This window comes from Notamacropus eugenii, chromosome 2 (genome assembly GCF_028372415.1).
Source record: "Notamacropus eugenii isolate mMacEug1 chromosome 2, mMacEug1.pri_v2, whole genome shotgun sequence".
Classification (NCBI taxonomy): Eukaryota; Metazoa; Chordata; class Mammalia; order Diprotodontia; family Macropodidae; genus Notamacropus; species Notamacropus eugenii.
In genome coordinates this window covers 268,105,408-268,249,586 of record NC_092873.1, presented here as the reverse complement: position 1 = coordinate 268,249,586, position 144,179 = coordinate 268,105,408, and the positions used below count along the sequence as shown (strand labels likewise).

Genomic DNA, 144,179 nt, shown 5'->3' with positions numbered 1-144,179 from the left:
CCCTTTCTCTTTATATCACAGACTACTTCCTGACTGAATCCTCATTATTAGATTATCACCCCCAATATTAGAAACATTTAATACAGAGACCAAATTTGACAATTGATACAATATTCTATCCTAGGAGTCCCCCTTCTCAGTGCCATGAGGGAGGAGGCATGCTTCATTGTTTGTTCCCCAAGAGTTTCCTTGCTTTTACAATTACTTATAGATTCAACTTTTCTTTAATGATCTTTTTATTTATAGTTATAATCGTTGGGTAGGTTATGCTCCTGGTTCAGTTTATTTCATTCACTTTTATCAGTTCATTCTAGCAGTGAGTGATTGTAAAATGAAGATTCGGTAGGTAATAATAATAATATATGTGATAAGAAGAATAAAACCTCATTCAATAAATACAATAATCATTCTAAAATATACTCTAACTTCACATTATAGTCATATAAGAGAGAGAGAGGAGTGATGAGAGAGGACAAGAAAAGCATAAGATGTGGGGATGGAGTCATATTTCCTCAAAATGGTTTATGAACCTTTAAGTGCTACATATTTGTGAGTTAATAATATGTTATCTCATTCTTATCTTTCTCAGCTAGGGTTCAAATAAAAATGTTCCTAGGACAAGTAGTTATCTTACTATTATTCCTTTTTAGTTAGTGTTTTATGAACAATTGTGCAAATACATAGAACAAATGCTTTTTGTAGATGAATAAAAATATTAGAATGTAAACATTCTCTGTAGGCTGACTGGAAGCATTCTCAGTACAATGCAAGGAGCAGACAACAGGGATGATAAGTACCTCATCTTCTCCCCATGTGATTTTGATCCCAACCAGGTTTCTATATTTTGAGAGCTTTTTATTCCAGAGATTATGAATATTGGGAATGGTAACATCTATTTTTTTAAAAATGGTTCCTAAATTTTTGTGGGTCTTTTTTTAATGACTCAAGATTATATCTGGGAGATTATGGGCAACAGTTTGGTCTGTTCCAGTACAGTTTATTGGTTTAGTACTCCAGAATATTTTGATCTCTCTGTGTTGTATGGGTATCTATCATCTGTCAGTCCTTGAAAAATGGGCGACTTCTAATGTGCAGTGTATTGCTAGGGATTTGGCAGGGGCTAACTTTTTACAGTCAATAGTACTGTGTCGCATAACTTCTACCTTTTCCTTATATAATCTAGGTTGGTCATGAAGTCAAGGCTCTTAAAAGGTAATTCTTCTACAGTTTCTAATGGCAATAACCTGGTTCTGAATTGTCATCATAAACATCTCCATTTCCATATACCAATTCAGAATTTGTTCAATGACTCTTTGTTAACATATATTATTAACATATATTGCCCATATAGATGGCTTTTTGAGTTGATTCTTGGATCTTAGTTGTTTCATAGGCTAAGTAAAGTAAACCACCTAAGACACATTAGAGCAATTGTATGGTACATATTATTATAAGCCTTTACTATCACTCAATGAAGTTTTATCTGTTTATTCCAAAAATATTTTTTACTTTTTGTCTCCTCTTTTCTATTATAGTTATCATTATTACTCAATGGTCACCTTAGGCACAAGCCTAGGGGCTCCCAATGTTTATACAAGTGGCTAATTACCAAGCTCAATTGACTCTTGACCATATAATCATCCATGCTGCAGGATCCTTTCCTTTCTTCTCTGCTTCCCTGTTCCCCTTCCCCAACCTCAATAAATCCCATCAATTTCCCTTTATTCATGTATTAAACTGGAGTCATCAAAACCCCTGAGACAGAAAAGGGCTTTGTTCCTGGTACTTCTCTAGAGAAATTCATTGCTCTCCAGTCTCCTCTTAGCACCCCTCAGGAAAAGTCTAAAACAGCTTTGACAGTGATGCTTCTGGCTTCATTCCTGTGGAATTTGTTTAATATTTACCAACAAAACTACGGTAGACTTTGGCAACTAAGGAGATCATAAGTCATGAGAAAGACAAAAGGAAAATATTTGTAGCATTTCAAAACCTTTTGAATTTATTTGAAATATACCTAGAAAATTACAAATAGTACTTATGCTCATCTGATTTGTGATTTTCCAGAAATTTATATGAGTACTATCCACCATACGCTGAAAAAACAATTAGGTTACATGTTTTTCAACTTTATATATAAAGTCTGTTATAGTCTAATGAGATTATTATCAATAGGAGGCAATGACAAGACCAATGGAATTTAGATCACGGAGTCCTGGCTCTGGCACTTAACAGTTTGTGTTTTCCCAAGCAAGACAATTAACCTTTCTGAGTCTTAGTACAATAACATCTATCAAATGGTAATAATAATAACCTGCTTTCCCTTCTTGCAGGATTTTTAAAAGAATTGGTACTGCAAACTCTAAAGTCCAATGTAAATATGAACTATTAATAATTAAAGTGAACATGTGTATATGATTCTTTGCAATGAGATCTCATTTTGCTCTTCTCTTATTAATAATAGCCTGAATTTATATAGTGCTTTAAGGTTTGCAAAGAGTTTTATTAATATTTCCTCATTTATCCTCACAACAACCCTAAGAGGTAATTACTATTATAATCCCCATTTTACAGGTGAGGAAACTGAGGAAGGCAGATTTTAAGTTTCTAGCCCAAGGTCACATGTATCTGAGGTCCTATTTGAACTCAGGTCTTTCTGACTGCAGGTTCAGTGCTCTATGCACTTAAAGCCCCACGAACTACCTCTACCATGGAAGTACTCCAGGTTCTTGAAGGCTCTGGCAGTAGTAAAGTAGCTTGGGCAGATGTCACCAAGGTAGAAAATCTTTGAATATGGCCTCTGTGATGACAAATATGGCTCTTTTCCAAAAACCAGTCTCCTTCCCCTCAGAGGATGAATGACCAGGTTGATCACAAGATGATGAACGTTTTAACTCTAGCAACTCTCAAAGACCAATGAGAGGTTATGATTGGCATTAGAGGAGAACACAGATGCCAGAAGTGTTAAAGTCTTCAATTACAGTTTAATTCTTTTAAAAATTTGAAAAAATTGGTATTTTCTAGATCCATTTCTTTTCTAAAAATAGAGCAGTTTTATTAGCTTTTTTATAATTCAATCTTGAACCATAAATTCAAATATTAAAAACAACATGTAAATAAAACAATAGTGTAATGGAAAGTGTATCCCTTGTATCAGAGGATATTATGTGACACAAAAGGCCTAGTGAGTGTGTGTGTGTGTGTGTGTGTGTGTGTGTGTGTGTGAGGGGGGAGTTTTCATTTCTGCCTCTTTACCTACATCTGGACAATCTGAGAACTTTACCATATGACACCATCCAATGTATCAACAATCCACCTAGCGAATAGATCCTTTCCAAAGCTCTAAGATTTTCTATCATAAGTGAAATATTTTTAAACCACATTTTCAGTATTGTATCATACTTTTTAAAAAAAACATTATAAACCATGAGGAAAAGCCCCTGAAGGCTGTGCCCACTGTGTGTTGGAGGATGTGGGAAAGGAAAGGGATGGGAAAACAGAAACAGAGACAGATACAGGAGAAAAAGAGAAAGGGAGTGCAATGCTGTGTAAATGTTAGCCACTATTTTATCACTTTCCAAGGCAGCCCATTGCATTTTTTGGACGGATATAATTATAATTAACTAAATGATTCATTCAGGAAACATTTGCTAAATATCTATGAGCAATGCACCGTGGAAGATACGAAATTTAAATAAGACCTAGTTCTTACCCTCATGCTGATATAATCTAGTACGTTGCTGAGAAATTCTTCCTTGTAAGAGATAAAAATCTGCATTTCTGTAGCTTTAGTTGGTTGGTTCTAGTTCTAAATTTTAGGCCTAAAAACAATAAGAATAAGAAAATGAAAATACAAAGATATAAAGCTATCTTAAAGAGGAAGTAGAAAGAGAAAGGGGGCTTTGTGAAGAAAATCCTTAGGTGAGAATAGCTCAATAACCATAGTTACCCATATTCTTTTCTGGTTTCTCAGCCATTGCTGTTCTTTGATTTGTTTTGTTTTTACTTATTTTAAAATAGAATTTTAAAAAGTATTTTATTCTCCACAGTAAGATGTAAAAACAATTTTCAGTTTTAAAACTTTGAGTTCCAAATTCTCTCCCTTCCTCCCTCTTCACCCCAGCCCCCTTCCTGTAGAGAAGACAAGCAGATTGATATAGGTTATATATGTGTAGTGATGCAAAATATAGCCATAATAGTCATTTTGTGAAAGATGACAGACAAAAAAAAGACTCAAGAAAAATAAAGTTAAAAAAAAAAGTACGCTTCAACCTGTATTCAGATACCATCAGTTCTTTCTTTGGGGATGGATAACATTTTTTGTAATAAATCCTTCAGAGTCGTCTGGATTGTTATATTGCTGAGAATAGCTAAGTCACTCACGGTTGATTATCCTGCAATACTACTGTCACTTTGTACATTTCACTTTGCATCAGTTCATGTAAGACTTTCCAGGTTTTTCTGAGAGCATCCTGCTCATCATTTCTTCTATTACAATAATATTCCATCATAATCACATACCACAACTTGTTCAGCCATTTCTCAATTGATGGGCACCCCCTCAATTTCTAATTCTTAGCCTTGAGAAATGAGTTGCCATAAATATTTTTGTACATATAGGTCCTTTTCCTTTTTGTTTTTTTATCTCTTTTGGAATACAGACCTAGTAGTGTTATTGCTAGGTCAAAAACCGCACATACCTTGTCTAGGAAACGAGGGCAGCCACTGCTACCACCACATCTGGTCTCAAGGTCTGTTCAATTTCATACCTATCAATTAACATGATTGATATTTTAATAAATATTTAATAACCAATACAGTTATTAATAAATTATTACTTATACTATAGTTATGCCATAATAATTAATAAAATTATTAATAAACAACTGTTTCAAATAACTATAAATAATTAACCTATTAATTAACATAAGATGGAGGAGATGCAGGTATGGGGGATAGCCTGCTGAATGAGGCTAGAGAAAATTATGAAATTGCTTACTGAATCCACCACAAATTTATGTTACAAAATAATTTCAACTGGGCTTCTTTGGCATGACAATCCTTTCATACCTTACTAATTAACTCACTCTCCTATTCATCATGTTTTTTCTGAATCTTTTCATCCCTCCTCAAACTGCCCATGCTTCTCTGTCTCATAGCCTATCAGCTGAGATCCTTACTGTATACTTCACTGAAAAAAAATGGAGACCATTTATAAAGATCTCCATTATCTCCTCCTTCTCCTCATCTCATCTCATCCAAGGACTCAATAGAAGAGGACAGTGTGGTTCAGCACAGAATCAACCTGGGAAAGGAAAGACAGTGTAGCCTGGGGAAGAACTGAGGAGTTATGGGCTTGGAGATCATTATGAGGATGAAGAGGACTGATGGCTGCAAGGCAGAGGGAGAGGTAGAATGACATTAGATAAGGGAATTTCACAGTTCATGAAAGAACAGAGGATTGGTGACCTCTTTTGGGGATAGAGACAACTCAAGTTCTCCCTTGGTCTTACAGTGAGCACTTTCTCCCCTCACCCCCACTTCCAGCAGCTATGAAGTCTAATGTCTACGGTGGGGAGAACAGGGGAATCATAACCTGACCTAAAGTTGTTGGTTGTCATTTCTGGTTTATGTTGACAGGCAACTGAACATCGGTCTGGAAAAATAGACATCTCTAGCCTTAATAATTACCTCAGAAGTACAAGAGATTCATAGGAAAAGCATCACTTCTGGGATTCTAGGACTGAAGAGCTAACCAGAAGATCTGGAATTTGTCATTTGCTAAATAGTACAGATCTCAAGTCGTGAAATTTTCTAGAGTCTTTCTTTACCTCCTGGGAAAATATGGTAGAAGTGATGGGTCATGCACTTCATATTGTAAATATTTGTTAACTCACTACTGTTAGTCTTTTGTGTTTTAAACACTTCTTTTGTAGTGAAGAAAATAGAACATTTATTAAGCATTTACTGTATGCCAGGCACTGTGCTAAGTGCTATGAGTACGTACACAAGCCAGCAAGTCAATCATCATTTATTAGGTGCTTACTGTGTGCAAAGCACTGTGCTAAGTACTGGGGATGCAATGAAAAGCAGAAGACCATTTTAAGACTCTCAAGGAGCTCACATTCTAAGACAGTGAGATAAGACTGGACAAGACAATCCCCTATCCTCAGGCAGCATGGTTTGGACAAAGTGGCCAGAAAGTAGGTTTTTGTTTTTGAGTCATTTTTCAGTTGTGTCCTACTCTTCATGACCCCATTTGGGGTTTTCTTGCTTCCTTCTCAAGCTCATTGTATACAGGAAGAACAGGTTAAGTGACCAGGGTCACAGAGCTAGTAAGTTTCAGGGGCCAGATTTGAACTCATGAAAATGAGTCTTCCTGAACATTCTATCTACAGTGCCACCTGACTCCACAAAGTAGATAGATAAGGAATAAACTCACTGATCAGAACTATGGGAGGTTCCAGGGGCAAAGTACAAATTTCTGAGGGAGGGAGGAAGAGTGGGAGAGGAGAGAAGATGGGAAGCAGTATGCTTTGGAACTGATATCTACATTTGGTATTGAGTACCATTTTTAGAAATTACCTTGTTAATCCCTTTTGGGGGAGACTTGGCACATAAAACTTAGAGCTAAAGCAGAAAGCTTTGTTAAAGAAATTTTTCCTGGGTTTCTTCTCTGGGCATAAAGGATGTGAGAAAGAGCCTGATTCTCCTGGACTCCTGCAGATCCATATACAGCAGGATCATCTTGTAGAATAGGGGTCTCCACCCACCTACCTCCAGTGGGTGACAAAAGTATAGATAAAACACACACCAGATAAATATGTACATGCAAGTCATTGGAGGTGGGAGGTGCCAGTGAGGAGAAATGAGGGCCAGAGTGTCATAGAGCTGGAAGAACAAAAAAAAGTCTGGTTTGATCAGAGAAAACATGAAATACTAATAACTAATAATAGCTTACACCTATATAGTGCCTAGAGGTTCATAAAATGCTTATTTTATGCATATATTATCTCATTGATCTTTATAAGAATGCTAGGGAAAAAAAGGACCTCACAAAACTCATTGGTTATACCACTCCACTGCACTCACAAGGTGTAATGTCAAAAATCTTAGGCTTGAAGTCAGAAGACCTGAGTTCTTATAGCCGCTCTGTGTGTGACCTGAAGACTTGCATGGGACATGGGTGAACTGTGCCAACACATCTGGGCACTCTTGGCCTACACCCTAGGTACAGTTGTGCATTTACCAGCTGAGGGACCTCCACAGGTCACATAACTTTTCTCATCAGTAAAATAAAAGGCTTGTACTAATTGCCACTGAAAGTCCCAGTCTGCTCTCATAGTCTGTGAACTCTGTCACTGTAAATTATAACCATCTGTGCAAAAGCTATGTCCCTTCATTAGGGTGCTAGCTCCAGAAAAACAAAGATTGTATTTTCTAAACTACCTTTTCTTTCGCAGAGCCTAGCATAGGGATCTGCAAATGGCAGGCACTTAATAAAATAAATTTTTACTAAAATTTCAGTAAAATTAATTTTACTAAAACACACAACTCTGTGATAGGTCCTCTTTTCATTTACAGATGAGAAAACTGAGGCAGAGAGGGATTAAGTGACTTGACCTGGATCACAAAACTAGTGTCAGAAGCAGAATTCAAACCCAGATCTTCTTGAGATCCCAGTCCCCCTTTATCTACTACACTACTTCCTAGGTGAAGAGGAGGGGTAGCTAACAAAACTGGAATGGTATCTTGGAGTGGCCATGGGAAGGGCTTTAAATGCCGGACTGAAGAGATCATGTTTCATCCGGGAAGCAACAGAGAGGTATTGAAGTTTAGGGAGCAGGGGAGTGACATGGTCAAACTGGTGCCTAAGGACATTCAGTTTGGCCTCTCCAGAAATAAAGAATGAGCTAGGAAGCTCAGGGGATGAGGCTCAGAAGATTCTAAGGCTGAAGTCCAGTGTAGTGGGAGGCTCAGGAAAGCCTTGAGAGGCAGAAGGAGGTTGGGGGGAAAGTGGAAGGATGGGGAGAGAGAGCGCAATGAAAAAGGCAACACCAACACAAGTTTAACGTATGAAGCAATTTTGTCTAGTTCAGGTGCTGCCTGTGGGTGATAAAATGGCAACCTGAGTGTGTGTGCATGTGTGCACAAAAGGGATGTAAGCTACTGAGGACAATTTCTTTGTATCCCCACCAATCCTGGAATAATCCTTGGGTAGCAGGTGCTTGATGACCATCGGCTGATTGATCTAAAGATTGCCTTGGGAGCTGCCGCAGTCCAGACATAGCTCTTCCTGACTCATACCCTTAATTCCTGTCCAGCAAACCCTCCCTCCTCTGGGAGCTGCTGGGAACCGTCTGTGCTAGAATCTTCTGTCTTCCATGCATCCTGGAAAATTGATACATCCCTGCCTGTGACACCAGGGGCCAGAAATAATCAGATACACATGAGATGCACCCAGACCCTCTTCTGCATGAGGGCTTTGTCCTGTTGCACATGATAGCCTCGAAGGAAACAGACAAGAGTAACAAAGAGCCTGGCAAAACCTGGGGGCAAGGTGGGAATATATTTCCTTTGATTATTGATGGCCCTTTCCCCTCATAGGATGATAACACACCAGAGAGGGATGTCCAGAAGAAGGATGGACAGAAAAGGACAGAAAAATACGGGATAGGAAGATGTGTGGAAGGAACTAAAAATAATTAGCCTGAAGAAGACAGACTGAATGGATGGGAATGGTTATAGGGATGGGGGAGGGAGGAAGAATGCTCGACATGTTTGAGGGGCCACCATCATGCGGAAGAAAGATAAGGTTTAGGCTTATTCTGCTTGGCCCCAAAGGACAAAAATAGGAACCATGTTTGGAGGAAAATGCCAGAGGGCAGATATAAAGTTTACAATTTTACATTACTCAAGCAGCCATAAATTTATTTAATACACGGAATATCAGAAATGCATTCATACTACATATAATTACATGTTTCTACCTTATGGTTCTGCTTTGTAAATGATCTCTGATATCTTTTTTTCCCTATTTTACAGACCTCCCTTTCCTCTGATTTTCTGACTAAAGGATCCATCTTGTCTGAATTTTTCATATTCTAATCAAGGGGATATGGCATACATACACACATGCTAATGTATGCATTTTCTCTTTGCAGCCCCAACACCTAACACAACTTCTTGTATTTGCATGGTAGACACTTAATTTGTCAAATGACTGAATTAGTAAATTTGACCTCCTTCCCAAAGGGGCCAAGTACAGTCCTGTGAAAGAAGAAAGCTACTGCAGTTGGTTGAATAGAGGAATGACATGGTCAGAACCGTGCTTAATCTATCACTTTGGCCGTAGAGTGTAGGGTATGCTGGAGTGATGGAATATTTGAGTCTGGGCGACCAACTTGGGGCTGTTGCAATAATGTAGACAAGAAGATAAAGGCCTGAATGAAGGTGGAAGCAGTGTGAGCAGAATGGAGAGGGCTAATAGGAGAAAGGCAGAAATAGTAAGGATTGGCAATGAACTGGCTATGTGGAGTGAGAGACAGTTAGGGATAAGGCTGAGGTTATAAACCTGGAAGCACGGAAGATTGGTGTTATTAATGGAGCCTGAGACGGCTTTGGAGGCTATCTGGTAGCAGAGTGCTGGACTTAAAATCAGAAAAGCATGAAATCCATTTTTGATCTTTCTGGGTGGGTGACTTTGGTTAAGTCACTTAAGCTATATGTGCCTCAGATAACTCCCTATGACTTATTTTAAAAGTCATAGAAGGATAGTTTTTCCTATTCCTAAGAGAATATGTATAATGGATAAAAAGGATTTAAAGTCAGGAAGACTTGAGGTCCAGTCTTGCTTCCTATACTTAGAGCTCTTTGGGCAAGTTGACCAGCTACTCAGTACCCATGGGCAAATTACTTAACTTCTCAGCACCCCAGGCTACTAACTCTCTAAGACTATACATTGGATAAGTAACTTAATCTGTATCAATGAAAAAGATTCCATACAGAGAGTTCTCTACACTGATGAAATCACAAATCCAAAACATCCCTCCCCAAAGAAAATCACATTAGCATTTTTGGTTTCTATGTCATACATACTATTGACACATATTGACCTTGTTGTACACAAAATCTTCATATTTTTACTATAGAAACTGTTAGCCAGCCAGCCATGCTTTCCCTATCCTATACTTATTTTTTTTTAACCTAAGGGTAGATAGCTACATTTTTCCCTATCAAATTCCATTTTCTTAGTTAAATTATTCCAATCTGTTGAAATCTTTTAAATATATGCACATATCATTAAATATTTCCTAACTACATGAAAACATTCATATTTTAAAATTTTGAATTCTAAATTTTCTCTCTCCCCTCCCTCACCCTTTGAGATATGATATCAATTATGCAAGCTAAGTCATGCAAAACATTTCCATATTAATCACGTTATAAAAGAAAACACACACACACATACACACACAAAACCCCTCAAGAAAGTTAAAACAAAACGATGTTTCAATCTGCACTCAGTGTTCATCAGTTCTCTCTCTGAGGGTGGATAGCATTTTTCATCATGAGTCCATTGGAGTTGTCTTAGATGATACCCTTGATGAGCGTAGCTACTCTTTCTCAGTTGACCATCGTCTCAATATTGCTATTAGTGTGTACTGTGTTCTCCTGGTTCTGGCTCACTTCGCTTTGCATCAGTTCATATAAGCCTTTATGTGAACTTCAGGCTTTTCTGAAATTATTTTGCTGACCATTTCTTATAGTGCAATAGTATTCCATCATAATATTGAGAACTTTTGGATCCTCATGCTCTTAACCAACTTATTAGCTATTTCTCTCAAATTCATGTCAAATATGATATTATCAGGGAGGGCAGAGATGAGCATGTCTCATAACTTGTCTTTATTCTAGCATTCAATTATCTAATTCACTTGCTACTCTTTTTCCAAGAGGGCTGGAGTAGTGTAAGCATTTTTATCACATATCGTAAAAAGTTCTAATTATCATGAAAAGTTTAAAAACAGACTTTCTCAAAATCTACTTGATTTACTTTTAGTGAAGCAATTTTAAATGCCATTTCTGGAAAATAAGGAGCATCATATCTCATTGTATAGAGAAATTCTATTTTAATGGAGTTGCTTGCCTCATTTTATCATTTCAGAGATCTTATTGTTAAGTATTAAAAGTCAGGTTGCATTTTCACAACTTAAGGCATAGTGTTAGGACTGAGTTCTTTTATGATGTAAAGCTCAACTCCCGCTCTGGAAAATGAAGAAATGACAATTACAAAATTACTCCTCTGGGAGAGAACAGACTGCTCATGGAAGTTTTGGAATGGGTTATTGAGAATACAAAGTGCTAAATTGGGGGTCAATAAGCAAAAGACAAACTTATAGACTGAAAACAAGAGTTGATGCCAGGACAAAATAAAGTTTGAAGTTTAGTGAAGCGATTAGGTTTAGGAGTCAGACGGAAGAATTTGATACTAGGATAACAAAAATGTCTGAGTTCTGCAAAGAGTTCACACAGTTGGCTGTACTTATCTTTTTGAAGATGGGTGAATGGTTTGTTTTTTTTAACCCACCTATCTGCTTTCCCTAAATCAGTTGTAGTTGGACAGCTCCTGAAACCACTGTTGGCATGAAATACTTGACATTATCATATTAACCTCAATATTAAACTGAAGACCAGAAGTTCCCCAACCGGGGGTGTATGTGACCTACTCTCTATGAACACTTATGGGGCTATGTCATCATTTCTCTTTGCTATCTTTGGAGTTCACTGCTTGTCTAGGACAGTCACCTCCAAGGTTTTTTGATTATGCAATGATAATTTTTTTAAAAGATGTTGAGAATGTATCTCCAATTTATGTTCATTTATAAATTATATACACATGCTAATATATATGAATATATACATCATAAAGCCTATACAAAACCAGAAATTTAAAAGAATGAAATTAGAAATTATATTTTTAAGTATTTTAAATTTTTCTTATTAATGGTACAAAAAAACCTTTCTTTACAACGAGACCAAATATTTATTTGAAAAGTCACTATGATTGTGCTGAAGAATAGAGTGGACTTGCAAATAATTGCTTGCTGATAGCTAACCAGTTAATTTGATCAAGGTAGCTAGCCAAGCAGGTGAATATCTTTTCTTTTGGATACATTTTTTATTGAAAGACCCAGATGATTCCAAAGAACTAATAATGAATCATGTTACCCATCCTATGTGAAGAACTCAAGAGTTCGGACAGAATGTCCAATTTTTGGACATGACCAATGGGGAAATTTATTTTGTTTAATTATTCATGTTTGTAACAAAGATTTTGGTTTTCTTTTGTTCTCCTAGGGGAGGGGTGTTGGAGGGGTAGAAAAGAAGACTTTTGCTGATTAAAAATATGTATAATGTGAAAAGAAAAGAAATATACACAGACATCAAATAATAGATCATAATAATCAGTGAATGTAACAACTTTTCCTTAGGAGTCATGTTTCTCAATCAACAAGAGCTCATGAAGTGACCACTGGGCAATACTAGGCACTGTGCTAAGCCAATCCCTGGGGATGCAAAGAATGAATGAAACAGTAACTGCCCTCAAAGAGCTTAGATGATACGCACATAGACAAGCACATTCAAAATATATAGGTGGTATCCTCTCTAAGCTATCCCCTACTTTGCTCTCAGAGCTAAGGTTCTCCAGGTATTGACTACTCAAGGCTAAAAAATGGTGAGTCTTGTAACATCAATGCAATATCCATGGCAATCGCTATGAATGTGCATGAGTATTTCCAGGGTAAATTTGCAAAATATAAATAACTCTCTTCCTCAAAGGCAAAACCAAAATATTTTTTTGGGACATCATTAGAATACTAGAAGGTAAGATTTAACAGGGTACTTATCACTGAGCCAGGTAGCACCAACATCTTAAACCTTTCTATCAGGCTCCCCACAAAAACAAGTTCCCCTAGACAAATTCCTCCCTCCTTCCACTCAAAGCTTGCTTCCCTCTCTCTGCTCTGACTGCTCTCATTCTCTCTTTGTGCTCTTTCTCTCTCCTCCCTGGGCAAACTCCTCCCAAGATGAGCTCCATGTGACCCAGGCTCCATGTGACCACAGGCTTCATATATTAGACCTATTAATGGGTGGGGAAGATCTTTCTATTCTATTAACATTACAGGTCTTAATTCCTAAAACAATTTACTCATAAACCCCTACCTTTAATAGCCAGAGAATATACTTAGCTTAATGCAAAGGGATAGCATCATAGGAAAAGTGGCTATAAAACATTCCCCTTGTAAACTTGGAACACATTCTCCTACCAATATATATGCTATCAGGAGAAGGGTGGGCTGTAGTAAATCGTCACACACAGTGAGAAGCTGCAGAATTTCCAGAAGAGAGCAGCCAACTGGGGTAAGGGACTTGAGTCCATAACCTATGAATATCAGTTGAAGGGTCTGGGTATGTTTTAAAAGCTTGGATAAAATAATCATGGGGAATAAGAAGGTAGTTTTCAACTTTGTAAAAAGAGGTCATGTGGAGGAAGGATTAGACTTGTTCCGCTTTAAGTCCCAATTGATGAACCAAGACCAATGGGCAATAGTGGCACAGGGACAAATTTAGGTTTGGTGTCAGGAAAAAAGTGACTGAGTGACCCCTTGTCAGGTAGGGTATAGTGGAGATTCCTGTAGTGTACAGAGTGTACTAGATGGTCACTAAGGTCATTTCCAACTCTCCAATCTGTGATTCTGTGACACTTAGGGAACACATGTGGCCAGTATGATTCCTAGTCCAATGTTTCAAGACCCTAGTGTTCTTTCTTTTCTCATGGTATCCTTACTCTGCTGCCTCCTGCCCCTTTGTAGCATTTCTGCTCTACTACGTGCCCTTGGCCTCTTCTTTTTTGGGTATGATATCTCTTAGTAGCTCCACTGCAATGAGGGGAAAGAGAAAGAATTGTACTCTCCACCCCCTCAAGAGCTTTCCTCTCAAGAGCAAGGTTTTTCTTCCATGATTGGTTCTCTACTCAGTATTTACTCCTTAGAAACTGTGTCTTGCTCCTTTAAAGGCTAACAGGGAGTGGCCAACTCTTTAGCTGTCCTATCATTCCATCAAGTTTGCTTGAAAAACTTCTTCATTCCTCTTTAAGGAGTAACAAAGTTTAAACGCATCTTTACCACTTCCTTTTGGAACACCTTAACACCTCATTGTCTCTGTTACCTATCCCCTTATAATTTCATGATCAGGCTAGGGAAAAGCAATTGATTAGGGATTTCCTGATCAACCTCACTTTTCCCTGCCCCCAAACTACATATATGCAGTGAATATAAGATAGTTTTGGAAGTGAGGTCACTAGCAGTTTGAGGGGTGACCAGTGATAGAGGAAGACATCAGGAAAAACTTCATGCAGAAGAAGGGGTTTGAACTGAGTCATGAAGGAAGTCAGGGATTCCAAGAGGCAGAAGGAAGGAGGAAGAACATTTCAGGCATGGGGGTTAGCTGCTGCAAAGGCATAGAGACAAGAGTTGGGATATTGGACGTGTAGAAGGGCAAGATCAGGGGCTAAACTATAGAGTGTGCCAAGGAGAAGCATGGGTAAGAAGACTGGAAAAGCAGGAAGAGGTCAGGTTATAAAGGGCTTCAAATTTTCTGATGTTTACCATACACAATGCAAAAACACACTGAAGTGAACTATCTCTGATCCCAATTCAGCTCAAAGCTTTTCAAACAAATCAACTCCTCTTTCTTCACATGGTTCTTCATAGATCGTAGAATGCCTTAATTTTCCTATTCACATTTGGATATTTTAGTTGTGGTTTTATATGAGTGTGAGGAACAGCAAAGAGGCTGAACCAGAGAGTACAAGAAGAAGAATGAAAGAAGAAAAATTAGATTGTAAAGGTAGTTTGGAACCGGATTTTGGAAGGTTTGAGATACCAATCAGGGGAATTTACATTTTATCTGAGGGACAAAAAAGAGTCACCAAGGTTTATTAAGTAGGGGGATGACATGGTCAGAATTATGCTTTAGGAAAAATTACTTGGATGGCTGTGTGGAGAATGATTTGGAATGAGGAGAAATGAGGCAGAAAGACAAATTCTGAGCCCAATGCAATAGCATAAGGGAAAAGTGATGAAGGCTTCCATTTGGGTAGTGACTGTGCACTTGTAAAGAAAAGAAATAATGAGAGAGATTTCACAGAGAGAGATACAAGATTGAACAACTGTTTGGATGTGTCAAGTGAGTAAAAATGAGGTCAAGAATGACACCTAGGTTGCAAACCTGGGTGACCCTATAGGATGATGGTGCCCTGACCCAGAAGAAGGAAATGTGAGAGAGGGGATAGGTTTGGGGAAAATATATAGAGATCTGTGGTGCTTCCTAACTCTGTCTTACCCAAAATATTAACTGGGTCTTGGAGGTCTTACTTACCAGTCATTTACCTGGAACACAGAGAGGAACATCTCCCCATAACAACAGTGTCAAATGGAAGGGGCCTGTATATGAGGTGGGTGAGCTAGGAGGAATGTATTTTACCATTGGTGTAGAATACTAATCTGCTTACTTAACACATATATAAGATGTCAGATTTCTAGAAGTTTTCCAAAGGAACTCCCTAAAGAATCTTCTTTTTTGATCAGTTTCCAACAATTCTATACTAAAATATCTGAAATAATTAATAATTCTGCTTTTAAAAAAAGAGGTAACAAGACTTGGAATTGTTTTTCAGTTGTGTCCAACTCTTCGTGACCCCATTTGGCGTTTTCTTGGCAAAGATACTGGAGTGCCATATTTCACTGCATAATCATCACAACCTGTTTTTTCAGTACAAAAATTGGTATATAACCTTTCATCCCATAATCATCACATGGTACAGTTCTGTTTGTCATTCCACTTAAAAGGTAAACAGAGCAGTGATGTATTCACCAGGGGCATATGAATAGGAATTTCTCTCTCAGGCATCGTAAGCCTAGAATTCTCAGTGCACATGCATTGTCAGTATATTTCCAAAAGCCACGAAATACTAATAGTATTGTCATTCAACCCAATGAAGAGTTGTAGGCACAAAGGGAGCGGGCAGGCAGGGGAAGCTGCCATGAGTAAGTCATGTGATATGGTAAGATTTGCATCTTCCAGATCTTGCTAAACTGTACAGTTTGTCTGCCATAATGACTGAGACTTAAAAGCAAAGATTACTATCCTTAAAGGAGATGATAAGAGAGTATCTAGCCAGCCTCAGTGGATTCAAGTCATCGGATAAATTACAGTCCTATGTCCCAAAGGAAATAGCAAACATGATTGCTAAATCATTGTTTATTATCTTTATGGAACATATTATTAAAAGGATTATTAAAAGAACATAGAAAAAGAAAGTGAAGGGACAGCTAGGTGGCACAGTGAATAGAGCACTGGCCCTGGAGTCAGGAGGACCTGAGTTCAAATACAGTCTCAGACACTTGATACACATTAGCTGTGTGACCTTAGGCAAGTCACCTAACTCCAATTGCCTTGCCTTCCCCTGGGGGACAGGAGGGAAAGTGGAGGTCGAGAAGAGTAATGAACATCAAAAAAAGGTCTTACATGAATACTATTTCTCTTATTTCTTATCTATTCAACTCCTCTTGGTATCCTTTATTGGATCATCATCTTTATTTCCAAACTGTGAGTATAGCCTAAGACTTTATTCTAAATCCCTTCTCTTGTACATCAATTTCAACTATTCAATTTTAACTTACATTCATGAGTATTCTGTACAATCTAATCTTGCACCAAAGATAGTTTAGTAATAAATTATTTTTAAGTAATACTGGCACTATTTGTAAAAGCTTCACATAATGGTAATGCTCCACTTTTTTGCCAAAAAAAAAATTGGCGTAAAATCTACAGGGATTATAAGGTGAAACACAGTGGTTTGCCATTTCCTTTTCCTGTTCATTTTACAGATCAGGGAAGTGAGGCAAACAGGAATTTGCCCAGTGTCACACAGCTAGTAAGTGTCTGAGAATGGATTTGATCTCCAGGCCCAGCATTCTATCCACTGTGCCACCTCGCTGTCCTGTGACTTGGAGTTAGGAAGACTTAAATTCTAATCCTTCCTCAAGCACTTATTAGCTGTATAATCCTAGACAAGTGACTTAACCTCTCTTTGCCTCACTTTCCTCATATGTAAAATGAGGGAATTGAACTCAGTAGTCTCTGAGGTCCCTTCCAGCTTTAAATCTGCAATCTTATGTCTCTTTGAGAAGATAGTGGAAACCACTGGATAATGTAATGTTTGGGGATTATCTTGATGTGAATTATTGAGTACCATGAATAATGGAGGGTTCAGCATAAAGTTGCCAATGGTTGTAAAACTAATCTTTGGTGTTCTTGAATAATAATGATACATATAATGCTTCCTTCTAACTTGATTAATACTGGTATTACTTCCCTGGCATAAATCAACCCATAAGCAGTACTAGTAACATTTAAAAGAAAGCCTTTTATTTATTTATTTTTGAGGGTAAATAGTATTTTATTTTTTCTAATTACATGTCAAGATAATTTTCAATATACATTTTAATAAGATTTTAAGTTTCAAATTTTGTCTCCTTCCCATCCTCCCATCCTCCTCCTCAAGAGATGACAAGCAATCTGATATGTTATACATGTGTAATCATGTACCCATGTAAACATATTTCCGTATTAGTCATGTAAAAGAAGAAACAGAACAAAAGGGGAAAGCCACACACACAAAACCAAGTGAAAATAGTCTGCTTTGATCAGTATTCAGACTCTACAGTTTTCTGGATACGGATAGCATTTTCCATCATGAGTCTTTTGGATTTGTCCTGGATACAGAGTATTGCTGAACAGAGCTAAGTCAGTCACAGCTGATCATCGCACAATGTTGTTTTTACTGTGTACAATGTTCTCTCGGTTCTGCTCACTTCACTCAGTATTGGTGCTACCCACCTTCCACCAGAGAGATGGTGATTTCAAGATGAGGGAAGGAGGCATTTTTGGATGTGAACGATGTGGACATTTATTTTGTTTGGCTATCCATATTTGTTATGAGGCTTTTGGTTTTTTCTCTTTCAAGTTGGGAGCAGGGTAGAAGAGAGAGAAAATAAATGCTTGTTCATTGAAAAATAAAATGGAAAAAGTAACATACTACCTAGGCAGCCTCTTCTGTTTGTTTCTTTATCTGAGGTTAAGTGACTGGAGAGCCATCATGAGACAGACATCTCTAGCTTTGACCACACAAGTTCAAGAGGTGAGGAGTTCCTAAGTCTATTTCTCAGTTGTTGCTGGCTACAAGGAGCAGGAGTCTTCTACAACTGTACCCATCTCAGAGGAAATGACCACTAGCATGAGAATGAGTGGCTACTCTCAAACCCCAGTTGGTTTACCAGAATCATAAACTTTGAGGGAGCTGTTTGGACTTTACAGAACCAAGGTGAAGGTGAAATGCCTGTTTATTAGTTTCACTAAATGCTTCATGTTTTAACATTACAGATACCAACCTCCTAGGACACTATAGTAGTAGATATGTCATTGCTTCGGGTTTAAGTCTTTGTTGATTTGTGTCAGTTAAAGATTTGAGTGGGGAAATAAACAGCTTTCCTATATGGATCTACTTAGTACACAGATTTCCTTTCTCTTCTCTTTTGAAAGATTTGAAACAAAACTACACTTTACACGATTACCCCTGGGATTCTAGGATGGAGGGGAAAGAGACTGAGAGTTTGAAGAGTCTTCCAGGGGCTGGGCTCCTTTAGGAAGGGCCACACCTGGTTTGCCTGCGGGGGTCCAGAGGTAGGAGACCATTTACTGGAAGAAGGTGAGTACCCAGCCCATCTGAGTCTAGCAGTAGCTTTGTGTTGTTTTACTATCTGTGTGACCATGATTAAGGCTCTCTGAACCTCTTTTATCACATGAAAAATGGAAATTATATTACCTGCCCTGTCCTGCCCACAGCCTCTCTCTACAGGGCTCTTGTGAGATCAAGTCAGATAATGTATGTGGAAGGCTTTTTTTTAATTGAAATATACCTTGCACATGTATATTGTTATTTTAAGGTTGTTTATGGAGTTTTATTGCATTTTCTCTTTTTAAAAGATATGTTGATCAGTTAAGATTATCTTCATAAAACTTAAGAAAAAAGTGAGATACCTAGAAAAGAAAGCCATTAGATCAAGTTGTCTTGTCACCCCCTTAACTTCAGTACCTGTTTTCCTAGAGGCCACCAGCAATATGTGCTTGCCTCTGCTCTCCTGATTTGGGGTAGGGATGAGAGGGTGGGGATACTCTGCAAAAATCTGGGAAATCTTCTGTGAAACAGAGGACTATTTCTGTAAAATGATCCAGAGCCAAGACTGGGCCCTCTTGACAAAATGGAATTATTTTCCTGATGCTATCCTAGGGGAGAGGATTGTCAGAAGTAGAAGGTCAGAGAATAAAGATATTGGAATGATGTGGTGGAAAGAATTATATTATATTATGACTAATGTGGTAGAAAGAATCCTCTTCTGAAGTTAGAGGATCTGGATTTGAATCCTGCCTCTGACAGAATACTACATGTATGACCTTGAGTTCAGTCATTTTACCTACCAGTGCCTTGGTTTCCTCATAAAAGGGGGGGGAGGGAATGTACCCAATGGTCTCTGAGATCCATCTTAGTCAGTCAAGCATTTATTTGTTAAGCATTTACTCTGTGCTAGTTATGGAATCAAATTAGTGATTTGTTATTGTGGTTTGTCCTTTGTTTTCGAAGAGGACTGTGACATCAGGGAGGTGATGCCATGACTTGCAAGTGAATTGGATTTAAGTGAAGAGGACAAGTGCAAAGTCACCAGCCTCACTTTCTCTTCTGGAACCATCGGGGTCCAGTGGCAAGATATAGATCAGGACAACTGGAAGTTATGTGTATACAAAGAAAGACAGCTCTACACATAAGATCCCATCATCTATATTTCTATATCCTGCAGCCTAATCTGGGAGAACTGTCTAGCAACCTACTGCAGCTAAAGGACTCCTCATCCTGCTTCCTGCTCATACAACATCTCCCCCACTCCTCCACTCCAGGTCTTTTCAGTACAGGGAGCCCATAAGGACTTCTTCACACAAAGAGTATCGTGGTTTCCATCTAAAGCAGGGATTCTTGGATTGATTTCATGGCCTCCATGAATTCATGGGCTTAAAATTTCCTTTTTGATAACTGTAGTTCAAAATAATTGGTTCATTTTGTAATTCTATGTATTCTATTTTATGCATTTAAAAACATCATTCTGAAAAGAGGTTTATAGGCTTCACGGGATTTCCAGGGAGGTGGGGGACGCACAAAAAGGTGGACAACCTCTGATCTAAAGGCAAAAGGAAACTGCTTGGAGAGAAATCCAGCAATCCCTCGGCTTTTATCGCTGGTTAAAATGCATCAGGTGTTATTAGTACCAATCTGTAACCCCTGCCGCTTTTCAAGAGCTAGAAAGCAGGATGATAAAGGTTCTCTGGGCCCCATGGACTTTGGCTCCAGAGCTCTCAGCCAGAAAAATAAATTTTGCATATGATTTGAATTTCAATAAGCCAGCACCTCAAATCCCTGCCAGTGACAAATCCCTTTGTCCCACCTCCAGGAAAAATTCTATGTGTTAGCATTCAGCCTCGGTAGCCATGCAGATTAACCCTTCTCAACTCACATTCAGTGCGCTCTGCATAGTCAGACTGGTTAAACAGTGAAGGGGGCTCTGCCCTTGGTCTTGTGCCCTGGGAGGGGGCCCCTTTGTGAGGTCTGATTTTCGAGTGATCGTGGTTGGAAAAAAGGTTGGAAAATCAGCCCTCACTTGATGTGAGAGGAAAGGGATATGCATCATATTAATGGCTAAAATCTGTGTAGAAATGTTTTCTCCCCTTTTGTGCAGCACAAAGATCCTGATGTGAAGCCCGTTTTTCCTATGTTTGTGAAAAATCAAAGGTTGAGAAACTTGTAGTAATCATGGGCTGCTGTTTTGTACTCTGCTGATTTGATGTGTGATTTCTTCAGTGTGGGAAACTCCTTTCACTGGGGCAGATCTGCCACTCCCCAGGCGTCTTTAGACTCCTTAGCCAAGGCCCGGAGTGACTGGTCCCGGCTAACAGATCTGTTTTGAACTCAGGGCTTCCTCGCTCCAGCGGTGTGATAACAGGTTAACAACTGGCATTTTAAAATTTACTCAGCATTATTTACATTTTCCTCTATCACTTTCTTAAGTGTAGAAAATCAACAGAATAATAAATCAGGCCCAGATTTGTAGTTTGCTGATTTACAAAGTATAAATGCTCACACTGAAAATTTAACTCTGTAGGTCAGAGCAGGCTCTAGCACTCCCCTAACTCTAACCACCCCACCCTCACTGACTCTCCTGGATTGGTTCATTAACCATAACTTGTATTCACACAAACCTAATCTCCCAAGCATGCACACCACCACCACCACCACTGTTAGCCAGTAACTTATGGTTACCATATATTTCTAAGGCTGAGGAAGAAATGATCATTTTTTTACCAACAGAAAATAAAGGGACAGGAGAGTTTTCTAGGTTCACAAGAGAAATAAAGACATATTTCTTTTAGGCCTACTTTCTCAGTAGGACTTTCTTGTTCTCATTCTCCTTTCCCCGCCCCCCCCCCCCCATACTTTCAGTGCCTAGCCATGCAGTGATGTTTATTTTTCTATTGACCACTGATGGTTAGAAACTATAAAGACACTTATATGTTCAACACAGATTGTTGCGACCTTTCCTCCCTTCTCTAACCCCCAGCCCCATCCAGACCCCTTCTCCCTCAAGCAAATGACTTGCCCACTGTTATATTTTTAAAATGTTAGCTATTTACAGGCAACATGGCATAGGATATATAGCAGTGGACTTGGAATCAGTCCTGCCTTGGATACTCTGTTATGTGACCCTGATAAAGCAAAGTTACTTTATCTCTGAGTCTTCATTTCCAAAATAATATTATTGTATTATTTACTATTAATATTTATGGGAATAATATATGTGTAAGGGTGGCATTGATTCAGTTAATCACCCCACCCTGCTTAGCCCTGAAACCTTATCAGGTGAGAATTCATCACCCTTAGAGGTTCAGGGTTCTCTTTTGCCTCCAAGATGGGCTATAAAATCACTTGTTTGGCATTTAAAAGCCTTCATAGCCTGCCTTCTTCACTTTTCAGGTCTTCTTACACTTTGTCCCCCTTCTCCCCCAAACTAGGTACTCTGATCCACTGGCCCTGGCCTCATGGTGGCCTCCCACAAGACCCTCCACCTCCTGACTCTAGGCATTTATACTGGCTGTCCCCTTTGCCTGAAATGCTCTCCTTTCTCATCTTTGCTTTCTGGCTTGCTTCACATCCCAGCTAAAATCCGAGCTTTTACAGGAAGCCTTTCCCTTTTAATTCTAGTGCCTTCCCTCTGCTGACTATGTCCCATTTATCCTGTATACAGCTTGTTTGTACATAGTCATTTTTGAGTTGGCTCCCTCATTAGACAGGAAGCTCCTTAAGGGCAGGGATCCCCAGTGCTTAGCCAGTGTCTGGCACATAGCAGACCCTTAATAAATGCCTATTGACTGAACAAGACCTAGGTGCCTCCACTGAATCAGGCAAGGCATTTCAACCAGGCACTAATAGAAATCTGTTCAGAGTGATTAAGGGTCTTGGTTCTATCTTTTGGGGCCTATGTAAAACTTCCAAGCTAAAAGGAAACAATCCCTGCTCTCAATGTGCTTATAGTTTTGTCAGAGGAAAAAAATCACCTAAATGTTATAATGACATACAAAATATATACAAAGTAGATATAGGGTAATTTTGGGGGGGGGGGTGAAGTTAAGATTCCTTGCAAGCCTTTCATGGACCTAGTCTTGGAAGAGACCTTAGAGGCCTGTTTTATAGCTGTGAAACTAGAGGACCAGAAAGAGCCCAAGAGATTTTCCCAAAGTCAAGCAAATTGTACATTACAGCACTGGGATTTGAACCCAGGTCTGGTTTCAAATGGCGCTTGTCACTTTCTCTTTGGGTCTCAGTTTCCTTATCTGTAAAATAAAGGAATTTGACTAAATGATCTGCAAGATCCCTTCTCTCTTCACATCTATGATCCAATGAACATTCCAAGCTCGTGTTAATCTGATCAGGCACAGTCGGACACACTGAAACTTGACTTTACCATAGTGATGTCATTTTGGACCTCTGAGAGCGAAGGACGATAACGAACAACCAACTTCCAAACACACTGTCTGTGTAAGCATTAATAAATGCGTGCTGAGTGGCTGATTGATGAAAAACCAGTCAAAATGATGATTGGGGTCAAAGATCAAATCACAGGAGTAATAAAGAATTCTATTAAAGAAAATGATAATAATGAAACCTCATATTGAATTTCAAGGGTTCTTCATACTTTACCTCTCCACTGCTTCCTACCTGTCAGCCTGCAACCATATTGAAATTTCCCCTTCCCTTGACTCCTTTCAGATATTATTTTTTAGTGTATTAAAGAAGCCTTAGACTTGGAGAGAGATCTGGGTTAGAATTTCAGCTGATGCTGGTAGTTTAGGTCTGATGTTGGAAGAAAACAGAACAAGATAGTTTGTAAGTCAATCAGCAGTTAAGAAAGGGAATTTACTTAGCTACAGCAGGAGGATACTATATTCGGAGAGAACAGGCGTGGAGAACGCCCTGAGCGGATTCAGCTAAGTGAAGCACCTTTGCCTGAGTTACCCATCCCAATCCACCAGCCAAGCATCAGAATGTCGAGAGTTCCTTGGTACTTTGTACTAAGCAATGGGGAAGTGACCTCAAGAGTCTGAGCCTTCACTACACTAGCCAACCAAGGTTCAGAGCAGGGTCTCAATAGCTTCTGAGGACAAACTAGTCTATCTTGGAAGGAGGGAGAAGTGAATATATTGCTGTTAGGATATTGAATGATCTTGGCAAATCATTTGACTTCTCTGAATCTACCTACTTCCCTAGGTCATGAGAAAAGCAATTTGCAAACTTTAAAGTTTTGTAAACCTTTACAAAACCATAAAGTGTGAATGATTATTGTCCTATATCTTTCTTCCCCTTCCCTGCTAAACTTATAGAAAGAATAAGCTACTCCCTTCTCACCCATTCATTCCTTAGTCCCACTTCCACTCCTGCCCAAGTCTTTCTCCACCCCTACTCACCATGCTACTGAAACTGTTCTTGTCAAGAGTCTAGGAACCTCTTAATTTCCATATCCAGTGGTCTTTTTTCAGTCATCATTCTCTAACCTTTTGGTAGCATATGAATGCTCTTGACCTTTTCTTGATCATCTGTCTTCTAACTTTCATGATACCATTTATTCCTGGTTTTTTGTCCCACCTTATTCTCACTTTCCACTCTCTAGAATTCTTTTCTTCCTCCTTATCAGCCATCTTGGCCCCTTGGAGAAAATTCTACCCTGAGGTCTGATTTCCTGATTGGTGACTGCCCACCTGGGTCACTATTTCAGGAGATGCCCTAGCAAGGTTCTACCTCCCTCCTGATTCCACTCTCTGGAATTCTTTTCCTCTTCTTCCTTGCACCTGTGTAGGTGCTATCTTTCCCCTATTATATCCCTTAAATATGTTTTCTCCATTAAAATGTAAGTTCTTTGGGACCAGGGACAATCTTGCTTGATTGTATTTGCATCACCTGTCCTTAACAAGTTCTTGGTACGTAGGAAGTGCTTAATAAATGCTTTATCCCCATCCATCTCTCTCTGTCTCTGTCTCTCTGTCTCTGTTTCTCTCTGTGTCTCTGTCTCTGTCTTTCTCTGTCTCTCTCTGTCTCTGTCTCTCTGTCTGTCTCTCTCTGTGTTTCTGTTTCTCTTTTTGTTTCTCTCTGTGTTTCTGTCTCTCTGTCTTTCTGTCTCTCTCTCTGTGTCTCTCTCTCTGTGTAACTGTTCATTTTCAATCTCTTTCACTGTTTATCTTCCTCCTCCCATCTTTTCAGTGTTGATTGTCCCTCAAAGTTCTGTTTTTGACTCTCTTCTTCTCACGCTCTGAAAGCCTGTAACTAGCAGGGGGGCAAACACAACATCGTTCCAGTATGCTCACATCTATTGAGGAAGGCATAACCAAGGAAGAACAGTTTCCTCTCTACAGTGACTTCCATCCTCATGTCTTGATTTACAATCCTTTACTCTTGTCATCTCTTTGCTCCCTTCCCCCAGTCATGCAAAATATATGTCCATGTTAGCTGTGTTATGAAAAAAAACAAGAAAAAAAGTAAAGGAATAAAATATACTTCAATCTGTACTTTAAATCCATTAGTTCTCTGTCTGCAGGTGGGTAGCATTTTACATTATGAATCTTTTGAAGTTGTAGTGGATCATTGTACAGGTCAGAGTTAGTCTTTCACAGTTGATTATCTTTAATAAATTCTTGTGGAGCTAAATAAAACATTACAGAAATAATGAGTCTTTGAACCAGCTCCCTCTCTTGCAAACCCAATGACTGGACTGGAGATAATCTTGGAACATCCCTCCCAGCTCTAAATCCTATAACTTTCTAATCCTGTTGTATGCACCTCTAATATATCACACATTGTGTTTACTCTGGTCCTTTGTCCTTAATTTTTAGAGAAAAGAATATAAGCCCTTTATCATGAAAGGCAGTCTGACTAGAATCCTATACTGGGGTTAAAGCATAGCTATCCTAGTTTACTACATGAGCGACCCCTGAATAGATCTTATACCTAGATCTATAATAGAGCCAAAGAGATTTGCCTACCCCGAATTCATAGTAAAGGCTACTGCTATGCTGTCCTCCTATCTACTCCAACATTCTGCTAGTTAGTAAGGGATAATTATATACTTAGTCAAAAATGTTTGGGCCTTGCCCAGCAATACCACTAGGTGGTATTGAGATCAAAGAAAAAGGAAAAGGTCTTCCATGTACAAAAAATTTATAGCAGCCCTTTTAGTGATAGCAAAGAAATAGAAACTGAAGGGATGCTCATCCATTGGGGAATGTCTGAACAAGTTGTGAATTTCTCCCCATTACTATCTTATTCCTTAGAGAGAGTGGGCCCAGACTTAACACAGTTTCTCTATAGCGTTGATAGCACCAAGCCATATTCAAATGTGGCATTTCTGCTGGATGAACCCTCATCTCAGCTATGGCTGGGATGAGTCCCGACGGTACTTTCTTGCTCTTGAGGGCTTCATTGCTGAACTCCGTGGATTCCACTCCTGGATGCTGGGTGATCTCTTCTGACCTTTCAAGGTGCACGGTGTCATAATCATCTCTAATCTCCTTGACCTGAAATGAAAGAACAAATGCCAAGGAGGTCTGTGTTTATGGATCATATGTTGGCCTCGGATGCGGACAGCCCAAAACCCGCCCTTCATGACATTCTCTTTCTTTTTCAACTGAAATGGTGGCAGGCAGGAAGGAGTCAGACAAAAAGAGAAAGGATAGATTCTGGTCAATAAGTATCTTTTGAATGCACCCCAGTTTCAGTTCCATAGCCAAAGGATCCTCCTCTTCACTATGTGCTTAGTGGATCAAAACCAGTTCCAGACTGTCTGCACATGCTCCAAAGTCCACATGGGGATTGCATCAGCCAAGTAGCCTGCATTTCCTCATGAAGGCCGATCTTACCGGCCAACTCCCCAGCTATAAAATGAGGAGGTTGGACTAAATGATCTCTAAAGTCCTTTTCAGCTCTCCTAAATCCTATAATCAGTTACTTACTTACATGTGGGTCACTCCAGACAAGCAGCCCCAGGTTTAAGGTATTCTGTGGGTTTGCATCTACTAAAAACCCTTACAAGTCCCCAGTGATGTATTTCATTTTACTTGTCAGCCAGAGGACACTATTAGTTCAAAGAAAAGTCTTCTAATAAAATGGCATTGTGGGAAAAGCAACAGTAGGATGTTTCCCTCATAAACACATTCTTCTATAAATACACCATCATTTGGAAGAGGGTAAATACCGAGGGAATGTGTGTGGAAGGGCACACATAGGAAACATGAAAATACATATGGAGTCATGTAGACAGAGAGAAAGAGATAGACATAGGGATGGAGGAGAAAAGAAGAGGAAGAAGAAGAAGAAAAAGGCGGAGGAGGAGGAGAGAGAAGAGAGGAGAAAGAAGAGAGTGAGAGAGACAAGTGAGACAGAGAGAGAGAAAAAAAGAGGAGAGAGGAGAAAGGGAGAGACATAATACACCAGGAAAAGATTGGGTCATCTTCCCATCTAGTCATGTGGATAATGGGCATGTAAAATTCTAAAAATAAACTGAATAGAAATTCCAGATCAGTCCATTAGAGTTAATTTTAAATGATGCTTATTCTTAAAAACTGAGTCTAGAAACCCATACAGGTTTCCATTAGTTTTTGAACTCTCTTCTTTTTTTAATTTTGATCTCCAAAAGGAACACTTTAAATCTCCTTCATGAGAAGCATCCTTGGAGTGCAGTAGTGCCTTCTTCCCATGTAATGTCTGAATTTACTGGAGCGTTCGAGATGTCTTCAGATGTTCCTCTGGCTGCGTACCATGGAAATGCCGATAGTTTGGCCGAGCTTGAACTTCCTTCTGGAAATAACATCACTTTTTCTCTCTGGTTTTAGCATACATGAAGTGTCCCAAAAGTCTTAGTGCAGTTTTAGGCTTAAATAATTTAAAACTGCACTAAGATTTTTGGGATACTCTGTATCTTACTTTTTGCGCTTGCCAAGTTGGGCAAACAACAGAGACAGTTTTGTAGAAACCAGGCCCTGCGCTGTGTACATACATATAAAAACTAAATTCCAGGTGTAAAAACTATTTGGCCCTCCGACATTTCTCAGTAATGAATCACAGTGGTTGCCATCCCACTTTCAGCATAGCAACAGAACTGGTCTAGCTGGCCAGCCAGGCTTCCACATATTGCTTTGCTATAGGGATGTGCTTCTCCCTAAAGAAAAAAGAGCACCCAAGGCTTTCACCCATCAGACACAGGCCACTATTTGGGGTTTTGTCAGCGTTTTCATCACCTGCAGAAAGGCATTCATATTTACTGACAACATGTGGAGGGAACACATGTGGCCGTGTGAGAAAACATACAGCATAGCCTTTGGGGTTTGGGGAGTGCAGTGTCAGGGCTGACCCCTAGGAGTGCCTTATGATTCTAGAGACCATCATTTCAAGGCATTTCAAGACAAATTTCAAGAGGTCTAGAAACTCCTGGAAGAGAGCATTTGGATTAATTCAGAAATCACTCAAATACAGGGTATCTCAGAAGTCTTAGTGTACTTTCAAGCTTTAATAACAATATATTTAAGTAATGTTGGCAAAGCACATTTTCGTCCCTTTGATTACAGAGTCCAGTTTTGGGACGTCCTCTCCTCTGCTCCCCAAAAAACTTGCTTAAAACTGCAGTAAGACTTTTGAGACACCCTATATAATCCAAAGGAACAATGTACTTTGCCAGAATTACTTAAATCTTACCACACTGTCCATAAAACACAATGTCCAATTCCTTTCCACAATGGAAACTAAATTAGAACTGGAATTAAGGCATTTGGCAAAGGTAACACAGAGAGTCCACAGGAGAGGAAGAAGAACGTTGACTTTTCTGGGTTGAAGCAGAGTAAACATGGAGTGAGGCTTTAAAGCAGTGGAGGAAAAGGATCATTCAAGTAAATCTGATCCCAGGCAAAGACATAAAATGATCTAAGAATGCTATCTTTAAGGCTGGGGAGTAGAAAGGGATGAGGTTAGAGGTTCTTTATTTGATTAAACTGCAGCAGCCCAGCCTCAATAAACTGAAATCTCTAGGCAGGGGCTACCAAAACAAAAGCAGAAGCTTATATGGCATAGAACAATATATATATCGATACAAAGTAAATAAAATGGGGGTGAGTGTGGGATAGAGGGAAAACATTAACAGTTGGGGGATCAGGAAAGGTTTCCAATCTGAGCAGTCAGTGAGTCAAGCAAGATTCTCCATCTTTCAGACTAAATTCTGTCCGTTATATTATACTTAGTAAGGTTTTTAAAAAAAGTCACTCACAACAAATCCAGTACCCATTATGTAGAAAACACTGTAATGGACGTGTTGGGAGAGTTTAAAAAAGGATATACAAAGGTCAAGGAGTTTATAACCTAATTGGGCAGACTACTTGGACCCAGAAGGCTGAGTTTAGAGCAAGGCCTAGAAGTTATGGGGGGAGGGGAGAATAAATTTGGGTTTACTGAAGGAACTTCCTGGCAATATGAGGATGGAGCTGCCTGAGGACCTGGTGAATTACCACCTCACTGGATGTCCTTAGATCAAGGCTGGTTTCACCACTTCTCAGATACATCACACAGGAAATGTCCGTTTTTGGACATTGGCCCTTGAGAGCCCTACCAACCGACATTCACTGACTCAGGCTAACTCAGGAGAATTTGCTAACCATCAAATGGCAAAAGAGGCATTATGACAAGTGCCTGATGGGAGCTGCAAATAATTCTATGGGATTTCAGAGAATGGGGAGATCATATCTCGCTGGGGGACTGGGAGGTTTTATGGAGCAGGGAGAATTGAGCTGGGCTTTCAGGATGGGTGGGATTCAGAAAGGAAGAGGAAGAGCATTCCAAAGTAGATGGAACGGTGTGAACAAAGGAACGAAGCTGAGAATTGGAAAGGGTTCATAGGATTTTTATCATTTTATTTTGGATTATGAATTTGGCAAACAGCAAAGACTATCATTTCACTGTACAGAAGAAAACAAAATTGTGAAGTTATGAACTATTATTTACAGTTTTCAAAAAACATATTAGCATGACAGTAACTAAACGGTTTTCCTTCTCATTCTAACTGTATTGACAGTTTTGTGCAAAATCTTTTCAGTTTTATGTAATCAAAATTGTCCATTTTATCTTTTATGCTCATCTTCTATCCCTCATTTGGTCAAGAATTCTTCCTGTACCTAACACTATAAAAGGAATCGTCTTTCCTTCTCTAATTTATGATATGGAGATTTTATGTTTAGGTCATGTGTCTGTTTAGAGCTTTTTGTGATGGATGATGTGAGGCATTGGTAGGGAAGAGTCCTGCCCCTCTGTCCTTCTCTATTCTCAGGGCAGATGTTTAGCTCTGCTCCTTTTTCTTTTTCTCCTCTTAATCTCCTCTTAAATTACCTGCCATCTGAATTTGAAATGTATTTTGCTCAAGACTAACCCCTAGGGGGGGCGGAGCCAAGATGGCGGAGTAGAAAGACGCACATACACATAGCTCTGAACCCACAACCCATAGAATGGCTACAGGGAAGTAACTCACGGCGAATTCCGCACCCAGAGGCCACGGAACATTGGAGCGAGGGAGATTTCTGTTCCAGAGAGACCTGCAAACCTCTCGCGGGGGGGGTCCTTCGCGCTGCGGACTGGGTGCCGGGACTGGGAGCTGAGTGCAGCCCTGCCGCGGCCGTGGCACCGAGAGGAAAAGATCCGAGCAGGCTTCACAGACAGGATCTCCAGCGGCCACGCGGGTCCCTCCACCCACAGAGGGATCTGCAAACCTCTCGCAAAAGGTCCGTCGCGCTGCAGACACAAAGCCCAGCCCAGACCTGCTGCGGCCACGGCTGCGGCACCGAGAGAAACAGATCCGAGCAGGCTTCAGGGACGGGATCTCCAGCGGCCGCACAAGTCCCTCCACCCACAGGTGACAGGGGTGGGTGAGAGAGTCTCTTTGGCGGGTCGAGAGGGGAGTGGGGTGCCCCCATAATTCAGGCCCCCCCCAGGAGGTAGAAGCTGAGAGGCGGCTGCAGACAGGGGCTCCCCAAGCGGGCGGGAGCCTGAATCCATTGCGGAAGGTCTGTGCATAAACCCCCTGAGGGAACTGAGCCTGAGAGGTGGCCCTGCCCCGACCTCAGCACCAAAACATAATCTCATACTGAATAGCAGCCCTGCCCCCGCCAAAAGCCCTGAGGCTGGAAGCAGCATTTGAATCTCAGACCACAAACACGGCCTGGGAGGATCAGGAGGTGAGGTGGGTGTGAGGAAAATATTCAGAGGTCAAGTCACTGGCTGGGAAAATGCCCAGAAAAGGGAAAAGAAATAAGACTATAGAAGGTTACTTTCTTGGCGAACAGGCATTTCCTCCCTTCCTTTCTGATGAGGAAGAACAATGCTTACCATCAGGCAAAGACACAGAAATCAAGGCTTCTGTGTCCCAGCCCACCCAATGGGCTCAGGCCATGGAAGAGCTCAAAAAGAATTTTGAAAATCAAGTTAGAGAGGTGGAGGAAAAGCTGGGAAGAGAAATGAGAGACATGAAGTCAAAGCATGAACAGCAGATCAGCTCCCTGCTAAGGGAGACCCAAAAAAATGTTGAAGAAATTAACACCTTAAAAACTAGCCTAACTCAATTGGCAAAAGAGGTTCAAAAAGCCAATGAGGAGAAGAATGCTTTCAAAAGCAGAATTAGCCAAATGGAAAAGGAGATTCAAAAGCTCACTGAAGAAAATAGTTCTTTCAAAATTAGAATGGCACAGATGGAGGCTAATGACTTTATGCAAAACCAAGAAATCACAGAACAAAGAGAGAAGAATGGAAAAATGGAAGATAATGTGAAATATCTCATTGGAAAAACAACAGACCTGGAAAATAGATCCAGGAGAGACAATTTAAAAATTATGGGACTACCTGAAAGCCATGATCAAAAGAAGAGCCTAGACATCATCTTTCATGAAATTATCAAGGAAAACTGCCCTGAGATTCTAGAACCAGAGGGCAAAATAAATATTCAAGGAATCCACAGAACACCGCATGAAAGAGATCCAAAAAGAGAAACTCCTAGGAACATTGTGGCCAAATTCCAGAGTTCCCAGGTCAAGGAGAAAATACTGCAGGCAGCTAGAAAGAAACAATTCAAGTATTGTGGAAATACAATCAGGATAACACAAGATCTAGCAGCCTCTACATTAAGGGATCGAAGGGCATGGAACAGTATATTCCAGAAGTCAAAGGAACTAGGACTAAAACCAAGAATCACCTACCCAGCAAAACTGACTATAATACTTCAGGGGAAAAAATGGTCTTTCAATGAAATAGAGGATTTTCAAGTATTCTTGATGAAAAGACCAGAGCTGAAAAGAAAATTTGACTTTCAAACACAAGAATGAAGAGAACCATGAAAAGGTGAACAGCAAAGAGAAGTCATAAGGGACTTACTAAAGCTGAACTGTTTACATTCCTACATGGAAAGACAATATTTGTAACTCTTGAAACATTTCAGTATCTGGGTACTGGGTGGGATTACACATGCACACACGCTCACATACATAGAGACAGAGTGCACAGAGTGAATTGAATAGGATGGGATCATATCTTTAAAACAAAATGAAATCAAGCAGTGAGAGAGAAATATATTGGGAAGAGAAAGGGAGAAATTGAATGGGGCAAATTATCTCTCATAAAAGAGGCAATCAAAAGACTCATTAGTGGAGGGATAAAGAGGGGAGGTGAGAGAAAAACATGAAGTCTACTCTCATCACATTCCACTAAAGAAAAGAATAAAGTGCACACTCATTTTGGTAGGAAAACCTATCTCACAATACAGGAAAGTGGGGGATAAGGGGACAAGCAGGGTGGGGGGGATGATAGAAGGGAGGGCATGAGGAGGAGAGTGCAATTCGAGGTCGACACTCATGGGGAGGGATAGGATCAAAAGAGAATAGAAGTAATGGGGGACAGGATAGGATGGAGGGAAATATAGTTAGTCCTATACAACACAACTATTATGGAAGTCATTTGCAAAACTACACAGATTTGGCCTATATTGAATTGCTTGCCTTCCAAAGGGAAGGGGTGGGGAGGGAGGGAGGAAGAGAAGTTGGAACTCAAAGTGTTAGGATCAACTGTCGAGTAATGTTCTTGCCACTAGGAAATAAGAAAAACAGGTAAAGGGGTATAGAAAGCTATCTGCCCCTACAGGACAAAAGAGAAGATGGAGACAAGGGCAGAGAGGGATGATAGAAGAGAGAGCAGATTGGTCATAGGGGCAATTAGAATGTTTGGTGTTTGGGGGGGGAGGGGATAAAAGGGGAGAAAATTTGTAACCCAAAATTTTGTGAAAATGAATGTTAAAAGTTAAATAAATAAATTTAATAATTAAAAAAAAAAAAAAGACTAACCCCTAGATGAGGGCAGCTAGGTGGGAGAGTGGATAAAGTGCTGGGTCTAGAGTCAGGAAGACTTCTTCCTGAGTTCAAATCTTGCCTCAGAGACTTACTAGCTATGTGACCCTGGGCCAGTCACTTACTCCTGTTTGCTTCATATATAAATTGAGCTGGAGAAGGAAATGGCAAACCACTCCAGTATCTTCGCCAAGAAAATCTCAAATGGCTTCACAAAAAGTTGGATATGTCTGAACAACAATGACAAAATCCCCTAGATGACATAGTGGATAGGTAGGCCTGGAGTCAGGAAGATCGGAATTCAAATTCAGCGTCAGACATTTATTAGCTGTGTGATCCTGGACAAATCATTTAACCTGTTTGCCTCAGTTTCCTCAACTGCAAAATTAGGATAACCTACTTCAAATGGCACAGTGCTGGCCACTAAATAAAAGTCATGTATGAGGGACAATAAATAGGCCAGTCTGTCTGGGTCACAGAGTGAGGGGGAGTAATTTGCAGTAAGGTAGGCTACAGCCACAATGTGAAGGGCTTTAAATGCCAGAGAGAAGAGTTCATAGCTTATCATAATATCAATAAGGAGCCACTGCAGTTTCTTGAGTAAGGGAGTGGCAAAATCTCACCTGCACTGGAGGAACCTCTGCTGGGCAGCTGCAATGGAGGGGAGTGTTTTGGAAAGGGCAGAGACCCTGAGGCAGGGAAATTAGAAGGCTATTGTGGTAGTGCAGGTGAGATGTGAGGAGAGCCTCAATGGAAAGGAGGAGATATAATTAAACCCAATCCACATTTTTAGGTGCCTACATGCCAGGCCCTGTTCCACGTGCTGGGGATATAATTAATAAAAAGAGACCATTCCTTCCCTCAAGGAGCTTATAATCTATTAGGGGGAGGTGGATGCAAAAGAAGGCAGGGAAAGGTGTGAGGGTGGGCTATGTGTCTACCACAGTGATAGAGGAGTTCTGAAGAAGGGTGAGTGTTTGTGCAAATAATGAATTCTGTTTTGGACATATTGAATCTGAGATACCCATGAGACATGGAGATGAAATGACCAGGAGCTTAGGAAGGGTGGTGGCATTTGTAGATTTCAGAGTTATCCACACTGAAATAAAAGTTAAATCCAAGGATCTAACAAGATCCAAAAGAGGGACTATCCAGAATTGGGAACCTTTGGCCTTGAGGCCACATGTGGCCCTCTAGAACCTGAAGTGCACCCATTTGATTGAGTCCATGTTTTAGAGAACAAACCTCCTTAGATTTGTTCTCTAAAACTTGGACTCAGTCATAAACTGCACCCAAAGACCTAGAAGGCCACATGTGGCTTGAGGCCAAAGGTTCCCAATCCTGGATACAGAGACAAGACCCAGGACAGAGCTTTGGGGTTGATTCATCAAGGGGGTGGGGTGGGACATGGATGATGGTCCTGCAAAGCAGAGTGAGAATAGCCAGACAAATAGAAAGCGAATCACAACAGAATGGCACAAAAATCCAGGGAGAAGATACTATCTTTTGTATGAAACTTTTTCTGGGTTTAGTGCCTTTCATTTCAAGGTACTATATGTGTGTGTGTGTGTGTGTGTGTGTGTGTGTGTGTGTGTGTGTGTGTGTGTATACACACACACATAAAGAACACATGAGGGCTTCCCTGCCTTATGCTGTTGGTGTTAGAATGGAAGCCCTTTGAGGGCAGAGACTAGTTCCCTTATATTTTTGTCTTTTCAGCCCTAGCAGAGTGTTGGGCCTATTAACCAACTCTTGATGATTGAAGTAGAAGGTAAGCAAGTTGCATAGAAATCAGAAGCACAAAGATTGAGACAAACCCGTTGTATTTAGTAATAAAAAGATCATTGGTAACTTTGGAGAAAGAAGTTTAAGTGGGGGGAGGGAAGGAAGGACTGGAAGGTGAGAAGTAGGAGAGAAGTTAGCCTTTTTAGGCATTTTGCTTTGAAAGATGAAGTTTTAGATATGATTGCTTGAAATGATAGTAGAGTCAAAAAAAGGGTTTCTTTCTTCAAGAATGGAAGAGACCTGGATATATTAGCTCTAGCTGAGGGGCAAAGAATCTGATTAAGAAAGTTCACATATGGAAATAGTGAGAGATAATGCTGGAAATGTAGATTAGAGCCAGATGGAGAAAAACCTTGAATTCCAGACTTAGGAGTTTGAACTTTATCCTACAGGCAATGAGGAGCCATTGGAGAATTTTGAGCTAGGGAGTGACATGATTTAAGTGGCTTTAGAGAGATTAATTTGGTGTCAGGTACAGGACAAATCAGCAGGGGACCTGGCAACAGAGAGGCCAATGAGGAGGCCAATTAGGGCAAAAAAACGAAGAAGCCCTTCCTAAAGATATCCCAAACAGCAAAGGTTGAGACAAATGGTTTCCTGATTCTGAAGTGAGCAAGAATTCCATTCTTCACAGCACCCTATTGCTGGACTTTGGTGGTTAATCAGGGTTTAACCATATCTGGCTCCCTCACAGCTACTGTTAACAGTTAAGTCAAGTGCCACTCACACACTGCACGGAATAGGTCAGTGCACACTGGTGAGTCTAAATTTGTCATCAGACCCATAAAAATACCATATAACCAATTTGAAGAAATGTTGGTATACTTCTATTCGCCATCCTGTAACTTGGATATTTTTTCCTAAAGGATTTGCATTTTGCACAAAGATAAACCACAGATGAGAGAGAGAGAAGGAGACAGAGAGACAGAGAGAGAGAGAGAGAGAGAGAGAGAGAGAGAGAGAGAGAGAGAGAGAGAGAGAGAAACAGGAGAACATAACCACATAAAAGTAAGTGAACATTATTTGAGCCATTGAAAAGGAAAGAGCACTGAAATTATAGGACCTAGGTTCAGATCCTTCCTCTGGATGCTCCTACCTGTGCAGCCTTGGCAAATCATCTAATCTCCATGGGTCTCAGTTACCTCATCTGTAAAGGTCAGAGACCTTCCAGCTTTTTCAACAGATAGAATTTGCTACACTTTGCCTCAAAAAGGGGGAAGGGAGAAGAAGGAAAGAAGTGCAGTTTACCTTTGGCTCACTAATTCTACCTGCCCCAAAGACCACAGAGTCTCCTTCTTTAGGGACAGAAATGGCACCCAGGTCCTGACGTACCTAGGTTTTCCATCCCAGTATGTGTCCATGCAATCAACCACCATTTATGAAATTATTCAAGTAATTATTCAAGGAGCAGAGAAGTCTGGCACTCTCCAACACTTGGCTCTATTTGGGCTCGTGGAGGCTGTTTTACATAAAACTCGTATCTCTCTCAGCCCTTGGCACACGGTGGGTGCTCGATCAGTGCCTCAGTTCTTGGCATGACCAGAATGGATATGACTCCAGGATGCAGGTCCAGTAGCACTCCCAGGATTAGGATTTGTCATCAAGCAATTGTACATACGACTGAGGCCATCTAGTGGGCCTGTCAGTTTCCTGCAGAGAACCCACGCATTCGAAGAATTGGGGAAAGCCTGGTGTTCTCAATTGGGATCCCACCCTCCCTACCCTCTATCCCTGATCACAAGCGACTTTTAGAGCTTTAATCCCCTACCCTGAGTGCTGCAGCCATAGCCCTAAGTCAGACTGCTGCTAGATACAATTAAAGTTCATAAATGAGTCACTTTTCAAAAAGAGAAGCCTCACTAAGTAAAATCAGAGGCTGGGAGACAGCAGAGGCAGGTTCACACCTATGTGCCACTATGACACAGCTGGGAGAGAGAACCAACACGCTGGATGAGGGAATTGGATTCAGATTTCTACAGGACAGAGCAGGACTTCTTAACCTGGGGTCTGTGAACTCAGTGTGTGTGTGTGTGGGGGGGGGCTGGGGGAGGAATGACTCTTGGTCTCATATACTCGTGTTCATTCTTTAGACAGGATGTCCCAAAAGTCTTAGTGCAGTGTCAAGCTATTAAAACTGAGAAGACTTTTGGGACATCTTAAGCATCTTAGATATCAGACTTATTAGCTTGTTACTGAGTTGAACCATATTCCTACAAGCACTCAATCTATCTCTACCCCATTGAGTTTTTTCCCCCTTCGTGCTCTAAATAAAATTAAATCCTTTGCGTTCCCTCTGAAGTTGGCTCTATTTGGGATGAAAATAGTGATGATGCAGTAGACAGAGATGTGAAATCAAAGGACCTGGCTCTGCCACTTACTACCTATAAGAACTTGGCCAGGTGATTTAATCTCTCTGGGACAGTGTCCTCATTGGTAAAATTATGGAGTTGGACTAAGTAATCATTACATTTTTCTTCTAACTCAAGATTGTAGGATGACCCCAATTTTCATTTCATCTGGACCGAATCATATATCTGATTGAACTACATAAAATGGAATCTACCCTGATTTCTAGGTGTCCAATTGGTTTTATTCTTTAAAAATTCTTAAACATAAAAAAGAAAAGATTTCCCTACACATAGAACACAGAGGATTCTACACGAAACAGTGGATCTCCATTTCACAAGGCTTGTTTAAAAAATGTCGTGATGTGTATAATATATGTATATAGTACACATATATGTTACACACATACACAACAACAACAACCTTGTAACATAATCAGTCAAGCAAAATGAATCCATTCACTGGCCATGTCCAAAAATGTATGCCTCTGCACCTTGGGTCTGTTACTTCTCTGTCAGGAGGTTGAATAACATGCTTCATTATAGATCAGAGGTTCTCTGGAGAAGTGTTTGGTCATTGCATTGATGAAAGTTCTAAGACCCTTCGACACTGCCTTTCTTTAGGGTATCACGGTCCCAGTGTATACTGTTCTGGTTCTGCTCACTTCACTATCAGTTCCTACTACCCAGGATTGTCTAAAACCACCCTCTTTCCCAATTTCTTGCAGCACAATAACATTCCATTCCATTCCATTCCTATGAAACAGTTTGTTCGGTTGTTCCCTAAGAGGTGATCTAAGGCACTCATTCTACCTCTTTTCCCTATATCAACTCCTAGCCCCTACAGGGTCAGAATTTGTTTTACTTGTTACTGCTGCCTCCATCTTAGCCTCATTCCCCACTATTTTCTGAGTCTGATGTACTTCTATATCAAACTGTGTGTGTGTGTGTGTGTGTGTGTGTGTGTGTGTGTGTGTGTGTGTGTTCTGTCCTTCTCTCTTCTGCTTTGGATGACAGTAAGGTTCATCGGCCGCCCACTTTGGCCATCCCTGCTTCTGTGTCTGTATGTTATTCTTCTCATGAACTCCGATTATAAGGAATGGAAAGTTCTACCATCTTTTTCCTCCCTTCTACGCCGGTGTATCCTCCCTCCCCTTTCTTCTCTTCAAATTCTCAGTATAGAACCCACCAAGAATTACTTGTGAAGACACTTGTTTCTTCTCCCCATTGTGTTAACGCTAACACTACACATCATCACATAGTTCATTCTAGCTGCTCAAATAAATTGACCTTCCTAGGCTTTTCTGGACTGCTGTGTTTGATTTTCAAACTCCCTTCTCAACTCTGGTCTTTTCATCAGAAATATTTGAAAAAAATCTCCAGGTCTCATGTGACTTTTGGCTGTAGTTTCTTGGTACCTTAACTGCTTCTTTCTGGATCCTTGCACTATTTTCTTTGACATGGGGGTTCTAGAATTTGGCTATGACATTCTTGGGACTCTTCCTTTTGGTGTGTCTTTTAGGAAGTGATTAGTGGATTGTTTCTATCTTTATTTTGCTCTCTGTTTCTACTAGATTTGGGTAGTTTTCATTTAAGATTGTTTCAAATACATTGTCTAGCCTTTAAAAAAATTGGTTTTTAGGGAGTGCACCACCCAGGTTTAAAGCCCTGGCTCTCTGAGGTTCAGAAGGCTGGATCATAGGGTATTAGGGACCTCAAAGTTCCTGTGTTGCCCCAGTCTGAGCTCTGTAGCGCTAGAAAGAGACCAAGGGGAATTCACACAGGGGCATGGGCTTACTGAGACCTGTGCAAATATGCTGCCCTTCCCAAGAGCCATTTCCCCTATCACCCCCAGAAGGGAGGGCCTAGCACCAAAAAAGCAACAGCAGTCACTGGGCCAAAACCAAGGCCTAATTAAGAGAAGGAAACCCAGGCTTTGCCTGTGGTTGGCACCTTGAATCATGTGGACCATGCAGTCAATGCTAGCATGGTGCTAAGAGTGTGGAGTACTTTGCAAGTCACTGAAGCAGGGGAGGCCCTGACCACAGGGTAGGTTACTTAACTCTTCAGTGTTTTCACTCCCATGGTAATAACACAAAGTTGTGAAAAATGAAACCTGCTGGAGAGGGAGGGGAGTTGTCCTGACTGCTGGTAGCCATGGATAAAGATCTGAATTTTCTGTTAGTGCTCACATGAGAACCGGGAGCCATTTTCCTTATTTGTAGAGATGTAGGCCCAAGACAAAATGGGAGATTGTGAAAGTAAATCATAGGTGGGTAAAGAGCTAAAGATAACTGATTAAAAGCTCTCAAAATGGATACATAGGAAACATTTGCAGATGAGTCAGTAATTAAACCTTCCCTCTTTCCTATAATCTCTCAGATGAGTACCTGGTGCTTCTTTTCTATTCAATCAACTAACCAAACAATCAACAAGTATTTATTAAGTACCTACAAAGTGCCAGACAGCAAAGTGCTGGAAATATAAAGAAAATTAAAAGTCTCAGCCCTAGAGGAGCTTACATTCTAACTGAGGAGACAACATTGTGCATATATAAGCATATACTGCACATATACAAAACAGACATAAGGTAACTTTAGAGGGGAAGGGACAAGAAAGTTGGGAATTTCCTCCCATTCTTTCTCTAAGGGTACAATTTTAGGTGCTTTTTCCTCACTTACCAAAATGAGGTATTGATCTAAAGGTATTAGATTGGAAATCCTGTGATATTGTACTATGCCATCCATAATTTGCTTTTGTAGAACAAAGTATGAAAGAGCATATCATGTAGGTTGAGTCACTAGTGGACTTACAGCCCCAAACTCTCTTTTAACATTTAGCACTGATACATTTTTTCTTTATGCAAAAGAGTTTATAATGTTCAATAAAATCATTTACATGGTGGTAAATCTTTAAAATTCCAGAAAAAGTACAGTTTGTAAAATGCTGTAGGAACAGTTTAGTGGATTGTGGCGGAACCACTGTTCTTATGGAAACAAGTGATATTAAAAAAAAAAGTGAGTCCTTTCTGCTGGTTATGACTTCTGATGTTAATTCCTCTTCCAGCATGTGTTCTTTCTAGCGCAAAAGCATTGAGTTTGGGACTGTCTGAGACAAGTAATTTCTTCCTATAGTTTTCAGTACTAATCTTTAATAAGTGCTTTTCAATTTTTTTCAGTATCAATTACCAAATTATCTACCTCTTTCTTCTCAAATCTCTGATGTACTGTCCTGCTTCCTGTGGTATGCAAATGCAGCGTGACCTTTGTCAGGAACTGTGGTATGTGAGCTTAACAAATTTGCCCCAATTTGATCTGGAGGAGGATGATTCCCTGGTGGAGCCTATATAAAGTCCATCTCCCTGTTTGTACTTCTAGGACAGGAAAGTCAGTCACTTATTATGTAGCATATTATAAGAATGGAGCACAGGTTGGTGATAAAGCTTACATACTACTTGTTACTTTCGATACCACAACTAAGATTCCATTTAATCCCACATGAAGAATGAACAGGGTGCTAACTAGCAGCAACAACAAAATCAACAGTAGAATAGTTTTCTATGTTAATCATGACCCATAAATTTTTTTTTTTAATTTAACTTTTAACATTTATTTTCACAAAATTTTGGGTTACAAATTTTCTCCCCTTTTATCCCCTCCCCACCCAAACCCAAGCATTCTAATTGCCCCTGTGACCAATCTGCTCTCTCTTCTATCCTCCCTCTCTGCCCTTGTCTCTGTCTCCTCTTTTGTCCTGTAGGGCCAGATAGCTTTCTATACCCCTTTACCTGTGTTTCTTATTTCCTAGTGGTAAGAACATTACAGTTGATCCTAACACTTTGAGTTCCAACTTCTTTAGCTCCCTCCCTCTCCACCCCTTCCCTTTGGAAGGCAAGCAATTCAATATAGGCCAAATCTGTGTAGTTTTGCAAATGACTTCCATACTAGTTGTGTTGTATAGGACTGACTATATTTCCCTCCATCCTATCCTGTCCCCCATTACTTCTATTCTCTTTTGATCCTTTCCCTCCCCATGAGTGTCGACCTCGGATTGCATTCTCCTCCCCATGCCCTCCCCCCCACCCTGCTTGTGCCCTTGTCCCCCACTCTCCTGTATTGTGAGATAGGTTTTCCTATCAAAATAAGTGTGCATTTTATTCTTTCCTTTAGTGGAATGTGATGAGAGTAAACTTCATGTTTTTCTCTCACCTCCCCTCTTTATCCCTCCACTAATGAGTCTTTTGCTTGCCTCTTTTATGAGAGATAATTTGCCCCATTCTATTTCTCCCTTTCTCCTCCCAATACTTCTCTCTCACTGCTTGATTTCATTTTTTTTTTTTTAAGATATGATCCCATCCTCTTCAATTCACTCTGTGCACTCTGTCTCTATATATGTGTGAGTGTGTGCATGTGTGTGTGCATACTCCCACCCAGTACCCAGATACTGAAATGTTTCAAGAGTTACAAATATTGTCTTTCCATGTAGGAATGTAAACAGTTCAACTTTAGTAAGTCCCTTATGACTTCTCTTTGCTGTTCACCTTTTCATGGTTCTCTTCATTCTTGTGTTTGAAAGTCAAATTTTCTTTTCAGCTCTGGTCTTTTCATCAAGAATGCTTGAAAATCCTCTATTTCATTGAAAGACCAATTTTTCCCCTGAAGTATTATACTCAGTTTTGCTGGGTAGGTGATTCTTGGTTTTAGTCCTAGTTCCTTTGACTTCTGGAATATCCTATTCCATGCCCTTCGATCCCTTAATGTAGAGGCTGCTAGATCTTGTGTTATCCTGATTGTATTTCCACAATACTTGAATTGTTTCTTTCTAGCTGCTTGCAATATTTTCTCTTTCACCTGGGAATTCTGGAATTTGGCCACAATGTTCCTAGGAGTTTCTCTTTTTGGATCTCTTTCATGCGGTGTTCTGTGGATTCCTTGAATATTTATTTTGCCCTCTGGTTCTAGAATCTCAGGGCAGTTTTCCTTGATAATTTCATGGGAGATGATGTCTAGGCTCTTCTTTTGATCATGGTTTTCAGGTAGTCCCAGAATTTTTACATTGTCTCTCCTGAATCTATTTTCCAGGTCAGTTGTTTTTCCAATAAGATATTTCACATTATCTTCCATTTTTCCAATCTTCTCGCTATGTTCTGTGATATCTGTCTTTCTCACAAAGTCCTTAGCGTCCATCTGTGCCATTTTAGTTTTGAAAGAACTATTTTCTTCAGTGAGCTTTTGAATCTCCTTTTCCATTTGGCCAATTCTGCTTTTGAAAGCATTCTTCTCCTCATTGGCTTTTTGAACCTCTTTTGCCAATTGAGTTAGGCTAGTTTTCAAGGTGTTAATTTCTTCAACATTTTTTTGGTTCTCCTTTAGCAGGGAGCTGATCTGCTTTTCATGCTTCTCTTTCATCCCTCTCATTTCTCTTCCCAGTTTTTCCTCCACCTCTCTAACTTGATTTTCAAAATTCTTTTTGAGCTCTTCCATGGCCTGAGCCCATTGGGTGGGCTGGGACACAGAAGCCTTGATTTCTGTGTCTTTGCCTGATGGTAAGCATTGTTCTTCCTCATCAGAAAGGAAGGGAGGAAATGTCTGTTCTCCAAGAAAGTAGCCTTCAATAGTTTTATTTCTTTTCCCTTTTCTGAGCATTCTCCCCAGCCAGTGACTTGACCTCTGAATATTCTCCTCACACCCACCTCGCCTCCTGGTCCTCCCAGCCAGCGTTTGGGGACTGAGATTCAAATGCTGCTTCCCGCCTTAGGGCTTTTGGCAGGGGCAGGGCTGCTATTCAGTGTGAGAATTAAGTTCAGGTGGTCAGGTCGGGGCAGGGCCGCCTCTCAGGCTCAGTTCCCTCAGGGGGTTTATGTACAGACCTTCCACAATGGATCCAGGCTCCTGCCCGCTTGGGGAGCCCATGTCTGCAGCCGCCTCTCAGCTTCTATCTCCCAGGGGGGCCTGAGCCATGGGGGCACCCCACTCCCCTCTCGACCCACCAAAGAGACCCTCTCACCGACCCCCGTCACCTGTGGGTGGAAGGGCTTGTGCTGCCACTGGAGATCCCGTCCCTGAAGCCTGCTCGGATCTGTACCTCTCGGAGCCGCGGCCGCCACAGGTCTGGGCTGGGCTCCGCGTCTGCAGCGCAACGGACCTTTTGCAAGAGGTTTGCAGGTCCCTCTGTGGGTGGAGGGACCCGCGTGGCCGCTGGAGATCTCGTCCCCGTAGCCCGCTCGGATCTTTTCCTCATGGTGTCGCGGCCGCTGCAGGGCTGCCCTCTGCTCCCAGTCCTGGTGCCCAGTCCGCAGCATGAAGGACCCCCTGCGAGAGGTTTGCAGGTCTCTCTGGAACAGAAATCTCCCTCGCTCCAATATTCCGTGGCCTCTGGGTGCAGAATTCACCGTGAGTTGGTCCCCTCTAGCCGTTGTGTGGGTTGTGGGTTCGGAGCTATGTGTATGTGCATCTTTCTACTCCGCCATCTTGGCTCCGCCCCGACCATAAATATTTTTGTTCTCGACCCATAAATTTTTAAAAATCAAATCTTAATATACAAATACATTAAATAAAATAGATTAGCTATTTGACTACAAATTTAGAAAATTCCTTAAAGCATTTTTAAAGTACCAACAAATTGACAAAGCATTTAATTAGATATCAATGAAAGACCAAAAATATATTATTAGGTTTATTAACAAAAGAGCCAATAAGTAAAATTAAAAAATTATCACCTGAAGTTCAAACTAAGGTTTTAAAAATAATTCTTTCAAAAGATAATGAAATGTTAAGTATAAAATTTATTCGGTGATAAAAATAGTCAATATAAAATATAAACTATATATGGTACTTAAATAGAATAGAGTACTAATAGTTCAATTTTCTCATCATACCAGCATCTTCATTTAATCACAGATCTTCTTCCTGGAATAAGGTGAAATGCATAGGTTAATATATTTTAAATATTATCCTTTTGATTCATCATTTGAGAGCCCATAATAATAGTTAAGATAATAGTTAATTTGATCTAAGTTAAATGGGGAGAATTTTTTCTACAAAGGTCTGCTGAAGTACAGGGAAAAAAAAATTAACAGAGGGTTTACAACAAAGTAAAAAAACTACTCCTAATACTGTGATTTCCTACATATAAGCAGTCCCTCCACCAATGCAGATTGCAAACCTTCCACCACTTGGAGCTGGTCTTTGAGCACTGTTCTAGCTGAAAAATCTATCATTGTACAGTGAATTTGGTGATGAACCTATCTAAATTTAGGCATGCTGGCCCTCAGATGCAGCTAATCTGTTGTTAGCTTCACATATCCTTGATAAGTCCAGGTAGAGTTTGAGTTCTGCTGACATAACTGTCCAGAGCTCAGTATCACTTCCACACATGATGAAGCATTCAAATAGGACTTGAATTCATATCAGTAGATTTTTTTGAGAAAAATATACATCAAAGGTTTCACTCATTTGGATTTTTAAAATTAAGAATAGGGAATATAACATTTTATTAAATTAATAGAAAAAGGTATTTTTATAACTAGCTTGGCTCCCTGCCTCCAAATTCCTCTAGTCCTCAAAGGTGGGCCCACTTAATCCTCCTCCCAGAGACTCAGGAACCAATCTTGCCCTGGAATACCTAGTTCATTTGTTTGTTATTAAGTCAGTCTTGCTTGCTGGTATTGTTCTGACTTTGTATTTTGATTCAAGTAACTGAGTTCTTGTCTTGATCCTTGAAAGGGAATGAGAGGGGAAAAGAGGATAGAGCAGAAAAAAGCTAAGGAGAGAGGAGGAAAGGAGAAAGAGAAACACAGAGACACAAAGAGAAGCATAGAAAAATGCAAGTAAAAATAAAGAAAATGGGAGATGGAAGGAAAAGAATTTTAGTATAAATTTAAAGTGTTAGTAAACTATTTTTGTACATTAGGGTGTGATATTCAGGTCTTGGGCTCTGGGATATTATCATTTCTTCCTATTCTTCTAATTAAAAAATTTCAGAAGCCCCACTTTGAATAGGATAACCATAGGCCACCCAGGTACATTCTGAAGATGGCAGAGTAAAGGCAGGGACTCTCCTTGGCTCTTCCAAATTCCCCTCCACACAACTTTAAAATAAAGTCTCAAAACAAATTATAAAGTGGCAAAACCAACAAAAGGAAGGAATGAAGCAATTTTCCACCTCAAGACCACTTAGAAGGTTGGCACTATGGTGATTTAATTGGTGGCAGCAGCTTCCAGAGCTCTTAGCCTACAGAGAGTAAGAGAGTTGGACAATTGGCCAGAAGGACTCTTTGCTGGCACTGAGTATAAGACTTTGTTGCATTGCCCATATGTGGTTCCAGGTTGTAGTCCCAGAGAATGAAGGAGCACTAGCAGAAGCAGGGACCCTAGTCACACTTCCAGGGTGGAAAAGAGTACTTGTGGTCACTCACAGACTAGAGCATGGGCCAGCAAAGCAGTATTCATACCTCTTATTAGATCATACCACTTTGGAAGAACCAACAACCTACAGAACCCTAGAACTAGCTCTGAAAAGAGCAGTATGAAAAACCTGAAGCTTGGGACAGTGTCCCCTCCACCCCTAGATCAAAGTCCCTAACAAAGTTAAAAGTCAAGGATTGGACTGGGGAAATGAGCAACAACAAAAAAGAACCTGACCATAGAAAGTTACTATGATGACAGGGAAGATCAAAACACAAATTCAGAAGAAGACATCAATGTCAAAATAACTACATCTAAAGCTTCAAAAAAATATATGAATTGGTCTCAGGACTAAAAAGAACTCTTGGAAGAGCTCAAAAAGGATTTTAAAGGATCAAATAAGAGAAGTAGAAGAAAAATCGCGAAAAGAAATGACAATGATCCAAGAAAATCATGAAAAAAGTCAATAACTTGGCAAAGGAGGTACAAAAAAACACTGAAGAAAATAAAACTTTAAAAAAAAAACCCAAAATAGGTCAAATGGCAAAAGAGGCACAAAAATCCACAGAAGAGGAGCACTCCTTAAAAAGCAGAATTGACCAAATGGAAAAGGAGATACAAAAGCTCACTAAAGAAAATAATTCCTTAAAAATTAAAACTGGTCAGGTGGAAGTAATGACTCCATGAGACATCAAGAAACAATAAAACAAAGTAAGAAATTTTTTAAAAAAAGAAGAAAATGTGAAATATTTTACTGAAAAACCAACTGACTTAGAAAATAGATTGAGGAGTGATAATTTAAGAATTCCTAGATTGTCTGAAAAAACCATGAAAAAAAGATCCTAGACAGTATCTTTCAAGAAATTATCAAGGAAGACTGCCCTAATATCCTAGAACCAGAGGGTAAAATAGAAACTGAAAAAATCCACCAATCACCTCCTGAAAGAGATCCCTTAATGAAAATTCCCAGGAAGATTATAGCCAAATTTCAGAGCTTTCAAGTCAAGGAAACAGCCAGCAAGAAATCATTTAAATATCTTGGAGCCACAGTCAAGATAACACAAGATTTAGCAGTGTCCACATTACAGAACTGGAGGACTTGGAATATGATATTCTAGAAGGCAAAAAATCTAGAATTACAACAAAGTATCGCCTACCCAGGAAAACTGAGCATAATCATTCAGGGTAAAAGATGGCCATTCAATAAAATAGATGACTTTCAAGTATTTCTGATGAAAAGACCAGAGCTGAATGGAAAGTCTGACTTTCAAGTATAAGACTCAAGAGAAGCATAAACAGGTAAACAAGAAAAAGAAATCATAAGGGATTCAGTAAGATTAAACTGTTTACATTCCTACGTGGGAAGATGATACTTGTAACTCCTAAGAGTTTTATCATTATTAGGACAGTTAAAAGGAGTACACAGAGATGGAGGCACAGGCATGAGTTGACTTTGATGGGATGATATCTAAAAAAAAATTAAGGGGTGAAAAAGGGATGCATTAGGAGAAGAGGGAAGGGAGAGATAGAATGGGGCAAATTATCTCACATAGAAGAGGCATGAAAGGAAAAACTTTTATAATGAAGGGGAAGATGAGGGTGTGGCAGGTAATGCTTGAACCTTAATCTCATAAGAATTGGCTCAAAGAAGGAATAACCTGCACACTTAGTAGGGTGTCAACATCTATTACCCTAGGGGAGGGGAATAAAAGAAGAGTGATGGCTAATAGAAGGGAGGACAGATTGAAGGAGGCAGTGATCAGAAAGAAAACACTTTTGATGAGGAACAATGAAAGGATGGAAAGAAAGAGAGAAAGGGATAAATTGGGGGGGCAGATAAGATTGAGGGAAATACACAGTTAGTAATCAACTGTAAATGTGAATGGGAGGACTCACCCATAAAATGGAAGTAGATGGCAAAATGGATTAAAACTAGGATCCAACAATATATTATCTACAAGAAACACACTTGAAGCAGAGTGACACACAGAGTAAATAAAAAGTAAGTGGCAGGAGCAGTCTATTATACTTCAGCTGAAGTAAAAAAAAAGAAGCAGGGGTAGCAATCATAATCTCAGACAAAGCAAAAATAGAGCTAATAAAAAGGGAAACTACATCTTGTAAAAAGGAACCATAGGTAATGAAGTAGTGTCAATCCCAAACATATATACACCAAATGGTATAATATCCAGATTGTTAAAGGAAAAATTAAATGAGCTACAGGAAGAAATCGTAAAACTATCAACTGTCTCCTCTCAAAACTAGATAAATCTAACCAAAAAATAAACAAGCAAGAAGTTAAGGAGATGAATAGAATCTTACAAAAGTTAGATATGATAGAACCTCTAGAGGAAACTGAATGAGAATAGAAAGGAATATGTATTCCTCAGTGGTACATGGCACCTACACAAAAATTAATCATGTTAATATAAGGACATAAAAACCTCACAAATAAATGAAAAAAAGCAAAAATGTTAAATGCATTCTTTTCAAATCAAAATGCAATAAAATTACACTTAGTTGTAACTGAATTGGCTATAGAAAAATAGATTAAATTAATAAGAAACTAAATAATTTAATCCTAAAGAATGAGTGGGTCAAAGAACAAATCATAGAAACAATAACTTCATCAAAGAGAATGACAACCATCAGATAAAATACCAAAATTTATGGGATGCAATCAAAGCAGTTCTTAGGGGGACATTTATCTCTCTAAATTCTCATATCAATAAAATAGAAAGAAAAAAATAGAGAAAGAGCAGATCATTGAATTGGGCATACAACTGAAAAATTATGAATAGTGGTTAATAATCCAGTCAACTCTTCAAAAGCCAATGACAACCAATAATAATTTATTCTGATGGCCATAGCCTAGCTGTATAAACAAGGTATGATAAGGGCAATTTATCTCTATTAACTACGATTCACCTCAGAACCTACTGTGCCTTTCTCTCTTTCCCTCTCTATGAGTTTTACCCTTATATTTCTCTTCTGTGTCTCTGGCTTTTTGCCATCTTCTTTACTCTTCCCTTGTGGAACTGAAGTGTAGTTTTTAGTTTTTGTTATACTTGTTGAATAAACTTGTATGTTCCCTATTCTTAATTTTAAAAGAAGTCAAATGTTCTGTATTTCTCTAGCAAAAAAAAAAAAAGACATTAGTTCTTCCTTATACAGCCCTTAATTTTTTCCTGTGTATCATCTTCCCTCCATAGAAGACTCCTACCCATGTTAAAAAATGGTCATTATTTTAGTCTTTCTAATTAAAAAAAAATCTTCTATTACTTTACAAACACCAATTTTTCTCCCAAATGTTAACTTTAAGTAAAATGCAAAAGGAGTTTTCACAGTACAGAAAATTCTCTGAAAATATCTTCCCCAACACAGAAACTATCACCTACTAATGTATACTCTTCCACATAGGCATAATACCTGATTTGTACCAAATGCTGATACCGAAGACTTTTTTGACAGTCTCACTTCTTTGTTTATGTATTTTAGCATTCCACTAAGAGTAGTGAAGTCATTACTTTGAGAAGTTTCATCATTATCTACATCATATGTCGCTGAGTCAAATACATCTGATGGAGTATAAAGTGCATCTTTCTTATTTTCTTCTTCTGTTGGTAAAGGATTTTGAATGAGTATTTGCTTTAGATCCTCTAAGAGTTCTTCAGAAAGATCTTCATTATCGACAGTCTTGACACTTATGTCACTGGCACTAATAGAGCGACGCAGTTTTCTAGATTTGAGAAATGATGGCTGAGGTTGTTTGAAAGGCCTTGAATCTTGAATATTATACATAATTTCAGTAGGAGACAAAAGTGAGACTGGTAGATACTTGAAGCCTTCAGTCCTTTCACATCTAGAAAGTTTGGCTTGCAGCCTAGTTACCTCCGATTCCTACATAAAAATAAGAATCATGAATTTCAGAATTGGAAAGTTCAACCTTTTATCCAATGTAGCATTACTTTGTACAGAAATCCCTAGAAAGAATGCACTACTCTTTGAGGTGAACCATCCCATTTCAGACAGCTTTGAGTATTAATTTGGCTTTTAAAGCCCTTCATAACCTGGACCCTTCCTACCTTTCCAATCTTCTTATACCTTACTCCCTCTCCTTCACATACTCTACAATTCAGTGACAGACCTCCCTGTAGTTCTTCAAACAAAACACTACATTTCTTGACCCTGTGCATTTTCTTTATTCAATTATATTTTATTTTCAATTCTAAATTCTCTCCCTCCCATCTTTCTATCACCCAGCCATTGAGAAAGCAAGAAAAACAATTAAAACATGTGTGTATATATATACACACACATATACATGTGTTTTAATATATATTACATTAAATATATAATATATTATATTAATTAATATATTATAATTATATATTATTATTAATATATAATGGTTATATATGTAATATTACATATATTATATTAATATATTTAACATATATATATAGTCAAGAAAAATAAATTGCCATATTAGCTAACCCCTACACTCCCAAATTAATATATGCTTCAGTCTGAACGCTGAGTCCATCACCTCTCTATCTAGAAGTGGATAACACATTTCATCATGAGTCCTCTGGAACTGTGGTTGGTTTCATTGTGCTCATCGGAGTTCCTAAGTCTCTCAAAGTTTTTTGTCTTTATGGCATTGTTATTATTGCATAAATTGTTCCCATGGTACTGCTGACTATACTGTGCATCAGTTTATACCAATCTTCCCAGGTTCTCCTAAAACCATCTCCTTCATAATTTCTTATCGCATAACAATATTCCATTATATTCATATACCATAACTTGCTTAGCTATTCCCCAGTTGATAGCATCTCCTAAGTTTCCAATTCTTTGCTGTTATGAAAAGAACTACTATAAATATTTTTGTACGTATGACTCCTTTTCCTCTTTCTCTGATCTCTTTGGGGTATAGAGGCAGTAGTGGTATTGCTAAGTTAAAAGGGACTTCATGAACTTTCAGTTTTCTTCGGCTTGGAATTCTCTCTCTCATCATCTCTGCCTCTAGGTTTCCTTCAAGTCTCAGCTAAAATTTCATTTTCTGCAAGAAACCTTGCCTAGTCCCACTTATTTGGGGGCGAGGGGGAGATACCTAGTATCTTTCCTCTGAGATTATCTCTAGTTTATCCTGCATATATCTTATTTATACGTAACATTTGTTGTCTCCTCCATTGTGAGCCTCTTGAGGGAGAGATTACTTTTGCCTTTGTTTGTATCCCCAGTACTTAGTACAGTGCCTGGCATGTAGCAGGCTTAAGAAATGTTTGTAAGATTTGACATTTAACCACTCAGGAAAAGTCTATTTTTAGTTTTTCCCATAATTTTTTCCCCAGATTTAATGTTAGGATTAATTCTTATTCAGGACTGGGGAGCTAAGTAGGATAGGTACTGGACCTGTGGTTTCATTAGTATAGGGAAATCCTGAGGAAGCAAACTCTCTACCTGTGCAGGATAGTACCTAATCTATAACTTCTAGTCTTACAGAGCTGCCTAAAACACAGAGAAGTTTGCCCCAGGTCACATAGTCAGAATGGGTCAGAGGTCAGCCTTGAATGCAGATCTTCATAGCTCCAAAGCTCCCTGTTATTATATCCAGCTTTCAAGTTCTTCCTGGCGTAGTAGGTTACAAAATCATGTTGATATTACTCATTACCTCTCATTTACAAAATTTTACCCTTTAGACAGCACACAGTATGGATAACAGAAAGAATCACATCAGAAAAGGTATTTAAGTGCTCCTAATTTTTAAAAAGTAGTCTTCTTAACAGTTTTTAGATTTTCAGTAACTTTGCATTCTACTGCACTTAAAAGTTATTTTTTTAAAGAGCTTCCTGATTTTCAATCAGCTAGTCCATATTCCTCTTTCTTAGGCCTTAACTGATAAATCTAACATACATACCAGTAGTTATGCAGCTCTGTTGCATGCGTTATCTTTGTGTACTAATATTAATCTCTAATTCCCAAAACTTTAGAAGCAGAGAAAAATAAAAGTGAATACCTATGTTTACATACTAGTGCCTATACTCAAATCCAGCAATAGATAATGAAACTTTATGATTTTTCAACAGTTTAACAATTACTAATTCTGAAAATTTTTTCCGACTTTTTACTGGCATCAAAATAATATGAACCCTAAAGTAGATAGGCAAGAATTAGGTGAATTTATACTTAAAGTTCACCAAACACTTTCCCTGTAGTAATATGAGAGAACGTAACCTATTAATAAGCACAACATATCACTACCTAAATTGGGTACGTTTTTCTTAAATAGGCAAAAAACTAATCATGACTTTATTGTTCAGTTGTGTCTGACCCTTTGTGACTGGATTGGAGATTTTCTTGGCAGAGATACTGGAGTGGTTTGTCATTTCTTTTTTCATCTCATTTTACATGAGGATGAGACAAATAGAGTTAAGTGACTTGCCTAGGCTCATACAGCTAGTTAAGTGTCTGAGGCTGGATGTGAACTCAGGAAGATGAGTTTTAAGATCCAGGACTCTATTCACTGCACCACTGAGATGTCCCTATCATAGTCTTTATTCATGCAAAATGTATAAGAAACATAAGAGATTAATTAAAATTTTATGCATAAGAAATTTCATTAAAGTCAGAGCTTTAAGGTTTCCTATACTTTATATTCCACTTACTTTAACAAGCAATGCTTCATTGGCAGCTTGAATCACTTCATTCTTGTCCTGCAATTGTTTATGCAGACTGCTTAATGTGCCCTGAGTCTCTTCTAATTCATGTTTTGCCTTCTCTAACTGAATATTTAGTTGCTGAACTGAAGATTTCTGGCTGTCTGAAGATAGCTTCCATTTTGTACGATTCTCTCGATGTGTAAGTATCTAAGTATTTTAGGACAAAAAGAAAATGAAACAGATTTGATTTGGTTTTATTTTTCCTTAATATTTTAAATACCTAATTTAATATAAATACATGAGCAAATTTAACATAAATATATGAGCAAAACAAGCTCCTTTTATGGCTAGAAATATCTCATTTTTCCTATCCCCAAAGTTAGTTTTTCCACAAACCTTATATTCAAGTTGCTTTTCCAGCATCACTATTTAGAGACTGTTACTCTTTTTTCTTTATTTACTGCAATACCACCTTTTCTCATTTTTCTATTGAACTAATCTCCTATTTAAAATAAACCATCAATACTCATCCAAAAAGAAAGACTTTTTAAAAAATGATGTATAGAGTAATAAAATAATGTTACTAGGGACAAGTTTTGTATTGTGAATGTAATTATTTTTTTAAAAGATCTGAGGTTTCTTTTAAATAAAAAATAATATAAAACAAGACAGTTAAGGGAAAACAATAGAACAAACATCATCCAAAAGGAACATAGAGGGCACTACCAAGCATGCAAAATGAATGGTTGATTAGAGTTGGATATTTAATTTGGTTCTCAGTTTCATGACAGCTAAAGCAAAAGAAAACAAACACATTTGTTTTCAGAGAAAAAACATTTTTGGAACTAAATTAAAGAGGAATTTATTATTTTTTATATATATTTTAGATTTTTTTTCCCTTTCTGCCCCCGCCCTCCCTGAGACAGGATAAGAGGAATTTATTGTATGAGATCTTTGTATGAGACATTGCCTAACAGAATAGATAATACTTTCAGCTACAATTTTATGTAAGACAAATGTTGTTCTGGGGATTGTCATTTTAATGCCAAACTTAGGGTAGATACTTGACTAGCCTTATCCCTCCAGCGCCAACACCCAACCCCCAAAGTACATGCTCTCTTCTTCCAATTGAATCCTTGGTCCTCAAAGCAGGAATGTCTTAATATCCCATTATCTCTACTGACTTATCACAGTGCTTGGCACATACACAGTAGGTACTTAATAAATGCTTGTTGATTGATCTTAGCAAAAACACCAAGACATAATCCAATTAACATGGGTACAGGCTTACTGAGTCTGATTTAATTTGTTTTCTTTACCTCTAGATGATAAGCTTCTTTCAGTGATTCTATTTCTTTTAACAGTTTCTTTACTTCTGCTTGAAATCTTGCTTCCAATTTAGTTTCACGTACTTGTGAAGCTCCCAATTCTTCAGCCAAATGGTTGGCATGTGCTTCCTTCAAAACATACATTGAATAAAGGCAATCAGTTATTTTCTTTTAAATTTTTATTAAATCTAAACTAATTCAGCAAATGAACCGAAATGTAGTTTGCAAAATATTGTTTAATGAGTGGCTACCCTGTACAAGACATGGCACTGTGAAAGATGCAGAGAAAAGCGAGACTGGATTCTTTGCCTATAAGGTACTCAAAATCTAGTGAAATAATAATACATGCTTCTTGACTTGGTCCTTCCAGATTTGAAGATGGGTATGATAAGGTCAAATATTCAACTATCTTCTGCAGGGTACATGAATTGTTCATAGAAATAGCAAAATGTATCACAGTGAGGGAAGGATAGAAATAGTACTATAAGATCAGTATAATGAGAAAAATCAGCATTTGTGGAAGTAACTAAAATTTTTAATTACTTAATTATATAATTAAGCAATGTACACTAAATATTATTTCAGAGTATAGGAACCATATAGGCAAATGCTTATAACTATATCTATGTCACTGTGTAATACCTATATTATATAGTATTTAGATGTTTTTTGGCACTAGTCTCATTTGTTATAACTGACTCAGGACTGGGATTAAGTAAGGCAGGTAACTTTCAGGAGTACAAAAACAAAATACCAAGTGATTATCATATATATTCTTTGCCCATACTGTTTGTGAGTGTAGTCAGGCAGAAAACATATATGGTATGCATGCTTTCAATCAATTCAGCCAGCATTCTGGGCCAAAAATATTTAACTGACCCCTTAATTGAACTAACACACAACCAGTGTAGGGAACAAAGGATCACAGGAATTTATCAGTGACCATCTCTAATGAATAGATGGAAGGTGGTTTCCATGTGGTCCTAGCAAAATTACTTCAGTTTTAAATTTTAAAAGTTGTACCATACTAATTTAATAATATGTATTTAACTGAAAAAAATTAGGTTAAAAATATAGCCATTTACTTATTCATTAAACCTATTTCATAAATAAAAAAAAATGGATGCCATAATTTTAATAATTTTTAATAAAATAAAACTGTTTTGAATAGAAACCTTCTCTCTAGAAAGATGTTTTGTTTCTTCTAGTTCATTTGCAAGTCTCTCAGCTTCTCTCTGGGCTTGGACTTGCTGCCGGCGAGTCTCTAGCAGCTCCTGCTGAATTTGTTGCATCTGTTCTTCTGCTAACCTCACCCGCTGCCCCAAATCCAAAACTTCTTTGTATTGGGCTGCAATGCACTGTTCCTGCTCTTTCATAATCTGAAAAATAGAAACCATTCTTAGGTTTTATGTAAAGAATAAAAGCTCTAATTTTTTCCTGCTGCCACTTGAAAGAGTGGAGATAATGAACATTCCAGTTTTGCCACTCATTACCTTATGATCCTGAGTAAATTACTTAATAACAACTAGCATTTATAAAGCACTTTAAGGTTTGTAAAGCACTTTACATGCAATACTTCATTTGATCTTCACAAACTTGTAAGGTAGGTGCTAGTATTATCCCCATTCTACAGATGAGGAGAGTAAGGATTAGAGAAGTCAAGTCACTTACAACCATCAAGTGTCCAATGCAAGACTTGAACCCCCATCCTCCTGACTCTAGGTCCAGCATCCCTGTGCTGGCATCATGAACTTCTCTAGGCCTCAGTTTCTTCATTTTTAAATTGAAGGATTTGGACTCTTAAATTTGAAAGGGCTCCTGACCTTCCAAGCTCTAGCTCTATGATCCTACATGAATTTTTTTTTTCTGATCGTGCTTCTTCTCAAGTTCTTCATACACTAGGACATCTCATCTATTGTGAAACTGTAACAGAGAGCGGTTCAGAAAGTACCTAGCAACATGCAGCCACTCCCTTATTAGAAGCACATTTTATCAGCACAATGTCAATGAGACAGATCTAACAGAACGTTTGTATGACCCTACAGCATCTTAGCATGTGCAAACTACATAACAGGTTAGAATCCTTTATTGTTATAACTATACAATATTTATGTCAGAATGTAGAAGAAATCAGATAGAACTACCTCAATTTCCCATGCTAATGATTATTATTCTTATAAAAGTATACACATTCATATATCTTCTGCCCAGAGCTCCACTGTTTGTTGCAGAAATTTATTTAATGGGAATCAGTGATCCCCTACCAATAAGAAGGGTCAGCATTCCACCTTTTACAAGAAGCATTTCCCAGGCAGCTCCCCTTCTACTAGTCCCTTCACTCTAAGTTGACCTTCCATTTACACTGATATGTAGGAGGCCTGAACGATGAGAGCAGAGAGAAAGGGCAAGAGGTGAGTGATGTTGTAGAAGCAGAAACAACAAGATCCATTAACTGATCGGAAATATGGGATGAGAGAGAGTAAGGAGTCAAGGATGATGCCAAAGTTACTAACTAGATAAGCGGAAAAAATGGTTAATAACTTTGAAAGAGATGGGGAAGTACATGAAAGGAAAGGATGTTAGGTCACTGATAAAGTTCACCTTTCGACATGTTGAGTTGGAGATGTCTCTAGGATGTCCACTTTGAAATGCACAAGAGGTGATTGGTGATATGAGACTGAAGCTCAGGGTAGAGACTGGGGCTAAATATATGTCTGGGAGTCATCTGTACAGAGATAACAAAGCCACAGGAGATGAAAGTATATATAGAGAAAAGAAATGGGCTTAGGACAGAGTCTTGGGGAATACCTGAAGTTAGTAGCATTGGTGGTAAGTCTGCAAAACAGCTTAAAAATGAAGAAAAAAGTGATCAGACAGGTAGAAGGAGAAGATACAGAAAAGAATAGTATCATGAAAATTCAGAAAAGAAAGAACATCCAGGAGGAAAGACTGATCAACAGAGTCAACTGCAAAACTAGAACTAAGAAATCATCAGATCAGTTGAGTGCTGAGGTCAAAAGTCAAAGGGTTGAGGAGTGACAGGGAAGAGGAGATGCTAACTATGGACAGCTTGGTTGAGGAATTTGAGTGAGAAAGAGAAAAGATATAGGAGGAGAGCCTGGAAAATAGTACAAGATAATATAAAACAAGACAGTTAAGGGAAAAAAATAGAACAAACATCATCTAAAAAGAACACAGAGGGCATTACCAAGTAGAATGTAATTCTTTTCCTAAGAAAGGGATAGGTAGACTTGCACATATTTGAAAGCAGTAGGGAATTCAGTAGTTAGGGGGAGGTTGAAGATCAGAGGGGATGTTTGAGGGGCTACTCTGCTGGTTTTCAGTTGACTAATCTGTTCAAATTTGTTTTCACAAAGCTGTCTTATTCTAAGATTTCTATCCAGATATTAAAAGAGTAACTAAGGTTACCATAATAGATCCTAATTGATATAACTGCACAATGAGAGATGATTCTTTAAGATGATTAGGTTCTAAATAAGATAGAGACATATTCTTTTAAGTCTATAATAAACAAAATGTTAAGACGTAAGATCTCTATAAACTATAATCCCAGATTCTCTTAGGTAATCTTCTAAGATCTAGTGCGTGTATAAATGGCTTGATCTTGGAGAGAAGAGCTACCTCATTCTTTGAGACTGGGAGAAAGAAGAGAGTAGGGAATGATATCAAGGGATTTTGACATGAAGAGAAGAGGAAGCTCATTAAATCCTCAGCTGAGAGGGGAAAGAGGAGATGTGGGAGGCTTGACAAACTTGACAAGTGAGATAAAGAATTCATTAGGGTGGAATGAAAGGATTACTTTGCTATCATACGGCTGCAGTTGAAGCTCAGTAATTTATAGTGTGATTGTGAACCTTTCTCCAGATCCATTCAGCAAAGAAGGCTGATGGTAGGAGTAGGCCAGGGCTAAAGTTTGGCAAGAGGTCAGTGGTTATAGGACAAAAAAGTAAGTGACTAGAAAGTAGAAAATAAGAGTTGGGACTGAGAAAGGAAGAAAGAACTAAAAGTGAAGAAGGGATTGGAGGTAGTGATGAGGACTAAGAATAGCTATAGGAGTGAGGCATTGTATTTGTCCTTCATTTTCAAAGAGGACCACGACATCAGGAAAATGATGACATGACTTGCAGTTGATTTTGATTTGAGTGAAGGAGGGCTGTGTAAGGTCACCAGCCTCACTTTCTCCTCCTGAGGCATCTGGGTCCACTGACCAGATATTCATCAGGACGACTGGATATGGCCCAGGATGCAATGGCCTTTTCAGGTACTCAAAGTGAGGTAATGTCCATTCAGGGAACAGGCCTCACCTCTTTAAGAAGTAAGTTAAGGGTTGGCCCTTTCAATTAAAAAGAAAACAAAACAAGATAAAATAAAAAAAAAATCAAGCTGGGAGGGGAAGACCATCAGGGCTACTGTTCCAAAGAGAAATAGTTACCATTGACATTTACTCTAAATTCATTCAAAGTCAGGAGGGCCCAAAAACCAGTCATTAAGTGGAGCTTGGCCAGGGACCTGTTGTGGTCAAATGTACAAAACTAATAAAAACTAGAAAACCAACAAATTAAAAAATCCCAAACAAATTAAATCCCAACCCCAACAAATAAAAAACATCAAAATAGAAATTCTGAAAATAGAGATTAACAAAATTGGAAGTTACAAAGAAAAAAATTACCTAAAAATAATACTAGACAAATTTTTCTTAGAAGGAGGAATAAAACAGATAAGCCATTAGTTAATTTGAATAAGAAAAATAAAGAAAATCAAACCCAAGCATAAAAAATTAAAAAGAATTCACAACCAATTAATAAAAGCAATTATTATGGAGCTATTTCTCCCAATTAGATAAGCCAGTAAAACTGAAAAATGAAACAGATGAATATTTACAATATAAACTGCCCAAATGAACAGAACAGGAAATAGAATACTTAAGTAACCCGACCATAGAAAAAGAAATTGAACAAACCACAAATTAACTCCTAAAGAAAATAGCCCAAGAATTTGAATGAAAAATTAATTCTACCAAATAATTAAAGAGCAATTCATTCCAATACTATATAAATATTTGGAAAAAACAGAAGAGGGAACCTACCAAATTCCTGCTATCATACAAATGTGGCCTTGATAGCTAAGTCAAAGGAAAGTCAGAATAGGGAACTATGGACCAATTTCCCTACAGAATATTGATGCAAATATTTTAAATATTAGCAAGGAGGCCACAGCAATATATCACAGCAAAGATCAGGTACTATGATCAGGTTGGATTTATACGAGAAGTGCAAGACTGGTTCAAATTAGGAAAACTATGAGCATAACTGACCAGAACAATAACATATCCGACAAAAATAATATTTTTATAGGTGAAGAAAAAGCTTTTTGACAAAATGACATTCATTTCTGTCAAAAACACTAGAAAGCACAGAAATGGGGTTTTTCTTCAAATAAGTAAGGTCTAGCTAAAAGAAGAACAAATATTATCTGTAATGGGAATAAACTAGAAACCTTTCCAATAAGATCAAGATTGAAGCAAGAATGTCTATTATCACCAATTATCCAATAGTGTACTAGAAATGGAACAAGAAAAAGAAATTGAAGGAATAGGTTCAGGGAAAGAGGAAACAAAATCACTTTTTGGAGATGATATGGCTTATTTAGAGTTCCTATAGTCAATTAAAAAAACTAATCAAGACAATCAACTTCAACAAAGTTGCAGGATATAAAACAAACTGATATAAATCATCCACATTTCTTTATATTACTACTGTAATCCAGCAGGAACAATGGAATGCAGCTCCCTCTTTTTACTGAGGCATAGAGAGATTATGCGACTTGAATAGAGTCACACAGCTATGTTAAGTATCTGCTTTGACTATAGTATTAAATACCTTGCCAGCTCAAATCTTTTTTTTCTGCCATATTTCCTAGTTTATGAAACTTCAGATAAACAGTATAATTTAGAAAAAAGTGATAAACCAAAACTTTTCATTTCAGTCTTTATTCAAAAATAAAAATGTATTATGCATACATTTTGGTTCTTAAGATATTATGAATATTACAGCTGATCGATTCCACATTTGCAAATTTATCTACTCATTAAAATTAACTTTTAATCCTAAAATCAATACTCATGGTGTTTTTGCAGTCATGCACAAAGTGGCAAAGCATCTGTGTTGCCTGTTGCATACATCCCCAGCTGAAGTTAAACAAGGCAACTCCTGGCCTTCTTATTTCAGCTCTCATCCTTTTCTTGGTCTATTTAGTGCCCATTTTTCGCCTTTTTGAGCTTTTTGATGATTTGTTGTTTAAAATGGCCCTCAGAAGAGCTGCCTTGTGTTCTTAAGTGCAAGAAGGCTGTGAAGCACCTTTTGAAGAGAATACATGTGTTAGATAAGCTTTGTTCAGGCATCAGTGATAAACGCTGCTGGCCCAGAGTTTAATGTTAATGAATAATATGGTACCTTCAAAAGAAGGAAGAAGAAATTCACCCATCTGTATGAAGTCACTCCATAAAGTGCTAAAGTAAATATTGTGACCAGAGGCTCACAGGAACTTATCCCTGTATTTTCCCTAGAAGCAATGGCTAACTTAGTGTTTGGGGGCTTTAGAAAACATAACTACCTCGCTTGATGAGAATCAACTGTACTTCATAAAAACTATTTCAAAAAGCTTCAACTTATTCCTACAATGATTTTTCTGAAATCATAACTGTCATGATGTGACAGGAAACCATAATGGAAAATAGTGGCTAAGAATATACAAGCCTCAATTCTCCCTGCCAACTAACTAAGTGAAATGATACATTCAACTTGGTTTTACAAAATCAATCTTGTATGAGTGCTAAAATTCAGGAACAACAATTTGCTTATATATTCCCAGTGATATGAGTCTCTAAAAAAAAAAAAAAGATGAACATTTAAAAAAAATTAATGGCTTAAAAATATGATGCAATCAGCCCAAATCCTAGGAGCGGGTCTTGGCTTATGAAACAACCACAAACTGGTTATGGGGCTTATGGGAACCATCACCAATGAACTAACTGCTCTTTTCAACTCTTTTCCATGTCCACCAATCTATACCAAAGTACATTTTAATATTTTTTCATTAGAAGTCTTCCTAAAAATGTGTGAAAATTTCTAAATCAATATTTATGTAGCAAATGTCATTAACGAGGCCACAAGTGAGGAACTTGCAGCCTCAAGGGCACATGTGGCCTTCTGAGTCCTCAAGTGCAGCCCTTTGAATCTAAACTTCATAGAACAAATCCCCTTAAATAAAAGGATTTGTTCTGTAAAACTTGGCATTATACAAAAATAAACATGATAGGAGATTATGGTCAGCTATAGAATGTTAGATTTTTGATCTAGGAAATAGAACATTTGTAAATAATAGTGACATGAAGAGTGCGACCATCCCGTGTGGAAGAAGTGCAATGAAGGTCACGGAGGAGTTGGGAGGTTAGGACATTTGACTGAGGGAACAACAAAGAAAAATGAAAGAGAACAGAAATGTAGTTGGAATGGGAAAGCAATTCTAAATTCTCTAAGTAGAAACAGAAAAGTCAATACAATTAAAATTAATACTCATTCTATAAATGCCTTTTCACTCAACAAGTCACTTATTTCCTGGGTGCCAACTACATGCAAAGCACTGTGCTACTAGGATAAATATAATCTAGTTTATGTTGGATTACTGTTTTAATTTTATGGTTCTTGAATATATTTCACAAGTACATTAGTTTGTATTAGTACTGTTAATTTCCAAATAAAACCTCTCAAAGGGAAGCTATTAAATTTGTTTAATTCTTCTTTGGCAACAGCTATGGGAATGCCACACATAAATAGACTTGATTAAAATAGCAACAGCAAATTAAAAGGAAACACCCAAATGTGCATCTACTATACCTCACTTCAAACAAAACAAGCTTCTAGAGAAGATAAATAAGGAGATAATTCTTCACTTAGCAAAATTAAGCACAATATTCTTTTAAAGATGATTTTCCTCCAGTGCATTGAAAACATGATTCAATAACCAACAATTTTACTTAAACAATATTTTAGGCATATACAGTTTGTAAAACAAGATATACACCATAAACTATCTGTGGAATCAGTATTAATTAAATGGGAGTAAATGCTTGATATTTCTTAAAATTGAGAAAATAAGAAGTTTGATCAATAAACATTAAGGCATTAAGCAATGTCACTCATGCACAACAGAAGGTGAATAACTAAACAAAAAAGTCACCTTTCATTCCTATGGGGGAAAAATCATTCAGAAGAATAACTTACATTCTCAATCTCTGTTATTTTCTGTTGTTTTCTTTCTGTTTCCTTTTTCAATTGACTTATCTCTTGTGCATTTTGTAGTACTTCAAATTCTTTTTCACAAAGCTGGTCTTTACTGTTTTGTAAGTCTTCTTCTAAGATTTCTATCTGTATGTTAAAAAAAATTAAGGTTATCATGACAGAGTTTAATGTTATGTTTGCATACTGAGAGGCAATTCTTTATGATAACTAGGTTCTAAATAAGACAGAAATTTATTATTCTTTAAGCCTACAATAAACAAAATGTTGACTTAAAATCTAAAACTTATCTTGTTATTTAGCACTATTTCATATTTTTTTAAAAAAGAAAAAGTCCTTATAGTCATAGAAGTAATGCAAATTATGTTATATGCATTTATATGAATACAACTGAATACCAATGAATATTTCCATTTTTATTGGCAAAATAATTAAACTACACTTTATTCATTTTTCCATCACAAATTGCTGTCATTTTTTCTTACCTATTTATTTGGCCCAAGAAATATACAAGACTAAGTCTTTTATCTAAACCACAAAACAATATGAAAAATGACTTTATGCCAGTGGTCTTAACATCCTTCCATTCTGAAGTTCACATTATTGGTACTTGCAACATTCTTTGCTATCTTTTGACCTCGAGAACACTTTTCTCCCTGCACTGACTTTAGTACCTGCCCCACTATATATGGCAATCTCATCTAGTCCCACAGCTTCAAGATCATTTTTATAGGGCTGATTCCCAAATCAATCTCAATTTCCATCAATAACCATTTTCTGAGTTACAGACCTATATTTCCAACTGTTTACACAGAATGTCTACTTGAATATTCCATGGCACTCCAAACTTAATGCAATTAAAACAAATTCATCAGATTTCCCATGTTTCTCTTTCTGACTTTTCTATTTCTATTAATGGTGACAACATTCTTCTATCAGCCAGCCTTCAAACTCTGGACTTACCTTTGACTTTTCTTCTTTCTTCAGCCCCTATATCTCATCAGTAGTTAAGTTCTCAATTAAATTTCTAAAATATCTCTTAGTTCTGCCACCTCATGTCCATTCCACCACTCTAATTTAGGCCTTCATGAGCTATTTCTTTAACTACTTAAATACATTCCTGACTAGTTAACCCATCTCCATTCTCTGCCCACACCAATCTGACTTTTACACATTATTACAAGTCTAAACTTTCTAATGTGCATTTCTGATTACATCATTTCCCTGATAAAAAATCCTCCAAAAATAGTTTTGAAAGAGTTTCCCACTGTACAATCAAAAAAATTATTTCAGGTTATGTGTCTTTTAACATAAAGGATGCCATAAAGTCCTTGTATAGTTTTAAAATAGAAACATTTTAAAATTCAGGTTACAGACTCTATGGTACCAATTTTTGCATTTTGGGGGTAACAAGTGGTAAATTTTCTTTTTGCAGATATGGACTTCTAATCTGCCACCCAAAGGAAAAAGTGCTATATAAATATGAGTTACTATTATTGTTTATGGTAGCCATTTTTGTCACAGTATTCGTAATACTATATTGTGTATAATGGTATCATGGGTCTGTATTTTAAAATACAAGTTATGGATTTTTTACTATACCTACAATACAAATTACTTAAGTTTCAGAATATCCAAAAGCTTGATGAAAAATTTGTCTAATTAAGTTACCTGTTTATTGGATTCCTTAAGTTCTAGTTTTGTTTTCTCCAGAGTACCCTCTAATTTAATTAATTTTTGTTCCATTTCTCCCCTATGTTCACGAATAGTAATATCCAACTGTGTAACCTAAATATGAAAGCAAATAAATACACAAAATTTCTAAGGATTCTTTTCTACTATGACAACAAAATTATCAGGAATACTCATGTTTTTAATAAAGTTAGTACAAAATATATTGTATTCACAGGAAGTGTAAAGAATTCAAACACATATTCTCCAAAGTAAATTATTAAAGAACAAAGTTATTAACTCCAACATTTTGGATCATAAACAGCACACATACATTATGAATCTAACAAATAGAAATCTAATATAATCACAAATAAGGTCATTCAAACTATATCAGTTTGTGGACAATATAATTACCAGTTAAAAAACAAAATAAAAAATTCCTCCACCCAAAGATTACTACTTAAAAGCTGCCCAAAATTTTATTTGTCATCAGCCTTCAAATTCCTTTCTCCCCCTTCTAACTAGGGAGCCAAATACTTTAATTCCTGTTTTATTACATTATATAACCCAAGGGGACTCAAAGGCTCAGATACCTCAGTCTTGTAACTTAAGAATTCATATGTCAATTCAACAAATGACATCAAACTCTGTTTAAGTGTGTTGCAATACACAAATTTATTGAAGTATCATTAAAGAAACTGACTTGAGCTGCTCTTTGCTTCAGTTCCCAATTTCTATCCTTCAGTGCCTGGTCCATGTTAAGAAGCTCTTGCTTTTTGTCCTCAACATCAAGCTTGCATTCTCTACAATTTGACAAAGGAAAATACAAGGAACAAAAGGGATACTGAAGATAATTAAACTTTATTAACGATACAATTCAACCACTAATATTTCTGGAAGCTACGAAAAGAATACATTTCCACATCAATAACATCAATATTATTACTTGATCACAGCATTCTCAAAGGCAAAAAATGTTATTTTACATTTTGTCATCTTAAGATGAATTATTAGAAGTTAGTTGTCAAAGCACAATTACAACTAGAAGATTAGTTTGAGATAAGAATTAAAAATCATATTCACAATTCATTATTAATTAAGGCTAGCAGTCTTCAATTTGACTTTGAAAGGGAGGACATTATTACCATCAGCAAAAAAGTATTTATAGCATGGTTGGTATTTCTAATGTCCACCTTACAAATGGACTGGTATTGAATTGTTTATATTCATTTTACTATCTCTTCAGAATGAACATGATGCTTTTTAAGTATGGAAGAAGATGTAAGTTTAATATAGAAGTATATTTTAAGTGATTTATAAAGTTTCTTCAGTTACAACTTTTTTTAAAGTGTAATTCTGAAAGTCTGAAAATGGTTAATAGTAATATTTTTTGTTTCAAAAGTGTTTTTTTCTTATCTCTGAAGCATGTTACTTGCTAAAGCAGCCAAATATGTAATGGCAATCCAGGTAAAAAAATACTTGTAAAATAAATTTCTCTCTCTCCAAAAACCTGTGAAATTACTAAGCTCAGAAGTAAAGTAGGACAGAGATATTACTCCTGTCTTTGGGATTTTGAAGCAACCAAAATGAAGAAAGTGGGAATTTTTTAAAAATAAAATTTTTCTATCCTTTATCCCAGTTTGAAACATCCAAAGGTACGAATGCCAATTTAAAAAAAAATTAGCTTTCAAACTTGGAAAATAACCTATTTAGAACTCTTCTAAAATTCTTTAAAAAGTATAAATTAAAAGTAAACATTCATACTGCTTAGAAACAAGGTATTAAAGATTTTCTGAGGTATGGATGATAGACTTTCACCTATCAAGACCTTGGTCTTTTTAGAACTCTGGGTTAAATAGATTATTTTAGGTCTGACCTAGAAGTTGAGAGCTCCTGAGCAATGCTGTTAATAACAACAGAGTTACATAACAATTTTAAGGCTTACAAGGTGTTCTTCTTACAATGATCTTGTGAGATATGTTATACCTAACTTATAGATTAGAAGTTGAGCCTTTGAAGGCTTAATAATAAAAACTCACATGTAAAAAGGACATTAATGTTTGTACACATCTCATTTGAGCTTCACAACAAACTTGTGAACTAAGTTTTGTAGGTATTATCAGTATCATTTTACAGATAAGGAAACTAAGGCCAAAAAAATAAGTGATTTTCCCCTGGGTCACAAGGACAGTCATTGTTGGAGATGCTCACTCCGATTCCTGGATCCCACACTAAAGAATTATCTAAGTTGAGCTCAGTCCTCAATATGCTTCTGTTATGGAACCTCTCTCTCAACCTCTCCCTCTCCCCTTCCTTCTCCCTCTCCAAAAGAAGGTAAATTTTGATGACCAGAAGCTGCCCAGTTAACTTGGGGTTTACTGACGACATTTCTTTCTTTTCTTTCTTCCTTCCTTATTTCCTCTCTTCCTCCCTTTCTTTTATTTCTTTCATTTCTTTCTTAAAACCTTATAACCCAGTGTACTCTGAAGCCCACAGATCGAACAACAACGGGTCCTGCTATTTTTTGGACCCTTCTGGCTTACAGTGAATGTCAATAGTAACTGTTTCTCTTTGAAACAACAAGTCTTAGGGTCCTGAGGCTCCTGCCCCTCTCAGCTTGATCAATTTATTTATTTATTCTTTTCTACTTAAAGGCGCCATCCCCTGACTACCTCTTAAAGAGGTCTATTCACTGACTGGGCATTACCCCATGTTAAGTGAGTACCTGAAAAGGCTTTAGCCTAAAAGACCAAGTCTCCCACAGCATCCTGGACCATCTCCAGTCATCCTGATGAATATCTGAAAGTGAGGCTGGTGACCTGTACAGCCCTCTCTCACTCAAAACAAAGTCAAGTGCAAGCCACGTCATCATTTCTCTGATGGCATGGTCCTCTTTGAAAATGAAGGACGAAACCAACAACAATATGGAATAATTTCTACATATCACTTCCCATAGCCTATGGTTCTGATACAGCTCCTTAGCTCCATTCACTTCTGCCAAACACTAGCCCAGCACTTACTATCTGTTATTAACCCCCAGAATCCCAGTGCCAACAGCTTAGAGCCCAATGGTGATGTACGGGGCTAAGTGCAGGGGCGGGGAACCTGAGTGAGGCCACATGTGACCCTCTTAGTCCTTAAGTGGAGCTCTTTGACTGAATGCACATGCGGCTTTGAGGCCACAGGGTCCCCACCCCTGGGCTAAGGCTATCCTTGGCATGAAGAAAGCTAAATCTGTGAACAACAGCGCACAGTGACCATGGAGGTTATCAGTCTGACAGAGGGACATCCTGCGGAACCAGGCTAGCCATGATTTCATATATCTGGGTCCTTTCCAATTTAAAGTAGTTTGAGAAGGCAAGGTTCTAATGGGAAATACTTCCATTATCATATCATTTACAATGCTTTCACTCACCTGAGTTCAGCGGTGAGATCCTTTATAGTGGAATACTTTTCCTCTAGGGATATCTGAGCATTCTGGAGTACAGCTCGCAATTCCTGTAGCTGTTTTAAAGTATTTTTTAATTCTACATGAGCATTTTGCAGTTCAGTCTCTAGCTCTTCTCGTTTTTGCAAGGCTTCCTTTAGATCATTTTGAGACTGTTGCTGTAGCTTTTCTAACTCTTTCACTGTTATGAGGGAGAGTAATTTTAAAACCATAATCTAATATTTCAGTATGGAGATTTCTGTAAATAATCATAATTATGAGCAACCAAATCTGAATCATCTTCAAGTGATTATAAGAAAAAAAAGGGGGAAATAGTGAATACTCATAGTCCCTTCCAATCTCACAATCCTAAATTCTCATTTTATTATATTTCAAAAATCAATCACATTGACATTCATTTATTAATTGCTTCTTGTGTGCCAGGTATTGGGCCAGGCGCTAGGACACAAATACAAAAGTGAGACAGCCCCTGCCCTAAAAGGGCTTACATTCTACTAGAGGGAGACAGCATGTTTACAGTTAGGTACATACAAGAAATAAACAAAAGAAATATACAACGATGGGGGTAAACTCAAAACTGAGGGAATCAGAAAAGGCTTCTTGAAAGAAGTGGTATTGGAGATGAGTTGAGCCTTGAAGAAAGCTAGGACTTGCAAGTAGCAGAGTTGAGGAGGGAGGGCACTCTAGGATGGGGCAGACTGTGTAAAGGCATGGAGGTGGGAGAGAAAATGTCACATAAAGGTAGTAGTAAGTAGGCCAGTCTACCTGAAGCACAGAGTGCATGAGGGAAATGCTGATCAGCGTGGGACAATAAGTTGGAGAAAGAGTGTGAAAGGCATTAGATACCATCCAGAGGTGTTCCTACTTAATCCTAAAGGCTAGAAAAGTTTCTTGTGTCTCCAGAGGAGTGACAGGGTCATATCCATGTTTTAGGGATATTACTTTGGCATTTGGACAATGGATTATAAGGAGAGAAACTAGAGACCAATGAAGAGGCTTATACATTGGCCCAGATGAGAGGGTCTGCATGAGAGGTGCCTGTGGTGCAAGGAAAGAGAAGATGAATATGAGATATAGTGATGAGGAAGTATCAATAAGGATTGGTAAATGATTGGACATGGGAAATGAACAAGGTGAGGGAAGAAGGTGATATGACTCTTAGGGAATCCATGAAGATGGGTGGGTGGATCATGAGTTTTGTTATGGACATGTTGAGTTTGAGGTGCTTATGGAACATCCAGGTAGAGATGTTCAAACAGTAGTCATCTGTAGATGTGGGACTGGAGCTCAGAAGAGAGATGAGGGCTGGAGATGTAGACTGAATCCATAGGAACTGATGAACTCATCAAGAGAAAGCGCAGAGAGAGATGAGAACATCATTCAGGACAGAGTCCTGGGACATACCCACACATAGGGCTATACAGGACATGGACGAGGAACCTGCAAAGACTGAAAAGCATTAAATGAACAGGTAGGAAGACCGTCATGACAGATCAGCATTCATAAGACCTAAGGAGGAAAAACTATACATAAGGAAAGAATAGACAACAGAAACTAAGGAGGATTAGAACTGAGAAAATTGAATTTAGCAAGAAAGAGTTTGAACAAAATGAGCTGACAGCTAAGCCCAGCTAAGCTATTTCTTACCAGCTTTCACTTTTTTATCTAGTTCTGTCCGTGTTTGTTCTAAAGTCATATCTAAATGATTTAACTGAATTGTTTTATTCTCTCCATCCCGTCTCAGGTGAAGTATTTCTTTCTCCATTTGAACCAACTCATCTTTGCACTGATCCATCTCCAATTTGATGTGCCTGAACAAAAAGGAAATAAAACAAAGAATGAAAAATTAATTCCAGGACTTAAATTTTATTGAACTTTATGATATAGTTATAGTCTGACTAAGCAAGATTACAATAGATACTGAATGACAAATAGCACTAAAATTTTTTTAAGCAGACCTTTAAGTGTAAAAATTACTCAAATATATTTACTTTTATTCACATGACATAGTTATCTATTAACAAAGGAAATATGAAACATCTAACAATACTAGTAGTGTGGCTCTGATTTAACAAAACCAGGCAGTTTTTAATTTTTATTTTTATACAGCTTTTTATATGCTAAGGAGAAAACCATGATATTGCATATCTGGAGATGACTTAATTAGCAACCTCAAATACACTAAATATAATTGAGAACACAGGAAATTAGAAGGAAAAAAGGCCTCTGAATAGCCAACACAGACATCCCGAAATCCATGTACTAAAGTCCTTCAGACTTTCAACCCTAATAGGAAAAAACTACATGAATACTAGAGTTCCTCGCAGCTCTATAATTCTATTATGAATCTAAATTTAGTTATACAGTTTTCCAACTCAAAGCAGATAAAGAATAGTAAATTAGAAAGAAGATTGGGAGATTGCTAAAGATAGACACAGTGACAGTCTGACAGCAAGGGAAGAAAACTCTTTATTAAAAGCAAATAACTTAAATGTAACAATCTGGGGCCATGCAGCACAAAGGCAAACAATTCTGCACATTTCAAAAGTGACGCTCAGTCATGGAGACAGGCCTAATTTGTTTAGCACAAGGGGTAGCATGGCATACTGCTTGGAGGTAGCCTTGAAGCTGGAACAACTCTACTTCTGACAGTATCATACTGACATGTGCCCCTGAATGAGTCATTGAACTTCACGGAAAGCTCAGTGTCACTATAAGACCAAGTTGCAGAAAAGGTGCCAAATTGCAATGATAGAAGAAGCTTTCTCATCTGAGTTTCCCATACCAATGAAATTCACAGGTTTAGTTCCTATGTCCATAAAGGGATCTAATGAAGATTTCCCTCAAAAATAATTTAAATTTTAGAGTTTTGGCATCTGATAGGATAAGGAAAGATAACTAAATCTTATGTGGAATACCTTGTTCTCTGACCATGCCAGATAAAAGAGACATTATTGTCAGATGATAAATATAACAAGACTCAGAAAAAATATTCCAGCATTATGTAAATATAGCATATGCCAAATACTCTTCTGTTAATTTTCAAAATCTTATGGCAGATCTTAAACTTGTGTTTCTGGAAAACCTAGTCTTTTCATACCATGCTTATGTGAAAAGCAAAGCTAAAAGGAAGCAGTAGGCAAGGTAAATTTTTAGAACCCTGATGCTGATTGCTGGTTACTGCCATATGGGACTCACCACATATGAACAGAAGCCTGAATGATTTATACACTGGAGAACAGTGTTGCCAGAACAGTGAAGTTTTAGATTACTGAAAGATGGTGGAAGATGAAACTCAAACCAAAAAATACATAGAGTTAAAGAGGAAAAGAAAAATTGTACTCTTCTTTTGAGGTAATACTTTCTAAAACAAGAATTGGGAGGATCAATATACAAAGCACAATTTTATTTTGGTGGAAAGTGAAATCTGGGGAAAAGTTTTGTGAGCCAAATTGCTATTCCTAACAGCAATGCTGATAATAGCAAGCACAGGTTTATTTTTGAGCAAAAGAAGGCTTCCTAAAACTAGGGCTTTTTAAAATAGATTTAGAGCCACAATTTTCAATTATTCAAAATTTGTCTTTGCTATTAATGATGTTGAATAGCTGAAAAAGGAGGACCCATGTTTAAAAAGAAAACTACGGAGATGGAAAGAGGATAGGCAAACAGAGAAAGGAAAAGAAAACTTGCTGCTCTCATGGAAGTAGCAGCTTTAAATATGAAACCATCTTCTCTGAAGAGGTTATGCTAAAGAAAAAAATGAGAAATTGATATAAGAGAAAAATGGTTTGGTTCTTCATCAAAACTGAGAGGTTAAGGAAACTGTCTTTTAAAAAACTTATTTTTATTTATTAGGTTAAATATTTCACAGTTATATTTTTAAAATGTTTAACATTCATTTAAAAAAATTTTCAGTTCCAAATTCTCTCCATCCTTCCCATCCCCCCGTCAACCCTTGAGAAGGCAAGTAATATGATGCCAATTATGCATGTGAAGTCATATAAAACATATTTCTATATTAGTCATGTTGCAAAGCATACATAAAACCCAGAAAAATAAAGAAAGTGAAAAAAGATGCTTCAATCTGCACTTAGTGTTCATCAGTTCTCTCTCTGGTGGTGGATAGCATTTTTCACTATGGGTCTTTTGGAATTGTCTTAGATCAGGCCTGCACAACATATAGCCCATGGTTGCTTATGGCCTGCCAAAGGACTTTGGGAGGCCCACAAAAAATGTAGAAGAAGTAAAACAGTGCAGCGCAACATATTGCCCACAGGCCACTTTGGAGGGCTGCAAGTAGTCCATGGGCCATATGTTGTGCAGATCTGTCTTACATCATTGTCTTGAGCAGAGTACCTAAGTCTTTCACAGCTGATCATCCTTACAATAAATGCTATTACTATGTACCATGTTTTCCCTGTCCTGCTCACTTCACTTTGAATCAGTTCATCTAAGACTTTCCAAGTTTTTCTGAAATCACCCTGCTCACCATTTTTCAGCACAATAGTATTCCATCACAATCATGTTACAACTCCCCAATTGATGGGCCTTCCCTCAATGTTCAGTTCTTTTTCACCAAAAAAAGAGTTACTATAAATGAAATTGTCAACTTTTAAATGCTATATTCACATATACATTGTTCACACTATTCCTATGAAAATCTTCATCCAATCCCTAACTCCTTAAGGTTCTACAGGGCTTAGGATTAGTATAATACTCACCAATTCAACAAACATTTATTAATACCTAATATGTGTAAAGTGGGTAAGAGTATAAGAAGATGAAAAAAAGAACCTAACCCCATAGTTCTTGCCCTTTAGGAATTTACAATCTCAACAGGTCAGTTTCACTGTTAAGTTTACAAGGTTTTTTTGTAGGATAGACTTAGAAAACCTCCCATCATCAAGACCTAAGATGTATTACTCTCCCTAAACCAAACAGGCCTACTTATTGCTGTTTACGTACATCATTACACCTCCTATCTCCATGCCTTTGCGTAGATTGTCCCTCAAGCCTGAAATGCATTCCTTCTTCACTTCCAATCTTTACAATCCCTATCTTCAAAGCTTCAAGGCTCAGTAGAGAAGACCTATTCGGATTCTCTCTAGCTGTTAGTACGCTCTTGAAATTACTTTATATTTTTATGTGTATATATGTAACACATATGTATTACATATGTGTTAAATATGCATCATACACAATTTCTCCAAAAGAACATAACCTCCTTTCATTTTGTATCTCCAGGACCTAGCAAAGTGTCTGACATATAATTTTAATAAATCCTAATTTAATAAATCCTAATTTTAACAAATATTTATTTAATTATTTGTATGGTTTTCTGTAATAAAAATGAATTGGAAAAAACAGCAACCAGTCAGTAAGTTGCTTTCCTGCTAACTCTCTCCATGTACACCTATTTATTTATGTGCTATTTCCTCCCCTATTAAAAGTAAGCTCCTTGAGAGCTGTAACTGCTTTGTGTTTTCCCCTTTTCAAAATTTTTTAAAATATTTTTTCCAATTACATCTAAAAACAATTTTAAATATTCATTTTTAAAAATTTTAAGTTCCAAATTCCCTCTCCTCCTCCCCCTCTCCTTGAGAAAACAAGCAATTTGATATAGATTACATATGTACATAAAAACATATTTTTATATTAGCCTTGTTGCAAAAGAAAACAGAGGACCACCCTCCCCCCAAAAGAAAAAGAAAGTATTTTAAAAAGTGTGTTTACATCTGCATTCAGGCTACATCAGTTCTTTCTCTGGAGATAGGTAACATTTTAAAATCATAAACCCTTCAGAACTGTCTTGGATCACTGTATTGCTGAGAAAGCTAAGTCATTCAGTTGATCCTCATACAATATCACTGTGAACAATGTTCTTCTGGTTCTGCTTACTTTATTTTGCTTTGTTAATTTAAGTCTTCTCAGATTTTTTTGAGAGCATCCTGTTCATCATGTCTAATAGCACAATAGTATTCCATCAAAATAAAATTCTACAACTTGCTCAGTCATTCCCCAATTGATGGGCATCCCCTCAATTCCCAATTTCCTAGGCCTTTTCTTTGCCCAGTTCTTTAACAGCATCTCACAAAAGAGCTGTTATTAAATATTTTTGGAGACACAGATCCTTTTGCTTTTAAAAAAAACCAAAACCTCTTTGGAATAGAGACCTAGTAGTGGTATTGCTGAGTCAAAGGGCATATAAGTTTATAGCTCTTTGGGTCTAGTTCCAAATTGCTCTCCAGAATGTCTGGATCCACCAATAGTGTATTAAAGTTCCTATTTTTCCACATCCCCTCCCAACACTCATCATTTTTCTTTTCTGTCACATTAGCCAAGCTGATAGGTGTGAGGTGGTACCTTAATTTGCATTTCTCTAAATAATTTTGATTTAAAGTATTTTTCATGTGACTACAGATAGCTTGGATTTCTTCTTCTGAAAACTGCCTGTTCATATCCTTTGACCATCTATCAATTAAGAAATGACTTGTATTCTTATAAATTTGATTCAGTTCTCTATATATTTGAGAAATGAGGTATTTATCAGGGAAACTTACTATAAAATTTCCCCCCCAGTTTTCTATTTTCCTTCTAATCTTGGCTGCATGAGTTTTGTTTATGCAAAACTTTTTTAATGTAATTGAAATTATCTATTTTTATCCTATAATGCTCTCTATGTCTCATTTTATTATAAATTCTTTTTTTATCCATAGTTTTAACAGGTAAGATATTCCATAATTTTCTAATTTGCTTATGGTATCATCCATTATGTCTAAATTGTACCCATTTTTACTTTATCTTGGTAAACAGTAAGATTGTATTCTATACCTAGTTTCTACCACAAACTGCTTTCCAGTTTTCTCTCCAATTTTTGTCAAATAATGAGTTCTTATTCCATTAGCTTGGATCTTTGGGTTTATCAAACACTAGATTATTTGGTCATTTACTACTGTGTATTGTGTATCTAATCTATTCCAATAATCCGCCACTCTATTTTTTAGCCAATACCAGATTGCTTTGATGATTACCATTTCATAGTACAGTCTGAGATGTGGTACTGAGATGGAGGCTACTTTTCTTCACATTTTTTTTAATTCCCTGAGATTCTTCCAGATGAATTGTGCTATTATTTTTTCTAGCTCTATAAAATATTTTTGGTAGTTTGATTGGTATGGTACTAAAATACGTAAATTAATTTAGGTAGAATTATAATTTTATTATATTAGGCCACCCTAACTGTGAACAATTGATATTTCTCCTTTTTTTTGTCTAGATCTGACTTTGTGTGAAAAGTGTTTTGTACTTGTCTTCATACAGTTCCTGAGTTTGTCTTGGCAGGAAGACTTGCAAGTATTTTATAATGTCTACAGTTATTTAAATGGAATATCTCTATCTCTTTCTGCTCTACTTTGTTAGTAATATGTAGAAATGCTAATGATTCATGTAAGTTTATTTTATATCCTGCAACTCTGCTGAAGTTGTTCATTGTTTCAACTAGTTTTTTAGTTGATTCTCTAAGGTTCTTTAAGCATACCATCATGCCATCAGCAGAGTGACTATTTTATTCCCTCACTGACTATTCACATTACTTCAATGTCTTTTTCTTCTCTAATTGCTAACTAGCATTTCTAGTACAATACTGAATAACAGTGGTGATTATGTGCTGTCTTTGCTTCACCCCTTATCTTTCAGGTTGTCCAATAATTTTTAAATTATCTCTCCTGAATCTATTTTCTAGGTCAGTGTAACAGCAAGCACCCTTGCATACCCAGGATGACTTGCTAGCACGGGTTCTTGAATCTGCTTTCCTAGGAAACATAGCTGTTTTAAGGGGTCAACAATCTTTTTTAACTAGTTCAGGGGGAAAGTTAATACCCTGAACTTCAGAGAAAATAGAAGCAGAGAAATAAAGACCAACAGACAGGCCTCTACTGCCGGAATCAAAGCAATATTGCTATACACTACTTACATTCCTGGATGGAGAGAACCTTTACATCTGAGCAGTCGGGGGTCTGAATATACAGCCACTCGGAGTCTCAACCAGGGAAAATCACAACATCCTTCTCACAAGTGAGCCCCCAAAGAAAAATACCAATTCAGAATATATATACACTTCTCAGAGCCAGAAAGAATCATGTGACTCAGTGCCTAATCAAAAATTAGCAAAAGGTATGAAAACCTTCCTATAAGCAAGCCTCCCCTAAGCAAGCTTCCCTTAGTGAGCCTATTAATAGGCAGGGAAGACCTAAAATTCCATTAACATTACAGTCAGTTGTTTTCCAATGAGATATTTCACATTTTCTTCTATTTTTTTTCATTCTTTTGTTCTGATTTTATTGTTTCTTGCTGTTTCATGGAGTTATTAGCTTCCACACAATCAATTTTAATTTTTAAAGAACTATTTTCTTCAGTGAGCTTTTGTACCTCTTTTTTCATTTGGCCAATTTTACTTTTTAAGGAGTTCTTCTCTTCAGTGAATTTTTGTATATCTTTTTCCATTTGATTACTTCTGCTTTCCAAGGTATTCTCTTCATTGGGTTTTTGTGCCTGTTTACCACTTGGCCCATTCTGTCTTTTAAGGTGCTATTTTCTTTAGTAATTTTGTTGCCTCCTTTACCAAGCTGTTGACCCTTTTTTCATTATTTTCTTAGATCACTATCTGTATCAGTAAGCACTCCAACGTACAGAAGAGGGCTGCTATCGCAGGTTCTTTGATCTGCTTTTCTAAAAGGAAAGGCACCTTTTGAGGGGTTAACAATCTCCTTTAATCAAGCACATATATCATATTCACCTAGTTCAGGGTCAAAAGGTCAGCACCCTGAACTTCAGAGAAAATACAGAGAAATCAAAGATCAACAGACATGGCTTCCAATTGTCCAACCACAATCAATAAATATATCACAAATCAGCAGACAGGTCCAACTGTCTGACCACAGTTACCAGAGAGGGAAGCACCAACATCTGGGTTTTCAAAGCCAGGGAGCTCTTAGTGGCCCCTCAGAGTCTCATCTAACCAAACAAACACTTCTGGTCAGTAAACCCCAAAGTAAAACCTCACCCCCAGAGTATTTATACATTTTTTAGAGCCAGAAGGCATCAAAACCCTTGAGAACCAGTGCTTCATTAACAATAGGTGTGGACCTTCCTACAAATCTTCCCAGGCCTACATTCACAGTACTGATGATGACTATGAAGATGCCAGCATAGCTCTCAGTTGCAAAATATAAAAGACTCTCTATATAGAAGGCAGAAGAAAAACATTTATTTAGACACCAGAAAACCAAATCCTAGAACCAAAGCAAAATCCGTCATACCAACCAAGAAGTCAATAAACATGATCACCACAGGGAGCAAAGCCATTCTCAAGCCTCCCCCGGTCTCTGCCAGGGCCTTCTCACAAGCAAACACTCCTGAGCCTGAACCTTGCCATGACTGTCTGTGTCCTCTCTCCTCTGACCTGACCATGCTCACTCACTTCCTCCCAGTTCTGTTCCACCCTTCCTGTTCTGCGTGTTCACCAAGCTCCTCCCACCATGTATCTTAGGTTTTCAGGTGGTTTAAGCAGGTCACATGGGCCTATTAATGAATAAGAAAGATCTTTCCATTTAAATTGTTATTACATTCAGTCCCAAGATCTTTTGTATTCATTACATAGCTTGGTGGGACAACTGGTATCAACAGAACTTTAAAAGGGATAACAGAAAATAAGCACGTAAAACAATATCTTAGGGTGGGGCTTGGGCACAAGCACCCCATCATTACCTGCTCGAATGAATGGAGCCTAAAATCTTGGGGTAAGGGAGGCCTTTTTCCATAGATACTTCTTGCTGAAATTAGATGTAGAGCTGTCCCTGCCCCAAGAGGTCCCATTGAGAGATCAGTTCTTTAGATGGCATCTGGAGTTTGGTCACCTTCAGGTCCAGAGATGACACATCACTGTCGTGAATAGGGGGTGACATTCACAAGCACTCTTCTTTGTCCTGGAACTGGGACCAGGGCCTCTATACCCTTGTAGCCACAAGTACTAGTGAGCTAGTCTTCTTCTTGGCTCTGAGACTGCAACCAGGAACTTTGTATGGGCAATTAGATAGGGTCTTGCACACAGTGTCATCAAAGACTATCCTATAATCTCCTTCTAACCAGATGTCCAACCCTCTTACTGTCTGTGGGTTAATATCTCCCAAAGCTGCTGCTGCCACTGCCTCCAAGGCCTGTTGCTTGCACCCCAGCATGTCCTGTGCCTCATGGTCTATACTGGGCTCCAGATCTGGCCACCACTCCACTGGGATCGACTTTCTGCCAATCTCCTAAATTGTTCTGGGCTGGAAAGTGGTTTCACCCCAACCTTATGTTGGTTCTGCTACTCCAGAATTCAATTTATGGTGTTATTTTAAAGTTGTGTGTAGGGGCATTTGGGAGAGCTCAGGTGAGTCCCTGCCTTTACTCCACCTTTCTCCCCTTTCTATGTCCCTTGTATCTAACAGATTCTTGGCTATACCTGACTTGGTGATCACTTAATAAGTGCTTGCAGATTGATTGATAATCAAAGTTTTACTCTAGTTTTGCTTGTCCTTTAAGACCCAGGAAGATGGAAAACTCAAGAAATTCACCTATTTAGAACACTTCTACCATATATACCCTCTAAATAGGACACTGTCATCCTGAATCACTTGATCCCCACCTTGGTCTCCAACCTCAGCGGCTGGGTGTGCATGATTTAAGTGACATACACATGTGAGCAGCAGTGTAATCAGGTATATGGAGAACTGGCTTTAGAATCCATGAGACTTGTATTCAATTTTCATTTCTGATGCAGGTCACCCAAGGTAAGTCAATTAACCTCAGTATCCCACAGTCACTCAGATACCAGCTTCCCAGACCAGTTCTCCCAGGCTGCCAGACAAGTTGTAGATGAGCTGCTGATCTACATCTGGAGGGGGTCCCAAAACCAGGGACACTTTTGAAATATCACAGGCCCAGACCAAACTACACCCAAAAGCCACCCAGTGATATGTACACAGATTAAATTACAATCTCCAAATATAGTAAAAAACAAATGTTTTTACAAAGAATATTTAAGAAACATTTTAGGGGACTGAGAAGTTAGTGGGAAGGGAACAGCTGTAAGGCAGTGATCATAAGAATTACCAAAATATGAGTCAAAACACAATATCTTTATAACCCTGTTAAGATGAACAGGTGCAAATCAGTAAAATTTAAATAGGCAGTGTTATTGTTATAAATACTCCCTCTATCAATGCACAATCTAATTTTTTAAAATAATTGTATCTTTATAGCTTTATAGAAAGGAAAAATATTTAGGAATAATAAGGAAAAATTAAAGCTGTACCTGGCAGTGCTAGTAAGCTCAATAACTTTTTGCCTTTTTGTATCTGCTTCACGAGAGGCTGATTCAAGTTTCTCCTCCATTTTTCTCAACTTTTCTGCAGAAATTTCTTTTTCTTTTTGAAGTTCTTGTTCCAGTTTTGATACCTTATGAACAGTTTTCAATTTAATGTTTTAAACTCTTAAGTTACAGGTCAAGTTTTCCTATAGTAGTCTTTAGAAGAAAAATATTATTAAAATACTTAATTATACTAACTCAAAATGGACTGCCTCCAAAATCAAACCAGGGTACAAGAAAGGTATAAATAAATCCTTAAAAGATAAAGGGACATTAATTTCTCTTAATACGCTTACTCAATTAATAAAGGGCCCTACATTTGGCCCTATTTTCCTCAATATTTTTAACTGTGGCTTGGATGGGGAGGGCTTATCAAAATAGAGGGTATGTTTATCAGATCTGTGGATGACATGAACCTGGGATTAATAATTTAATGTGCATAACAGATGAAAGGATCAGTTCCCAGAAATATCCTGACAGGCTGAAATGCTAAGTAAAACCTAACAAGGTGAAATTTAATAGTATTACACTTAAGCCTATTAAAGTCTGACATAAAATCATCTGCATAGGAAACTAACGGGGAAGACATGGCTAGAAACAGTCAAGGTGTAAAAAGACCTAAGGGGTTCCAGTGGATTGTGAGTTTAATATGAATTAACATAGTGACATGGGAGCAAAAAATAACTAGTGAATTCTTTGGCTGTATTCAGAGATATATTTGAATACTAATTCAAAATGAATGTGATTATCCCACTATACACTTCATGATTATAATACAGGTATCTGGAGTATTGTATGTACTGTTCTGGGCACCACATTTTAGGGGATGCACTAACAAGCTGGAGTTAACCTGGAGAAAGTGAATAAAAGTATGCTACAAAAGAATCATTTGAAGGAACTGATGTTTATCCTTAGGAAGAGCTAGCTTCTTAAGTGAGTGGGAGAGAGTAGACAAGAGAGAATTCTTCAGGTATCTGAAAGGCTATCATAAGGAAGAGAGAGATTTAACTTCTTGATTGACCCTAGAAAACAGAATGAGGAGTAATTAGCAGAAACTGGTAAGAGAAGAATTTCAGCTTGACCTAAGGAAAATGTTCCTAACAATTAATATTTCCCCAAAATAGAGTGGCCTGCCTCAAGGTGAGAAGTAAATGAATTCATTTTTTAAAATTTGGCAGTAAATGGGAGGAGACAAAAGAGGAAAGCTTGAGGAGACAGAAGGGCCATAGGTAGGTGATTTTAGAGTATATTATATCACTCAGTCAACAACAGTCAGTCAGTCAATCAATAAATATTTATTAAGTATGTACACTACCACATATTGTGCTAAGAAGTTTTTGGGATTAAAAAAAAGGAAACACAAATAACTAGTCTGCCTTCAGTGAGCTCAGGGTTTAATGGAGGAAAACACATAAAAAGAAGCTTTGAAAGAAGTGGTGAGAGAGGGAGGACATCCAGCTTAAGAGTATAATAAAGTCCTGAAATCCTGTTGCTGGATGGGAAATTATGATATGGCTGCACTAGGCACCTTCTTCAATGGAAGATCTGGGAGGAGCTCTCTTGACCTCTATCCTCTTTAAGTAAAGGGAAGGAGGTGCCCCAGAGACAGATGGTACTGAAAAGATGAGTTTCAGAGTTGATGTAATCTTGCAGGATGAATTTCTGGAGATAATGATGATGTCCAGGAGAGTAACTGGGCTGGAAATTTATAGGATGAGATAAAGGAGTTAGTGGAAAGGCAGAGACTTAAGATCCAAGAATGGTAATGATTTATGAAACAAAGTTCAGAAAAAGTATGAAGGAATAGGATCAAGGACAAAGGTGGAGGGGAGATACTTATATCTATCTCTCCTATATACGTATATCTCCATATACATCTGTATCCGTATCTTTCTGTCTGTCTATCCACATACACAAGAGATATATTTCTGAGGTATTTTCCTAAAGATGATAGTTAAACCCATGGGAATTAATGAAGTTACTGAGATACAGTGTGGAAAAGGAAAGGGCCTCAGAACCTTGGGGAATACCTAGACTGTTCACGAGCATAATATGGGTGATGTACCATCAAAGGAGTTAGAAAAGGAGTGGTCTGAAAAACATAGGAAGCAGAAGATAGCAGTGTCCTTAAAACCCAGAAAGCAGAGTATGTTGGAGAAGAGAGAAGGCAGTCAACAAAATACTGCAAAGAGATCAAGATGGCTGAGGACTGAGAAAAGATCATCAGATTTTGTAGTTAAATGATCACTGGTAACTTTGGAGCTGTTTGAGCTGAATGATGAGACTGGAAGCCAGACTGCAAAGAGTGAAGGGGTGAGAGAAAAGGAAGTGGGAGCACTGAATATTGACAGAGAGAAAAGATATAAGATGATATATTTTGAAAGCCTGGCAGGATCTAATGAAGTTTTTTTTCTTTTTTAAAGGTTGGGGAGATTTAGGCATGTTTGAAGGCAGTCAGGAAGAAACCAGTAGATCAGGAGAAGCTGAAGATTTGGGGAAGAGTGGGGAGGGAGGGGGACACGAAGGAAAAAGAGGAATGTAATGTCAAGGTTTTTTGAGATAAAGAAATTTGGAGAAGTAGAAGTTTATATAGAATGACTTTGATTTCCTCAGTAAAATAAGAGGTGAGGTTCTCAGCTGGAGTGCTGGGGTATGGGGGGATGGAATTATAGGAGGCTTAAGGAGGAAAGAGAAGGTTTGGAACAGTTTTGAAGTGGAAGAGATAGGGAATCAATCAGGGAGGAATAAAAGGGCTGTTTTATTGTAAGGAGTTATTATCTAGCTGAAGCTAGAGAACACAGATAAGATCACAGAACATGGATGGTAGGAGTAATCCAGGGTTGAGATCTGGGACAAGATAAGCAGTGTTAGACTAAGGAGGCAGGTAAGTTGAGAGTAGAGGGAAGTGTAGCGTTGAAATGGAGACTACTGGGCTGAGAGTAGAGAGGGAAGGGAAGGAAAGAAAGTGCTAAGAGATAGAACGAATAACATGAGGCAGGAAGAGATACAGGGCACAGTGGAATGACAGGAGACTAGGGCCAGAGGGGAATAGAACAATTTGTAAGTAGGGATGTGGAACATTTTTAAGTAATCGTGACATGAAGAGTGTGAGCATCCCTGTTGGCGGCTGAGGAGAAGTGAAGGAGCAGGTCAAAGGATTTAAGGAGGCTGGGGGGCAAAGTGGCCTTTAATTAAATTTTACAGTCCACAAAGAGCTCCCTCCACTTTAAATTCTGAATCTACTGGACTAAGCTTAATTTAGGTTTGGCACATATTACCTTTCTCTTGATATCCCAGTTGCTAGTGCTTTCCCTTCCCAATCTACCATAAAATAATCTTGTACATAAACTGTATATACTTTTTTAGATATATGTTGTCTCCCCTGTTACATAATGCAAGCTTGTTGAAGGGAGGGAATATTTTGTCTTTGTGTCCCTAGCACTTAGTAGAGCATAGAAAGAACGTAGTAGGTACCTAATTCATGTTTGTTTCATGATTGGTTCCTGAAACAAAAGCCCACCTATTTAACTTCAATATTCTTCCAGTGATCCTATATAATTACAAACCAGGGCACATAATACTGCAAAAATTAGTGTAAAGTATATAATCTAAGAGATACGTTACTAGAAAAGATGAGCTAATTATGGAGTGAGGACAAGCATTATCGAGTGGACAGACCACATCCTCTACAGACAGTCATGCAATATCAAGAGAACTACAAGCTGAGAACTCCAGAGCACTAGGCAGATCTCTGATACAGAATTTACCAAAGCTGACGCTGATGTAGTACCTTCAAGGTTCCAAAGTACCTTCTAAACATTAATACATTTGAGACTTAAAACAACTCTGTGACACAGGTACTTTATTTATTTATTGTCCTCATTTTTAAAATGAGAAAACTGAGGCTCAAAGAGGTTAGGTAATTTCTCCATGCAGCTAGTAAGTGAATGAGAGGCACATAGAATAAAGTATGGGTTGTAATCTGGACCTCTGGAGGGAATACCCCTATCAACAAGGTCAAAGAACCACTAAAATATTTAAAATACAAAATGAAACAGGTGATGTTTAAAAAACTTATTTTCTACATGAAAGATACCTGTTTTTCAAGCTTAGCTTGAGAGTCTTCTAATTCTCCATTTCTTACAGTCTCATCTTGTAACATCTGCTGCTGTTGCTGCAAAGTGTGCTGCAAGATTACATTTTGTTTGGTAGTCTCTTGCAGATTGTGAGTTCTTAATTTTAACTCTTTCTGCAAACAATACACCTAAACACACAAAAATTTATTATGATACTGCAATATTTCAGAAGAAAAGCAATACAATTTCAGAATTGGATCTACTCACTTTACATAAAATATAAGGCAATACCTGAAAAAATGCTTTCAATAACAAGATTCTCACTACACTCACTAGAATTTCAGCTGTTCCTATCTCAATGGATCTGCTCCTTCCTCTACTTCTATAGGAAGCAGGGGATAAATAATAATAAATATGAAAGAATGACATTAGTTGAAGTAACGCTCCATCATCATCATCATTCCTCAAGCATTTAGAGGACAGAATAACAGCCACATAAGAATAGAAGAAGAAAACATATTCATTAGTAGCTTATGTGTGCTGACAAAATTCCTACCTGAAAAAAATTATTTCAAAGAAACTTTCCCTTGCTTAAAAGAAGAATAGTGTTGAGTAATATTTCTTTATATGGTCAAGAAGGAAAACAGAATATCCTTTAGAAAATCAGATGATAAAAAGTCAAAACTAAGTGCTACTGTGTATGACCCAAGATTAACCCTGGAGAGTCAGTGGAGAGGTGTTATAGTCTTCCTGTATTACACTGTCGAACTTGGTTGATGTTGGCTGGTATTACCAAACTACTTTTCTCCCCCCCTTTCTTTTTTAATCTTTGTTACCAGGCATGGCATGCTTGGTTGGAAATGGGGGAGAGATAAAGTTATAAATATAATTTTTTAAAAGATAGTGAGACCTTTTGACTCAGCAATATCACTAGTAGGTCTATATCCCAAAGAGATCATAAAAATGGGAAAAGGACCTACATGTACAAAAATATTTATAGTAGCTCTTTTTGTGGTGGCTAAGAATTGGAAATTGAAGGGATGCCCATCATTTGGGGAATGGCTGAACAAGTTGTGATACATGAATGTAATGGAATACTATGGTGCTATAAGAAATGATGAGCTGGCAGATTTCAGAAAGACTTATATGAACTGATGCTGAGTAAAGTGAGCAGAACCAGGAGAACATTGTTTACAGAAACAGACACAGTGTGCAGTAACTGATTTTGATAGACTTAGCTCCTCATAGCAATGCAAGGAACTAAAACAATTCCAAAGGACTCATGATGGAAAATACTATCCACCTCTAAAGACATAACTATGGAGTCTGAATGCAGAGTAAAGCAGACTATTTTCTTTTTTTGTTTTTTGTTTTTTTTGCTTTCTCATGGTTTCACCCATTCATTATAATTCTTCCATGCAACATGGCTAATGTGAAAATATGTTTAATAGGCATGTACGTGTAGAGCCCATATCAGATTGCATGCCATCTTGGAGAGGGAGAGGGACAGGAGGGGGGAGAGAATTTAAAACTTATGGAAGTGAATGTTGAAAACTAAAAATAAATAAATTGAAGACTGTTAAAAAGATAGTGAGAGAGAACTATAATCATAGGCTTTTTCATAAATGTCTAACCCCCATTCTTGGGCTGTGCCAATATAATAAAAACAATGATATACTTAAATTACTGCTTTGGTGCTATATGAATTAAATTACCAAGGGGGTACTTTACAGAGCTAGGAAAAACAACAAAATTCATTTGGAAGAACAGAGGGTGTAGGATCTCAAAGGAAATAATGAAGAAAGGAGGAATGAAGGAGGCATTTGCAACATTATCAGATCTTAAACTGCTTTCCCTTCTCAACTCTGCCTACTAAAGAAATAATCACCAAAAATATTTGGTACTGGTTAGAAAACAGAAAAGTGTTAGTGGCACAGACTAAACATATTAAATTCAGAAGCAAGTGGAAATATCTAGATCAGTGTTTGAAGAGTACATTTATGCCCAAAGGCATAAACTGCTAATGAAAGATTCAAACTGACAAGAGATACTTTATAGAAACCTTTAAAGTATACAGTAACAACTGAAGTTAGATCAACACCATGTATCATTTATCACACTGAGTTAACAAGTCAATAAGTATTTATATTAAACACCTACTATGTGCCGGGTACTGTGTTATATAGTGATGTAGTGGGGATAAAAACAAAGTAAAAACAATCACAGTTTTCGAGGGCTTATGGTCTAATAGGGGTGGCAATATATAAACTATGTACAAAGAAGATGCAGACAGGATAAATTGGAGAAGATCTCCCAGGGAAGGCACTAGCATTACAGATTAGAAAAGATATCTTGCAAAAGGTGGGGTTTTTAACTGAGCCTTGGAGGAGGCTGGGGAAGTCAGGAGCCACAGAAGGGAAGAAAGAGAATTCCACAAATGGAGCCAGTGAAACAGCTCTTGAAGGTTAAAAAACAACAAAAACCACCATGTTGCTACATCAAAGAATATGTGGAGGGGTGAGTAAGGTGCAAGAAGACTAGAAAGATAAGAGATGGGTCTGTAAAAGCCAAAGGGGAGATTTTATATTTTATCATGGTGGTAATGGGGAGCCACTGGAGTTTCTGGAAGAAGGGGAGGGGCAAGATGAGACAGAGTTGGACGTGTGCTTTAGGAATTATCAATGTGACATCTGAGTGGAGGATGGACTGGCACAAGGAGAGATTCGAGGAGTGAGACCAACCATCACGCTACTGCAATAATCTAAGTAAGGTGATGAGATCCTGTACCACACAGAGAGTAGTGCTTAGAACAGAGAAGGGGGCATTTCTGAGAGGTGTTATAAAGGTAGATTCAACAGGATTTGGCAACTGATTGCATAGAGAGAGGGGGTTAGCGTGAGAAAGTGAGGATAACACATAAATTGCAGGCCTGGGTGAAGGGGATGATAGTGGTCATTTTAAACCTGATATTTCACTGCAATGAAATATTTTGGAATAAATAATTATAATAACTTCCAAGAGTAATGTTTCTGCCTGTGAAGCAAACATTACAAATTAGGGCTTGATTTATTATTCCGTTGATTGTCTAGACTTAAGAAATTGTTAATGATGCAGGTTAAACTTCAAAGAACAAATGCTAGTTTCACAGTTTATTCCTAGCGATCATGCAAACACTCAGGAGCTAGAAAGGCTCTCTCTTATGTGCCTCTTGCTCCACAGCCAGAAACATTGGTGCTTTGTCCTTATTTTTCCCTCTTCAAGTCTTATACATTGGTTGCAATATGTAATTGTGGAAATTGCTTTGATAAAACCCTACTAATCACCTAGAATCATTTCAGAAATACGATCCTGTACCTCACCCATAATCGGTAAATTACCTCTTCAGATTTCTTCTTTATTTGTTTTTCAAATTTGTCCTTGTTTCCTTCTAGTTGGCTCAAATGCACAGCCAGTTCTTCTTTACACATATCCAGGGCTGCCTCTAACTGTCTGACCTAGTCACAGGTAACAAAAAGGTCAAACAAGTACTACCTAAAGAGATATGATCCATAAAAAGAAGCTACTACCCCCACCCTCCACTTGACAAGTGTTTAATCAGTGCTTGTCCATGCCTGACACTATTGGCACAGACTATAAAGAATAAAAGAAATACAGTAAATGAAACCTTGGCTATTGGAACTTACCTTCTGGAACAGCCTCAGGAATGCTGCAGGAGATACAGAAGAACACAAAACAAGAGGAAGGAAACGAGTAGCAGAGACCAGAGGAGAAGCAGTAACAATTTAAAACATCAACAGTAGGTATTCAGCAGCTGATAGCAGTGAAAAGGAGTACAGAACATGGGGAGAGACAGCCCTGGGAAAGGCCACGGGGATCTCAGTCGGTTCTCAAGCATCACTGGGTCATGCAAAAAGCAAGTTAGTCATAGAACAGTCCTGCGTAGGAAGTGGGGGTGACAACCACTGTATTTCAGAAGTCTATAAAAAACTCACTGACCATTGCCAAAAACAAATCAGAAGTACACCAGCTTTTATTTTTATCGTTGTATTTCCAGTGCCCAGGCAAATAATAGATATCCAATAAATGTTTGTTGAACTGAATTCTTAAAAATAAATATTTTAAAATATTTTGTTTTTATGCCATCTGATTGGATTCTATTGGTATTGTACAGTTAACCTTCTGAGATAATATTTGACAGTAATTTTAAAAATATTCCTGCTTGCCAATATTTATACTGATTCAATCTATGGACCAAGTAGTTATTATGAAATATTACAGAAAAAAATTTCATTAAAAAGTTGACTCATTACGCAGGCATTATGCAGGATTTTCAAGCTCATCAAAGTTGCAAATTTGTATTATTTGTACATGAAATTTTATTTAATCACAAACTCTTCAGAAGGGCTAAAAGAAAATTATAGTCTGGTGTCCTATATGCAAAAGCTGTCATTTTCTGGTGAAGAAAAATTTGTATACTTTGAAACATGTCTTCCCAAAACTTATACAAATTCTTAAATTCTTGACCTCCTTCACACCTATCTTGTTTTTTAAAAAAGTTCTCCAGAAATGTTATCAGTTTTCAATCACTACCTTGATAGTAATCCTCTGTTTGGCCTGGGTTCTGATAAGGTACCCCGGGCAGTCAGCCTCAAGGATTTGCTAAGCCCTTTTTTCCCTTTGTATCACCAACTACAGCTGTGGTACATCATAATAAAAAATGTTCATAATGATGACCCTGAGCCTTTGTGAAAACATTATGTGCATAGTACATTCTGTTTAAGGAAGTAGGAAAGCGTAAAACACAATTTAAGAAGATTTATTTAAAATACTTTTTAAACATCAAAAAGCTAAAGTTCCAGGACTTACAAGGATAACTATCATGTATCCAAAAAGTTATCCAGAAAGAATTATCCTACAAAGTTAGAGATATCCAAGAGAAAACAAGAGAATGAAATTCTTAAATGACAATGTACTAACTTTGATTGTTTCTTCTGATACTTGGCTCTGTAACATTTTCAAAGATTCATCTTTCTTGGTATTCTGCTTCTCCATTTCCTATAAATGCAAAAGATATAGCCAACAATATACAAATATGCATATAAACATTCTATATACTAGGAAAGCAATAAAGACTTGTTTGGCTAGGAATTATAACCATGTAACAAAAATGATAATTGAAAAACTGTTTTAAATAATATCTTATAAACATGATTTTACCCCTCTTTTTTCCAGCAGTAGTCTATCCAGTGATTCAAGATGATGTTGTTTATATACAATATCCTGTTGCAAAATGGACACAGTCTTCTCCTGTTCTTTAAATTGCTGGTCTTTCTTTTCTAGCTGAATTTGAAACTGTATATAAAAATATGATTAATTAATTGATTTACATGATCTTTTTTCAGACTTCAACATGTTTAATGTAATTACAAAGAAAATATACCCTTCTCTGGCAGTGAACCTATCAGTAGCAGAGTTTAAGAGACAATATATACTCAAGAAACAGGGAGAAAAAAAATATATGTAATCAATAAATGTATATTTTATGACACACTTGATCACAGAATTTCGAGCTGGGAGGGGTATCGGAGATTGTCAAATTCAATCTCCTCATCTGACAGATGAGGAAACTAAGGCTAAGAAAAGTTAAGTTATTTGAACAGCTAGATTGTGCAGTATGGATAAAGCACTGGGCCTACAGTGAGGGAGACATGAGTTCAAATCCAGCCTCAGATATTTACTATCTGTGTGACCTCGGGCAAGTCATTTAATCTCTGTCTCAGTTTCCTTAAGTATAAAATGGGGATAATAATAGCACCCCACCTCCCAGGGCTGTTGTAAGGATCAAGTGAGATAATATTTATAAAGTACTAAGGTCTGGCACATAGTAGGGGTTTAAAAAATACTTTTTTTTCTTCCTTCTACTTATACCATGTTACCATTATACAACAAGCATAACAAACAATAAATTATATCAGAAATTTTAGAGGACTTGAATTAAATCAAGAAAAAAATAACAAAAGAAAATTATAAAAGTAAACAAATTCTATTAGAAAGTTAGGTAATATATTACCTACTAAAGAACGTAATTAATATAAAATGTTTGATGATTGTTGGGGGACAGCTCTGGACCGGGGTCCCCCGTGAGGACCGTGAGACGCCTGAGGGTCCGAACCTGCCCCCTTGTGGGGTACTGGGATGGCCCTGGTAACAGGCTGGCTCCACCCACGGGGAGGCACTTGGGAGGAGCTCGCCCGCCCATGGGAGGTACGGGGGAGGAGACAGGGGATAATAAAAGGGGATGACCATGAGAGCTGGAGGAGAGGAAACGGAATAAAGCTTGCTGGCTGCAACTCCTTTCGGGTGCTCTGCCTGTTTATTCCCCTTCCCCAACAGGGAGAGGGAATTCCCTCCCCCGAACCAGGAGGAGGGCCGGAGACGTCCGAGGACCAGGGATAGGTAAGTAGAAGGCGAAGGCCCGGGAGTCGCCCCGGGCAGATGATTTGGAGAATGTCTCTAAAACATATACCCATTTTATAATTCCCATAAATGTGTTTGTGGTAAATTCATATAAACACCAGAACACTAAAAACATGGCTATGATTCCTTATGGGGACACCATAGCCAATAACCAGGTTGTTCCCAAAAGAAGCAAAGGATTCACCAGTTCTTTGCAACTAAGTTTTAGTGTTAATAATGACTGAAAACTCCTACTCTTTCATTTACATTAATGAAATAATTGAAAAGAACAATAAAACAACAAAAAATCCTATGTGATTATAATAAGGGCAAACTTGGCCCTGGAGAAGAGGTAAGAAAGTAATTCTTCCACATTTCACTGAAGAGGTGAAGGACGATGAGCCTGGAAGGTATTTATGCAATCAAACATAGGATCCCAGTCAATGTAAGCTGGTTTGGATTGTTTTTTTCCCCTTTTTTTGGTTATGAGAAGGATCACTTAGATGGAGGGAAGGCAAAAAGTTGTGATAGTGCGATATTCAGAATTAATAATGATACAAGATAAAAGGTATCAAGAAATATTGTTTAAAAAGTCTTGTTGGTTGGTTGTCATCCTTTGTATTGAAGACCACAAGACCACCAAAATGACATTACTACGTTGGAGTCAATGTATGGTATGTCCAACTGTGGCTGATCAGATCAGTATGAGCTTGGAACTCTCTACACTACTCTGATAGTCACAGGACAATCTATTTCCTTTTCCTTTATAGAGATGGGCAGTGGAGGCATCCTCGAACTCCTGGGAGATAACCTTCTCTTGCCACATAACCCAAAAGATTCCCATCAGCTCTTTTGTATGAGCAGTGGACTCCCTGCCTTGCAAATCTCTGCTAGAATAGAATCAGCATCAAGTCCTTTGCCACAAAAAAGGAGCCCAAGAGCATTCAAAATCTCTTCTTCAGTTGGAAGTCTGGTTAGAGATGGATCAACTTCAACTTGAGGTATAGAGTCAGTGGCTTTAGCATTAGTTGATGATGATCTGTTAAGACCATCATGGAAGTATGCCCATCATCACTAATCAATGTAACTCCACCAGCACTGAGTAGCTGAGATGCACCATAGGTCTTTGGCCCACGAACAGCTTCAGGGCATCACAAAAATGTTTTGGATTGTTACTATCAGTGTAAAACTGAATTTCATCTGCCTTCTTACTGGGCCAGGAATCCTACATCTCTCTAAGCTTTGCTTGTACTTTGCTTTTGAGAGTTAAACACTGCCTTCTTAGAGATGGATGAACTATCCTGCTAGCAAACCCTGTGGAGTTCTTGTTTTTCATTTAGGAACTTCTAAATTTCCTCATCATTTTCATTAAACCAATTCCAATATTTGTGTTCAGGGTTGTGGCTGCAGATCCCAGTGTATTTGCACCTATTGCTTTGCCACTGGCCCATTAAAAATGGTAAAATGGTATGGGTGATGTCTTTTGATTTGTGCATAAATTGGGTTTGTGTGGCAGCATTGTGCAAAGTCATCAGTCTTACTTGTCTCTTCCAGAGGGGCTTCCAGAGTGATTGAAGTGCAGTGGCAAGACGAAAATCAAGATAACTAGTGATGAACTCAGTGGGTGATCTTGGTATCTTTGATGCCTAAGTGCATCACAAGCTCTAAGTGCACCACAGTGTCTGCTTCAGCCACCTTCATGGTCTGTTGAACAAATTGATCACATCTGCCCATTCCACCAGGGAAGTCTTCACATGCTTAGGGTAGACACCCCCCTTAATCACCAACAGGTTTGAGGCCTTTCAGTTACCCTCAACTTGGTTTGGCCTGGCTGCTAAGATTGTTTTATTGGGGTATTGGTTTAGTTTGGTTGCCAAAATGGTTTGACCAGGGTGTGGCTGCTGCATATACTACAACTTCTTGGTGCCACAGGTGAGAGTTGGGTGGCAAGTGCACGCCAATGGTGAAAAACATCCCTGAAAAAGGGCTCAACAACCCTCACATCATAGGTACTATTCTTCCATTAATATGCCAGTTTCAGGGTGACATGTTTCAGGGTGACATTTCTCTTTCACATAGCAGAACTCTATGAAAATACTTCCTTTTAATAACCATACAATCTTATTACAGGCATCTCCAGGAACAGAAATTATATTTCCCTCCAAGAACACAAAATTTCACTAAGATGTTCTTAATATAGGGTAGAAATGTAAACTTCTATAGAAATAAAGCCCCCTGGGGGGCGGAGCCAAGATGGCGGAGTAGAAAGACGCAAATACACATAGCTCCGAACCCACAACCCATAGAACATTTGTATAAAGTAACTCACGGCGAATTCTGGAGCAGTGAGGCCACAGAACAGTGGAGCGAAGGAGATTTCTGTTCCAGAGGGACCTGCAAACCTCTTGCAAAAGGTCCATCGCGCTGCAGACGTGGAGCCCAGCCCAGACCTGCCGCGGCCGCGGCCCTGGCACCGAGAGGAACACATCCAAGCAGGCTTCAGGGATGGGATCTCCAGCGGCCGCACAAGTCCCTCCACCCACAGGTGATGGGGGTCGGTGAGAGGGTCTTTTTGGTGGGTCGAGAAGGGAGTGGGGTGCCCCCATAACTCAGGCCCCCTCGGGAGGCAGAAGCTGAGAGGCAGCTGCAGGCCAGGGCTCCCCAAGCAGGCAGGAGCCTGGATCCATTGTTGAAGATCTGTGCATAAACCCCCTGAGGGAACTGAGCCTGAGAGGCGGCCCTGCCCTGACCTGACCACCTGAACTTAATCTCATACTGAATAGCAGCCCTGCCCCTGCCAAAATCCCTGAGGCTGGAAGCAGCATTTGAATCTCAGACCCCAAACGCTGGCTGGGAGGATCAGGAGGTGAGGTGGGTGTGAGGAGAATATTCAGAGGTCAAGTCACTGGCTGGGAAAATGCCCAGAAAAGGGAAAAGAAATAAGACTATAGAAGGTTACTTTCTTGTTGAACAGGCATTTCCTCCCTTCCTTTCTGATGAGGAAGAACAATGCTTACCATCAGGCAAAGACACAGAAACCAAGGCTTCTGTGTCCCAGCCCACCCAATGGGCTCAGGCCATGGAAGAGCTCAAAAAGAATTTTGAAAATCAAGTTAGAGAGGTGGAGGAAAAGCTGGGAAGAGAAATGAGAGACATGAAGTCAAAGCATGAACAGCAGGTCAGCACCCTGCTAAAGGAGACCCAAAAAAATGTTGAAGAAAATAACACCTTGAAAAATAGGCTAACTCAATTGGCAAAAGAGGTTCAAGAAGCCAATGAGGAGAAAAATGCTTTCAAAAGCAGAATTAGCCAAATGGAAAAGGAGATTCAAAAGCTCACTGAAGAAAATAGTTCTTTCAAAATTAGAATGGAACAGATGGAGGCTAATGACTTTATGAGAAACCAAGAAATCACAAAACAAAACCAAAAGAATGGAAAAATGGAAGATAATGTGAAATATCTCATTGGAAAAACAAGTGACCTGGAAAATAGATCCAGAAGAGACAATTTAAAAATTATGGGACTACCTGAAAGCCATGATCAAAAAAAGAGCCTAGACATCATCTTTCATGAAATTATCAAGAAAAACTGCCCTGAGATTCTAGAATCAGAGGGCAAAATAAATATTCAAGGAATCCACAGAACACCGCATGAAAGAGATCCAAAAAGAGAAACTCCTAGGAACATTGTGGCCAAATTCCAGAGTTCCCAGGTCAAGGAGAAAATATTGTAAGCAGCTAGAAAGAAACAATTCAAGTATTGTGGAAATACAATCAGGATAACACAAGATCTAGCAGCCTCTACATTAAGGGATCGAAGGGCATGGAATAGGATATTCCAGAAGTCAAAGGAACTAGGACTAAAACCAAGAATCACCTATCCAGCAAAACTGAGTATAATACTTCAGGGGAAAAATTGGTCTTTCAATGAAATAGAGGATTTTCAAGCATTCTTGATGAAAAGACCAGAGCTGAAAAGAAAATCTGACTTTCAAACACAAGAATGAAGAGAACCATGAAAAGGTAAACACCAAAGAGAAGTCATAAGGGACTTACTAAAGTTGAACTGTTTACATTCCTACATGGAAAGACAATATTTGTAACTCTTGAAACTTTTCAGTATCTGGGTACTGGGTAGGATTACACACACACACATGCACACACGCACACACACATAGAGACAGAGTGCACAGAGTGAATTGAAGAGGATGGGATCATATCTTAAAAAAATGAAATCAAGCAGTGAGAGAGAAATATATTGGGAGGAGAAAGGGAGAAACTGAATGGGGCAAATTATCTCTCATAAAAGAGGCAAGCAAAAGACTCATTAGTGGAGGGATAAAGAGGGGAGGTGAGAGAAAAACATGAAGTCTACTCTCATTACATTCCACTAAAGGAAAGAATAAAATGCACACTCATTTTGGTATGAAAACCTATCTTACAATACAGGAAAGTGGGGGATAAGGGGATAAGCAGGGTGGGGGGGGATGATAGAAGGGAGGGCATGGGGAGGAGGGTGCAATTTGAGGTTGACACTCATGGGGAGGGATAGGATCAAAAGAGAATAGAAGTAATGGGGGACAGGATAGGATGGAGGGAAATATAGTTAGTCTTATACAACACAACTATTATGGAAGTCATTTGCAAAACTACACAGATTTGGCCTATATTGAATTGCTTGCCTTCCAAAGGGAAGGGGTGGAGAGGGAGGGAGGTAAAGAAGTTGGAACTCAAAGTGTTAGGATCAACTGTCGAGTAATGTTCTTGCCACTAGGAAATAAGAAATACAGGTAAAGGGGTATAGAAAGCTATCTGGCCCTACAGGACAAAAGAGAAGATGGAGACAAGGGCAGAGAGGGATGATAGAAGAGAGAGCAGATTGGTCATAGGGGCAATTAGAATGCTTGGTGTTTGGGGGGGGAGGGGAAAAAAGGGGAGAAAATTTGGAACCCAAAATTTTGTGAAAATGAATGTTACAAGTTAAATAAATAAATTTAATTAAAAAAAAAAAAAAGAAATAAAGCCTCCTAAACGGAATGGTCTATAATCTAGACCAGAAGTTCCCAAACTTATTTGGCCTACTTTCAAAAAAAAATTACTCTGTGCCCCCTGGCAATCTTTCTTTAACCCTTTAATGACTTTGTGAAAAAATTTGCATCATTTCAAAAAAAACATAAAATATTTTTAAATGACACATCTTAAATTTAATAATTTATTGTAAATTTGTGGGTTTTATCTGCATTGAAATTTTGATGATGCAATATTGTGTCATGTAACTATGTAGTATCATAGTGTAAAGAAGTCATTACATGCACATATTTCTGCCTATGCATGCTGGCCTGTCAACACTTACTTGTTAAGACCTGTAGATGAACCTGACCACTGATCCATTATAATTTGGAAAATAATGTAATCACTATGACTTTAACTCTGCTACACAACATATGAAACATGTACAAATGGTTTTTCAAAATCTTCTTCTCTTACATAAAGAAATTGAAGGAATTAGAATAGGCAAAGAAGTAGCTAAGTTATCACTCTTTGCAGATGATATACTTAGAGAATCCCAGAGATTCAAGTAAAAAACTACTTGAAATAATAAACAACTTTGGCAAAGTTGTAGGTTACAAAATAAACCCACAAAAATCTTCTGCATTTCTATATATTCCCAACAAAGCTCAACAGCAAGAGATAGAAAGAGAAATGCCATTTAAAACGAAGGTAGACACTATGAAATATTTGGGAGTCTACCTGTCAAAACAAATCCAGGAACTATACGAACACAATTACAAGACACTTTTCGCACAAATAAAGTCAGATCTAAGTAAGCAGAAAAAACATCAGTAGCTCATGAGTAGGCTGAGCCAATATAATAAAAATGACAATTCTACCTAAATTAATTTACTTATTTAGTGCCATACCAATCAAGCTATCTGATAATTATTTTCTAGAGCTGGAAAAAATAATATCAAAATTCATCTGGAAGAACAAAAGGTCCAGAATAGCAAAGGAACTAATGAAAAGAAATGCTAGGGAAGGTGGCCTACCTCTACCAGATCTCAAATTATATTATAAAGCAGCAATTATCAAAACCACTTGGTACTAGCTAAGAAACAGAAGGGTAGACAAGTGGAATAGATTCAAGACACAGTAGGCAATGAATATAGCAATCTACTATTTGATAAACCCAAGCTTCTGGGATAAGAACTCACTGTTTGACAAAAATTACTGGGAAAACTGAATAAAAGTGTGGCAGAAACTAGGCATAGACCCAATGCCTGATACCATACACAAGAATAAAGTCCAAATGAGTACATGATCTAGGTATAAAGATTGATACTATAAACAAATTAGTGGAGCAAGGAATAGTGTATTTATCAGATTTATGGAGAAGGGAAGAATTTTTGACTAAAGAAGAGATAGAAAGCATTATAAAGTGCAAAATGGATAATTTTGATTACATTAAACTGAAAAGTTTTTGTACAACCAAATCAAATGCAACCAAGATTAGGGGGGAAGCAGAAAACTGGGAAAGAATTTTTGCAACTAGTGTCTGTGATAAAGGCCTCATTTCTAAAATATATAGAGAACGGAGTCAAATGTACAAGAATACTACTCATTCCCCAATTGATAAATGGTCAAAGGATATGAACAGGCAGTTTTCAGAGAAAGAATTAAAGATATCTATAGTCATATGAAAAAATGCTCTAAATCACTATTGATGAGAGAGATGTAAATCAAAACAACTCTGAGATACCACATCATACCTATCAGATTGGCTAACATGACAAAACAGGAGGATGATAAGTGTTGGAGAAGATGTGGGAAAGTTGGAACACTGATTCGTTGTTAATGGAGCTGTGAGCTGATCCAGCCATTCTGGAGAGCAATTTGGAATTATGCCCAAAGGGCTACAAAAATGTGCACATCCTTTGACTCAGTAATACCGCTTCTAGGAGATCATAAAAATGGGAAAGGGTACCACATATACAAAAATATTTACAGCAACACTTTTTGTGATGGCCAAAAACTGGAAATGAAGGAGATGCCCATCAATTGGGTAATGGCTGAATAAATTATAATACATGAATGTAATGGAATACTATTGTGCTTTAAGAAATGATGAACAGGAAGACTTCAGAGAGGCCTGGAAAGGACTTATATGATCTGATGCTGAGTGAAAGGAACAGAACCAGGAGAATTTTGTACATAGCAACAACCACAGTGTGTGAGGACTTTTTTGGTAGACTTAGAACTTCATTGCACTACAAGGATTTAAAAAATTCCCAATGGTCTTTTAAGGCAAAATGCCTTCCACATCCAAAGACAGAACTATGGAATTCAATTGCAGATTGTAGCAGATCATTTTCTTCTGCATTACATTTTGATCTGTTATATGATTTCTCCCCTTCATTTTAATTCTTCTATATAACATGACTGTTGAAAATGTATTTAATCGGAATATATACGTAGAACCTATTTGTATGCCATCTCTGGGAGGGAGAGAGGAAGTGGGGGAGAGGGATGGGGAGGGAGGGAAAGAAAAAAATCTAGGTTGTATGGTAGTGATTGCGGAACACATAAAATAAATAAATAAATGAATTTTATTTTCCTAAAAAAAAATTTTTTTTCTTCACTTCTTTCCTTATGCTTCCATAGCCCCCTTACTTTTATTCAATACCACCCAATTACATGCAGGGCTACTACTGCCCCACCTGGATCATTCCAATGCCTCCTCGTCATCAACTTTGGGAATCTCTGATTTCTAGATAATGTAAAAGTCACTGAACAAATAAACATTACAGATATATCTTATCTAACAAACTGATTCCATACAGGATGTGAGATGCAACAACACAATGGGAAACAGTTAATTCTAGGACACTAAAGCTTAAGATGAAGATCCATTCCTGGCCAATCAAAGAAATCATGGGGGTGTGCTGGGTTGGTTTGGGACGCTGGGATAAACTACCACATCCAAAGTATGGAGACCTGATACTGGTAAGGCATCAGAAAGGTTCCCTATAGCTTGTAATTGGTAGGCAGTCAGCAAAGAACTAGCAATTTCATCTGTATGACAGCTCATAAGAAAACAGAATTGAAAGGCCGAGCAGGTGGTGAGATTATCTGGGGAGTCAAAGAGAAGTTGAAACAAATAGAACTCCCTTGAAGGCCGAAACTTAAGAGCTGAATGAGGACCCTAAAGAATTCTGCAATATCCCAGAAAGGAAGGACCAAGAAAAGCCAACTCTTCTCAAAATATCCTCTAACCTCTATAGTTTAAGATCTAGAGAGAGGTGACAACTCTCAGAGGAATTCAGATATTTTCTCTATTAACAAAGAAAAAAACTAGAACATTTCCCTCATCTCCATCTGTGTGTTTTATCATGCTCCTGACTTTAAGGTAGAATTGGTTTTAACAACCACAAAAGAGGAAAAGTTCCCCTTCTCTCCAGGACACAGTCACTACTTTATTTCAGACCTTGATCACCCCTGTTACTGCAATAGGTTCTTTGTCAATGAGTTGGTGTCCCTCCTTGTAATTTCCCTTCTCTCTGATCCATACTATACAAAGGAAACAAATTATTAAGCTAGGTATGACCACGCCATCCCCCTGTTTAAGAATCTGCAGTGGTTTCCTATTGCCTATAGAAGAAAATATGATCTCCTTAGGTCTGGCATTTGAAATTCTACATAATCTGGTTCACACCTTCCTTTCCAAACTTTTTCATATCACTCCATCCTTTCATAGATGGTATTATGCTCCATTCAAAATGACTTAGTAGTTGTTCTCCCATCTTGCTTTGCGCAAGTTAGCCCCCATATCTGAAATGCACTCTTTTCTCACCTCAGTCTCCTGGAATCCTAGCTGCCTGTGATTTAATCTATGAGCCTAATACTCAGTTAGGTGTTACCTCCTTGAAACCTTTTCTAATTCTATGGTGTAAAGCTCTTTCCCTCTGGTTATTTTGCATTTCCTCATCTGTGTGTATACACACACACACATGCACGTACGCATGCATGCACACCATAATCATTTTTTGTTCCAGAGCCCAATACAGTGCCTTGCATGCAGGGCCAGGGCTAGGTTCTAGATCTATGAGCTCAGGGGTAGAGGGAGCTCCCTGGTAAGGAAATTCCCTCTAACAATATATGTTGGTACCTTCTTAGCTTAGAAAAGGTCTTAGAGAGGTGTCTGGAGCACACTGAGTGATGAAGCAACTTTCCCTGGGTCACAAAGCCACTAACTGTCAAAGACGAAACTTGAACTCAGGTCTTTCTGGATTTGAGGTCAACTCTTTACCCAGTAGGTGCCTCACATAGAGTAGATGCTTAATGTTTATTGAATTGAAAAACACGTGGGCTATGCTCATATGCTCTTTGAATGAGAGCAAGCAACTGAACTTCCTTTGTTAGATTCAAACTGCAAAAATAATATATTTTGATATTCAAGGGAAGATTTTTGTAAATATTTTAAAACTACTCTAAACTAGATATTAAAGGCAAAGAGATTGTCTCTAATTTATTATGTGAAAATAAACAATTTTTAAAGCTCAAAAATATTTTTGGAATGAAGTATCCAAAACAAATGGATCAATATGAATATTTCATTAGCAAAGGCAGATAATGTTGAGGCTATAAATTAAGAATTTCTTAGCCTGGCATTCAATACCCTCTATGGTGTAATGCCAACCTACATTTCATAGCCTTATACCACATGATCCCATAACTCTATCTATAATTTCAGTAAAACTCAATTACTATGAACAGTATATAACCCATGCTTTCCTACCATCAGAGCTTTGCATGGCACTTTCCCATCTCTGCCTGTCAAAATCCTACAAATGGCCCACAATACTCCCCAGGGGGTCCTGAACCAGATTAAAATGTTAATTTGGAAATATTTAACAAAATAAATAAAAATACGATAAAACATAAATAATATTACATTTTAAAACTAAGTCAATATAAGGTCTGTACAAATTAATCACCTTCCAAGGGGACCAAATGAGATAAGAATTGTAAAGTATTTTAGCACAGTGCCTGGTACAAAGTAAGCACTATATAAATGTTAGTGATGATGATGATGCTTGATATTACTATGTCAAATCAGTGAAATCACAGCCCTAGTTTCTATCCCCTGTCTGTGGTCAAGTGGTATAATGCTCTTTACTAACTAAACTAATACACAATTTTCTCAACTGTTTTTTGGGTCAAGGCAAGCTTCCATTATTAGATCCTCCCTGAAGTTTGGCCCCCAGTACTGTTCACGGTTGCCCCCTTTACAAAAGTGTGCTCTCTAGGCTAAGCAATTCTTTGATATAAGTACCTTTTCCTCTTCCCCAAAACCATACTTATGAAGTAGAATTTTCTACAAAACTGTCTCCATTTCCAGAAAAAAACGTAACTTTGGCAAGATCTGGGATGAAAGCCTAGGAATTTCATTCTCTAATCCTAGTGTCTTCTATGAATCAAACTGCTTGGAAAGTTCCTAAATTATTCCACATTCCCTAGTTCAGGATTCCATGAATTCTGGGTCACTGTGTTACTAGGGTATCTAGTTTTTTCTATCTTAAGGTCTAGTATTTTTGTCACAATATTAGGCAACACTGGTTATCAAAACATTGATTGCCAATATCCTGTGGTAACATATTATGGAACCAACATTCTGAGTTGTCTTTTATTTTTTTCTCTCTGGAAAGCTAAAGAATGTACCTAGCTACTAAATTTGGAGGGTGGCATCTAAAGAAAATTGGTCTAGTCTTGCCCTACACATCCTCAATATGAGGGCCATTCCAAGACAGAATATCAAACACTTAATAGCTTCAAGTCAGACCAAAAGAAAACCCCACATTTTCTGGACAAATATACCCAAAATGCATACTTTCCAAGACTGCATAATTTCAACATTTGTCATAAAAATTTTCTAGGCAGTTTTTTTATCCTTTTGGCAATAATGGCAAGTGTTTTCTAAAATTAAAATGATATCCCTTTTAAGTTTCTCTTCTAGTCATACAGGTTAGTCTACTTTGAAACAGTTATGAACTATTCTATTTTCTAGAGCTCCTCACCTGAACCAATATTCTACCCTACTTATCTCTTTCCCTTTAATTAAAGGTTTCTAAGTATGCTGCTGCTCTCTCATTTCTTTCACCTGATTTTCATCCAAATTATGTTACCTAATAAAGCGTAGGGAGTCTGCTGAATAGCTTTAATTTGAAATTATTAAAATTGTTATAAAAGATTAAAGGTAAAATGGAAATTATATTTTTAATGCAACAAATTCTTACTAGTTCAATCTGATGTTCCATTTCTTTGTGTTGTTCATAATGAATTTTCTTTGCCTTTTCAAAGGCTAAACACATTTTCTCATATTCTGAATTTATATTTGATTCCAAACTGTGTATCTTGTCATTCCTTTCCTAGAAAATATAAAAATATTTTTAAGGAAATATGACTAATTTTTTATCTAAAGTATATTATTATGCAATCAATGTGAAAGTACAAAATTTGTTAAAAATTTCAAAACAAGGACCAAGAGATTTTTGTTAATGTTTTTACCTAAACAATAATATTTTGAAATTGAAATTTTGAAACTTTGAAATTGTCATAATAAATTTTTTACTTTAAATGGATAGGAATTTTTTAAAATGGGAAATAAGTTGTAAAAATGAAGAAAAAAAACCCAAAGCTTCAAGTTGAACACATCACAAAGCTCCTGCAATGATTACGATGGAATGAAACATGAAAAGATAAGAGAATGCCCAAGTATTCTATTAAGGCTCAAAAAGTAAGTAAAAGAGAAATAAATAGAAAATGATCTAAACCATAGTAGAATTTGTGGTGATCCTAACTTTAATAACAGTGCTACAGTTTAAACCATGTTGTTACAAAGTATAAGAACAAAGAGAAGTATTCTCAGTTAAAAAGTTATTTTTACCTTCAGTTCCTGTTCCAGTTCAGAATTTTTTGCAGCAACAGAAGAATAAGCAATAGTCTTTTCTTCCAGTTGTTTTTCTAATGTGAGAATCTGAGAACATTTCTTTGTCATCTGAAAAAAATTAATATACAACACTTTAAGACGAGTGTAGTTGATAAGAAAAAACAAAATTTATTTTTCTAGAAAATGATAAGTTTCTTATTCTAAAGTTTAAAAGCCTTTTCCCATATATTAACATTGTTACACACACTGCTAAATGTAGTATCTGAATGTAGTGTAGTAGAAAAACCCTGGATATGAAGTCAAAAGACCCAGATTTCAGTAATTTGCGATTCTCCTGTTTCCTAGCTATGTAACACTGAGAAAGTTATCTCACATCTCTGGGTTACAATTCCTCTCTCTGATGAAAATAAAGGGATTAGACTCAATCTCCAAAATTCTTTTCAGCTTAAAAATTCTACGATCATGAATAAGCTAAGCTTATTACAGTGATAAATATTTATGGTGAAAATCTAGGTCCCTTTAGTAAATAGTATCAGATCCCATCTGATCACGAGTTGTTTTTAAAATTAGTAATCACTGAACAATAGCAGGAGTGGAATCAGAAACAATCACAGAATAAGAAGATGGAAGTAATCTAACCCATAGCCCTGTGTCCAGGGAGGCCTTTAAATTAACTCAAAAAGTTTTCTATCTCAATGCCTGAAATTTTCTAGGGAGATATGATTGCTTAAGTTGAATGTAAGTCACCTTTATCACTTATTCACATCTATTACCCCCAGGCCTTGCCTTCTGTCCCAGGAAGAGAGCTGAAGAAAAAAAACAACAAAAAACCAGCCACTCTAACTCAGACATGTCTCCCATATGCAGCCCCTATTTTAGAGGAAGCAAGGAAGGAAACAAGTATTTATTAAACACCTGTTATGATAAGCACTTTAAAAATACTATTACATCACAATAATCCTGGGAGATAGGTGCGATTATCCCCATTTTACAAATGTGGAAACTGAAGCAAACAGGGGTTAAGTGACCTGTCCAGGGTCATACACCTAATAAGTTGTCTGAGAATGTATCTGAAATCAGGTCTCCCTGACTCCAAGCCTAGGACTCTATTCACTGTACCAAACAGCTGCTAAACATAACATAGAAAAAGAAAAGCAGTAGGTTACTTCCTCAGTGGAAACAGGCAACTGCTTTGAGTAGCTTATACTTTCCCTTCATATAGCTGAAAAAAGTTAAAGATTCGATCTTTACCCCACACTTCTCTCCTTCCAATTAGGTAGTATCAATTCTTTATTCTCTCCTTTGCTCTTATCAAGAGAAGCGTTTTTAAATACTTATAATAAATTTGTCATATTAAAAACACTGTGCGTAAGGACCTATCTATAAGTTACTGCATCTATTGTTTCAAATAAAGTGTGGAAATCATAAAATACAATTTCATTTTAAGTATAAGATTAGTATTATTTCCATCATGATTATAACATCTTTCAACCACTATAAAGTATGATCTTCAGGATCAAAGTCAAATTTAAGCCAAAGGTTAAAACACAAAGACACCTCTCTCCCATATTTCTTCCGCGCTAGAGGGTTGTTTACTGATGAAATCTACTTACTTCAGATTCCATTTTACTAGAGTTGGTAACTTTCTCTAACAATTCTTCTTGTATCACTTGAAACTGACTGGTCCTATGAGCCATATTAGCCTTTAATTCAGAATTCTCAGCTGCTGTTTTTGACAATTTAGTACGTAACTCTTCTATGCCAGCAACGAGTCTTTGCTTTTCTCTCTCAAAATGCTTGCTCACAATATGCAGTTTTTGGAATTGGATATGGTCTGCTACAACATCAAAAATAGAATTTATATTTACTGTCTAATATTAAAATTGTTATGCACAAAACAAAGTCTTAGTCAAATAGTTCAGATAAATGGTACAAAACAATTTCTACACTCTGGCATAAGAACTGGAAAAAAAGGTGAAATCCACTACAAAAGTGATATCCATCTTGTATGAAGTAAAATCCCAGGAGTGAGTTGTTCAGATAGTTATTTTATCCAAATATTAAAGGATTGGTCCTTTAATAAGACTTTTAAAAATCTAAACATTTTAAATGGTACTTATACACATCTTCTTAATAAGGATATACTGAATAAAATGCAACTTCTTTGGCTTTCTCAGGATCATCGTAATGAAAAGCAAATTTCACTTAGACATACTGAAGACACAGATGCCATACTATGCACGTGTGACCAATGATATCAAGAGGTGATATTTTGATGTGGATATGAATTAGATTTAAGTGAAGCAAAGTTGCACAAATTCATCAGCCTCACTTTGTCTTCCAGAGCCACTGAAATCCAGTGGCAAGACAAAAGTCAGGATGACTGGCGATGGTCCAGCATGCAGTGTTTTAATTTGGTGTCTTTGATGTCTGACTAACCTCTAAGTGCTCCACAGTACCTGCTTCAGCTGCTTTCATGGTCACTGGAACAAACTGTTCTTATCTGCCCATTCTACTGGGAGAGGTCTTCACACGCTTAGGATAGAGTGTCCCCTAACTCACAGACAGATCTGAAGCCTGTACCCTTAACCTGGTTCAGCCTGTCTGCTAAGACTGTTTTATTTGGATATGGCACCAACAGTATTAGAGCAGCCCTGAAAAGGACTTGACAAGCCCTCACACCTGAAGTGCTAGACCTTTCTGAACACCCCATTCATCCCAAGACTGTAAAACTACAGTGTTGGTATGCCTTCTGAGGGTTTTTGAGGGGTACCACATGGGACTGTTGGCTGTACTTTCAAATACCTTTCCCTCCCCATTCTTAAGATCTCCTCTACAGTCAAGGACTACAGTGCTGACGTTCAGATGACTATATGTACCACCTCTCAAGCTGTAAAACGGTTCTATTGTCATTCATCACTAGTCTTCTTCTGTGCAATCAGAGAACCTGCTGTATTTTTCCCCTTAGATCTGTGATTTTATCAGTGTGGTGAACTCTCTGAAGGGGCCCTCCTCTACCAAAATATCTTCTTTCCAACTTATAGTTTTAGAGAGCTCCTTTTAGAGAGTTACTTTTAGTGACTGCTTCTGGATCCAGATCCATCCCAGAAACTTAAAGATTTCCCTTCTACAAGGCTGTGTTCAGGATAGCCAAGATTTTACTATAGGTAAATAGGCACTTAACAGTGACTAAGAGAGGCCCAACTTGTAGAATAAACCAAATCATAAGACAATAGATATGGGGTTACAATGTACATAAAAGATCTTTCATAAAAGAAAGCAATGAAATTATGCCTTATGATATCTGACTGAAGAAAATGAAGAATAAAAAGAATTTTGTTACCCATTAGACATTAACTAATAGTTTCACAAAACAAGAGAACATAAGATAGAACTGCTTTCTCAAAGGAACCATCACAAAAATTATAGTTCTTATTATAGGAAAATTATAATTTTACATACTTGCTTGATTTCCACTTAATTTTACAGGTTCTGTTTCTAAGCCACTTAATTGGCCACCTTCCTGTATCTCATCATCACCCAAAAAATGACCAGAAAATTGACTGGCACTTAGGTTTGTTTGAAGTGTATTAATTTCTGCCTCTTTTACTGCAAGCTTAATCCTGGCAACAAAAGAAAGGAATATAAAAAGTTTGAGAAAAAGTACATTTACAGAAAATATTATATATCACTACCAATAGTAAAAGGCATCTTAATGCTTGCCATCATTCCAGGATCTTAAATACTATACCTGAGGTTCGAGATCACTGATTTATTTAGCTCACAGCAAGAAACACAGAGATCTTCCTTGGCTGATAACGTTTCCACTTGACGCTTACAGATACACGTTTTAGAATTAAACATTCCTTTGTTAAACTGCAAGTTTAAAAACAAACATGGTTAAGCTTACATGTATATGTGTGTATACGTACACACATATACATATAGGTATATATACATATATATCTCAAAAAAGAATACCCTGAAAGTCCAGAATGACAGTTGTAGTTACACAATAATTCATTTGAAAAAGGATTTGTGGTTGAGGGATAAGAAGTTCAATCTAAGCTAACAGCATAAAAATGGCAACCAAAAATTTTATTATGATCATAGGCTCCAAGAATAAAATTACTGGGTCAAGAATGTAGGAGCAGATAGTCTCCTGAACTCTGCCCTGCTCAGACTACCTTTGGAGTATTATGTTTAGTGCTGGGTATCACACTTTAGGGCAGAAAGTGACCAGCCCAAAGAAGGATCACCAGGATAGTGAAATAATTTAAAAATATGTAATATAACTAAAAATGTTTGGCTTGAAGAAAAAAAAATTTACTCTGATACCAAGGGACAGAGTTTAGACCAATAGGTAGAAATTAAAGGGAGATAGATTTTGGTTCAATACAAGTGAGAGCTTCTTAACAAGAAGAGTTAGTTATACAATGCCTCAGAAGGTTATGAGTTCCCTGCTGCTGGAGTTATTCCAGGGAGACGGCTGATCACTTACAGGAAGGAATATGTGCTTTAAGTGGGGGCTGGACTTCAAGAGTTCCTTTCAAACTTACAGAATCTGTGATAGGGATCTAAAAGAATGTTAAAATTCAGAATTTCCAGTTTAAAATATATATTATTTAGCTTATCCTGTACTTTTAACAATAATGTTACAGTTATTTAATACAGCTCAAAAAGTGCTTTCATATACAATAATTTCAGGAATTTAACTTCATTTTACAAATAAGGAAACTGCTTGACTAGTCAGTCAACCAGCATTTATTATTGTTGAGCACTGCGCTAGGACACAAAAAAGGTCAACAAAAGGTCAAGGAAGTTAAGTGACTTACCCAAGGTGACAAAGTTAATAGATGGCAGAATTCAGGACCCTTGTCTTCTAATTCTTAAATCTAGGGTTCCTTTCTTTTTTAAGAATAGGTCTCTCTATCCTGCCTAAGTGAGAAGTGCCAGGGCTGTTAACTGGCAATCCCAAGCTGATGGGCATGGAAGCCCTGACCTGCTGCATGTCCTACCTGGAACCATATTCATATACCATATTTGTGATGGACTTAGTGCTAACTCTAGTTGGTCTCACCCAACTGCAGTTCAGATCTCCCTCATTCCAGCCACCAGCCTCAACCTCCAGGGCAGTTTGGATGATAGCCACATGCCAGCATGCCCAATTCTGCTATCAATTATCTGTGTAACTTTACCTCCTTGAGCCCTTATTGTAATAATGAAATCATTATCTCTAGGATCCCTCCCTGCTCTAAAAATTCTGTGATTCTATCTAGTGGTTCTTCATCTTTTCTTGGTCATGGACTTTGGTAGTCAGGTGGACCTTACAGATGCCTCGAAGTACTGCTTTAAAATGCATGCAACAGGTAGGACTATATTTAAATTCAATTATCAAATATTTTTTTAAAAATAAGTTCTTGGGTTCCTGTACTTTATCGAGTATGTAATAAGGTAAGTGACTTTACTGAGATCATCAAGGAGTAGAAGAAATAATCACAAACCACTATTCACTTGTAGCCTCCTGACTCCACATCTGTTCCTCCCACTCACCAATCAACACTCCCTTCACACACAAACTACCTAAACAACTTCAAAGTAAGAAGATGGGTAGAGAGGTGTGATGAAACCAACTGAAATGTGGTAGTATGAAAAAGATAAGATATAATACTTGCTTTGTGATGGAAAGAAAGGTGAATAGATAGTCAAGGGAGAGAAAGCAGACACTTGGTTCAAGAGAAGGTGTAAGTGGGAGTAATGGATGGGTCAGGAAGGGAAGAATCAGCAGAGTGAGATCGACCATGTAAGCAATCACAAAGCAATCATTTCTGGTCACGTATCTAAGGAGAGCTTTCTTTCTCTAGTACACAAAGAACTACCTGGGGGTGTGCTGTATTTCCAAGCTTACTTACTGGCAACTGGGAAATAATTGTTTCCAAGTTGTTCAGCTCTTGCCTTGAATCTTCAATTTCTCTTTGACACAAACTCAGTCGCTCATTCTGCTTTGTAATAAGGACTTTTAATTCTCTGTTTTCATTCACTAGAGCAAGTTTTTCTCTAAGGATTTCTTCTTTGTCCTCTAACTCACTCTCTAGCTTAAGGATGTTTTGTTTAGACTCAGTTAATTGTGACATGATCTCAGAGTTTTTCAAAACCATATTCCTTATTCTTTCTTTTCCATCATTATTTTCATCCTTTAATTGCCTATGAAGAATAAAACAATAAAAAAGAACTAAAGATAAGGATATTCTCTTTTTCAATAGCCATTCTTAACACCATCTTTATTAAAATAATAAAAATATTTTCAAATGAAATCATATAATTGGAATAATTTAACATCTTATTATTTTAAAGATCTTTTTGTTTTTATTTTAAAGTGAAGCCAAAAAGAATTGGAAATTGAGGGGATGACCATCAATTGGGGAATGGCTGAACAAGTTGTAGTATATGAATGTAATGAAATACTATTGTGCTATAAGAAATTATGAGCAGGCAGACTTCAGAAAAACCTGGAAAGACTTCTATGAACTGATGCTAAGTGAGGTGAGCAGAACCAGGAGAACACTGTATACAGCTATAGCCACATTGTTCAATGACTAACTTTGTTAGACTTGGCTCTTCTCAGCAATGCAAGATTCTAAGACAACTCCAAAAGGTTCATGATGGAAAATGCTGTCCACATCCAGAGAAAGAACTATGGAGTCCAAGTGCGGATCAGAGCTTACTATCTGCTCTCTTTCTCTTTTTTGTTTTATTTCTTCTTTCTTGTGATTCATCCCATTGGTTCTAATTCTTCTTTATCACAAGGCTAATATGAAAATAGGTTTAGTATGAATGTATATATAGAGCCTCTATCAGGTTGCATGCTGTCTTGAAGAGGGGAGGGAGGTAGAGAAAATTTAAAACTCAAAAGCTTGTGGAACGGAATGCTGAAAACTAAAAATAAATTTAAAAAAAAAATGCAGGCCATGAAAGCCGACTGTAACACATTTCTCAAGACACAAGGATTACTTTCAATTCCCAGGTTAAGGATTAAAGAACATGAGAGAAAACTATAGGTCACTATAAAATACTTTCTAAAGCAAATAATGTTTAATTGATCATTAAAGAACTTGATTCAATAAGGGGGTAAAAGTTTAAACTCTATAATTTATAAGGAATAGCAAACAGAGAAAGTTGATTCTTAGACTAAAATTAACATTAGCTGCTAAAATAGAAAGCTATATAATGAACTGTTTTTTCCTTGTCTTCTTAGAAAAGTATAAAATGTATTTGTTAAGACAGTATCTTTTGTGTGTTTGTTGATCTATTTCCTGAATTGGGTTAAATAAGATCTCTTTTTAATGTAACAAGTCAATAATTTTTCAAGTAGCACAAATCTTCAAATTGTTACACCAATCCTATAAATAAAAAATAGATACAATGACATGCAAAAAGTGTGAAACAACACATTAAGCTAGCATCTGAAACTCAATAAAACAAGATTATAGCATATAGGTATTTGTAAACCAAGAGAAAAATGTAGACATTGTGTTTAAAGTATGCTCACTTGAAACAAACCACTACAATTTCAAACTTATTTTCACTAGCTAATCTACATGAATGTCCTATTTTTCACAAGCTTTTGGTAGGTAAGAGTAGAGGGGAAAAACTGTTAAAGAGACCAAATTCTTGAGTGGTATTATTTGTATGTTCTTTAAAGAGGGGTTGTTTTTAAGTAAGAAATAAATACAAAATACAATTTAGACAACTGGTCAATTGACACAACTTCAACAAAAATGTTCATCTCTATATTACACAGTTGAAATCTAAGGTCAAAAATACTTCTGCTAGTTTTTTTCTGAATATATAATACAAATCCTAAATTCTTACCTATATATATTAATCTGTGCTAACAAATTATATCGTTTTTATTTCATCTCTATTCCTGGACATTTTTTATTTAAGCTTACAAAGGTATTGGGAAATTGCCATTCTTAATGAATTAAGGTCAACCTTAGTCCCTATACAGGGCTGTGGTTTTCTTTTTCTCATCTCAATAGAACCCCCTTGCCCATAGCTGGCTTACAGCATACCTTAGTTTGTCTTTCATGGATTCTAGGTCCTCTCTGTATATACCACATTTTTCCTGTAGTCTTTTATTTTCTTCTTCACAGTTTACTAGATTTTTCTCTAATAGCTCTTCTTCAGCTTGAACCTGAAAGGGTAAGTGAAATAAAAATGCTAACATCAAAATTGAGGCACTCTAAAGATCTGTCACCACCTGGGTTCTAAAACATTTAAAGAGGGCTGGGGTGTTCTGAACATCCACTAAAATAACAGTCCCTAGCATTTCTGAACAAGGAGATACTTACTCATTTCCCTAAAACCTTTGAGTTAATGAGAAGAAAAAGTTTACTAAAGTTTGAAATGCAGTGCAGAGATGAAGGAGAGAAGGATCTTTGCCAGCTCGCATCTCTTCCAAGCAAACCTCAGAAAAAAAACAAAACAACACTCATTCCAGGCCCTTCCTGCAGGCAACAGTTCTTTGTTTTTAAAGGGCCCAAATGGGCAAACCACCTAAGAAAGCATTCAGTGAAGTTAATACCATAAATGGTAACTAATGGTAAGTAAAGTTATGCCACAATGCAGGAAAATGCAAATCCTAGATTACAAATGAAATGGTTTGTCTTTCAGTTTTTTTCCCGTCTCCCCTCTCCTGATTCTTCCCCTTTTATGGTCATTCTCATTCTACAGCTCAGGGTTGTCATTCCAACTTTTCCCTGTTTTCCCAGCTGTTGCACAAGGTTCACCACTGAAGCTCCTGGCCCTTTGCTGCAGGCCTCCCCTTGTTGTGTAACTCTCTTCTCAAATTGACCGAAAACTCTCCTATTCAGTTCTATTCCCCTAGGAGACGATTCTCTAGTTTCCGTGAAAGCAGACATGATTCCTGCTAAGATGTAAGGATTTCCCCCTATCTCCAAGGGATATTTGTATGAAGTAGAAAACGAACCCTACCCTACTCAAAAGGAACATCTCTTTATTGTCAAATCCTGACTTTTTTTTTAATTTCTCTATCTGACATTGTTAATCCTTTCCCCGCTTGAAACACTTTTCTTTCTGGTATGTCTTGAACACTGCATCATCCTGGTTCTGTTCCTTTCTTACTCTTTTTAATGGCTCCTCATCCTCTTCTTAGCCCTTAATTACAGGAATTTCCTGCTAGACTTTGGCTAGGACTCCTCTTAAAGGTTCTGAGTGAACCTTACTCTCATCAGATTTGGCTTAGGGAGAGAATAGTATGCACATTCAATTTGTTATGAAAATCTGTCTTACACTACAGGAAAGTAGGGGGAAAGTGGATAAGCGGGGGTGGGGGAATGACAGGAGGGAGAAGAAATGGGAGGAGGGGGTAATTAGAAGTAAACACTTGAGAATGGACAGGGTCAAAAGAGAGAATAGAATAAATGGGGGGGCAGAATAGGATAGAGGGAAATATAGTCTTTCACAACAGGACTATTAAGGAAGTGTTTTACATGTCTACACATGCATAAACTATATTGATTGCCTGCCTTCTCAGTGGGGATGGGTAGGGAGGGAGGAAGGGAGAGAAGTTGGAACTCAAAAGTTTTAAAAACAAATATTAAAAAATGTTTTTACATGCAACTGGGAAATAAGAAATACAGCAATGGGATGTAGAAATCTATCTTGCCCTACAAGAAAATAGAGGGGATGGGGATAAGAGAAAGGAGGGGTATGATAGAAGGGAAGGTGGATTGGGGGAAGGGGTAATCAGAATACATGCTGTCTTGGGGTGGGGGAGGGGAGAGATGGGGAGAAAATTTGGAATTCAAAATCTTGGGGAAGTGAATGTTGAAAACTAAAAATAAATAAATAATTTTTAAAAGTGTTCTTTCCTTCCTCAAAATTTTCCTAGAATAGTCTCTGCTAATTTCATTTGCTCTTATCATAGCCCTATTTTTAAATTACACTTATCTATGTATTTGTCATATCTCCCAAGTAGAATGTGAACTTGAGGGCAGAAAAATCATTTTTTATCTTTGTATCTTCAATGCTTAGTATGGTGCTTTGCACCTGAGCCCTTAAAAATTTGCTTAATTGAACTGCAGAACTCACGTCTGTTCCAAATCTTACCACTTGTTTTTTTGTGTGGTTTGGCATTTTTTTATATATTTTAAAATTCATTTTAAACTTAAATAAACATTATTTGGTAATTCCCACATGTGTATCTCTTTCAAATTTGTATTTCCATCTGAGTTCCAATTAATATCACCAACAGCCTAATGGGCATTTCCACTACTTCCTCAAGTTGGTGTGTACAAAATCAACTTCATCTGCTTGCTCCTCAAACTGGTACCCCTGCTAATTCCCACTTCTGTCAATATCATTAGTTTCCCATTTATTCATGCTAAAAAAATAAAAAACCTTTGAAATCACCTTTGACTCATTCCTCTCAATCCTCCTCTGTATCAACTGATCACCATACTCTAGCAAGTGAGTCAATAAATATTTAAGTGCCTACTATGTGCCAGGCTTGTACTAAGCACTGGGGATACAAAAAAATTTGTAAAACATAGTCCCTGCTCTCAAAATTCACAGTCTAACAGGGAGAGACAACATTTAAACAACTACGTACAAAGAAGCTATATGGAAGGCACACCCTGTATAACTTCCCTTCAAATTGTTTCTTGAATCCATTGCCTCCTCTCCATCACTGTCAAACAGGCCTTTGTTACTTCATGTCCAGATTACGTTATCCTAGCTTCAAACCTCTGACCAAATTCCTTGACTCCAGACCCTCCCTCATCCAATTTTTCTTACATATTTCTAGCCAGATGACTTTTTCCTAAAACACGCCATGCCCCTCACATCATTCCTCTGCTCAAAGACCTTCTACTGCCTAATGCATAAAGTCTAAATTCCCTTGTCTGGTTTTCAATTCCCTCCACAATTTGTCAATCTCGTTTCTGACCACTATCCAACACATAATAGCCTCCTCCTCCTCTGCGCACCATTTAGGCCAGTTTGCTGACCATTCTAGGAGTACATCACACTTATTCTTCCATCTTCATGGGATAATTTCATATATATCCTTCCTGATCTAATCAAATCCTATCTCACCTTTAGCTCAAAGAATCCCTTCCTTCACACACAGCTTAAGCATTCTCTCCTAAAAGAAGTCTTTTCTTATCCTCCTTAATTTCTAGTACCATCCCTCTCTAAACTAAGTATAAGTATATACTTATATGTGTACCTTTTGTTTTACCCAACAGCTCCTTGAGGGTAGGAACTGTTTCATTTTTATCTTTATATCCCCAGCAGCTAGCAGGGTCTGGCATATAGTCAGCATTTAATAAATGTTTATTGATTCACTGATTGAGAGTCTTCAAAAGGCCTGATCAAGTCTCAGCTCCTCCTTGAAATCTTTCCCTGATGACTCTAGCCCTCAAAAATCTTTCCTCTCTGAACTGATACAACAGCCCATAAAGACTATAACACATAATTGCATGTTACGTTATTTTATTATTTTTATTAGTATTATATAAATACTATATCATAATATTTATTATATTATTTGCTTACATTATTATTATATTTTCCCCCCTGTATTGTAGGGAAAAAGCTAATTAGCCTATAAACTCCTTACAAGCAAGTAGCATGTCTTATACTTCTCTTTCTTCCACAGCACCAAAACGGCAAAAGTAAGGATTCATTGAGGGAACTAGGAATGCTAACTTGCAGAAGAAAAGACTCAGGGGAGACATGACAGCTACATTCAAGTATCTGAAGGTGTATTATAACAGTGAAGGATCATATTTGTTCAACTTGGTCCCTCAATCAGTCCTCATACAGCAGTATTATCATTCTGGTTGACTTTCTCTCTAGCCAAATAATATTATTCCTAAAATGTGCTGTTCAGGATAAAACCAAATCCTAGAGATGCAGTTTTATCAGGGCATAAAAGCAAAACAGAATTATCCTTTTCTTAAGTTCAAGACATTGCTTCCTTTACTGCTAGCTAAGGTCATGTTAACTAGTTAACATCTCACACTGTTGATACATACTGAGTTCATAGTCCAGTAAAACTCCTCAACCTTTTTCAAATTATTGTCTAGCCATGCCATTCTAATCTTGCATTTGTGAAGTGGATTTTCTAAACCTAGATTGTTTTTGATTCTTTGCTACAAAAAGAGCTACTATGAATATTCTGGTACATGCAGAAGGTTTTATTTCTGTTTTTGACAATTTAGGTTTATATGCCTAGCAGTGGGATCTCTGGGTCAAAGGGTATGAATTCACTTTAGGCACTGGTAGCTAGCTGGCACAATGGACAGAGCTCTAGGCCTGAAGTCAGGAAGATCCAAGCTTAAATATGGTCTCAGACGCTTACTAGCTGTGTGATCCTAGGCATGTCACTTAACCTCTATCTGTCTTGGTTTCCTCTTCTGCAAAATGGGGCCAATGACAGCACCTACCTTTCGGGGTTGTTGTGAGGATCAAATGAGGTAATATTTGTAAAGCATTTTGTAAACTTTAAAGTGCTATTTAAATTCTAGCTATTATTATTAGAGGGGTTGTATGGGGTGTTCAGGGAGGACTAGCACCTCTGCTGTGAGGTTTTGATGAGCCCTTTTCAGGGCTGCACATCCACCTTTGGTCCCCTACTTTCATTTATGGCTCCAAGAAGCTGCAGTATGTGCAGCAGCCACACCCCAGTAAAACCATCTTAGCAGACGAGCTAAACCTGTCAGTGAGTTGGGGGAATGTCTACTCCAAGTAAGTGAAGACTCCCCCACCTCACCCCAACAGAATGGGTGAATGAGAACAATTTGTGCCAATGGCCAAGAAGGTGGCTCTTGGTAACCAACGCATCCCGAGCCATTGCTAGTCATCTTGACTTCTGTCCTGACACTTATTACTAGATTCCAATGACTCAGGAAGCGAGTGAAGTTGATGACTTTGTGAGGCAACTCTGCCTCACTTAAATCCAATTCATGACCAAGTCAAGACATCACTCATAATGTTATTGGTCCTCTTCCAAAAACAAAGGACAAACAACAATGGCATTATTATTATACCTCAGCATAATTCTACCTTGGTCTCCAAAATAGTAAAACCAAGCCACAGTCCCAGCAACATAGTAATACAGTTGTGTGCCTTGTCTTTCTGCAGCCTCTCCAATATTGACTACTTCCATATTTTGTCATCTTTGCCAATTTCACATCTAAACTTATATTTGAAGTCCTTGACACAAATGTTGGACAGTATAGGAACAAAAGGCATTAGTCAGGATTGAGGTCAAACCTCAGAGTTATTTTGATTTATAATTCTTATTAATGATGTGGAGCAATTCTTCATATGGCTGTTAATAGTTTGCAGTTTTTCTTTTGAGAACCATTCCTATTTCTTGGCCACTTATCCACTATGGAGTGACTTTAGGATCTAAAGATTTGTGTTATTTCCCTGAAAATCTTCAATAGGGTTCATAAAAAATATCTAATGTTTTCACTCACAATCAAAAGCTTCCCTTCTTATACTAGTTGCATTGGTTATGTTGCTACAAAAAAACTTTTCAATTTCATGTAATTGAAACTATTTTATCTTTCATGATGATACTTATTCCTTGTTTGATTAAAAACTCTCCCTGGCCACAAGGAAGGTGCTGTGAAAGGTTCAGGATCTAGTTCTCTCTTTTTTTTTTTAAAGATGTGACTTTTAATATTCAAAAGACATGATCTCTTTTGGATGCAGATTCCACATAATCATGACTTACTTTGCTAGATATTCATTAATCATCCTTTTTATTTGTAAGAGTTTTGTAGGAATCAAAGTCATTGCTATTGTTTGTAGATTCCATCCTGTCTCATTTTTTGAAAATCCAAACATCTGCCCTTCTGACCTGTAGACCTGTAGCACCTCTTCCATTATCTGTTTTCTTTCAAAGACCACTTAGACGAATGATTCAGCCATAATGGATTGCATTTGCATTATCCTCAGATGTAGGTCATGTGGGCCTGGTGATGTGAATTCATCAAGGGCAGCTATACACTTATCTTGGATATCAATTCACTATTAGTCATTTTTGTTCTAGCCTTTCCTGTCCTGGACCTTTCCTTTGGCAGAGAAAAGAGGATGAGAGGATGTCTCATAGGTGTCTTAAACTGAATTCCAAACTAAACTAAATGTCTAAAACTGAACTCATTGTCTTTCCTCCCAAATCCACCTCTCTTCCTAACTTTCCTATTACTGTCAAGTGGCATGCTATCTTCCCGGTCAGCCAGGCTTGCAAGCTAGATGTCATCTTCTACTTCTCACTCTGTCTCATCTCCACTCAGCTGCCAAAACCTGCTCTTTCCACCTTCATAACATCTCTTGCATACATACACCCCTTTCTCTCCTTTCACTGCCATCATCCTGGTGTAGGCCTTCATCACCTCATACCTGGCCTAACAGCCTGCTGATTGGTTTCCTATTTGCCTCAGTTTCCTCATTTTTAAAATGAGCTGGAAAAGGAAATGGCCAAGAAAACCCCAAGTGGGGTCACACAGTCAGACACCACTGAAAAATAACTGAGCTGAACATGTGCCAGGAACTTGACTAAGCACTGGGGATACAAAAAGAAGTAAAAGACAGTCCCCATCCTCAAAAAAAATGATGGCGACAACATGCAAATATATACAAAGTAAGGTACATACAGGACAAATAGCAGATAATTAAAGGAGGACAAAAGTCACAGAGGAGAAAAGAGAGAATGAAATGAAAAAGATTAGGGGAAGGAAGGAAAGAGAAAGAAGACAGAAAAAAAGGGAAGGAATTAGGGGAAAAAAAGAGCAAGCCCAAACAGGATGAATAGAGTCACAAGAAGAAGAAGAGAAAGCTCTCTCCCTCCCCAGTCTAATGACTGAGGATGAATATTATATGAGCCTAACTAGCTGCCACCATCTTTCTCTCCATCATGGGTAGCTCCTACCTATAGGCCACTTCTGCCTCTTTCTTGGAATTTACATGGTAATGATGCTAAAACTACTACAGCTAGCAGTACAGCCAGTTTTCACTTAATCTAAATGGAACATTCAGCAGGACTCAGCCACATCCCCAAGGCTGCAGCCTGAGCTGAGCTTCAGTGCCTGAAAGCCTGCCTGAAGGCGTCAAAAGTAAAGTAAGACAGGTATAACCTATTTCAGACTGCTTACCATCTTAGGGAGAGGGAAGGGGAGGGGAGGGAAGAAGGGATAGAATTTGGAACACAAACTTGAAAAAAAAGTCAACAAATGTTAAAAATTGTTTTTACATGTAATTGGGAGAAAAATAAAATATTTAAAAAAAAAAGAAAGTAAGTACTGTCTGTTTCATTCATTCATTCAACAAACATTTCCTGAATGTAAAAGGACTAAGAAACACTGCTGAGGGATACTCAAAAGTTTATTATATTTTCAGGAACATGTTACAACTTCTCATCATATTTACAAACAGTAATTTCATGCAAATAACATCCTCTGATTTTGCTGACATTTAGTTTATAACAATTTTGTAATTCTAGATTGAACAATAATGATTGTTTTTTAAAAAAGGCCCCCAGAATATATATTTTCTCTTACCTTTTCCAACTTCTCAGCTACTCTTTCTTTATATTCTTGGAAAGCTTTGCTCAGTTCTTCAGCATTATGCATTGCTTCATTCCTTTGCTGTTCAACCCTACAACATAAATATTTGACCATTGTTAAAGAGTTAAAGAATATTTAATATTTGAAAAAGCCAATTTTGATATCCTAAATCATTTGCTCTCCAATTTCAACTTGATTAAAATATAAAACTTAACAATATTAAGCAACACATGGTTAAAATTAGTAATTATTTCAGAATTTAAATGTATAAAAACTAATTAAATCAAATGCAAAATATTATTCTTTATGAACTGCTAAAAATAAAAGGTCAACAATAACATTTTACTATTATAATCTAGACAGGTCCCTCAGAGGCCATCTGGTTCAAACCTCTCATTTTACAGATGGGAAAGCTAGGGCTCAGGTAGTTTTAGGCACTTGCCCAATGTTACACAAGTTAAAAGCATTCATGTTGAATACATATTCTCTGACTTCCTTCTGCTGAACTATGCTAACTCTCATCATTACCAATCTCCTGAAAAGTGTGTAATATGAGAAACAGTATACCATGGAACTTGGTTCCCTGAAAAAGTCCCTGGTTTCATCTTACCTTTTGGTTATTTGGTTATAGCAAACATTACAACCCTTGAACTTCTACATAAAGTTAGGATAAATAATAGCCAATAATAATAGTTTATTTATACTAAAGTGTTCTGGATAAGTAAATTCCCCAGATAACCTAAGTTTAAATGTTTAAGAAAGTAAAGCTGTTTAATTTCAAAGGAAATTATTTTTAAAATATTACTGCCTTAGTAAACTAAGAATACACCTGTACTTCATTAATAAGATGGGTATTCCCTCAATTGACACATGCCTTTCCATCCTCTACACTTCTTATTCATGACCTCCTGTTAATAATCTTCCACAGGAGACTCAGAGGGTCCACCAAACAGACCAGGGTCCTTTCTCTAAATTTCTTCACACTGTGTAAATACCAACAGTATATGTGGGCTGTCCAATAGTTATCTTTCAATCTCGCTAATAAATAGATCACTTTAATTTCTTTTATAGTTAACATATTTCTTCTTTGATGTTATGTGTTATGCTGCTTCCACATTTACCCATTTATTTTACATTTAATAGTTTTTTATTGTTCAGCATTTCAACTTTTATTATTTAAAACATTAATTTTTCTAAAAAATTCTGAGTTCCAAATTATCTCCCTCCCTCCTGCACCTCCCCCCACCCACAGAGAAAGCAAGCAATATGATATCAATTATACATGTGAAATCATGTAAAACATATTTCTACATTAGCCATGTTGTTTTTTAAAAAAGCAAGTGAAAAGATTATACTTGAATTGGCATTCCAGAGTTCCATCAGTTCTCTCTCTGGAGTGGATAATCTTTTTCATCATGAGTCCTTCGGAATTGTCCTGGATCACTGTACTAATTAGAGTAACTAAGTCTTCCACAGTTGATCATCGTTATAATATTGTTGTTACTGTGTCAAGTGAAGTGAGCAGAACTGGGAGGATCATGGAAGTGGAAGTGGGTGGGCGGAGCCACAATGGCAGAGTAAAAGCAGGGACTTCCCTGAGCTCTCCTCAAAGTCCTCCAAATACCTGTAAAAAATGACTCTAAATAAATTCTAGAGCTACAGAACCCACAAAATGACAGAGTGAAACAAATCCCCAGCCCAAGACAACTTGGAAAGTCAAGAAGAAGGTGCTCCCTGCACCAGGCAGGGAGCAGAGCACAGTCTGGCATGGGCTGCACTGGTACAGACAAGCTGGAGCACACCTCAGAGCACTGAATCATTGGCAGCTGAGGCAGCTTCCAAACTTCTCAACTCACAAACACCAAAATGATCAGTGGGAAAACTCAGAGGGACCTGGGTGAAAGAGGAGCGCACTGTCTGGCCAGGTCTGGCAGCAGCCTGTGGCATTGGCAGAAGCTGCTTCCACAACTTTAGGCCCACAGATGGTGGGGGATCAAGCGGCTGATAACAAATCCCTGAAGCCTGGGAAGTACACCCACCCCCAACCTCACCTCCACTGGAAGCAGAGTTCTACCTTGACAAAGTGTTTGGCTGAAAATATGAGTAAATATCGTAAAAGAACTCAGACTATAGAATCTTACTTTGGTGACAAGGAAGATCAGGGCATACAATGGGAAGATGACAGCAGAGTCAAAGCTCCTATGTCGAAAGCCTCCAAGAGGAATATGAATTGGTTGCAGGCCATGAAGGAGCTCAAAAAGGATTTTGAAAATCAAGTAAGAGATGTAGAGGAAAAATTGGGAAGGGGAACAGCTGTTGAGTATTGTCCTTGCATTCAACTGGGAAACAAGAAACGCAGGTAATGGGGTATAGAAATTTATCTTGCCCTACAAGACAAAAGAGAAGATGGGGATAAGAGAAGGAAAGGATGTTAGAAGGGAGGGCAGATTGGTGGTAGGAGTAATTGCAATGCTCAGCACTTTGGGGTGGGGGGAGGAGAGAGATGGGGAGAAAATTTGGAACTCAAAATTTTGTGGAAAAGAATGTTGAAAACTTTAAATAAATTTTAAAAGAAGAAAAGAAAAATTGTGAAGAGAAATGAAAGCAATGCAAGAAAGTCATGAAAATCGAGTCAAAAGTTTGCTAAAAGAGACCCAAAAAATACTGAAGAAAAAATGGAAGTGGTACCAAGGGAAAATGCTACTAATTCTGAACAAGGAACCAAATGCCCAAATTCCATATTGGTTACAAAGAAGTTATAGGAACCTTGGTAGGAAATCATCACTCTATATTCAAATTTGTGATAGAACAGTAAGGCATAATCTTCTGACATCTTAGACTTTAGGACAAAAGACTACAAAGGATTCAGGAAAAGATTAGATGGAATCCCATAGATGGAATCCCATGGTCTAAGACTATAAAAGAAAGCTGGTGCAAAAGAGATGGGAAGATTTCAAGAATGAAACTCTAGAAATAAACAGAATTTATTCTGGGGAAAGATACAGGCATAATAAAGCTAAATTTCAGAGGCACAGTCAAGATGTTAGAGAGGCAGCATTTCTGCTTTAGTTTACCCAGCACACCTTCTGAAAAATAAAAACAAGCCTGCCAGACTAAATTTTGAATGGGAAAACAAAGGAAAATGTCACAGTGAGTTATATTTCCAAGCCAGTGGTTAATATTTCAAACCCAAGCTTGGGGAAAGTCACAGTGAGTCATATTTCCAAACCAAGCTTAGGAAGATAGAGAAGTCTGTTGACCTGGGTGCTGACAGGTTGGCAGTGATGGGTAGCATTCTAGTTCTTAGGGACTGAAAGGGGGCCAAGACAGCATGCTAGGGCAGGAAGCACAAGGGTAGAAAGGGAGCCCAGGAGATTCATGAAATAATACTTTGCACGAGAATTCATGTCATCTGGTAGGTCTGTCACCCATTATCCAGTTCCAGGTCACAGACCCAGTATAGAGAGGAAGTCGTGAGTAAGCAGGATCTTAGCTGAGCACTGAGCACAAAACAAATTCCAGAAACTCTGATGTGTGGCTCTATGGCCATGAGCAGAGCAGCAACTCAGTTCTAACCTTTAGCCCAGCACATAAGCCTGCAGTGGAATAACCAGGAAAGGAGACCAAGACCAAAAAACAGGGATCAGTTTAGTTGCTCTGAACCTACAGGCTTTAGGAAGGCTGATAGTAACTGAGTCCAGCAACAGTCTATATTTAACTATACACAAGCCAATAGACCCCATTTGCAAAGCTCAGACCAAGAAGGAGATGAACAGTCCTTTCCCTAGATCACAACACTCTGGAATCACTGATAACTTGCAGGATCCCAGACTGAGATGTGAAAGTAGCAGAAAACAGGACAGAAGATCAGGCCAGATGTTCCCACAACCCCACCCCCAGAAGTAAACAGAGTCTAATACTACCCATAAAGTCCAAAGGTCAGAAACAGGCTGAAAGAATGAGCAAACAAAAAAAGAATCAGGCAATAAAGAGCTATTGTAGTGACAGGGAAGCTCAAAACTCAAATACTGTTGTCTGCAAGAAACACACATGAAACTGAAATATAAACACAGAATTAAAATAAGGGACTGGGGCAGAATCCACTATGCTTTTAGCTGAAGTAAAAAAAAGGCAGAGGTGGCAATCATGATCTCAGACAAAGCAAAAGCAAAATAGACCTAATTAAAAGAGATAATTAGGGAAACTACAACTTGCTAAAAGGTATCATAGACAATGCATTGATATCAATGCTGAACATGTATACATTAAACAGCATAGCATGTTAAAATCTTAGAAAGATAAATAAGTTATAGGAGGAAATAGACAGTAAAACTATAATAGTGGGGGACCTAAATTTACCCCTCTCAGACTTAGATGAATCTAAGCATAAAATAAACATGAAAGAAGTTAAGAAACTGAAGAGAATTTTTAAAAAGTTAGATATGATAGACTTCTGAAATGGGAATAGGAAGTATACCTATTTTTCTCAGCTGTATAAGGCACCTTCACAAAAAAAGATCATGTATTAGGGCATAAAAACCTAACAAACAAATGCAAAAAAAGCAGAAATATTAAATGCTATCTTTTTCTGACAATAATGCAGTAAAAATTACACTCAACAATGGGCTTTTAAAGCATAGATTAAAATTGAACTAACTAAATCCTACAAAATGGATGAGACAAAAAACACATCATAAAAATGGTCAATAATTTCATTAAAGATAATGACAATAATGAGAAAACATATCAAAATGTGTGGGATGAAGCAAAAGAATGTTCAGAGGAAAATTTACATCTCTAAACATTTTACAATGATAAAAGAGGAAAACAAACAGATCGATGATTTGGACATGAAACTAAAAAAATTACAAAACCAACAAATTAAAAATCCTCAATTAAACACCAAAATAGGCATCTTGAAAATCAAAGGAGAGATGAACAAACCTAAAAGTTAAAAAAAAAATTGAATAAATAAAACTGTTTACAAAAAAAGACAAAACAGATAAACCATTGGCTAATTTGATTTATAAAAAGAAAGAAAAAATAAAATTACCAGTATCAAAAATAAAAAAAGGAAATTCACAACCAATGAAGATGAAATAAAAGAAATGAGTAGGAGCTATTTTGCCCAACTATACACCAATGATACTGGTAATCTTAATAAAATGGATGAATATTTACAAAAATATAAATTGCTCATATTAAGAAGAAATAAAATAGTTAAGTAATCCTATCTTAGAAAAGAAAATTGAATAAATCATAAATGAACTCCTTAACCAAAAAAAACATAAAACAAAAACAAAAACAAAACCCCCAGCAAATTCTACCAAATATTTAAGGAACAGCTGATTCCAAGACTACATAAACTGAAAAAGATAGATAAAGAAGGAGTACTACCAAAATCCTTCTATAACACAAATATAGTATTGATACTTAAACCAGAGACAGTAGAAACAGAGAGAGAAAACTATAAACCAATTTCTCTAATGAATATTGATACAAAATTTTAAATAAAACACTAGCAAGGAGAATGCAACAATATATCACAAAGATCATATGCTATGACCAAGCTTGGATTTATAACAGGAATGGTTCAATATTATTCTGGTTTGATATTAGGAAAACTATAAGCATTACTGATCATATCAATAATAAAACCAACAAAAATCATGATTATTTCAATAGATACAGAAACACTTCTAATAAAATATAATACCCATTTCTGTTAAAAACACTAGAAAGTATAGGAATAAGTGGAGTTTTCCTTAAAATGATAAGTACTGCCCATTTAAAACTAAGAGCAAGCTTTACTTATAATGTGGATAGGCTAGAAACCTTTCCAGTAAAAGTGAAGCAAGGATGTTCATTATCACCATTATTACTCAATATTGGACTAGAAATGCTAGCTACTGTAATAAGACAAGGAAAAGAAACTGAAAGAATAAACAAATGTAGAGAGGAAGCAAAATTATCACTTCTTGCAGATGATACAGCATTGGAAGTGGTGCAAAGAAGGGAAAATATATATACATACACACACATATGTATGTATACCTATACATACATACACACACACTCAGTTGGGTAACAGAATGCTATCTTACAAAGCAGGGAAGTAGGAGGAGAAGGGGATAAGAGAAAGGAGGAGGAAGTGATAAAAGGGAGGACAGATTAAGGAGACAGTGGTCAGAAGCAAAACAGACTTATCAGGAGGGATAGCGTAAAAAGAGAGAGAGAAGGATAAACAAAAGAAAACAGAATGGAGAGAAATTTATCCTTAGTAATCATAACTGTGAATGTGAATGGGATGAACTCACCCATAAAACAGAAGCAGACAAGAGAAGGAATTAGAAACCAGAATCCAACAACATATTGTTTAGAAGAGATACACTTAAACAGAAAGACACACACAGAGTTAAAATAAGGGGCTCGAGCAGAATCTATTATGCTTCAGTCAAAGTAAAACAGACAGGGGTAGCAATCATGGTTTCAGACAAAGCAAAAGCAAAAATAGCCCTAATTAAAAGAGAAAATCAAGGAAACTACATTTTGATAAAAGATACCATAGTCAATGTAATAATGATATCAAAAAATTTTAGTTTCTCAATTAAAAGCCTTTTTTTCAAATATATAAAGATCTAAGTCAAATTTATAAACATAAGAGGCATTCCCCAATTGATAAACAGTCAAGGGATATGAACAGGCAGCTTTCAGAAGAAATTGAAGCTATCTATAAAATCATGTGAAAAAATACTAAATCACTATTGATTAGAGAAATGCAAATAAAAACAGCTCTGAGGTACCATCTCACACTTACCAGAAATGACAAATGCTAGAGGGGATGAGGGAAAATAATTAATGAAAAAAATGGAAAAATAATTAATGTACTATTTAGAACTATGCCCAAAGTGATTTAAAAAACTGTACATATTATTTGACCCAGGAATGCCACTACTAGGTCTATATCCCACAGAGACCAAAGAAAAAAGAAAAAGACTTATTTGTACAAAAACATTTGTAACAGCTCTTTTTGTGGTGACAAAGAATTAGGAATAAATGGTGATGCCTATCAATTGGGGAACAGCTGAACAAGTTGTGGTATACCACTGGGATGGAACATTATTGTGCTATAAGAAATGACAAGGCAGAATGGTTTCAGAAAAACCTGGGAAGACATACATGAACTCATGTGAAGTGAAGAGAGTAGAAACAGATCACTGTGCACAGTACTAGCAATAGTGCAATAATGATCAACTGTCAAAGATTTAGCTACTCTGATCAATACCATGATTCAATACAATTCAGGACTCATGACAAGAACTGTTATCTAACTCCAGAGAAAGAACTTATGAACTAAATGCAAAGTGAAGTATACCTTTATCACTTTATTTTTCTTGCTTTTTTTGCAACATGGCTAATATGGACATATGTTTTCATGACTTCACATGTATAAAAGGTATCATATTGCCTGCCTTCTGAGTGGGTGAGGGAGAGGTTGGAAGAAGGGAGAGAATTTGAAACTCAAAATTTTTAAAGAAATGTTAAAAATAAATAACTTTAAAAAATAAATATAATGAATTAAAGTTTTTAAAAAAAGACTAGAAAGGTGGTGGTGGAGATTAGGTTATGAAAGCCTCTACCAGAGGATTTTGTATTTGATCCTGGAGGTGATAGGGAGCCACTGGAGTTTATTGAATATGGTAACATGGTCAGATCAGCACTTCAGAAAAATCCCTTGGGTGGCTGAATGGAGTATAAACTGAAATGGAGAGAGACTTGAAGCAGACTTTTGCAGTAGTCCAGGAGTTAGATGATACGAATCTGTACCATTAATAAACGAATGTCAACTATGAGAGAGTTGTCTGTCTCTAGTCAAGTATTCTTGGTCTTCTATCATTCAACATTTTTATCAATGACTTGGATAGAGGCTCAAATTACATTTGCAAATATGGAACAGAGGGAAAGCTACTATACTGGATAAAAGTCTACTTGGTGGCAATCACTGAATAACATTTATTAAGTACAGAAATAGATGTCTTTGCAAACAATCCTTTGTAAGAATTTTTTTTAAAAGCTTTTAAAAATTGTTTGTATTTTTCTCCCCCAATGGAAAGAGATAAAGAGCAGAAGACCAAGACTATAGTGGGGAAGAAATCAATGCTATTTTAAGCCTACTTATAATGTTCTACTCATTATCCCTCTATGTTGGAGAAAGCACATGTAAAAGAAGAATGGAATAGCCTCCTGTGTAAAGTAGTTGTTAGATCCTTGTCTCCCCAGCTACTCTCTACCTAAGTTGACTAAAATGGCTGAAAGATAAACAAGACCATAGAATTACAAAGTAGAAAGTGTGGCTTAAAGATTTTGCTGGCATTGAAGGAAGACTTTGGGCTCAAATTATGCCTTTGATACCTTATGACCATGGGCAAGTCTTAGTTTTTTCATCTATAAAACTGGGTGATAATACCTATAGGATTACCTCATAAGTTTTTGTGAAGTTCAGATGAGATAATGTATGGAAAGCACTTTGCAAACTTTCAAATGCACAAATAAATGTCAGGTATTATTTATTATCCCATGAGTAAGTAATATTATTATTCCATGACTGGGAATAAGAGGGAAATGGAAACCTGAAGACAATGGAAGAAAATGTCTCAAGTTTATATACATCATACTACCTGATTCCGTTTACTTCCTGCTGCTGTTATTGGTATATGCTAACATCACATATAATTTGTTTGATATACAAAAGCTAGTGCTGTATATACAGAATCTAAGTTAGAGAAAGGGAAACAAATGACATCTCTAGAAGACCTAGTAGATGAAAACAGCTTTCTGCCTTCTGGCGGTCCTGAGATTGATAAACTATAGCCTGCCATTCCTCCCATTCCTGGAAAGAGACCCTGAAAAGATTTCTTCACTTTCTTTTCTGAAGCATCTCCAATTTCCCTGTACTATTAGTTTTGGAGATCAAAAATAGACACAATGTCCATTTTATTGTAAGATTTTCATTGCCGTACTACTTACACATTGATCAAGAAGTTATAGTGGACCAGGCATTTATTGAGTTCTATGATCAATTTCACCCAATGAATCAGTATTTATTATAGGCCAATTATGCAAGACACCACGTCTGGCACTAGGGGTACAAAGACAAAAGGCAAACGAAACAGTTCCAGCTTATGTTCTACAGTGGGAGACAGACATGTACAAAGGCATACACAAAGTAAATGAAGGTATTTTGGGGCAAGGAAGGCACTATAGCTGGGGAGGTTGAGAAATGTCTCCCGTGGCACTTGAGCTGAGTTTTAAAGAAAATTAAGGAGAAGAAGAAAGAAGGCAGGCATGCATTCTAGGCACAAAGGCAGCCACTGTAAAAGCACCTATATGGGAGTAGGAGGAAGGTCCGTTTGGGTGGATGATTAAAGTGCAAGAAGACAAAGCAAAACTGGGGCCTGATGAGGAAGGGTTATGAGTGACAAATAGAACACTTGATATGGGATCCTAGAAGTGATAAGGAGCTACTGAAGTTTACTGAGTAGGAAACTGATATGGTCAAGAGAATCAAAACTGCTTCTGACACCCTAACCTCCAAGGTCCTCGACTTAACTAATTTTCCATGACCTATTCATCCACTCTGCCTCAGCCCCACAAAGACATGGACATTCATACCTCTGATCTTGCCATCACCTACAAATTCATCACTTTCACTTCATGGATTCTCAAATTCCTTTATCTGATTATAATCTGTAGTTATTTTACATCTTTCTCTGCCTTGCAACCCCAAACCCTGTTCTTCATCCTGTGAACTCTAGTTCCCTCAAAATCTTTGTTTTTTCCTAGGCCACCATCCCTTCATGGACTACATTCTCTTCCCTTCTCCATCTTGACCCCCTTGGTGAGCCAATTTAGCTCTACACTGTCCTCTTCTCTCCTGTCTCTTGCTCCCTTATCTGAGAGCCAATCTTGCCCTGCCAAGCTTCAGTCCTGGATTATTTCAAACATCCTCTGCCCTTTCTCCTATACATATACTGCTTAACCAAGCTAGAAAACATTATGAAACTGTGCTAACCAAATCTTCTACACAGAGATGAAGTTCTCAATATCAAATGGAAAAAAGGAAAATGCTGACATTAAAGAATTCTCATTAAAATATTTTTAAACAATTAATTTCAGAATTCCTTTTTAAGTTATGTACCTGTTAGAAACAATTATAAGTGTAAATAGATAAAGCATTCCTTTATATCTGGTAGAACTAAAAATACCTCTTTCCTTCTTTACTTTGTTCAATCAACTCTGAACATTTTTCTTTCAACTTCTGTAAACTTTGTTCCTTTTCAACCACTGTTTTCTGGCTCTGTTCTAATTTATCTTCTGCTTCCCTATGAAAAGAATGAGCATGATGTTTTAAGATAATATGGAAATGATTAGTTATTTTATAATTCTGGTATTCCATATACATTAACTTAAATAGGGAATATAAGATTATCTCCAAAAACACTGCAAAGAGAAAAATCTGAATCTGATATCATTCAAATTAACTTATTTTTATTGACTGCTCAATGGGTCAGCAAATATCCCTCAAGTTTCAAAATTCAATTCCTCAATAAATATTTTAAATGAAAAGCAACACAGTAATGAGTATAGCAATGGTTCCCTGAAACTTTAATAACTCTGCTAACAATTATTAGTATGCGGTGATTAAGAAAATACATGCCAAAAAGCTACTATACTATATTAGTTTACATTTCATTAAATACAAAAGCATCCATATATATTTTGAAAACAGTAGTACATTTATATTTTTGCAACTTTATCACTAATATTTATATTCAAATGCAGACATTCATTTTTATAGGCTGTTGTGTTTGAGTTGCACAGGTATGTTTAAACTTCACAAGTCTGATATCTAGCACAGAATACAAGGTTCAGATGATATTTTCGTAAGTCTAATCTCTAAATTCAAGGCAAGACAAATTATTTTGAGGCAGTAGATAGAGCACTGGAAAACTTTGGGAAAACCTAAGTTCAAACCTAACCTCAGGCACTTACTGTGTGACCTGAGTAAATCATTTAACCTATCTGCCTCAGTTTTCCCATCTATATAGTGGGGATAAATAACAGCATATATCTCCCAGAGGATAAAATGAGATATTTTTAAGGTGTTTTGCAAACCATAAAGTACTATAACAATGGTAGCTATTTATGCCAAGTAAGTACAAGATAATGAGAATCACAAACTCACAATCTGTGACTAAATATCAGCCATCCTGACACTTCGTTTTCCTAGAGGCTCAGGAATTTGCTTCCTAGTCTTTCCTGCTGTGCTCATTGGCCAGATTTTGGTACTTACTCATATAATAAAAGTTGGGAAGTAGGTTATCATATGAGCCAGAGTGGTAAATAAAGGAAATGACAGCAACGAGCAAACACCACCAATTCAGTTCAGCTTCATTCACTCCCATGTCCTCTCAGCACCTAGGCCCCTACACTGAACACAACTCCTGGAATAGTAAGATCAAGACACCCTACCCAGAGGTCCTTTTATCCAAGGCATTATACCTCTTTCTTATCAAGGCAAATAACTGACCTCCCCTATCAAGGGGACCTAGAGAAGGCACATTGCCTGAAGTCAAAGAACCTACATTGCTTCTCCTTATACCCCAACAGGGGCCAATAGGGTTTGAGGTATGTAGTAGAGGATCAATGAGTATCTGCTGACTGAATAAAGGAATGAAAGCAGAAAACAATCAGTGGAAATTGAGTTACAAAGAAGGAGTTTAACAACTCAATCAATGATTTGTCATTATATATGATTGCCTTTCTTCACTTTAAATCTCTCTACCCAATAGACATTTTATTAGAAAGAGAAGTAGAGTAGAAAGAGCAAAGTCCATCTTTGCCACCAACTAGTGATCTTTGTGACAAGTCCCTTAAACTCTCTGAGCTTCAGTCTCCTCCATAAAATCAGGGTCCCCCCTTGCACCTATAAACCTATGATCCTGGGATTTTAAGCACTTGGTTTTCAACCTACCCATGAAGGACTGACTGTACTGTTTTAAAATGGGTAAGAAAATGACCTAGTTCAAACTTTAGTCAGATTGTATAAACTATCCAACAGGTTTAGTCCTTTTTTTAACTCAATTACTACCTTTTGTCATATGGACTAATAATAGTATTCAATTAACTCTTTGTAGAAGGGATTAACTCTTTTGCCATTAATTTGAATTATATACCTGGAGCACAAAATTTGTTTTCAACTACTGCTAATTATATCTCCTCTGCCCACTTACTCTGCACTGAACTTACAGCCTTATCTTAGGCTACAAGGAAAAAGAAAATCTTTTTTCCAAATGAAATGACTTCCTCAACTGAAAACCTATTTTTGATCAAAGATAGGAAAATACTTATTTTAAACTGCCTTCCCACAACCCCCACACAAGTGAAAACCACAATAATAGCAAACTTAGGAAAATAAAATCTATTGAGAATGAGAACTGCTTTGCTTCCAAAAGGCAGAGTTTTCTACCACAGGTCCATAACCAGAAGCTAGGAGATGAACAACAGAAACAGTTGTTCAACAGCCTCTCAGGTTGTCACATTCACATTCACTATTTTACACGAAAATATCATAAATTTCCAGACTCTCTGGCACAACAGTTTATTTTTTTTTAAATCTGGGGATTATACATGTTCCCCATGATGTGTTTTTATTTTTTAAATGTTAGTATAATTAGTAGATGCTTACTGAACTTGATGTACATAGGTTTTTCTAATCCCTACAACTCACAGATGACTTGATGGAGTGCAGCCATGCCCCCAGTCCAATATCTCAACTTCCTCATAGGCCTTACTGCCTCACCAGAATAGGAAGTGTGTCAACCACATCCATCAAGTCTCAAACAGGACCACAATATCAGCCAATCATAAAGCAGCACCAGTAGGACAGAGAGTAGGCTGTCTGACCACTAAATCACAGCCTAAGTGGACATCTTTGAAGTGATAGCAGAGAACAGTCCTAAGGTGAACTTATGATGTAGAGAGGCTTATTATAATATCATTGTCCTACATGGGTTTTTCTATATACATTCTGGGTAACCGCATAAGCAGTTCTACCAAGGATAGGACCTCCTTCTCATATTTTAATATTCATATATTCTGTAATAATGTAATTGTATCTTTTGTTCTTCCTGTCTTGTTTTGATAAGCTGCTGGTTCCTTCTTGGAGCCTATCCCACTTTCTAAGAAGCGCAATTCTCAATAAATGCCTTTGCTTGGGTTGGAAATGGTCTGAATCTGTGAATTCTTTTGCAATGATCCTGCAGCAACATCCCTTGAACCTCAACAACCTCATCCATATGCTCCCCAATTTCTTCAAACTCCATTAATCTGACCTCATCTTCTCCTGTTAGTCTCTGGTTCCTCTCTATTAGAGAATGAAGTCAGATGAAGATAGGCAAGACAAGGAGAGTAAGAAGTCTCAAAACATCCCATCCCATTTGAGGTTTGTTTGGTATTTTGCCAGTGAAGATCAGTATTCACTCTTATATGATAGTACCAAAATGTGGCAAAAATAAGATACAGAATTTAATATGTACCATATATCTCTAATTATTAGAAACTTGTATGTTTTAATGAAGCGGCACAAGATATAAATGTATCATCACACATGCAAAATGTATTATAATGGAAAGAAAAGCTCCGAAGATTAGATTCAGTGAACAGTGGAAACTGTTTCTAAAAAGACCTGAAAGCTACTGACCATTAAGAATGTACTGGAAAAAACAAAATTTGAAAAGGTCATACATTTAAGAAAGATAATGATGTAAAATGTTTCTTATTTTCTACCTCAAAACTTTATCCTGGGCTGAAACTTCTGCTTCCAAATTTATAATCTGTTCTTCTAAAATTGGGATACTAAAGGATTGTGACTGAGTGCTTTCAAGAACACAGATCTGAAATTAAAAAAAAATATATTTAGTCTCTCTAAATTTTAGTTTCCTCATCTGTAAAATGAGATTGAGCTAGATCAGCACTCCATAACCCCTCCCTCAACTACCACTACCCTGATGATCAATTATAAAACTGATAAATGCCATAAGTTTTAGGGTAATCACCAACCTCTTTCCTTTAAGGACCTAAGTAACAAAAGAAATGACTCTGTTTCCCCCTGCCTCCTCCCTCATGGACGTGAAAATCATATTTACTTACCAGTAATCTCAATACTTCAAGGCTCTCCAATTATCTGGGGAGACATCATGGAGGACAGGAATACACACAGAGGAAGTGGAATCAACTTTCCATTTCCCCAGAGCACATGATGCCAACTGTTGTCCTACTCTTAAAAAGCTCTAATTGGTATAATCCAATTGCTATAAATAAAATTTATCAAGGAGCAAGCAATACTAAATTAAACACAAGAATAATGTTTTCCTTTAACCAGGAAATGTAAAAAAAGGATTGTTACCTTTTACCCTAAACATAACGATTTACCATTTTAAGATACATACTTTTGTTTTTGATTGTGTCAATTCAAAATGGAGAGATTCTATTTTATTCATTAGGGTATGATTCTGAGAGATCAAAGAAGCATTATGTTGCCGAAGTTTATTCAGTTTCTCCCGAAGGCCTTTATTTTCCTGATCCACACTTGTGTTAGTGATAGAAGATACATCATAAGACTAGAGCAAGAAAGAAAGTTATCTCTTTTCGATTATCTTACTTTAAAAAATCAAAGTCATCATACATTATAAACGAGAAATAAGGATTAACAAGAGTTGTGTCTGTCAGTGAGTGCTAACCCTTTATTTACAAATAGGTCCACAAATGAAGAGTCAGTCTAGATAGATTTACTATCTTCAAATTACATTAATTAATAAATATGAGCTAGATAAGGTATTTAAGTAGAATATGTGATAACCTCCTGAGATCCACAGAATAGAAGAAAGAGTAGTAGACACGGCTATTGGTGTTGCTCACTGTTGTGCAGCCTTGGCTAAATTGCTTAACCCCTTTGTGTCATGGTTTCCTTATATGTAAATTAAGTGCATTAAACTAGATTTCATCTCTGATGTGACTTCCAGTCTTAAATCCTGTGATCCTTCATAGCATTCATAGGAATTTAGGTTGTAAACAAGATTACTTTTATCTTCTGGCTTGAATCAGTTCATTAAACTAGCCATGCATATTCCTTAAAAAACAAAACTGCACTGGTATTCCCAGAATTGGAAAAATTGTGAAGGAAAAGTAGGAATACTGAGCACTTAGTGCCTAGAAATTTCCGAATCCTAAGGATAGCAAGTGTAGTAATAATAGGGTTTACTATTAAGAAACAACTACTCTTGGTAACTGCCACCATAATCAAACAATAAAACCAAAATTCATGCACCAAGCATCACAGGTGGCAGGTGGGTGGGTTGGAAAACAAGGAAATAGATGGGAAGGCCCTTGCCCCACTGGAACTAAAATTTAGTTGTGTAAATAAACTATGTACATACAAGAGAAGGTAACAACACACGAAACTTAGAAGACATCAGTTTTCTACTTCCACTAAAACAGTGGAAGAGGAAGGAAACATGAACAAGCATTGTAGAGTCTATGTGCCCAAAACCATACTAGAGTTCTGAGAAACACAACAGATGACAGTCTCTATGAAAACCATAACACATTCAGAGAAGAAATGTTTTATTCAAATAATGCTAAAAATAATAATAACCTTGTCTCTTGATTTTCTTTGGAGATCACTATTGCTGCAGGGCATCTTACCAACATTTTTATGGGTAGAATAATTTACAAATCCAGGGTGGAAAGGTTGAACAAGATCATCCACTGAGAGTCTCTCAAATCTTGTTGGATGGATGCTATTCTCAGAACTGTTACCTGGACTACTACTAGGAAGAAAAAGAAAAAAATTCTTCTAGTCCTTAAGTAAATACACAAAAAAGCTCTTAAGGTTCACAAGAATGAAAATAGAAAACAAAAGGAAATATTAAATTCACATATTTGAAATTCTTCTATTTAAATTTTATTTCTTTAAAAATTAAAATTTGTCTTGAAATTCTAAACTCTAGGTATTTTTTGGCGTGTTTATGTTAGGATTGCTTAGGATAAAAATAACAGTAATAATTCCACTGAAATATAGGGTGACATGACAGTTACAATACAATACTTGTGTCCAAAGCCTATTTCTCTGTATGATCACAGGGGCAAGTCACTCCACCTCCCTAAACTACAGAACAGCTGAGATTTGCCTCCCAGAGTATTAAAATAAACATCTGCTTTGGTCTTTGTACATAAATTTTGGATCACAATTTAAAAAAATTTAACATTTATCAAGCATGAATTTTGTCAAAGCATTCTTCTAGATACCTGAGAGGGACAGACAAAAGTGAAGTCATTACTCTCCCTGCAAGGAGAGAAAGCAACAAGGGATGTGAGGGATTGATGTAGAGTGCTCTAGTAAAGTTTAAAGAGATAACACTCTGAGCCTTCAGGGATCCAGGGAAAGTTACAAGGAGGGGAGGTGGTACCTAATGTTAAAAGGATTCTAAAAAGACAGAAATGAGAAAATACTTTGTCCACGGGGACAGGAGACAGAATAATTTATTAAGGGAACACCTAACAGTTCAAGTCTGTATGAAATACAAAATATTTTAAGAAAAATAATATGAAAATAGTTTGGAAAAATAGAATGGGGCCAGATTGTAGGTAGCTTTAAATGCTGGGTTACAAAGTTTACATTATACAGAGAAAGTCTGACTAAAGGGATTTGTCTGTTTGCTTTTTTTTTAAGCAGAGGAATGCCAAGGGTCATACTTTTCTTAGGAAGATTATTAAGCACCTAACGTGTAGGATGGATTAGAGACGGAATAAAGACTAACTAGGAACCTATTAAACTCCTATTGAACTATGAACTATATGAACTATTAAAATAGTTCAAAGGAGATATGATGAGGGCCCCAAAAGTCTAGATCTTAGTTTTCTCATCTATAAGAAAAAAGACGATCACTAAATCTAAAATTATTTGATCTCATGCTACAATTTTCTTTTAATATTAATGCTTTTCAAATATTTCTATTTTTTATTGTGGGCTGTTTCTTCCTAAATTGGGGGGAAAATATTTAAAATTTTTAATTTTCCTGGTAGGACAACAAATTTAGTCATAATGTACATGATTCTAGAAATTATTTATCACTTACCTATTAGAAAGTTCTTCTCCTAAATTCTGTAAATTCCATTCTGTTTTCTCCAATTCATTTCTTAATGAAGCAACATTTGCTAACAGATTTTCTTCTTCATCATCTTTTTGGTAGTATTTCAGTGAAATGGGTTCCACTTGGCTGGGGGGAAAAAAGCCACATTCTTCTATTAGCTTTCTTGATAAATCACTTAACGTCTCTGTACTTCAGTTCCTCACCTGTAAAATGAAAGGGTTGTACTAAATTACTTCTAAAGTCCCTTCCACTTCTAAGCTCATATTATCCTCTAAATTACATTCAATTTAATATTAATAAAAAATGTTAGCATTAGCAATTCTTTGAACTTGTAATCTCCAGATTAAATTGAAACTAACTAATTTTAACACTACTTTATAATCTCTCATAATATAAAAATTAGTGGGCTTTCTATATTACTATATTATTCTATATTTCTATATTACTTTCTATATTACTTAAAAGCATCAAGTCAATGAAAAATCTGACATAATCATGTTGAATAAACTAATTTGTTATATAATCTAAGTGTTTATTTGTCTTTAACTGTTTGGCTTTATATTTATTTATATTTATGCTATATAAAAACCACTTTCATTTTGATTACATTAAACTGAAAAGTTTTTGTACAACCAAACCCAATGAAACCAAGACTAGGAGGGAAGCAGAAGACTGGGAAAGAATTTTTGCAACTAGTGTCTGTGATAAAGGTCTCATTTCTAAAATATACAGAGAACTGAGTCAAATGTACAATACAAGTCATTATCCAATTGATAAATAGTCAAGGGATATGAACAGGCAGTTTTCAGAGGAAGAAATTAAAGATATCTATGGTCATATGAAAAAATGCTCTAAATCACTATTGATGAGAGAGATGTAAATCAAAACAACTCTGAGATACCACATCACACCTCTCAGATTGGCTAACATGACAAAACAGGAAGATGATAAGTGTTGGAGAAGATGTGGGAAAGCTGGAACACTGATTCGTTGTTGGTGGAGCTGTGAGCTGATCCAGCCATTCTAGAGAGCAGTTTGGAATTATGCCCAAAGGGCTACAAAAATGTGCATACCCTTTGACCCAGTAATACTGCTTCTAGGAGATCATAAAAATGGGAAAGGGTCCCACATGCACAAAAATATTTATAGCAGCTCTCTTTGCGGTGGCCAAGAAATGGAAATCAAGGGGATGCCCATCAAGTGGTGAATGGCTGAATAAATTATGGTATATGAATGTAATGAAATACTATTGCGCTATAAGAAATGATGAACAGGAAGACTTTAGAGAAGCCTGGAAAGACTTATATGACCTGATGCTGAGTGAAAGGAACAGAACCAGGAGCACTTTGTACACAGTAACAATCACAGTGTGAGAGGAATTTTTCTGGTACACCAAGTAATTTCCAATGAACTCTTGAGGCATAATGCCTTCCACATCAAGAGAAAGAACTATGGAATTCAATTGCAGAGTGTAGCAGATTATTTTCTTTTGTATTACATTTTGGTTTTTTATATGATTTCTCCCATTCATTTTAATTCTTCTATGCAACATGAGTATGGTGAAAATGTCTTTAATAGGAATGTATGTGTAGAACATATATAAAATTGTATGCTATCTCGGGGAGAGAGGGGGGATGTAGGGGGGAAGAAGGCGGAGGGAGGGAAAAAAATCTAAGTTATATGGCAGCGATTGTAGAACACTGAAATTTAAAAAAAAAAACCACAACACTTACAAAGAGGAGTTTCCTGAATTTTTTTTAAATTAGTTCAAATACTTCCCTATGTAGTAAACTTGATCTATATCACACATGTTCATACAGAAAAAGGAATTGAGGGAGTTTGTGTGTAATAAAATGTCATGATAAAGGTCTACAAAATAAAGCCTTGTGAGGTTGTCACCATCACTGCCAAAACTGTTCAGGACAATACTGTTTTTACTTTTGGAACTTCTATCCCAATTAGAAAAGGTTAGTTTTTGATCAGCACCTCTAAAATGAGTATCACACCTTTAGGAGCACTAAAACTTTCCCCTACTGAATTCATCTCCCACACATTTCTACATCATTATGTCTAAGGGATAAAGAAGTTGCATTAATTTAGGATTGTGCCTCTTTTCCTTCTTTTACATCTTCCTTCCTAATCTTGAAATTAAATCGCTCACTCAGGCTCCTTAAACTCTTCATACCATCAAACAGCTCTTCAACTTCTTACACTTTAAACAGCCTGTCAGGGACTTATTATCACACCCCTTCCCCTAACTCCCCCCCAAAAACAAGGAGACAATATACGTGCTGAGGAGGTAAGGAACTAAACAAATAGTTTACAACCCTAGTAACTAGTAACTGATGCTAAATCACTTTCATTGAAAATTTTCAGAGTAATTTCACAAACATCAAAAAATAAAATCTGGCAGTGAATAAGTTGACCTTTTTCTTAACATACGAATTGCCTGGACTCTTCTTAATTCTCAAAATTTGCTTTTGGCTTTAATGAACAGATAGATTCCAGAGAAAATGGATTGCCCAAAGGTTCGTTGCCCATCCTGCCTTAACTTTACCTTTAACATGGTCCCTAGCTCCCTGTAAAGAAAAAGGGAATATAGGGAAATATAGGGAAAGGTTGGATAAAGTGAGATAGGAAAAGTCATTGGAATCCAACACTAAAATACAATTTGGTAGCTATTTTACTTGAACATATACATATACTTAATGTAAAGCCCTCTGGTTTAGATCACATATATACATATATGTATGTATTTGAACATATTCGTATAGTTAATGTAAAACTCTGGTTTAGATCATATACATGTTTGAACATATACATGTATTTAATGTAAAACTCTCTGGTTCTCCTAATTATTGGAGTATACCCACAGGGGTAACTATGCATAATATGCACACATGTGCGTATGTACATATATGCACGGATCCTTAGTGGGTCATTTACAGGTGGATAGGCTACTTTTTTACCCGCACAATTATTACACGCTCAATTCCTAAACTGGGTTCTGTCCTATTACAAAGGTGATCATGTCTCCTAAGGAATCAGGATTTCCCTTCCACTCTTCTACGTCACTCCCCAGTCTTTATTCATGATGACGCTGCCTCCCCCACCCACACCCACCAGTGGCAGTGGCTGAGAAGTCCCTCCGGACCCTTATTTCTACCCGTCCCTAGCAGAACTTGATACAATCGGACGACAATGATAACCAAGCTGATTTTCTTCCCCCTGATTCTTCCAATCCACACACACACCTTAAAGAAGCTCTCCGATGGAAAGCGCTGAGACCTGGGGAGGAAGCCGGGAAATTCTCCTTCAGCTCCCAGCTAGGATCCGAACCGGACCCAAGGACGCGCCTCGAGGAGTTAAAGGTAGTGATTCGGCTTTTCCCTCTTCGCGGGGAAAGAGAGCCAGTCCTATCGGGATCCAACCACCCGAGGGCGGTGAGGGAGCGATGGGACCTGGAGTTCATGGTTTCCCTCCGGCTGACAGGTACGGACGACGGTGTTCTCCCTAGGCCTCTCCTGGACCGGCGCTGCTCGCCCCTCACCGGAGCAGTATTTGATGACAAAACCTAGCCCCGGAGCACAGAACACCTCCGTTTTTGCTCTGCCCTCAGCTGCCGCGGCCTCTCTTTTATGCCCGCTTTGGGAATGGTCTGAAGCTGCCCCACCACGGTTCTCCTTCACACACCTCCCCGGACCACTTCTGTTTTGTAACAGCCGCGAGAACCGTTAGAGACACCCCCCTTCCCGACTCTCCTATCCCGCGCAAGCGCAAGAAGCGTCCGGGATGCCGCTGAGGCGCACAAAGCCTTTCGGGTATTGTAGTCCACGGGGCTCGTCCAAGTCGCGCCCTTCGACGAACCTAGGAACTACATTTCCCACAATTCTCCCGAAAGGACAGCGGCGGAAGGGGGAAACCTAAAAGGTCCCTTCATTGGGGCGTGACTTACCCAAAGTCCTCGCCCCGAGTGTATTCTCGCACTTACTCACCGGTTAGCGTCGGCTGTAGGTGGCTGCGGAGGTGGCGTGGACATCTTGGGCGCCGGGTTGGCAGTGGCAGGGGATCCGGCTTGTATTCTGCACCCAGGAGTGGACGAGGAGTGGTCCTCGGTGACAGCAGCTGCTAGGGCGGGGGCTGAGATCGTGAGTGGGGTCGGCGGGGGCGGCCCAGCGGCGTCGGGAGTTGACCTGCGGACCATCGCCCCAGACACCGAGCCGACCCTGTTGGATAGCGTCCGGGGAAGAGGGGGCGTCTGGTGCCGCTTCAGGAAGCCGGAAGGTCCGGAGTCTGTCCAGCGGTAGACCGTCCCGGTCAAGATGGACGAGTCCAGGGTCTGGATCCCTTTATCCCTGCTCCTGGCCGCGGGCCCACTGGCGCTGCTGCCGCCCGCGGTGTCCGGCTTCGCGCCTTCGCTGGACAGCGACTTCACCATCACCCTTCCGGCTGGCCACAAGGAGTGCTTCTATCAGCCCATGCCCCTCAAGGCCACGCTGGAGATCGAGTACCAGGTAAGCGGCGGCGCCCTGCCCCGCCGCCCGCAGCCCGATGACCCCCCACGCCACCCCCTCGCAGCTCCGGGACGACCGTCTTCACCAGTGGGATCAGCGGACTACATTCTGGGGAGGCGAGGGGCCGCCCCTAAATGCCGCCGCCACCCCCCGGGGCGCGACGCGGGGCCTGTCACCGCGTCATCGGCCGGGCGGGGAAGGCCAGCGGGCGTGACCCGGGCTAGGGGAACCAGGCTGGAGTTGGTGATGTCGGTGACTTTCCCCTTTGTTTCATGACGTGCCCGTCGCTTCTCCGGCCGGCACTTGCCCGCATGCCTGCGTGCCTGGGCTGTCTTTGAGACACGTTGTGGTTGGGTGGTGGACGAAGGAGAGGTGACAGTCGCCCAAATTTCTACCAAGTCTTTGGCTTCCCTAAAGCATTCTTCCCTCGCGACCATGCGATGGTTATCCCTGCCTTAAAACTGTCTGGTTGGGGAAGTTGTTCGTTTTTTTTACTACCAACTTACGATAGATTTTGGTTAACGGCGTGAGCCCCTCCTTCATTTCCGCGAGTGTCAACGACTTCTACCTTAGTTTTGTTCGCTGCAGCAGGATAGGGGAAGGGGAGAAGCAAATCTCGGGCCTTTATAAGAAATTAAGAATTTAGTTAATTTTAAAAATTAAATTAGAAATTTTTAAAGAAATTTGTAAATTGTTCCAAATGTCAAGGCTTTGTGCTTTGAATAAGGTTCTCTGGCTGTTTGTTTTTGACCTTCTCCCTACCCACCCCCACCCCTTCCTTTGGCCTTTTCTCCAGAGACTAATTAGAATTCTATTTAGAACATGTTGAAGGAGAAAATAATATCATCTAGTTTGGGGGACAGCAACTGAAAATACATACTTTTCTGTTTTGCTTTTCTTCGTTCATGTTTTTTGCTTCAGGTTTCAAGGCCAAGTCATAGAAAAGCAAAAAAGTACTTGCTAGTAAAATCCAAGAGTGATTGAAATGCATGCTGCTTCTAGGCTTCCTTTTAGTCATAAGTTTGTAAAAGCAGAATCCCTCAATTTTAACTAAACACACTAGAAGAAAAGAGTAAGCAAAAAATAAGCACGTTGATCTGCATTTAGAACAAGGTCAAAAATTTTCTGGTGCCTGTTTTCTCACTGCAAAATAGGCGTTACCAAAATGAGCTTATAAAGGGATGATAAATTGCTTTTTCTACAGGCTACTTGTTCAGTTTAACCAACAAAATGTAAAGGAAACCACTTTGCTAAGTACTAAAGATAAAAAATCAGGAACAAAATACTTCCTTCCCTCAAGAGGCTCATTTTCTACTCTAAAAGATTTATTTTACTCTCGCAGTAGAAAAGATGTGCAAATTATATAGTGAATAGTGAATTGAGAAGGAGGAAAGAGCGGTAAGGGAGAGGGAGGAGCTGTGATTCATGCAACCCGTCACCGATCAGGAGTCACCTAACCTGAGCCTTAAAAAAAGACCTGGATTCTAAGTGGTAGAGTTGAGAAAGTAGTGCATCCCAGACTTGGAAATGGTCCGTGCAAATACAAAGAGGCTAGAGATGAAATATCTAGTTCCAGGAACAGGTGGTACACTGGGATAACTGGGTCTAGTATGAGATAATGTTGGAAAGGAGATTAGGACCCTGAATGTATGAGGACATCAATGTCTGAGAAGGAATTTTTATTTTATCCTCATGACAGTGTGGAATTACTGAAGGTTTTTTGAGCAAGTAAGTAGGTGACATGATCAGACATTTGCTTTAAAGATTGTTTTTGCAGCATATGGAAAATAGAGTGAACAGAAAAGAGACTGGAAGTGGGGAGACCAATTTAGAGAATATTCTGGCTTTGTCCCAGGGAGAGGTGGTGAAGGTCTGAACATTTCATGTGGTAGCCACATGAATGGAGAGAAATAGATGAATGGAATAGGTGTTTGAGTAAAAGCCAAAAGGCTAGACATCTGATGAGAAATGAGGTCTGAGAGATAGGAAGAGAGTCGAAGGTAAAGGTGACCAAGAGGGTAGTGGTGCTTCCATTGAGTGGAAACAGGAAAGTTTGAAGAAGGAAAGGAACTTAAAGGGGAAGATGAGTTCTATTCTGGCCATGTTGAGTTTGAGGTGTGCATTGGGCACTTGATAATTCAAATATATATAGATGTGAATCATAAGCATGCATTGATCCCAGGGAGTAGATTTCAGAAAAGTATGTAGAGAAAGGAAAAAAAAGGGGGGGGGGGGGGGACCCAGGAGCCTTTGGAAGAAGGCAGTCACACTAAGGGAAGGGAGGAAGGTGTTAACAGGATTTTGCCGAGCTAATCTCTAACCTGAGAATGAGGAAACAGCCGGATAGAGACAAAGTGCCAGTAATCAGGTAGCCATTTAACTAATTAGTTGCATTATGAGGAACAGATTTACAAATTGGAAATCCTCCTAAAGAGGAAATCAGAATTACATCTTTCTGAAGACAGAGATTATATACATAAATCACCCGTAGAAAGACGGGGAGGGGCAGAGAGTGGGGAATGAATTACAAACAATGTTTTCCCAGGCTTGAGCAGTTTCCCAGGACAAAGCCACAAATGCAAGACAATACAGTGATTCTGGAGTCCTGTGGGAGCAATATTGCTCGAGTCCTTGGGGGATTATTACTTAGTGAGTCTCAGGACCAGAGTTCTGTGTCAGGAACAGGTTCTATGGTCTTTGATTCGCTTCACTTAAGGTACATAGGCAGTATTGTGAGTCTTGTCAAAGTTTGGTCATTTTAAGCTGCTTTGTAAATCTGACTCACAAGAGAGGCGTCTGAAAAATCTAATCTATTAGTATATTCATTACACATATCCTGTCAATTATGATAAGAATTATAATTTCCTCTGCACCCCCTCCTTTCTGCCAAAACAGAACAACCCTTGAAGGCCAATAAGGAACAGTCACTTGAAGCACGATTTTGATTTTATGTAACAATAAGTCAGTTGCAACTCACAGACCAAAGGAAGGTGAAAGAGCTAATATTTCATAGTGTTTTAACCCTCCTCCCATAATCTTCCACTTACTTGGCTAGAGCAGTAAGGTCTTCCTTTATCTGAAAGGATGGGTTGACATAGAAACAACATTGCTCCCCAGTGACAGTGCAGGCTTCCCCTCTCTCAGCCATTATGGTGTCCAGCACTCTGTGGTTTTGCAATGCCACGAGGGCAGGTGAATCAACCTTGGTCCTCACTACTTCGCAGCCTCAGTTGATGCTCAGAACTGATCTAAACTTTATCTTTTCACCTGAAACTCCCAAGGCCTATCCACACAATTTTCTCCTAATAAAATGTCTTTCCTTTCTACTTTAGTGGAAAAAATATAAATTATTAAGAATGATACACTCCTGAATATCCTCCGTTGTTCATCTCAAAATCCCTTCCCATACTAACCCAGAAATTAAATAGATGTCTTTGTTGTGGATGAAGGTCAGAAATCTAATGCCTGATTTAGTAGGGCAGCCCTCTTCCCCCACCCCAGCACTCCACTTGCTACAGGTGGCTTTCGTAGTGTTATGAGATGCCCCAGTCCCTTTCAGAGAAATCTGTGGCTGCAGAAACTGACTAGAGGAATCAAGTGAGATATTAGGAAAGCAACCCATGTGGGGTTCAGAATAAAGGTGAAGTTTCATTGCATGGGATTTAATGATCCAAGGTTGGGGGGGGGCATGTTGCTGCTTATGCCCTGGATGCAGAGTGGAATCTGTGTCTCTAGAGAGATCTCTGAGTGTAATGGTCCCTGTAGGTAAGGGTCTGATATGCTAGAGACCTTAAAACCTGCTGTTAAGTCCGTTAATTCTCAGTTAATTTGCTCCTTTCTCTTATGGAATGGTAGGGGACACTAGCTGCTCCCTTTGTATAAGCTTGTCTCAGAGTGTGTAAAGACAACCACACTGTCATAACTAGGATGACTGCTAGCACAGGTTCTTGGATCTGCTTTACTAAGAAAGATAGCTGTTTAACAATCCTTTTTAATTACATTCAAAAATACAAAACAGAAAATATAAGCAGAGAAATAAAGACCAAGACAGGGCTCTACAGCCTGAATCAAAGCAACATTGCTATATACTTTACATACACCCCTGGATTGAGAGAGCCTTTACATCTGGGGGAGGGCAGGATGGGGTCTGAACATAAGGCCACTCAGAGTCTCAATCAGGTAATCACAAGAGCCTTCTCATAATCGAACCCCCAAAGTAAAATACCAACCTCCCAGTATATATAACAAAGACTCGGCTCCTGATTGGCTCAGAGCCAGTAGACATGAAACCTACATGATTCAACACAGCTGTGAACTATCAAGGTTCAAAGGCGATTGAACCTTCAGATGCTCACAATTTAGACTGAGCCTGGGAAACTGAACTCTCAAAAGAAAACAATAAAAAATTCCACTTTGCTTGCTGTTAGAGAGGGCCAGTAAAATAGAATCCTCCCATTGGGGTCATGATCCAGGCTTCTAATGGGCTGGTGATGCTAAAGCTTCAAGGGGTTAGGTGTGTACTATTAATATCCCCATTTTACAGTTGAGGAAACTGAGGCACGTAAGGTTAAATGAATTGCCCAAAGTCATACAGCTAGTAAGTGTCTTGAGACTGGATTTGAACTCCAGGCCCAATACTCTATCCACTGTGCTACCTAGCTCCCCAAAGAGGTAGGAAATAGATAATTATCCAGAAAGGGAAGTAGGAGTGGTGAAACAGAAAAAGATGGAGGAAAGAGCAGCGTGACTGAAGCCAGAAGAGAGAATGCCCAGGAAGGAAGACTGAGTGGTCATCAGAGTCTGAAGGAGCAAAGAGGTCAGAGAGAATGAGAAGTAAAGAAAGGCTATTGTGCTTAACAGAGCCTTAGTGAGAATAAGGTCTGAAGCCATATTGAGTGATGAAGAAGTAAGAAGTGAGTGAAGATGTTTATTTTGAGGAGTTTGACAGTGAAAAGGAAGAGAGAAAATAGCTTGATCCATAATGGCATGATCCATAATGGCAAAGGCTTTTTAAGTATGGAGTGGACCTAAGAATGTTTGCAGGGAGCAAGAAAGGATCAAGTGAATTGGGAGAGAAATGGGGAGACTGAATATGAGCTGTGATAGGATGTGATCAGTGGGACAAGTTACTGCAAGAGATGTGATCAGAGGCAAACTAGCCTTTACGATAACAAGGTCCACTTCTTCCTCATTGGGAGGAGTAAAGGAGGAGGGGCTAGGTGAATAGGTAAAGGGATTTTGAGATGTAGAGTGGAGGATATTCAGGAGTGTAGTATTTTTGATGTTTCTATTTTTCCCAGTAAAGTAGAAGGAAAGACATTTATCAGAAGAAAGTTGTGTGGAGTGGCATTGGGAATTTCAGATGAGAAGAGAAGGTTTAGATCAGCCCTGAGAAGAGAGCATCAACGTAGGCTATGCAGTAGAGAGGACCTATTTGAGATAGGCAGATATGAATTAGCAGTAAAAGTAGGTGGCAAAGTGACATATGACTTTCTCCTCCTATGTTTATCAGCTTGGGAAAAAGCAAATGGGATGATCCATACATAAGAATTGATAGGGTAAAGGGCAAGGGAAACAAGGGTAGAGGACAGTGTACATATTGAGCTGATTAAGGGTAAGGTTATAAAGAGGAACATGAAGCCAGAGCAAGGATGATGGGTTAGGAATTGGGATATTGTGAAGATATTTATTCATTTCTGAGGTAGGCAGGAAGTCCTCTTGAAACCCCTCCCAATTCTGAGATTCTGTGATTAGGTTCTGGAAGCTTTGGTGAGAAAAAAGAATAGGTGTCAGGAATGAGACAGGAAATGACAGATTGAGAGAATATAATTTTGTAGTTGAAAATCATGGTAGTGCTATGGT

The 144,179-nt window shown here is 37.8% G+C and overlaps 1 protein-coding gene across 8 annotated transcripts; it reads right to left on the bottom strand.

Moving 5' to 3' along the window:
* Window positions 1-43,927: 43,927 nt before the first annotated feature.
* Window positions 43,928-138,453, bottom strand: CCDC18 (coiled-coil domain containing 18). Of its 8 annotated transcripts, none has more exons than XM_072644023.1 (29): window positions 137,799-138,453; window positions 133,789-133,929; window positions 132,306-132,480; window positions 131,101-131,271; window positions 130,439-130,545; window positions 126,856-126,972; window positions 116,585-116,681; window positions 109,061-109,182; window positions 106,898-107,189; window positions 104,737-104,861; window positions 104,448-104,608; window positions 102,599-102,822; window positions 100,983-101,093; window positions 100,333-100,464; window positions 87,804-87,938; window positions 87,564-87,641; window positions 85,964-86,080; window positions 82,607-82,774; window positions 78,457-78,599; window positions 68,751-68,914; window positions 67,071-67,284; window positions 64,359-64,458; window positions 63,653-63,769; window positions 61,967-62,110; window positions 54,839-55,042; window positions 53,655-53,792; window positions 52,342-52,542; window positions 49,100-49,570; window positions 43,928-44,173 (listed from the first exon to the last, which is right to left on the bottom strand). In XM_072644023.1, exons 1-29 carry the CDS (start codon window positions 138,239-138,241, stop codon window positions 44,159-44,161), a joined length of 4,827 nt encoding a protein of 1,608 aa, XP_072500124.1. In that variant the 5' UTR covers window positions 138,242-138,453; the 3' UTR covers window positions 43,928-44,158. The 8 variants fall into 8 exon arrangements, with proteins under 8 accessions (XP_072500124.1, XP_072500126.1, XP_072500125.1 ...); XM_072644025.1 differs by having other exon boundaries at window positions 102,599-102,819; XM_072644024.1 differs by having other exon boundaries at window positions 132,306-132,477.
* Between the last annotated feature and the right edge of the window lie 5,726 nt (window positions 138,454-144,179).

Bases quoted from the DNA above. Each gene is read 5' to 3' on its own strand.
- CCDC18 (XM_072644023.1), bottom strand. From the start codon at position 138,241: ATGGTGAAGTCGCTGTCCAGCGAAGGCGCGAAGCCGGACACCGCGGGC. The intron at 132,481-133,788 runs GTAAGTGATAAA...TTTTCTTCCTAG, and splicing joins GGAGAAGAACTTTCTAATAG to TAGTAGTCCAGGTAACAGTT. The intron at 63,770-64,358 runs GTCAGTTTCTTT...TTTCATATTTAG, and splicing joins TGAAGCAAAGAGCAGCTCAA to GTTACACAGTTGGATATTAC.